Source organism: Cuculus canorus, chromosome 2 (assembly GCF_017976375.1).
Source record: "Cuculus canorus isolate bCucCan1 chromosome 2, bCucCan1.pri, whole genome shotgun sequence".
Taxonomy (NCBI): domain Eukaryota; kingdom Metazoa; phylum Chordata; class Aves; order Cuculiformes; family Cuculidae; genus Cuculus; species Cuculus canorus.
The window spans coordinates 28,745,389-28,877,797 of NC_071402.1; the positions used below are offsets into that span (position 1 = coordinate 28,745,389).

Sequence of the window (132,409 nt, forward strand, 5' to 3'; positions counted from 1 at the left end):
ATATATATATACACAAATACATATTGAAAGGAATTAGAATTAACATCTGAAATAAATAAAACTAGTCTTTTAGTACCAATGTCTTTCAGCTGAAAGGTTGATTAAAGATTCATTTCACCAACCAAAATGAAAAGTATACTGTTACTCTTGTAATCAGAGCTAAATTGTGACCTGAGTAAAGATTGTAAACATTCAGTTACAGACCAACTTCATGGGCTAAATAGCTAATTCAAAAATATTGCTAAAATTTATAGCTTTGGTTTCACTTTTTAACATGCTTTTATTTCATCACATATTTACTTCACGGTTATTGCATCCTATGGATGTGTAATTCATGCATAAATCATCTGGTGGATATGTGCAATGTTCTGTTTATCTCAGAGATATTTAGATGAAGTATCTACCTCCTAACAACGTCCATCTTGAAAGATGAGGCAATCACACTAGTTACTCAGTGTTCCAGTATAGCAAATGAAAAGGCTGCTTCACGCACACAATTTGACTTCTGCAGGCACGGGGAACCAGGATGCAGTAATCCATTCAGTAAATGGAATGAGCATGTTTGAAAAATCGTTATGCTTTCTCTTCAGTTTCTCTCATTAGAAGACTGACTCAGAACAAATTCTGATGATTGGGTAGCTTCTTCTAATTTAGTCTGAATTTACATAGGCCAGTATTTCATTCTCTGGTGATTTATTATACAGTCAGGCCTCCTTAGCACAGCTCACTTTCTCTGATAATGCTTTGAAATCTTTGCCTTCTGGTGAGTCCATGATATTTTCCAGGACCCCAGGGAAGCTGGAGTTCCCCATTCAGACCCATTTTGTGATCAGTGATACCCACTTACTCCACGTTTTGTTGGTTACATGATTTCTTAAGGAGACCCTTCCTTTGAACATTCAGCACAGCACAGGCAATTGCAGTGTAAAGAGGAGCTGCACTTCCATACCAACTGCTTCTGGAGTAGCTCAACTGCCTTCATATGCTGCTAATTTCTCTTTTTCATTTGGATGTGGAAGACCTTAGACCCTCTATATCTCCAGCTCCAAGTCCCTAGATGTCAATTTCAGATCTCTCTAGTGTTTTTCTGCCAGAGGCTCCAGGGAGAGCCATGCTCCTCACAGTTGCTCTTGTCCAGACTGGCCCAGACAGGACAAACTCTCTTTTATTTGACCTGGTCCAAGGTTTGCCACTGCTGGGGGCAGAAAGGTTCTTTCAGGTGACTTGACCGACAGAACCCAGAATTTGACTGTCATAGATTAATCTTGGTAGGCAGCTGAGCACCACAGGTGTTTATTCAGTCTGTGTTGGCCGTCTGTGTAATGTTCAGCAGCCAACAGAGGTTAACCCACAGCAACGACTATTCTCGGTCATTTTTATGATGCCTTATTACGGAAGCAGTGCCATTAATTTCACTGAGGCTGCTGAAGGAACTGGAGAATATTCAGTGTAATTAAAAGGCTAGAAACCATAAGAATAAATGGCAAGAAAAATGCTATTATAACCGAGATTGCTGCTTCAGATGGGATATAAATGTTTCAGAATTTTATACACTATAACAATTTTTAAAATAGTTTTACCTATCATTATAACACTGAGCTTACTAAATTTTAAATTGAATCCTTTTAATTACAATGACAAATTCTGTACCTGAATAAAGAAACAGGTGAAAACAGAAATTTAGTTCCAATGCATTGAAGTTGAGTTGCCATATGTGTTAACTCTTTACCCTATTACTACCCAACGAAAATATTCCTTAAGTTCCTGGCTTGCAGACACAGGAAAATTGAAGAAACAATGTCAGGAGGCAGGGTTAAAACACATGAGTAATTTTGAAAAGGTCTACACTACGTAACAGCTAAAACATGGTTTGATATGCTCAAGTTAACTCTCTCTCCCTATCACCATCCTTGTTAAAATAACAAAAGCAAATCCCCAGGAATAAGATTAGCAGCTGAGACCTTGCAAGCTTCCTAGTGTTTGAAAGTGTTTGCTTCCAAGGTTAGCCTGCTCCAGCAATGATACATTGCTGCTTGTATTTAACTAGGGATAAAAGCCATGGGTACATACAGCCATATAGCTTAGAACACTACCCTGCTACTACAGTGTACAGCTGAACCCACCGGCAAGAAAAGCTATAAAAAACACATGCTCGGGAGTATTTCACAAGAAGCTGCTTTTCTCATGACATAGCAGCAAGACCTTCCCATTGTTTTCTTCATCTAAGAAACTAGGAACCTGGATCAATTAATGAGCAATTTTTGTGGTATAGTTATGGAAATTAGTATAGTCCAAAGCAAGAAGTCACTACATACTGTTCATGAATTGCAGCTAGCACTTGTACTATCCCAAAAGCAAATTACAGGGCTAATTTGGGAAGGACCACACAACTCACATAGCAATCTGTTAAGGCTGCCGAGCACATAAATTCTTGATGAAGTCAAATTATACTGGTAATAAAGTGTTTTCATAGAAATAATAAAGGTTAGACAGCTCCCATTTGCTTTAGGATGAATGCTATTCAAACACAGTTTTCCATAGTTAATCACTCTTCTGCATCTTTCTGCTTTGTTTTCTTAGCCTCCTCTTCCTCAGCAGTTTCTCACCAAATGAGACTGCTATAGCTGTGATTTCTTTTAAATGACAGTACCTTTCTTAAAATTCTAATCCACAAGCATCAGGTACACATTAGTCCATGACAGCATCACCTTACTAACAAGGAACAGTCATGGGAATGAAACACTTGTCACACTTGTTATCAAGTGCATTCATTTATTGTTTAAGAAAACACCATTAAACAGTGATCTAATACAAAACCTCAAATATAATAATCTAATATTCAATGCAAAGTCATTTAATTCAAAGTCCTCAAATATTTAACAGAGTATGTTGAGAGAAAATTAAGCATATGCTACAAATCACTGAAAACTCAATAGAAATTGATGTTGTTTCCCTTTAACAGACACCAGCTACTGTCTTAAATCTAACATAGTTTTATTATCTGTAGATAGGGAAATAATGGATCTATAGCTAATATTTGGAGTTTGCAGTGTTAAATAATGTAAAAATATAATGTAGAAGAAGAAATTAGAGAAATTCCCCCCAAAAAAGAGAATCATTAAAAAAGAATAAAGTATAAGATCCTCTTTTAATAGGATGGGATGAAAACAAGTTGGTTGTAAAAGTCTTCAATCTGAAATTTGGGTCCTGTGTTGACTTTTAACTCATGCAGTAATAATAAATTTATTATATATGTACAAAGGAAAATCTCCTTCTAACGTTTCAGTAAAGAACATCAGTAAACAGATTTAATCTAGACCATTAGATTTAACTTTTTCATGTATTCTACAGTGGGAGACAGTAAATAGATTCAATATACACTAACACTTTCAGTCTTCATTAAGATACCTATATGTTCAGTTCCATGAGGCAATTCACCCTACAACCAAGGAAAACTGCAAAGATTTTCAGAATATGTGACAACAAGTCTCACATTTTATAGATTATAGTGGAGTCCTAAACCAAATGTTTTCAGATAGATATTCTACCTTCTTCACCATGTAGAAATATAGATACGGGACATGGCAAGTATGTCTGGAAAAATCACCCGCACAGGTTGCTCTACAGCTATTACCAGACCTACTGGCATAGTCACTCTTGTACTCTTACTTTTTTCATCGTGGATGGCGGGTAGGAAAATGCATCTATTTAGTTATATTGCTGTAGACTCAAGATACCTATTTGTTAGGAATTTCACATCTGTTTAATGTGTTCCTGTTTAACTCCACAGGTAGAATAAAAGAGCAGCATCTTGGTGTTGTGTAGCTCTTTACACCTGTGCAAGCAATTTAAAAGAAAAAAATCATCTTTAACATCCTTGAATCCAGCAAGAGAAGGAGTAAAAATCATTCCTGCTGAACAAGAATAAATGGATCACTTTATCTTTTGGCAGATTTAAAAAGTGGAGAGGAAAAAACAAACACCAAAATACAGCACTTGTACCTCTACTTTTGAATGAGAACATTCCAAAATATGTGGTATCTTCAAATTCGGGTGTTGGTAAATATGTATGTTTCACATAGCTTCAGAGTGCAGAGGCAAAGATAAACTTCAAGTTACCAGAGCCTATCCAATGGCAGAAACAGTTATATAAAATACTTCAAGATCTGTTCTCCTAGAGTTAATATTTTCATTGTTAATTTTTATTGTTGAATTGCCTGAGTCTAACAGATCAACAGCACTTCACACAAACTGTTCCTTTATTCCTAATGTGGCTTTATCTTATAGAACACACATTTAGGAACCATGTAGCTGGTGAGTTTCTCTCACTGTTTAATTAATGTTCATAATAGATCACTAAATGCCACAAGTAGGAAACTGCAGAGTTTGTAATAATGTAATAATTTTGTATCTTATATCCTCCAACACTGAGAACTAAAATTTACTCTGTCCCTGTACTGCTGCCTTCATTTCTCTATATAAATACCACTTGCATGCATGTACCATCAAAATAATCCGGAAGGGAATATGCTCCTCTTTATAAAAGCTGAAGTAAATTGGCCGTTATGGAGGGAAATTATTGCAGTTCCACGGAAGAGAACTCAGTTACCTTCTCTAAGCCATAGGTGTAGAGCTAATTTTGTTCCTCCACAGAGGCTTTCCTTCCTTCAGGCTAGAGCAGATGTCAAAGCTCCTCCATCTAATTTCCTGGCTGGCTGAGTCCTCTGACCTTCTGTGATACACACTGCCCAGACTTAACACATCAGGGAAGGTCCGCGTGTACCACACATGTCTACTGTGTGGCACAATGCGGGTGAACCAATGAAGTTTTCATAGTCCATACTTCTCTGAACCCTTGAGACTAGAATGCCCTTCTCCCTTTAATAAAGAAATACTTTTCCAACTCTTCAGCAGGTGTATAAATCATATTATGGCATTCAGCCCAGTGTCATAATACAGATGCAGTTTCAGTTTACTGTTTATCTTGGCTGATGCATTAAAATTATGTCCTCAATCACTCTTAATTCACTTCAGTTTCATTCAAGTAGATAAGCTTGTAATGAGGTAGTTAAATTACAAATTTATCCATGATGTGCGTGTGTTTTCCCAGTGCTGAGTGCGCAGACATCAGAAAGAATAAACTCATAGTTGAATTTCTCAATAATTTTGCTTGAAGCATGCAACCTGCTCAAACTGAAGAGCTCCAAAGAGATACAAAGCTTAATAAGCACACATACTGCTTAATTTGCATTGAAACATTGCTTAAATTTAGGAAAAAAACAGGCCAAGTGTCTATCTGCACTTCATAGTAGAAGAAATAGGAAAACATTATTAGCGCTTAAATAACTTAAACTTCATCTGTGTGATTTCAGAAGTATGAAATTTACTTTATTACATATCCTGATTTTAAAATACTCATAGCTGGAAAAATATTCAATAGCAATATTTATTTCCAGCCAGCAAAGCTAAATATGTAGTTAAATATTTTAATTCCAAAATAAGATCCAAAGTCTCTGAAAGAGTGAATAAATTTAAATATCATAGAATTTATTCTTCCTGATTGCTAGATGTGTGATGCATATGACCATGAAAAGATTTATATTATTTTTATATTTACCATATAAATTATAACCATATATTGGCATATAAATTTAAATAATCCTTAGAACAATCAGTATTTCCGCTGCTTCAAAAGTAAAATATGTCTCTCTTGTTTGTCTTTTTTCCTTTATAGAGTATCTTTTGTCTAATCACTGTGTTTGTTTTGAATATATTCCTAAAAAAAGAAGCAAATTAAACGATTTGTCTTCACAGCTCATCAGCTTTTATCTAATCAGAGTGCCTTTGATAGTGATTTCTATTCTGGTTCATCTATTTATATTGCATTTTCTTTTCTTTTTTTTTTATTTTTCCTTCCCAGCATACATGCTTACTATCAATGATGGTTTTATTTAAACATAAAATATCCTCCTCTAGCTCATGGCCTCTTTTGATGGAAAAGCCAAGTATACTGCAGAGCTTAGATCCATAGACTACAGAAAAGTGGAAATACAGGCCCCAGTGATCTCCTGAAGACCACTGGAGCTAAGGCATTCAGGAGCTGATCGGATCAATTAATATGCCTACAAAAAGTAATAATGCAATTATTTTTTTTTTAACAGATTATAACACAGGGCTCCCCTTTCTCTGCTGGATGTAGGCAGTGTGAAGAAGAGATGTCTCTTTCAAGCATGAAATCTCAATAACAGCAGAGGGAATACAGAAAGCGGCAAGAAACAGAACTTGTTTTCTTTATGACTGTTGGTTTGAAAAAAGTGTTTTTCCGTAGAAAGTTGTCCGTTTAGGATTTGTAAGTATTGTTGTTGTAAAAATCTATTTTCAGGTGGTCATAACATGGCTAGAAGTATCTGTTTGAGGCCAAAACACAGCAAACAAGATACTGCTAACACTAGGACTGCATCAGGAGAAGGGTTTCTGGTGAGGACATGGAAATACTAGTGCCACCAGCGTATAGCTGCGTGACATAGTTGTATTCCAGTTATTCCAGTTAGAACAATCTGAAGGGGAAAGGCAGTATTATGAATAGTCTGTTTTAAGAAGGAAAGTTGGAAAAGTCTTATGTGTTTAGTCTAAATTAAGGGGGGAAAGTGTCAAAAGGGGTATATTTGTTATTTATAAAGTTATTGGAGTAAAAACAAAAGACAAACAAACAATGTTGCTGTGGTGGGTTGACCTTGGCTGGCCTTCAGGTACCCACCAAGTATCCCCTTTTTCAACAGGGCAGGAGGAGAAATCCTAACACAACACCCCTTGTTTCCAAAGATAAGGGCAGAGATATAACTCACTAAGTACTGCCATTGGCAAAAGAGACTTGAATTGGGAAAATTAACGTAATTTATTGACCATCAATAATAGAGGGGGATAGGGAGAAATAAGACCAATACTAAAAACATTTCCTGCCCCTTCCTTCCTTCTTCCCAGACTCATCTTCACTCTTAACTCATCTACCTCCTCCCTCCGAGCAATGTAGAGGGATGGGAAATGTAGGTTCTAGTCAGACCATTACCCTTAGTCTCTGCTGCTCCTCCTGCTCAGACTCTTCTCCTGCCCCAAACTGGGGTCTCTCCCACAAGAGACAGTCTTTCATGACCTACTTCAACATGAGTCTTTGCCATGGACTGTAGTTCTTCATGAGCTGCTACTGTATAGGTCCTTTCCACGGGATACAGTTCTTCAGGAACAGACTGTTCCAATGTCTTAGTCAACTAAAAACTGAAATAGGTAACACAAAATTTCCTTTCCCATCCTATAACCCAATGCCCATTACCACCAGTAGGAAATTAGTATGTCCCATCATTTGTCATCTGATTTTTTTTTTTATATTTATCTTTTCAGTAGAAGAGTTTCTGATTTTACTTGGCAGAAGTCAAAGTTTCTCATGAGCAAATGGTGGTAAACATAAGGGTCAGTCCTAAAATAAATAGTCTTAAAAAAATCAGAAATCATCGGCAACTAAACAAGTAACATACAACTTTCATTTGCTGGATTGGGTGAATGGCACAGCATTTCACACAGTGTGACTAAAAAAAAAGAAACCAAAACAAAACCAAAGTCAGATCAGGACTATTATCAAATGTACAAAGAAAAGCTTCACCAAAAAAACCCCAAGAGATAATTGGAATAGTGCCTGCAGTCTGCAAAGTAGATCTAATTTTGAATGGACTGGGTAAAAAAGTAAAAGATAATTAATTTTGTACCCTTGCCATTCTCTTCAAGGTCAGTTGTTTTATTTTAGATGTCTCCTTCTATGAGACATCAAGTCATAGTCCTGCAGGCATTTATAATTCATTTATTGTTTGCTCCAATGAGACGAGATATGTGAGTGACAATAACGCTTAACACATTTTGAAGGAAAGCTTAACAGCATCAATTCCAGCAGGATGATTTAAGCTCACTGTAAGTGACAAGGTGATCCACACAAAATTAAACAGCTTCCCAAGCCCTCCAAATATCACTAAGAGCTATGCAGACTACAGAACAAGGACAGGCTATTCCAATTTCCACAAATCATTTTCATATTACCCGCTCAGTAATCGCTCAGTTTATCATCCATGTTTGTGCATACAAGCCCTTAACCAATGGCTAAGTAGGAAGCATATTATTTCTCAGAATGAACAGGTTACAATACAGTAGTCATCTTTGTTAAATGAAATACATGTTTTAGTATGTTCATTATATAAAGCTTTGCTGATTTTTTTTTCCACTTTGGAAGGGCTGGTAAGAAACAGTCACAGACATCCACCTTACTTTTCTAAATCAACCTGTATGAGACCATTAGGGAATAAGTGCCGAACGTTGCAGCAGTTAGAGCAATTACATGTAAGATGACATTATTTTGTAATAATAATTAAAACAATAGTTTTTATATATTTTTTTATGTAACTGCATGTCACTATATAGCTTAGATCACAGAAAGGTTCTAAATATCTAGTTGGATCACTTAAAGTCTTACAAACAAGTTAGAAAGCAACCCGACATAGTGCTGTCACTTTTTGATCAATAGATTTATTTTCATACTCCTGCATTGGATACAAGATATTAACAGGAATAGAAATTCAGCTTCAATGCATCAGTTTTTGCTGTACTTACACCTGGCTTGATAAATTGTTTACTGTCCTGAGCAGACTGAGGAGATTCCTTCCAAAATTTTTTTGTTAAAGTCTTTTTTAATGTCTATCAGAAATATCAAATATTGCATAAATCCCTAGGTTTCCAGCCACTTAAATAAAAACCAGTTTAATTGCTAAGGTTTTATGGGCCTATTTCAGAGGTATATTTGATTCTAGTCACTTTTTAAAGAAATTATTTACAATAACAAAACTAAGAATGCAAATGCAAGAAGTTTGTAACAAGTGATGTACAAAGAATAAAATAAACTTACAAAAATTAGCTACTGCATAAAAATCCCTTTACAGATGATCCTACAAATTTTACTTTTCTTACTTTTAATTGAGGCTCATAAACACTGCTCTAAAAAAGGCAGACAAAAGCAGATGATTACTTAAAATCTGGTAGTCTGTCTTCTCCTGATAGGTTGTAGTTGCTGGGCCATAGTAGATTTTCTATTAAGTAAGAATGCCATTTTTTAAAAAAAATCTGCTTGAAGAAATTCCATTCTTAAATTATTTAACATAACTTAATAATGCTGCGGTGCAATCACTGGAATATTTTATGAGTAGATGAATATTACATTTTATTTAAATGCCTATCATAGGCAAAAGTGCAAGCAAAAAAGTGACATTAGAAGCTGGACACTTAATGAGAGAAATAAGTTTCTTTTTTTTTTTTTAAGAAAATCTTTGGGGTAATTTATTTTAGCCTGTAATTGTATGAGATACACCTATAAATTATTTGGATACGCTGAGAATTTAACAACACTTTAAAAAGTACTTTTAACTAGTTTGACATAGTTTGTAATAACATTTTATTCTGTGTCATATCACAAAGCTAAAGTACATTCTCCTGGGCTACTTAGGCATATACATACAGAAGTAATTGCAAATGTTTATGGTGGTATGAGGCTCAGACCAAGAAGTAAGTATTCGAGGTTTTCAGAATACTTTGGTGATAGCATTTTATGTCAGAGTGATTTGAAACTCTCTGCTTCAATTAACTTTGAATGATTCAAGGCAGAAGAATGACTTTCCAAAAATCTTTATGAGGTGGCATGAAAAGAAGTATTTTAGATTACATGATCTTTAAAATATCCTTTAGATTATTCATGTTCCTCACTGGCATTGTCAAGAGTTACAGCTTGTCCCACAGCAGAAAGCACTTCGTAATCCCATGGCTTGATAGGCTAACCATTACACTTATCTATACATATAAAGTATTCATCTCATCTGTATCTTTTTTTACTGCAATAATATGCTCTAGAAGTTATTTCTACCTCAGAAAATTTCTGCTATTTCACTGCACCGAATCCTAGAATGCAAGACATGAAACAAGAAGCTCCTACTAAAGAAAGTGATGCCTGTGCCATACACTTCATTTTTTTAAACAATCAGGCTTACTAAACAGCATCGGTCAGTGGCTGTGATGATAGAAAAGATGATTTGTGAACATAAAACAGCATGCATTGCTTGTTTTTCCTAAAGTAACTATGCTTCTCTGATTGTGTAAATCTTAGATATACCTATGCTACAGGTTAGTGCCAATAACATTTTAGCATCTGGCTGTCGGTCTTAAGGAGCTTTACCTAAATTCCCCTCTTTGCTGTACTTTAGATCCTACGTGCCACTCTTCTTTTTCTTCTTTGTCATTCTAGTTTTTCAAAATCTTTGTAGCTCTTCTCATTCATTAACCTTTTCTCAGGAAGGAAAGAACTCATTTTTCTATGCAAGCCAATCCTATCAGCTTCTGGAGTTATTATTTTTTCTGCAAAAGTTTCATTATTTTCTCAGCATTTTGGACACTGAAATAATCTGACTGAAATTACCTGAAGATTATTGTAGGTTTTGTATGAAGAATTACATAATAAAATATATAAAACTACTAATCTATGTTCTAGAACTCTGGTCCATAATCAGCCCCTCAGCCATAAGTTACAGACTGCTTCATCTTAGAGGTTTCTTAGAGTTTTCACAGCACAGTGTTTGCATGTTGTTTTGGACCTTATCCCCTTGTCTAGTGAGGTCAAAGGATGATCCGTTTTTTTGTTTGGTGCTCACAGAAATAATGCCCAGAGTTGGAAATATCAGGTGTATTCATCTCAAAGGGAACCAGAAGAAAATGACCTTTTTATAGAATGTATTGGTGTATGTAAGAGAAAAAAAATGTATTGGTTTCTTGATCTGTCTTCTGAAAGATAATCTTTGGAGATTAAAGTCACACTTGGCAGGTATTTGAACAAACTTATTTTACCTATTTAAACCTATTTAATTTTAAATGTTTTTTAGTTTCATATAAGAACTCCAAATGATTGCATTTGGTAGTAAAATCTTAATCTCTAATGTGACAGTAAGTCATTAAAATCAGCTTTTTTCTGTCACTTCTTCATGATCAGCAGTTTTTGACACCATGTTACACCATATAATAGTTCTGAATTAGCTATTACAAAAATCCATAAAGCAGCCCATCTAACATAATATGGATGTCCCAGTGACCAAGATTTATAAGGTAATTCTCAACTAAGTTCCCTGTTCTTTCTCAAATTTGTATACTGCATAAAGAAGCTGATTTTTATGACTATCACTTGAGACATGAGCTATGACTCTACATCTGTCCTTTTCATTATCACTATATCATTATGGAAATGTATTTCCTGCCTGCTCACATCTTAGGTCTGCCTGTTAATTATATAGCGATGCTGTAATGTAAGGACATCCATTCTGATTTTCGTGTTTTGATTTGAATAATAAATTTAAACACATTATTGCAAGTATTCATCAAAATATTCCACATAAAGACTAAATTCACCTTTATAATCTAATGAGGTCACATGGCTGGAGCTGTAAGTCTATCATGCCATCACCAGTACACAGCTCCATGACGATAGCCCTCTGGTCCGCAATACAGCGCACTAGGTACAGCAGCCACGAATGACAACTGAAAAACTACCATCTTCAATGTATTGTCACAGTTAAATATATTCTGGAATTGGACAAACAGTGTCCAAAGCATCATTTTTTCTACAGAAAGCATGGTTATTTGCATATTCCAGACAGTACTCAATTTTGGAGAAACAGGCAGCAGAGATCAACCAATGCTATCTAATACTTACAGTTCTATTGTCTCAAGAGACTTACTTTCCAAAAAAGAACAAAAAAAAACCAAGAAACAGGGATTAGCTTTTCTCATTTCAACCTTATTTTATGCAATAAATGTGATCGATGCCACATCTGTAAAGAGATTCCATTTCTTATTATGTACTGTCAAATCAATGCTACCAGTAACGTGTAAAGCGTTGACAATTCTTGCTGTGATGATAGATAACTCCAAGCAACTTGCTCTTATTATGTATTTTACATCAGGATTGTCCTCTTACTAGAATACATCATCAGAGTAATGGCTCTCTGTGTTATCCATCATCTGAAAAATGTTGCCCAGTGTTATTCATCATAAAGGCAGTGACACTTAAAGGCATACATCAGCAAAATATGGTCCTCCATGTACAATGCAAAAAAGCCTTTCTTGATATTGTAGGCATGGTGAAGAATTTATGGGAAAACCTTTCATGAATTTTGAAGAAAATAAAATATTTGTAAAAAATAACCACAACACTAAATAGTATCTAATTTGCAGGGGTTTAATAGCACATTATTATCTCATGAAATAAACAAAGATAGCTCTTCCAAATTTTATTGGTACTAATAGATTTCTAGGGGAAAAATAAGAATTTTTTTCATAGCATAAATTTGAGTGGAAACATTGTGGAAACAATATAACATGAAAAGAAAACTGTAAGCCGAGGCCCCAACAGTGAGTCATCTAGTTTCTTTTGTCAGAACTCAGAAATCAGAGCAGTATTTCCTATTGTTTGACTGGTCTTTGGAATTAGCAAGTTTTCTGAGAGAACATTTCTTGAAAGAGCACAATAAGGACTCTTGCAAATTTCTTTCATTCAGTCTAACAGAACTAGAACTTAAATGTTATGTCTAAATGACAAGGCAAAGCCATTCATTTCCGTAAGTTTTACCTATGATGATCCAACTTTTCATCTAAAAGAATATGAAATCTGCCATTGATAACATCTTAACTTCTCTTTTTGGAAAGAGAATAAGTTTTTTTTTATTTTTTCAGAAGTATAACTCTAACAGATGACATCATACACAGAAGAGACAGAATACAACTCTTTTGGTACCTGCAAAATCAACATAATATTATTTTATAACCTGATGATAGAGTCTCAGCAACAGCTATTCTGATACCTGTGCTTCCTTGTTCCTGGTGTTCCTTGATGGTATACATGCTGGGATCTTTCAGTTCTGCATCAGAAAGCTGAACATTTATGTCAGGAATAAGTTTCATCATTCTGTACACTATGTTATTCTCTTTAGATATTCTTTGAATATGTTTGCAAACTAATTTATTGACACATAGGTATACATAAACTATTTGTGGAGTTCAGATTTAAGTTTTCACTATTAATCACAGAGATATCTAATAAATTCATTTATTCTCCTGGAGTCAATTTCAGGTTCAAAGAATCATTACTTCACCCTTAGTGACTTATGGTGTTTTAACTAGCTTTTTCCAGTTAAGCACACTATGATTTGTACTAATTCTAACAATTGCAACACAGCTACAATTTAAGTGAAATTCATTTTGCAAGTTTGTGGTCATACACTATATCATTTATGCCATCATGCAATCTTAACATATCTGGTCACAAATGTAGTTGTGTTTATGCCTTTTGCAAAACTTACCGTTACATGTTACGTAAGACACACAGTTTACTTATTTAGTATAACAGATAAAGCGTTTCTAAGTGGTTTCATCAAATCTAACATTTAAATCACAGGTCATTCTTGCAGTTTGTGGTCCCTTCATTCACTATTGGCTTTGCTTTAGTCTTCATGAAACACTCAACTAACGCACTTCCATGGTGATAACATACACTGCAAAACTGATCGTACAATCTTGCCTTGGGCAGTTTCCAGATTTTCCAAATAGCAGTGCTCCTTTTTAACAAATGATCCAAATAAACTTTAGTGCTTTTAAGCCACAAATATTTAATGTCCCACAAAACAAAATAATCCTAAATATTTAAGCTTCATCAGATGTGTTTAATACTATTGAGCAGGAAATCAAACATTTGCTTGATAGAATAATTTGAGTTACAGAATTCAAAGTGAATGTTCAAGTGTCTATCATAAGAGAGATTATCAAGGCTCTTAGAGAAAAAGGAACCTATCTGTTTTCATTATTATTTAACTCCCAGCAGTAGCAACAAAGCATTAGACTATTGCAAAAGCATTTAATTACTATGCCTTTGTTACGGAATTTGAACATAATGTATGTGGTTTTGCATGTGCTAGTACTTATTGACCAATGTCTCCTGTGCCTATTTAATAGAAATTTCCCTCCTGTCTCTGCTTCATTTACTTTCTATTGACTCTTTACATTTTCCTTCCTTAAAAAAAAACGAAAAAAAAACAAAAAAAGGCAACCCAAAACCTAATCTGAAGGAAAATTGTACCTAAAAAGTACATTCAGTAGTATTGATCCTAAAGTGCTCTTTAATTATAATACAAAACTAATTTTTCATTTATCACAGTTCTGTGATTAAAAGTGATTATAAAACTAAACTTGCCTCTTTATCAGCTCTTTGCAAGCTGAACTTTCTCTCTATCACTATCTGAAACTCTTAGGCACACAACGAAGTTACAAAGCCAAATCTGAAAACTTCTTAATTCCTTAGTCTACAATATAGATATTGGATTGCTCTCTCAATTTCTGGCATAGTCAAAGAATCATTAAAAGAGAAAAAGTGGTCAGTTAAAAACACCTTTTCCCACATAAATCAAAAGTGATAATATTAAATATAGATTTTCTTATTCCATTTTTTCTAACTCATCTTGTGCATTCCCTCATAGTAGCTGGAAAGTCACTCCTTCGTCGCAGTATTTTTCATTACATATTTATTAAAATCAATGGAAATCAAAAAGTAAAATAATTGAATAAATGAACAAAATGAAATATTGTTTATGTATTGTTACTACAATAGTTCTCATTTACATTGGCTTCTCATGCCACCCCCACCAGCGAGCAAGCTAGAAGTGCTCAAGAAGCTGTGATGGGACAGATTCAGGACAGCTGACCCCAATTGACCAAAGGGACATCCCATACAATGTAATGTTGTGATTAGCAAAAAAACTGCAAAGAGAAGGAAGGTTGGCTGGGGCTGTCAATCGCTTGCGAGCTGGCTAGCATTGGTCAGTTGGTGGTGAGCGCATAAGGATTTTTCAGCATCACTTCATTTTCTTGGGTTTGTTTCTCCCCCTGTCTTTTGGTTTCAGTTTGGGTTTTATTTTGTTTTTTTTTTTTACTTTATTATGATTATTAGACCATATTTAATTCACTACAAACTCAGTAGAAATTAATTTTCTCACTTTTAGCCTTCTGATTCTCTTTCCCAGCCACAGGGCAGGGGAGAAAGCAGTGGCTTACTGCCTTTAAAAGAACGTTAATATTTACAAAGCCTGGAATTAAGACTAGTCAGTTCCCTCGGTAAATGCTCAGTAAGTACATCAGCAAATAAGGCTGATGTTATTCAAATCCTTATTCTCTGAACAAACGAAGTTATTCCAAGGAAAAAGGCTGATGGGAGAGTTAGGGGAATTGGAGGAATGAGTTATGGTCAGAGAACCTGAGCTGAATTTTAAAAAAAATCTCTCTGGTGGTTTCGATTCTTTAATCAAACTGATTCAGAACAAGTGAGCAAGACAACGGGATGAAAGACATTCCAGACACCAAAACTTTCTTTCTTTAACAAGTAAAGTCCTATGGAACAACTTTACATATTAACGCCTTGAATGTTATGGCTGTACTTTATAGCGAGTATACAACAGCCTTCTTGCATCCAGTACCTACCTCGCCCAACAGATTACCCTTCCAATTGTAAAGACTTAGGCAGGGCTAGAAGTTCAATGACCTAAGCAAATGACAGTGAGCAAGATGTTCTTTTTACCCTTGCTCTCTCATTCAGATACAATTAATCTTAGCAGTTTTTGCCCTTGGCTGTCAGTAGCATGTGTGCTTGCAGTTTACGTTAAGTATTACTTTGTAAGAACAAATTGTGCATCATGAAAAAGACGTCATTACTGGTCTAAAGGATATTGCATGTTCATTAATTGTGAAAAAGTCAATAAAAAAAATGCAGGTTTTCAACTGTATACCACTTGGAATTCAGGATAAGATTTCAAATAAATTTCCACTGACTATACATTAGGGATCAGAAGTAGCTCTATGTGACATCAAAACCACAAATAATTTGTTTCCTTAAACTATCATATACTTTAATATAACACCTATGTAATATCACTTAAAGCACTGAGGGAGTGGCATTTTGTACAAAATATACTGCAAATATAGAATACATACATTTTAAGGTAGAACTACTCTTTTAATCAGATAATATTTACTCACTTAGAACAATGGTTTTAAACAACGTGAAGGAAGGAAACTGTATTTTAAAAGTTAACATTGATGTTGTTATAACTTTAGTAAGCCTAGGAAAATTATGCCTTTATTTTCAAAGTTCAAAATTGTGGGAAAATTCAGGAATAGCCATAATAAGTATTCAGCTATTGTTCCAATTCCCCTATGTGCAGTGTTTGTTTAGATATAAAAATTACTTCCTTGGCTAGTAACCAAGCAGTTATTCATGTTTTAAAAATATAGTTTTATTGCCACAAGGTAAGATAAGACTATTGTGTGGATGTTTAGCACATGTGAAACAAATTACAAATCCCAGTTCTGGCTTTGGCATTTCACCTGTGTAAGTAATTAAGGAATTAAGAATAAAAAGTACAAGGTAAACTAGTTAGCTACGATTTATTCAGACATTTTTGAAGCTTTTAATAGAACATTGAAAAATCACTGACTGATTAATACTGCAAATACTGTTACAATAAATAAATAAAATTAAAGACTAGGAATTTAAAAATGGGAATAAATAAGAAAAATATGCTGCTTTCTCTCACAGTGAAGACCATTCTGCTTTAAGAATTGTTCCTCAAGGTTTCTAATGAGTAACTCTCAGAATGAAAATAATTCAGTAGCAGAGCAATTTGAGTGATTAGGACCATTAAACATATTTAAACAGTGGCTTGAAAGAAATAGTGAATAAAGTTGGAAAACAAGCTGTTCATGAGGAGCTCTTTTTGAATACTGAAGGCTCTAAGATTGCAAAGAATAAATGAAATGGGCCAGTACAATGATAAAACTATGTATCAACAATGGCAAGAAAAATTGTATAGAAATTCTTAATTTTGTGTGATTATATAGACTGACAGCTTCTTAGTGGCTGAAAACATTATAGAAAGAAAACTAAGCATCTTTAATGAGAAAGCAATGAATAATCTGATGAAATATGCAACAGCATAAATAGGATGCTATGACAGACATAATTAGAAATGCACTAAAAGACATTATATATAATTGTTTTAAGTGTAGCTGTGAAATGACCATGTCAAGGCTGAAAGACTTATTTCACACAAAAATGAAATATTTTCTCTTCCTAGAATGTTCACAGAGCTAATTTAATCTCAGGACCTTCCTTGTGTATGTAATGTCTGAGCAAAGTGTCCTGGAAAAACAGAGAAGCCTTTAAGAGAGACAAGGTTTATGCCTTCAAGAACAGATCTGCAGCTTTGTATGAAAACTCACAATTCAGTTATTCTGAAAGGCCCTCAGTATTATTATCAGTAGAGCTGATTACTTCAAAGGTGTTTCTGATACTCTCGGAAAAAGCAAAGTGGCCCTCAGGTACCTTTGGAGGAATGAGATATCATATCTGTTCACCGTGTTACCTGGAAGCAGAGACAGACTGCTGGGTTCGTCTGTTTGCTTTAACTAGCATAAAATAAAACAAGTTTAAGGATTAAAATGCACTTTGCAGTCTGGCTCTGAATGATGTGTCTCCTTGAAAACTAAACTACACGTGGAATTTGGCCAACATTTCCAGTTGTGTTTTCCTGAAGTATTCTTTTCAACACAAATTTTCTGAAGATAGTAAGAGTAAATCAAATGGTAAACACACATACGTATACTTATGGTAAACTGGATTAAGGGTAGAAAGGGAGAATGTCTTGTATATAGGTAACTAATGATGTAATGAAAGCTAAAGGCAGAACTAAAAGAGCAAAACTTAGTTCCTCCTTGGCAAACCACGTAATAATTTTGAAATTTTTAAAGGTGTCCCTTTTCTTGTTGCTCTCTGATCAGATTGCACTGTGCAATTTCTTCGTTTATTCCATGTCTTTGCCCGTATTATTTAAGGCAATAAAACAACAGTCTAAGAAGGCATCTTTCAGAGAAGGAAGTCATCACTGCTTGTAAGGATGTCTTACATGTTCTTATTTAGAGAAGTCCTGTTTTCTGTCAAATTACTTGTAAGTTTGTAGATGAAAAACATATAACACAGCATGGGTGCTGGATGTCATATCACTTCCTTTTGCATATTAATTCTGCATATTTACCTTAAAGAATATCAATCATTCTATATTCAGACTGCCTGTCAATTAGGCAGCAGCAACAAAAGACTGTTTAAATACTTTGCAGCAATTATTGCACATTAGAAATGTTGAGGGGGTTGATACATCTCTCCTCACAGAAACTAAAAGGTAAATGATCCTCCATTCTTCATGAAAAACTGCTAATCTCACTGACTTTGGTGGGAGATCTACCAAGCACTATTTACTTTAGATTTACAAATCTTTGGCAGAATAGGTTAAAACAGTTGAATTGCACACTTGAAGTCTATGCATGCACATATAATGCATCTCATATAACCTGGACACACCAAGAAAAAACATGCAAGTGATGCAAAGACGAGTTGCTTACAGGCAGTAGAGCCGCTAGTGTGGGGACCTGTCTGCCAAGCTGTTTCTGCACAGTTCTGTTGTGTCAGCTTTCATTTCCTTGACTTGCTGAGTTCTCAGGAAGGATTGAGAACCACAGGTCTGCAGCATCAAAATATATTTGACAGCAAACTTCATTCTGCATGCTACTCGTTCAGAGCTTGTAACTTGCATAAAACGACTCATAACATTTCTTTACTTCTAGCACAAACTATACAACAGTTGCATTTATATTTTAGAAACTTCTCCAATTCTGACCTAGGTCCTGCTTAAAAGATGCTTTTTTTTATATCCATTCTACACTAGAAGACATTTTATCTCCTAAATCTCTGTGGCTTTATCAGGATTTTTCCTACTGTTCTCCTACATCCATTCTCTCTTACTCCCTGGGACTAAGTATTGTAAAAGCAGGCATGAACACTTGCAAGTGTGCAGTTTGTGAACCTGCATGTGGTATGTGCCATTGTTTTTTCTGCCTTTCTTTACACATAGTTATTTTGGTAATGGACTTCCTAGCTTTCTCTAAACTTTTCCCTTTAATCCCATAGTTAAGACAGGTTTCTCATATCTATTTCCTGTTTTGAACATTTAGAATTTTTGGAAAAACCTGTTTTTGTATATTCATACATATTGTGTAGTGATCTAATCCCAGTACTACAGCTTCCTTGGGAGGTTTTTTCTTGGGAGGTGTCTCCGTAATTGGACAAACTGAAATAATATAATTTTAACATAAAATAGGTTTTTTTCTTCTCTATAGGCAAAATTTATAGATACTGTTGAAATTACTTCTATCAAAACAGAGCTGAAATTGGGATTTGTTTCACATGTACAACAATTAGATATAAATTCTATCTAAAAGGTCCAGATAGTGAATACCTGCAGACTTTTTGCTTCTCCAGAACTACAGAGAATATTTTTAGTCCATTGCCTGCCTTCAAGAAAAACTCAGTCAAAGCTACGTACTGAGGTCATGTTAAGCACATACTAAGTATTACACAGTGCTGTAACCATCATTATAGCATGACATAAAGTGCAGATTTAACAGCCAGTAAAGAGAATCAGATCTGCCTTCAGGTTAACTTTAATGTGGTCATTTAGTTATGCAAGAGAACAGTGACAAATATTCTGACCTAAGGAATTTGTATAAACTATATCAGGTTTACATTGGTACATGCAAGTTATCCTGTTACCTGGCTATGATGACATTTTTTTGTTCATGAATGAAAATAAGATATTTTCACTAAATTAGAATGTTCAAATAATTTGCCATAATTGCTTTTGGTTAGTAATCAGTTAAAGATTATTCTGTAATAATAATATAAATATGGTAATATTAAGTAGGGAGGTAATTGTTAAAAGTGATCTGTGCTGCTAATAATTACACTTTCTTGTGTTAATAACTGTGATTAAGAAAGTATTAGAAAATTAATATCTAAAGTAAAGTGTAAACACCACGTACACGGGATATCTGTTTGGAGCTCCCCTTATTGGTAATGGACATTATGCCATGCTACTTCTGCTAGACAATTTTAAGACAAACAATGTAAATTGTCTGAACAATAGGTTTGCCTTTAACCACAAAGAAGGATGACCTGTGACTTTCTACTTGTTCCATGCGTCTGGCATGAAATGAACTTAGAAAATATATTTTTTTTAATGTTTAGTTAATCTATATAATTTTGTATTTTAAATTTTTCAAATGTAATTCAGACTGATCTGTGTCACTAACAAATCTGGTCCTCACAGCAATAGTCCATCTCACACAACACAGCTTCATGCCTACCTTTAAGAGTCAGTGCTCATCACATCGAAACAGGCAGTTCTCCTGCAGCGTTCACATTTGTATTCTGATGTACTCTTGACTAAATTAAACTGAATATAGTGTTTTACAGTGTTTATTACATGAGACTGAAGATTTATCCAGTCTTACAGATTTCCTTACCTGTGAGACAATTTTTTTTTTGTCATGTCAGGTGATAAATCCCAGAAATAACGGAGCTTTGTAGAGCTATAGAGTATGCATCCAAATCGTGCTTTATCTGTGACAGATGCTTGAATATTCCACTTCTTCATCGAACTACAGTCCACGGGCTGAATTGGTTCCTACAAGATAGACATCAAAGGACAGCCTTTGAGCAGGGTTTACAGCCAGCACCAGGAGCATTTGAATATAGCCTACCCTGAAAGCAAACACAAGCTGTTCCTAATCCCAGTCCAATAAACAAGTCCAGTGAGTCAGAAAAGAAGATATGCAATAATTTTACTCTCAGACTGAGGCTTACGTAGTTCACAAATTGTTTTAGGAAGAAGGTCATAATAAAATACAGGTTAAAATAGACTCTGTGTATACTTTTTTAGACTGAAACAAAAATCCCATTAATAGCTCAGTCCTGCCAGTAGATGAGTCAGGCTGTGTAATTTACTTCAAGACACAAACTACTCAAAACTTTCTCTTATACCTCTCCCAGTGCTCACACTATACTGATGATTTCACATTAGATGTGATGTCAACCGTGCATCAAAAAATTATATCTGCCTCTTAGATTAATTAGTATTTTGTACACCCTGCGCAAATATGCCTTTCTTTCAACTGCAAGATTTGCAAAAGTACAAGACTTACAGTTAATCAAGGGCTGTACACTTCTCCTGATTTCTAAACTGCCCGTTCTTGGATGACAGAAAGGATTCAAGAATAACTAAGGGACTGTGAGAACACATTAAACACAGAGATCTAATTTGAAGACCACCTGGAAATCACTCTAACCTCACTGAATTGCAGTGAATATGGAACAGACTTCTCGTCTCCATACTTCTGATTATGAGATGGCCAGACAAGGAATTGCATATGAAAGAAAAGAAGAAAAAAAAGTATCCTGCTAGGCTCCTCTTCCCTTAATAACTGGATTATTCCTAACTATTCCCTTAAACTCTCAAGATTCCTTCCACAGGCTAGACTTTAAAAAGCCTTTTAGTTAAGCAGAAAGACAAAAGCTATAAGAAAATCTGCCCAGTGTTTTGTTTTATCTGTCAGTGAGGCACTAGGCTGCTATCAAGGAAACACATGCAGAGAGGCTTGAGTATTTCACTTCTTCACTGAACAAACATGTACAGGTAATTAATTATTTCAACTGTGAAATATAGTAATGTCACTTATTGCCTTAACTTTTCAGCATTTTATCTTCTAGCTAGCAGCTAAACCTTTTCCCTAAAATTAGCAAGGCCATCAACAATAAAAGTTAAATTAAATAGCTAAACAGTCACAGATAAAATGGAGAAAGGTGAAAGCAGAGTGACAAACACTAAATTTTGAGAATAGGTCAGACATTAACATTGTGAAACATCAGTTTTGTGGCAAAGTTTGTGGACAACAAGTTCATGTAATTATTTCATTTATGGGAGTATATTTTTGTGCAACTGCTTCCTGTGGGAATGTTGCTATGGTAAAGGGCCTATTTGGAGGTGATAGTGAAGAAAAAATTAGTTCAGTATTAATCCTGAAATAGTGTTCTTTTGTAGGAAGAAAGTCTATTTTTTAATAGAAAACTTTGACATTTCAGCTGATTAAGTACTTATTATAGGAGGATGATACACATCAAGATATGTATGTCTAACACTAGGGCTCTATAATGCAGGGAGAACTTATTCAAGACATGCCCATTAGAGAACACTTTTGGCCATTTAGCTCACTGTATACTCAAAACACTATTTATTTATTTTTCTATCTTTTGGAAGTGCAAGCTTCTGGTACTGTCATTTCCTCTTCATGGAACTGTAGCTGTACAATGATCTCAGACGTTATGAATGACAAAGTGAGGAAGAAAAGGTGGGTTAACATGCAGAATTGGTAAATTTTAATAGTAGATGCAAGGGAGAAAACTGATCTTTGTAGATCCCTTTACTGTTCATCTTTAAACATTATTCTAGCCATATTTGTACATGATCACATATTTGAAAAGTACTATCACAGCTTATGTTTTTATTAAAAAAAAGCCATCAGCATATTACTAAATTTTACATGGCAAAGAACAGTATCAATTTAATGATGAAAGCAGTCATTAGACAAGAAAAAAGCAAAGCAAAAGTTTCCTAGAAAATAAGAACAAAAGCATTGAGTAAAATATGTTCTCTTTTTCAGAGGATTTATAAACTGTTTAAACTGTACAAAGGCAAAGGATTTTGACTCTTCTAAGACTCATGCATGATCTGAACCAGAAAATGTGTCTTAACAGGTTTTAGTGCAAGAGTGTCAGCATACTTCTAAGAATGTGCTTTTTTCCTGTTCTAAAGCACTCTGAAACATGAAATCTTTTTTCAGTGACATTTAAAGAATAAAAACACCTGCCATCTTACTCTTCCGGCAGTTTAGCTATGACTGAGTTCTCTGAGTGAAGAGATAAAAATGGCAAAAGCTATTGAGTTTTAGCAGAGAGGATATATGACCTATGAAGCAAACTTAACCTGAAAAGATTTCTAGTGAGAACTTGTAATGAGAAACTTATTTTCAAAAGTCTCAGAAAGAGTACAAGGTGCAAACCTCACTATCTTATCTGGAGTGCCACAGCTCTCCATTCTGGAGGCAGCTCAATTTCATCCTCTGAGGGTGAAATTCAGTTGTGGTGACACTTCAGGTATTCATTTACTCTATTAGACCCCTTTATAATGCTTGAAGAGGTACACAGCCCAGGCACAAAAAATGTTTATGAGCTTATAACATCCCTAGATATCCACTGAAGCTGGAAGTGTCTCACAGTCTGCAGATCACAGATGAAAATTATGTCTTTCATCGCATACCGCATTGTCACCTGTTGCTTGAAGATCACACCTGATAGCATAAACACATACCAGTTTTGCCTGCCCACTTTCAGATGCCATTAGTTTTCAAAAGGCACGGATCAAAAAGCTTAGCAGAAATCAAATGGCAATGCATAAGTTCTTTTTGAAGCCCATAATATCTCTCAGACATCATAACCTGTCTTGTTGCTCCTCCTGACCACCTTTGCAGTGACTCCATTACCCTCTGAAGTTCAGTCTTAAGACACACCATGTAGAATACTCATTTATTAATGCCATATTTCTCTTGCAGATTGTGCTAGCTGCACTTTACTGTATTTGCAAAGAGATTTGCAAATCATCCTTTATGTTAAGAGACATATCTTGATGGTAATAAATACAGTGTTCTTGGTTTCCATTTGTTCCACTGCTACTGGAAACGGTGAACAACACATAGGAGTAAAAAATGCAAAATAGCACTAAGACGTGGCACATACTCCAACATCAAGTGTGCAAGAGAATAAAAAAAAAAGCAATAGTGATTGACCATTATGTATATTAGATTTCGGCATTGCCATTCTTTAAATATTTTTTAAAGGAAGAAATTTTTAAATACATAATTGGATTTCTTAACTTCTCTGTTGTAGGGCTGGTGTCCTACTCATTTACTATCTTAGCTGGCAAAGTTAGAACCACCACCGATGAACGATTGAGCAAATTATGCATAAAATATGTTGCATACTTCTCCAAGCCAAATATAACACCACTGAGTAGGGTCAGTAGGTAAAGAGGGAGAAAATTGTTCTGCAAATGCAAAATATTGACTGTCTGAAGACCAGCATCGTCTAACTTAAAAAGCAAAGAAAGAAAAGAAGACTGTTTTCCTTGGAGGTTTATTGAATTTCTTTTGCTTTGTTAATAAGTCTGTAGACCATGCATTGGAAATTAAGGGTCATTTTTACTTCCTTTCTTACTTACCTTTCTTACCAGTTTTATAGAAATAGAATACAAGGAAAGTAGAAATTAATTTATGGTGCAGTGAATGCATCAAATGGAGAAAAATCCTCTACTTTTCTTTCTTATTACACTTTGAAAAATAAAAAAAGTCATACTGAGTTATTATCTTTTCACCATGTTTCTTTAAAGAACACAACTATACTTCCTTGGCGTCTCTTTATTAGCAGTAAGTAATTCTAATTGGTAAGGAGTGTACAAAGGACTGTGTCCTCTAATGTCAAAAAACCCAAGGGAGATAGCAAGAAAAAGTCATATGTCAGATATGCATTACCCTAAACTGTTTTATGAGCACAGAAACAGATAGTGCCACATTTTGGAGCCTTTCAAGTATGAAATGACCTATTTTATTTCTGTTCTCATGAGTTAGTTTCTGTTTCAAAAAATATAAAAAATAATTAAAATTTAAAAGAATTATTCCCTGTGAACAGCTTTCTGAGTGCACAGTCATTCCCAGTGAATGCAAATAAAGCCATTTTCTGTTTATATCATGGATCTGAAAATACTTTGTGTGATTTATCGTAAATTACATTATGAAAGCATCAGCAGAAACTGAGTGATCTAATTTAGCCTTATGTCTAGGTAAGAAGGACTATAATACGCTTCACAGCTTGCGTGTCACGCTGTTTAAACACAAGGCAGGTTATCCTCAAAGCTGATGGGGGAGGGGGGAATGGAAATGGAGAGGACTAGAAGCAATCAGCTATCATAACTCTCAAATGGCAGCTGGAAACTAATTGTGTATCTGCAGATCTTTTTTCTGCATACAATTCATTTCTATGCTATATGCTGCCTTATCTTACAGACATTCCAACTTTCTTATAACGGAGAGAAATTTGGGACACCAATGCATCCTCAGCTTCCAAAACGGAAAAGGCAGACAAATAGAAAGTCAATTCGAAGGAAGCTAAAAGTATTTGGTGACAAAAAGAAATATTTCTATGCAACAGTATGACCACAAAGAACATGAGTAAATATATATCAGAAATAAAAAAATGCTTTCAAAATAATACAAAACAAAAATGTTCACTTGAAAGACAAAAAATCTAAGAGGAGTAGAAAGACATCCTTAAAAAACAACTCATTTCTAAGGGAGGAAAATAAAATTACTGCTAATTGTATCAAGCTAAATAAAAAATTGCAGAGTATCTTGTGTCAAATTATTTATTTCTTGCAATGCTTTTCTCAGCAACAAAGGGGTCAGGATGTTGCCTAGAGACAGAAATGCTGCTCATGCACTGATAGGTTGTGATTTGGATCAAGAACACAGTGTCTCCATACCGTTCCTGCTCCCAGTGCGCACAGTGCCGTTGGTGCCTCTGTACTGCTCAGGGCCTTCTGGTTGCATCTCAGTAGCTTGATTTTCCCCTGCATCTCTCTATTCATTCAGTCAAGCTGTTGTAGCGTTGTTTTCCAATGCTTCTGGGCAGTATTTCCCCCCCATGGCTCTTGTGCTGTTATTGTTTTTATTAGAGTTTACGCTTATTTTACATTACCCAATAAAATGCACACACGAAGTTTAATGCCCAGTCTGGATGCAACTGCCCTTGAAAAAAATGTCTTCCAATTGCTGACAATATGATTACAGAAGAAAAAAATGAAACAATAAGGATCTTGAATGAGTCTTGACAAAAGCCATATATTTGTCACAGCCAAAGTACCAAAGTATTGTGGGACCCTGCTGCAATGGAGGGGCTGCCCAGGGAATAGGTTTGCCTTGGGACTCCTCCATCACTTCCTTTCTCAGATATCCACCTTAGAGTTATCTCTTTCCTTTTCACCTCTCTCTGTGTCAGTCTCTCTCCTTTAGTTTAATTTACTCCCAGAAACAACTTTCGCTGTTTAATTCAACGTATGACATCAGCTACGTATTATAGATAAGCAGTGTTTTATATATATACACACACACCTGTATATTTGAATCACGGATTTTTAGCCAAGATCAAGGCCATTATCTCAGTCATCACATCATTATCAAAAGCTCCGAGTTAAAGATAGCTTTAAAACAGGTCTTGCTCTAAAACAATACAAAGCTAGAGTCAAAAGGTTATGTGGTATTCCATGGACAAAGCCAGAAACAAACATTAAGTTTCAGGAATCCTTGGATAAGATGTCTGATAGATAGCTGTGAAGAAAAACAAGCTTTTACACCCTACTTTAAGTCTATTAAGACAGAGAACTTTGGTTTTCAAAGTCCTTATCTTGCTGCTTTCATTCATTTGATACGTACTTTAAGATAAGGTGGAAATGATTTTAACTGCATTCTTATATCTGAGTGTTTTGGGAAGAAAGTTCTTCTGTAGAGGGCTACAACTAGGTCTTAAATACAGAGCTAATGACTGTCCAACACCCTTTGGACTACAATTTTAAATACATACCAGTATAATTGTTCAGAAATATCTGCATGTGAAAGTAAAATGCTTCCACAGACATTCTGTTCATGAAGAGAAATAGTTATGATTATTTTAAGTTTAAAGTGGTGAACAAGGAGTAATTTACAAAGATACCATAATAAAGGTGATACTCTGTTACACATTCATGAATGTAGATTTCCTTTTCACTTTATGCACAGACTCATCTATGCCAAATGTAATAACTTGGGTATATAGAATATACTTATCTTTTTACTTTTTAATTTTCTGAGCTGCAGCTTCTCTTTTTTAACATGAATCTGGAGTGTAGTTATAAAGGAATGGTTTAAAAAAAAGTTGTATCACATGACTACAAACTTTCCAATACAAATTGATCTCTGCTTTTCCTGTGACAAGATTTTTTTAAACTGTAAAGATCATTTTGGATCTCCACCTTTCAACATTCATCAGACTTTATATTTCATGACAAGTGCAGGATATTCACTTGGCATACTGCTTTTTATTGTTCATCTGGTGAGGTAGTTAATACACTCTGTCTCTCAGAGATTGTACCTACTTAACAAAGCTCCATTTAATATTAATGAATAAAATAATTGGGCATATATTGACAACCAAACAGCAAAGTGACCTGTAAAACACAGAGCTCTCAATTCTCTTTCAAGAATAAACTGCCATATAAACATTTGGATCAGGCATATGAGTTCCATGAACATCATGGATCCAGTGTAGACAAGGTCCATCCTGAATGAAAAAAAATTGTTTTGCTAGTCAAAATATTGTTACATATTCAACTTGAATATTCTTTTCTTCTGCATAGATGAAAAGATAAGATAAAAGATAAAGGCACATTGAACTGTGTTTGGAAATATTCAAGGTCAGGTTGGATGGGTCTCTGAGCAACCTGACCTAGTAGAAGATGTCCCTGCTCATTACAGGATGGGTTGGACTAGATGACCTTTAAAGGTCCCCTCCAACCCAAACTATTCCATGATTCTATAAAAAAAACCCCTAAGTTTTACTTAGGTTGCACTCTTAATTTTAAACATAGTATGTGGTTGTTTTGCCTACTCAGTTTGGTCTCTGTAATGATATAAATCCAAAGAGAACAATTCTCATAACTCGGGCAAGATTAACAGTGGAAAAATCACTAAATTTTTATTATCTTCCAATCAACTGAGCTTCCTAACATAATTCACTGTCTACCCAGTTTTCCAGGTCTGTAAAGGAGATAACTGAGCTGTCCCACATGATCTGGTGTTACGTTACATGACACAGCTGAGCAGTGAATCTGTTAATTAAGTACCTGAAAATAATAAGGGAGAAGTTTCTCAACAGCCATGCTAGAAGGTTAGAAAGGAGTGTGAAAAGATAGAAATGTATTGACATCTACCTCAAGATTTTAAGGAAAATCCAGTGAAAACAGGCAGACCCCTGGGTTCTATTATGGATTTTGATCTGAAGGTCAAAGCATGTTAATAAGCCTAGGGAAATCAAAGCAAGAAGAAACATTGACATATTTTTTTATTACTCTTTCTAGGTCTGCAGTTGTCTTGGCTAAAATCAGAAGTGATTATGAAACCTTTATGCAGTCTGTACGTTTCTTAGCTACTGCCTGAAGAAATGAACTTTAAGCAAAGCCAAAATTTCTACAGAGGGGCTGAAGAGAGAACACACATCCATATCAGCTGAAAAGCACAGGCCTCTAAAATAAAAACTGAGACCTGGCAAAGAAAACAATTGGACATCCAGTTGAGAAGGAGACTCATTGCCAGGGTTGTAATCGACTGCATGAGGGGTTTTGGTCACAGTTCATTAGGTGACTAATGAGTATGACTTTTGACACATAAAAGGGTTTCTAAAATTCCCTTGATGCAGAGCTATATCTTGTCAGCAGCCATTAAGCCTAAATTTCTCTTTGAAATTAATGATACATTGTATTTAAATACTAATGGTATACTATAGTCTATAGGAAATAATGTCTCCCTTTAAACGCCTGATTCCACTCTTTCCTTATGGAAATTACAGACAGCTTTCATGAAAGATACTTTATTCTATTTATTTCTTTACCTTGACACAATTACTAAGGACTATGACATGAAAATACAATCTTTTATTGGTGAAGCATATTTATCCTAGTTCTCACATGTTACATCATATGCATTCACAAAGCAAATATTTCAGATGTCACAGGAGATGTAATTTTCCTTTAGAATGGACTTTTCAAGGTTAAAATGTAAGACCTGCTCTGTATCTCTGTTTTCTTAGTGACTTCTTACATATCCATAAGTTCTTTCGAAAGAAATTCTTGAAGCATTCTGTAAGCTTGTGGTGAATGGACCATGGTTGGATACCTAGTGCCTACCAAAGCTGTTCTGTCATGCACACACTCCCCCCTCAGCTGGGCAGAAGAGAGAAAATATAACAAAAGGCTTGATGGAGATGACTCACTAATTACCATCACAGGCAAAACAGACTCGACTTGGGGAAAATTAATTTAATTTATTATGAAGAAATCAGAGTAGGATAATGAGAAAACAAAACCAAATCTTTAAATACCTTCCTCACACCCCTCCCTTCTTCCTGGGCATGACTTTACTTCTGATTTTCTCTACCTCTTCTCTGCCTAGCAATACAGGGGGGTGGGGAATGGGAGTCGCAGTCAGTTCATCACATGTTTTCTCTGCTGCCCCTTCCTTCTTAGACTGAGGACTCTTCACATTCTTCTCCCGCTCTGGTGTGAGGTCCCTCCCATGGCAGACAGTTCTCCACATACTTCTCCAATAAGAGTCCTTTCCACGACTTGCAGTTCTTCATGAACTACTCCAGCATGTGTCGCTTTGACAGAGTGAAGTCCTTCAGGAACAGAATTTCCAGCATGGGTCCCCCATGGGCTGACAAGTCCTGCCAGAAGACCTACTCCAGTGTGGGCTGCGCTACCTCCATGTGTCCGTAGGTCCTACCAGGAGCCTGCTCCAGAGCGGGCTTCCCATGGGGTCACAGCTTCTTTTGGCCATCCCTGTGCTCCAGCACGGGGTCTTCCACAGGCTGCAGGGTGGATATCTGCTCCACCTTTAACTTCCGTGGCGGCAGGCGGACAGCCTGCCTCACTGTGTACTTCACCACAAGCTGAGTGTGAATCTCTGCTCTGGCACCTGGAGCACTTCCTCCCCTCTTTCTTCACTGATCTTGGCGTCTGCAGCTATTTCTTTCACATATTCTCACTCTTTTATCTGACTGCAGTTGCTGATGTTTCCGAACATATTTTTTTTTCTTGCTTCTTAACTGTATTATCACAGAGGTGCTACCACCGTTGCTGATGAGCTCAACCTTGGCCAGCAGCAGGTCCATCTTGGAGCCAGCTGACGTGGACTGTATTGGACATAGGGGAAGCTTCCAGCAGCTTTTGACAGAAGCCATCCATGTACCTTCCCATCTACCCATCTACCCATCTACCCATCTACCTTGCCACCTAAACCCAATACAGAGCTATACTTACATTCCCTATCTATGTTACCCTTTTTTTGCCATAGTATTCAAAAACTTGCTTAATGATGTTATCCATACAGCATCCTTATGAATAAGGAAAGTAGGATTATCATCATCTCCGTTATTACTGTGGTTGAAAGAACATCATTTAGTGTAATGGTATACAGCAGATCTCAGCTCTCTAATTGTTTGTATTACACTTCCTGAACCTATGTATTAGCTTATGCTTATTTTCAGAGGCTCATTTAAAGACTCCAGGTGAGGAACAGTGCTAATGGAATCAGTAGCAATACGTTTTGAGACTCTGCAGAAGAATTTAAATTGTTAGCAACTGAGAAGGAATCCTATCCTCTCTGAAATTTTCTTTCTTTTCTACTCTTCCACTCCCAGACAGGATGTGAAGCTGCTACTCTTCTCTTTCCTTAGCCTTCAATGAGAAAAATGTTGGGAGAGTCACTTGCCTCTCCAGACAGGTACTTCAAGGTTACTGGAAATTACTTTGGATCTGAGGAATTTATTTTAGTGTGTTGCTAATACAGTGCAAGGGGTAAATATGTTTCTAGAGAAGACAGTGCTGGGGCCTTCAGTTTACAGTCTTGGCTGAACTGCTGGACTACTGAGCATGTTGGAGGCCTCTGAAATATAATTAGACATGTACAAATTGTTCTTTTCTGTGTATGTTAAATCAGAAAGTACTACACAAAATTTTGTAAACCTTACTGTGATATTTCAGAGTTTAAAATATAATTGAGGAATTCATAGCACACAATTGCATTTAAGATTGGAATAGATCTTACAAGTCATCTTGTCAAACCTGTTCTGAAAGCAGAACTAACTCTGAAGCTAGATCAGTGTCATCTAAAGCCACTTGCCTACAAACGTTTCCAGATGGCGTTTGAATATGTCCAAGGATGGAGACTCCACAACCTCTCGAGGCAAGCTATCCCAGCACTTGGTCATGCTCACAGTGAGAAAGTGTTCCTCCATGTTCAGACAGAATCTCCCCCGTTTCAGTTATGCCTGTGGCCTTGGGTCCTGTCACTGGGCATCACTGAAAAAAGCCTGACTCCATCCTCTCTGTGCCTTCACTTTGATATACCTACCGAGTCTCCTCTTCTCCAGGTTAAACTATCTCCTTAGAGTAGAGGTGCTGCAATCCCTGTGACCCATAGTAACGTCAGGGACCATAATTCAGTAACACATACACACATGGTTTATCAGACATAATCAACTCAAGCTGAGGAAAACTGTAAAAATTATAAACAAGAGAATAAAGAAATACCTCATGTATTTTGGCAAGTTAACTAAATTAACTAAGAGTAATGCATATCTTACATTACAGAAGGAAAGACCAAGAAAATATTTGCAGGATCAAAAAAAATCACATATTATAGCATTTGTTGAGGGCCAGCACTGTCTTTAATCTGTCTGGGTCTTAAAGTAGTATGAAGCTTCAGTAGGCTTACTACCACCACCAGGCAAGTGCATGTAAGTATCTTAATCCACAGAAATGGCCTACAGCTATAGATATGTTGAAACCTCTCTTTTTGCAGGCTAAGTCTGAAGTGAATATAATATTTAACTAACACTGCATACAGATGCTGTAGATTCATTCAGCAGAGGAAAAATATTAAACACTAGTAATTTCAGCATGCATCTGAGATATGAATGTATAAGGAAAAAGAATAATAATGACAGCACTTACTAAGTACATAGAACTGCTCTAGAATCACAAACCATTTTTCACAGACTGATGAATTAAGTGTCAATCCCTGTGTGAACCACAGAAGCAAGCTTCTTGCTCCAAAATGTTCAACAAATCCAGGCAAGAGGAAATAACTGTAACTTCAAATGCTGGAATATCTATATTGAGCAAAACTGTGTAAGGAACATGTATAAAGACCACGGCATTTATACCACATCCACAAACTCTTAAAGCCTAATGTTTATGAAAGGCAGGTCCTGCCAAACTAACCTGATGACCTTCTATGACAAGATGACCCTCTTGATGGATGAGAGGAAGGCTGTTGATGTAGTGTATCCAGATTTTAGTAAAGCCTTTGACACATTATCTCACACTATCCTACTGAAGAAAGTGTCTACTACTGGCCTGGACAGGTGCAACCTCTGCTGGGTTAAAAAGACCTGGAAGTGTTGGTCAACAGCTGACTGAACATGAATCAGCAGTGTGCTTAGGTAGCCAAGAAGGCCAATAGCATCTTGGCTTGTATCAGGAACAGTGTGGACAGCAGGACCAGGGAAGTGATTCTCCCCCTGTACTCAGCACTGGTGAGGCTGCACCTCAAATACTATGTTCAGGTTTGGGCTCCTCACTGTAGGAAAGATGTTGGGGTCCTGGAGTGTGTCCAGAGAAGAGCTGGTGAAAGATCTGGAAAACGAGTCTGATGAGGAGTGGCTGAGGGAACTGGGGTTGTTTAGCCTACAGAAGAGGAGGCTGAGGGGAGACCTGATTGCTCTCTACAACTGCCTAAAAGGAGGTTGTGGAGAGATGGGTGTTGGTCTCTTCTCCCAGGTGACAGGACAAGAGGGAATGACCTCAAGCTGCATCAGGGGAAGTTTAGATTGGACATTAGGAAAAATTTCTTCACTGAAAGGGTTATCTAGCACTGGAACAGACTGCCCAGGGAGGTGATTGAGTCATAATCCCTGGAGGTGTTTAAAAGGCAGGTAGATGATGTGCTTGGGGACATGATTTAGTAGTAGACAGGTATGGTTGGAGTTGATGATCTCTAAGGTCTTTTCCAACCTAATGATTCTGTGAGTCTATGATTGAATAATGATATGTTTGAAAAATCATTTTACAACATGAAATGAACATAAAAAGAGATCAATCCTATTCTGAGATTTCAAGACCCACACATTATAAAAGAGTAACATGAAAAGTTCTGATTTTTCAGCTATAGTGCAATCACATTTTGATTTTCACATTAATTTCTGATCTCCTTCTGTGACACATGAGTCAACTAAAATCCAAATAAAATGAAGATAGCTTGCATTTTAGGTCACAGCAGAACTTATTACTTTGCAATAGTACTGTAACTGAGTTAATATATAGCCCATTTTATCAATCAATCTCTAAGCCCTTTAGCAAAGGGGTAGTTATCACTTTATTTTTGATAGAATGAAAGAACAGGAGTACAATTACAGTTTTCTATATCCAGATGAACCAGTTTGACTCTCAAAGATAGCAATATTCCATATGGAATGCTGAAGATTGAAAATATTGAAAAATATGTAAAGCTACAAAAACGTGATAGCTTTCATTTTTTCTCAGAGCCAGAAAATCTAAGGTTTGCCTATGCGTATACAGATGAAACAGTTTTATCTTCAGATACTTAATTATTAAAGCATTTCCAGCAGCCTTGCCTCTACCTTTATCTGTGCTCTATAGGGATTTTCTCATGAACCAATCACTACTAATGCTAGACCTCTTGATGAATCCTGGAATATGGGCATACACAATAACTTTCAGCAATATCTGCTCAAGCCTTTAAGAAATGCAAGCAAACAGGTAATAGGTGGACGGCCACTGCTTCTGGACTAAATTAGGGCTATTACTGTGATTACATCACACAAAGACAAAGTGCCTGCCTCTCCATTTGCAGAGTGCCTTGATTAAAGACATTACAGTTTCTGAGGTCTCTCTCTGGAAGTCAGTATGCAACAACATGTATAGTATATACATGTATATATGCACAGTAAAAATGGAAGAAAATATGTTGGAAAATGTAAATTATAAAAACTTGAAATGGCTATATAGAAATAGGTATCAACCGAGGCCAGAACTGAGGTCAAAAAAAATCAGCAATACAATATATTGGATTTTCTTATCCATCCAACTACTGAAATGTGAGAAAACTGCATGATAAAGGTTAAAATATGAGTGCCTTTGGCTAGGAAAAGAAATTGTATTTCCATTTCATAGATCCAGACTTTAAAGTAGTGCAACCTTGCAATATGCAAACTATGCGTCAAAATTATATGAAAACTAGGATTTCACTTGGATGTTTATAATACAGTGGTAATGAGCCACACAAATGGAATTTCAATTTCATGACTATTTTATAAGAAGTAACATGTGTCCAATGCAAAGAAATTTCTATGTGCATCTGTAGGTATTGACAACTAATTTTTAATACTACCTGATATCACATGGGATGCATTCAATAGTATGCACACTTAATTAATTCTCTGGGTTTTCTTCCATATCACAGTTCCTAGAGTTAGCTGATAATGTCAAGTCCTAAAGTTACTCAACATTTGAAACTGTCATTAAGATGAGGGGATCTTACGATACTTAGTGCATCACTGCCTTAAAAACAAGATCACATATGTGAGAGAGAAAACAGATACTGCTCTACCTCTAAGACTTAAATGGGTACTCTCCATGTGCTACAAAGGCTCATCATACTGTGCCCATCTTGAGCAGTACCCAGTGTCAGCAGCTACCAACCAGTTATTTTCAGGTTGAAAATCTCCATAGTCATAAATCTCATTGTTTGATGGGGATTCACAGACTTCTGATTCAATCGCAGGTATAGAGGTAATTGGATTATCTTTCACGGCTTAATCATGCTATCTGAAATGTGTATTCACTCCAGGAGATAACTTTTCTTCTTTTCTTGTATATGTGAAAAAAGAATAAAAATTAACTCTATTCTACCTTGTACATAATCAGTAAATTCTCACTAGGGGTTAACTGCTCTTGATTGCTGAGCAACATCAGGCTATGGTTGAAATATGGCCACAAACCCTCTTATCTGACCATATCCTGTAAGCTAAGCTTTGGCAGGGTCTTTATTACTTGAGAATACTCTCTAGACTGGAACAATTTCCAGGAACAAGATCAATCTCCTGGTTCCCTCTCCATTTGGCTCTGCCAACTTTCTAAAGAAGGAACTAGAATTGTAGAATGGTTTGGGTTGGAAAAGGCCTTTAAGGCCATTGAGATCCAGCCCTGCTGAGTTCTCCACTAGACTGTGTTCCCAATTATGATATTTACTTGTTTTTTAACGACCTCCAGGGATGATGACACAGCCGCCTCCCTGGGCAGCCTATTCCAGTGCTTGATAACCCTTTCAGTAAAGAAATTCCTCCTAATACCCAACACAAATCTTCCACAGTGCATCTTGAGGCCATTTCCCCTCATCCTATCATCTGTTACTTGGGAGAAGACGGCCAACTCCCACCTCGCTACAACCTCCCTTTGGGTAGTTAGCAACAACTTAAATGCAAGCTCCAGAGTTCTGCTATGGAACAAACTGAAGAGGAAGACTATTTGAAGCTCTTCACATTTTATCTTTCTGTCTCTCTCATTTTGATATCCCTTATCTGTAGCTTATCCCTACAAGCCTAATTCTCTTCTGTCTTTTTATATGCAGCAATTCAGTCCAATTGCTTGAAAACATCCACTTCTCTTCATTCTGATACACATATCACTCGCTTAGACAGCAAAAGAAACCCCACACTTCCTGTCATTCACAGGCCAAACTTTCCACAGTGCCTATAGAAGTTAACTTTCCAGGCATCTGCTTGGACGATACACATAAGAATTCCGTTATATAACAAACTGAGAGCTAAACAATGTCATAGTTTTGTTTTCCAGGGAAAAAGAAAGAGAATGAGGGGAAATTGACAGGAGGAAGGTAACAAAAGCAAGGGACAAGGGAAAGGGGACAAGAAATCAAAGGTAATTTCATCATCCTCAAACAATCTAAAGCTTCTCTTGTGAAGTGTTACCACAATGTTTCTCGCTTGTGAATACACAAAAATTAGCGTGAATTTTCAATGGACATTTATAGCTTTATTTTTCCTCTGTTTTGTTTCTTTCCTTTTATATAGTTATATGTTGCAGTTCTGTAGGTTGCATTACATTTTTATGTTCTACAAATCAAACAAGAAATATAAATACCCTAATGTTCAGAAATAGTGATGAAAGGTGATAAAGCTTCTCAAGATCCATCTAAACTGATTTTCCCCAAATTCACAGAATTGTCTTGCGAGTATCCTTTCTGCTTCAAACTGTAAGCACCAATTAAAATCACAAGGTTTTTTTGCAGCTTCCTCTCTTATTTCCTGTATCTCTAGTCTTTTTGTAATCCTCTAAATCACTCCCACTATCTTTTCTACCTCTTTTATTGTTGGGAGAAGGCTCTTTTCTTATGAAAGAATCACAGCAATAAAAATAGTTTTCCCAATATGAGAAAAAATTCAGTAACAGGAAGAGAAAAGATGTTTGTCAAACATTGTTCCACACTCTAGGACTAGGCTAGCTAATGACTTCTTGAAGTCTTTGCTTCAGAACAGTAATTTAAAGTTTACAGTACTCACACCCCAGATGTTTAGGGGTTTTGTTTTTTTCCCTGCAGTCAAATTGTTCTTGGAATCATCACCTTTCCCTTCTACCTTACGGATGTGAGGTATTTCAAATTAGAAACATCTCACAAAATCTTCACAACATGACACATTTATAATCAGCTAAGCAATTTTCAGACCCTGAGACACTCAGAAGTACTCAGCAGATCACCTTAGAAATTTTAATGAGCATCATTAAGGTAGACACTTATTCTAGTACATGCACTGCAGTCTGGGAACTGTTGAATGAGGAGTTTATGATCCTTATTAGACTTCAGCACATTTTTCTTCTTGTGATTTTCATAACTTTAGAAATAGTTCAAATCTAACTCAACACACCTACAGTTAACCTTGTAAAAGATGAAACCTGCTTTGGGGCTCAGTTAGATTTTTAATTTTTACACAGATTTTATTTCTGATTAATTCATATTTCTTAAGGAATCTGCCTTCAAATAGTTGGAGAGATTTGATGACACGTGCTGACTTTAGAGCCTTTTTAGTCAATGAACGTTTTTACGTACTGTAAACATTTTATAAATAGATACTACATTGTTATCAGAAAATATTTCATCTTACTCTGTACTCACTACTGTAGTAATGGTATACTTTTACACATATACTTTAGCTTTGATAGCTCTTTTTGTGCTTAGTCCACTAAAATCCTGTATCAATTGTTCTATTCAAGATTATATTATATGTCTCCTTTTCTTTCAGATTTCAATTTTATTAATTTATTTTCAGAATTATTAGCAAAAGCAGTTCCTTATATCCCATGTAAGCAATAACTATCAAAAAGCTAGAAAGATACAACATGTTTTGCTGAATAATGATTAACAATTATTTTAATTGGGGGAGGTATTCAATTACTACAGACTATTTGTGGTTTTGTTTAATATGATTGACAAACGACTTGTGTTCTCCTGTAACATGGTTTCTTCAATAATTTTACATCACAAACTGCTAAGTAACTAATGAAAGACAGACACAATAATTCGCCACTGAACCCTTTCCCATGTTAGTGGAATGCTGGATTTAGACAACACTGATAAACTTCTGTTATATCAGGCTTTAGTGCTACTTTATATACATAATTGCCTTCCTAGAGAGGTGATTGATGCCTCATGCCATTCAGTTTTTAATAGGCAATTGGAGAATGCCCTTAATAACATGCTTTAAATTTATCATAGAATCACAGAATCACTAGGTTGGAAAGGACACACTGGATCATCGAATCTAACCATTCCTAACAATCCCTAAAACATGCCCCTCAGCACTTCATTTACCAATCCCTCAAACACCTCCAGGGCAGGTGACTCATCACCTCCCCAGGCAACCTATTCCAGTGCCCAATGACCCTTTCCATTAATTTTTTTTTCCTGATGTTCAGCCTGAGCATCCCCTGGTGGAACCTGAGGCCATTCCCTCTTGTCCTGTCCCCTGTCACCTGGGAGAGAAGGCCAGCTCCCTCCTTGCCACAACCTCCTTTCAGGTAGTTGTAGAGAGCAATAAGGTCTCTCTTCCAACTTTGGGTCAGCCTGGAAGTGGTCTGGCAGTTGGACTGCATGATGACTGTGGGTTCCTTCCAACTGAAAATATTCTGTTCTATTCTGTTCTATTCTAATTTAGGACTGACTAATAGGGAAATGCAAAAATATAGCAGTTGGGTTCCTCTTAAATGAAGTACCAGATAGCTATTTTATACAAAAAGTGCCAGTTGGTAAAAATAAAAAAATCAACATAAACTGAAAATAGCTGTTATTTCCCAAACAGAATAAATGTTCATGCATACAATTGTACCATATAATGATCTCCTTGTATAAGCACTTACAGGGTGATCTTGAAAGCCTTTTCTGATATCTAAAACCAAGGTAGAATTTAGGCCTAACTCCACAGATCCAGAAAGCTCTCAGTCTAAAGGCTTTTAATTTTGAAGATGTACATTTTTATGGGATGCCGGCAAGTTACAGCCCTTCATTTGAAAGAAGATTTACAGTCACTGCTTAAATTATCTATTTATGTTTCATGGGTAATAGAAGAATGTGAAAAGTGCAAAATTAAAATATATATAAATATGCAAATGTAGGAGACAAGTTGACGTTTATGTTTGGGTAGACTCTTCTAAAGCCCATTTTCAATTAGTCAGGCCTCACCTGAATAATTACCAGCATACCAATATTGAAGTGGAAAATATTTGGATTATATTGAGAAGGAAAAATATTCAGCATAAGCCACTGCATTACAGACAATAAATTGCAAGAAAGAATTATATTTTCAAGGATTTACATCTGCAAAAGGGAAAATACAGAGTTTGTAAGACATGAGAATTTTTCTTATTTCATAGCTTATACCAAAAAATGTGTCATAAAGCCAAGTAGATGACAAAACTGCTAAGAGACAGATTTTTATTTCAGAACTATATTTCTATAGAACATAGGAATAATAGAAAGTGGGTCTGGAGGGGACTTGGGAGATTACCTGGTAAAATTGTAAGAAGGGACTCAGTTTTCACAAGACTTCAGCTCCCTTTCAGATCCCTGAACAAATAACGGATACTCAGAAATTTTTATCATCCAGTGGCATTAATCTCCTGTTTTTCACCAGCTCACTGGCCAAACCTGGGAGCTCTTCTGAGAATTTAACTACTTATTTACCACCAAAATAGGGATAAAACGTGTTAGAAAAATTGGTCTTTGCTGAGTGCATCGAACGTTTCTGAAATCTTGTCATTAGTGCTTTTATTAGGACCAGGACTTTGAACTCTGCTTTGAAGTGAGCGGGAAGCCAACACAGCCACAAAGTAAGTGTTCACATCAGTCTTCTGCTAATGAGGTGTGTGTTGTATGCTACAACTGCTAGGGTCTTTTTGGTAGCTACTACTTCTAAACCCAGATAGATTAAGTAAAGTAATGCAGGCTGAAACTGATGAGTACAAAGTACAAATAAAAAGAAAGAAAAAAAACCCCTTCAACTACTTAGAACAAGATAACTGTATTCACATAGTTAATGAAAATACTTGTCTCCAATCCAGTGTACTTGACCAGATCTCACAAAAGATAACGTAGTGAACTGTATTGAAAAATCAGTCATATTTGGAAAAAGTCTGTATAAATAACTTCGGTTACACAGTATTAATACATAGATTGTAATTTTGAAAAACAAAATTGGTTCAGGCTTTTTAACATGTCTCAGTGCAGAAAAACATTTAGAAAAGGAGGAAATATTTTTCTAGCATCTTATAAGACCAACTATTGAATAAGATTATTATTCATTTAGAACAAACCAAACAAAATATTCTAATATTTTATGTAAAAGCTATAGCAGATAAAGCATTATTTCTGAATAACAGAGAGTAAATTTATCACCCAAACACAAACAGTCCTAACTTTAACCATCATCACATCATCATTGAAAAAGTGTTTTAAGGTCTCCAAGACCCAATGGAAATATTTCTGATATTAACAAAGTATAACAGGAGGTAAAGGTGTGTTTGCAGCTGGGCCAAGAACTCCTCCAGGAAACCCCTATGAAACAGAACAACATGGTGAATGCTGATAAGCTATGCGTAAAAGAAGCCTCGTGCATATCTCTTATATATTTGACTACAAGTCAACCACTTTTACCCCATAAATATGACAGCTTAAGTGAGCCTTCTTTGAGCTTTCCCTGCTGGGCAGTATGGCTACATGTCAATGATCAGCCTTTGGACCAGGACGCCTCTCAAGGGTACTCCTCAAAGCAAGAAGACCTTTTACCAACCACAGATCATTGGTGAACCCCATTCAAATCTTTCCTGGATGGCAGGTGGACTGCACACCTGGCAACTCTTATCAGGCAACCCTCTTCACAGGGTTTAGTTGTTTAGCTTAAAAAAGTAATAATTTAAATAGAATTAATTATTTAAATTTATAATCTTGAGTAATTTATTATGTTATTTGCTCAGCTTTCTTAACATCACTAGCAATCCTTGGCCACACTAGGCCACAAGATGGAAATTTCCAGTTAAAAACTTCCCCAGCATATACAGCCTATTTAGTGAAAACAGCCTCCAAAGTCAACAAAATCCAAAAAAGTACAGAGGCTTCAAGAGGCTTCATTAACACTACCTGCACTAAAACAACATAACAACCTGTCTGAAAGACCCTGAAGGAATCCAATGAGGAACGCGAAGACCCCAGACCCAAATATTGTTATAGGGCTGAACCATTGAGTGAGGTGTGGGTAAATAGTCTGTAAGAGTATTATTTTCCAGGGATTTCTTTGTTCATGTAAGCCTCTCTCCCTTAAGCTGACCACGCTGCTGTATCCTTCTATTAAATTATTTATTTATTAAAATCTGGTGCTTTCGAGTCTGCTCTGGGAAGCCTCAGATTTGAACTCTGGAGCAAAATCAAGCTGGATGCCCAGAGGTCATGAATGAATTTGGAGTAAGCATGATGAAACTCTGAAACCTCAGCTAAGTGAAACGGGGAATCAAATGTGCATATATAGTTCTTCACCTATGAACACATATAACCCAATTTATTCCCTGTATATTCCCTCCATGCAGTAATTAATAGTGTGACTTTGTCATAAAAATCACACTTTTATTTAAATATGAGTTTTATCTAAAAAAAAAACATTCTCAACAAAGTTCAGAGTGAAGACTAAGTAAAACACTACTGTCAGAAGGCTGTTCTATTTGCATTCATGTCTGATCTTTATGTGAAGTTAGTAGAGAGTCACATTCATTGTTCTGCTGTGTAGGGCTATAAAACACTGCTGAAATTATATATTATAAATCACTTATGCATTTCAATTCTTATTTAGCAAAGGAATAACTGTTTCTTTCCCATTTAATGTTCTGGGACAGGGCATATTTCCATTATATGCGTATGTTCACTCATGGTCATCTAAATTAGACAGCTTTCTGAGTCCATGAGTGAATGAATAACTTTCCAAGAGCATTCATCCAAAGGAAACCCTAAAAAACAAACATAGGCTCAGCAGAAACTGCAATAAGACAGACTGACATAGAAGAGTATTCCACTTGAGCCAAGGCAATTCAACACAATCGGCTTTGCTCTTGGCTCAGGTGGATCTTGAGAAGTTCCCACTCCCAAGCCACTCCTGCACCTTTCACTGAATTCACTGCTTCACTTTGCCAATAGAGCCATTTTGGAAGCTGTGTTGTAAACTGAACAGATTTTTGGTAATAATCATCTACAGAAAGCTTCTCAATGATGAAGAATAATCTAGTATTTCGTATATAATAAGATTCTTGAACTAACAATTCTTTAAAACATTCTTAGGAATTCACTGGCTATACATTCCTATTGTCCTGATATATGTTATAACACCTTTGCCTAAGCCTTTGAAGTGTCTGGGTAAAGAGAATTTCCATATATATAAAATAAATAAGAATTTAAACAATGCATTAACTAATATCGTTCTCTGTGGGTTCTACTAAGATAAATTAAGAAGCCTTCGTTGTACCTGTGAGTTTCCTGTTAAAATATGTTTTAATGATAAGTAAAAGTAAATAGCTCTTTTTTGGATGTTTGCCTCCAATTCTATACATCCATGGAAGAGCTATCAAAGAATGCTTCCATTAATTATGAATTCAGTTGATCAGCATTCTTTTTGTCTTTTGTGGAGGCCAAAACTGAATTCTAAACTTGACAGGGGTTGAAGCTGTCTTTCTTCAGTGCAGGATTTCATCTGTCCTTGTAGAATTTAATCAGGTTATACTTGTACTATTCTCCTAGCTTGTCAAGGTCCTTTGAATGGTGATTCTGTCCTCAAACATATTGACTGCATCCCCTCAGTTGTCCTCACTGACATTTTGACAGATGTGTATTCTCTCTCCTTTGTCAGGAGGATATTGATAAAGATATTAAGCAGACCACCAGGTCCCATAGAATTGCATGAGTTGATTTCTCTCAAGAGATCTCTGACTTATTCCTTTTCCACTATCAGCACTTCCCTTACTTCCTGAACCCCATGTCTAGGTACAAGGGCATAAGAAACCTTGCTAGTGAGACCAAGAATAAAGGACATCGTCCAGTTCAGCCTCAACTGTGATTGCTATCACTAATGCACCTGACTCATCCAGTAGCAGGCCCATATGCTCCTTGTTTATCCTTTAACTGTTAATTTAGCTTCAGAATATTTTCTTATTGCCCTCAATTTCCTTTGCTAGTTTAATCTCTAATTGTTCTTTGATTTCCTGGCACTATTCCTACGTGGCAACATTTTGATATTCCTCCTTTGTAGCCCATCCTCATTTGCATATACATAACCTTTCTCAATCTCGCTCAAGAGTTCACTGCATAAGCAAGTTCCTGTCCTGATGTGTTATTTTTTTTTTCTTGGTATAGGATAAATCATTCTTGTTCTTGGAGGAAGTTGTCCTTAAAAGACCTACCAAACCTCCTGACGTCCCTTTCCCTTCAGAACTGCCTCCCACGGGACTTCTACCAGTTCCCTTAATAAGCCAAATCTGTTTTCCAGAGGTCCAGAGTCTGTATTCCGCTAACTGATTTTCTGATTTACTTCAGGATCTTGAACTCCTCAATTTCTTGGATCCTACCTTTAAGAGGAACCTATGTTCTGTGGAGAGATGGCATTAAATACAGAGCAACATACAGAAGACTTTAACTTAACAGACTGCATTTCCCCTAATAAATGTCAGGTTTGTCTGCAAGATAAATATTTCAAAATCAGACTCAATCTGAACACGAATTCGGAGTCCATAAGGATACTCAGATTTACTTGACAGCCAAGAATGAAAATGAATGGAAATTAAATAATCATCTGAATTTTTAATGTTCAACAAGCTCACATCTTGATTTGTCAAAGTTTAATGCAACTGGCCTGTCCTAGTTTAGTGTAGCATCCGCATTTTAAAATCTCGGAGCAAGAATAAATGAGAAAATCAGAACCAGTCTGAGACTTCTTTATAGGTCAAAAAATGAAAAAGTCTTAAAAATTATGGTGAGATTGACTCACTGAAAACTGCGGAAGGGAATGCTATACCTAGCCTAACTCTTCGTGCTTTGATTAAGAAAAAAGAAAGCTGAAAACAGATATTTTGACCGCTTCATATGCTTGATGAGGGAAAATGATTTTTTTTGTCAAACAAGTGGGATTCAGCATTGGGCAAGGGCTTCTGTGTATCTAAAGTCCCATTAGAGCCAGTGAGAATCAAAGTTGTCATTCACTGTAGCCTATGGAGGCCTTCAGCTCAATAGTCAGTAAGTACTAGTCTTAGGATGATCTGAAGCACCATCTTGGCCCCTAACTGATGATGACTAAAAGCTAAGCCATATGCAGACACATGAACAGCATGTTCTAATTGCAGAGTGAATCCCATAAAAGTAAATATACTTTGTAGAAGAATTTACAGCTATGGAAAATGCACCTAGTCAGGTAAGGGATATTTCTTCTGCTTTGCACTTCCCATGGAACATGCCAGTACACCTTCAGCCATCTCTTTTCAGAAAAGAAATAAGTAAATTAGTAAGATACCTTTGTTAATTCCAGATTAAACTGCCCCAGTTACCCACATAAAGGAATGAGGACAAATGCTGCAAAAATAAATCCACATCTAAGGCCATAGAGGGGAAAAGGGAGCAAGTGCCACCTGTCTTGTGCTGATGTATACATGGAGAATCACTTAGAATACCACACACATAAATGTAGAGGCTGATAGGGATTTCTGGAGATAGTCTAATCCACCTTCTCTTCTGCTCAAAGCACGGTCAACTACAGAAAGTTGCAGAGAACCATATCCAGTCAGGTTGGAAATTGACACAACAACCCCATGTAGTGCTACAAGCTTGGGAAAGAGTGGCTGGAAAGCCGCCAGGTGGAGAAGGACCTGGGGTGTTGGTCGTCTGCCATATGAATATGAGCCAGCAGTGTGCCCAGGTAGCCAAGAAGGGCAATAGCATCTTGGCTTGTATCAGAAACAGTGTGGCCAGCAGGGCCAGTGAAGTGACTGTGCCCTTCTACTCAGCACTGGGGAGGCTGCACCTCAAATGCTGTGTTAAGTTTTGGGCCTCTCACTCCAAGAAAGACATTGAGGTCCTGGAGTGCGTCTAGAGAAGGGCAAAGAAGCTGGTGGAGGGGTTGGAGAACAAGTGGCTGAGGGAACTGGTGTTGTTTAGCCTACAGAAGAGGAGACTGAAGGGAGACCTTATCATTGTCTACAACTACCTGTAAGGAAGTTGTAGTGACATGGGTGTTCGTCTCTTCACCCAAGTGATAGATAATAGGACACGAGGGAATGGCCTCAAGCTGCTCCAAGGGATGTTCATATTGGACATCAGGAAAAATTTCTTCACTGAAAGGGTTATCAAGCACTGGAACAGGCTGCTCAGGGAGGTGATTCAGTCACCATCCCTGTAGGTGTTTGAAAGACTGGTAGATAAGTGTTTAGAGATATGTTTTAGCAGTGGGCAGTTACAGTTGGGCTTGATCTCAAAGGTTCCAGCCTAGTGATTCTATGATTCTATGATATCCATGGATAGGGACTCTACAATCTCTTTGGGCAAATGACTAAGTAGTTTGACTACCCTCAAAGTTCCTTATGTTTTAATGGCATTTCCTGTTTTCAGTTTGTGTTTGTTAGCTCTTTTCCCATCCCTGAGTACCACCAAGACTCCCTCACGTCATGTACTTAAACACAGTGATACAATCTCTGAACCTTCTCTTCTCCATACTGAACAATCCCTGTTCTCTCACCCTCTCCTTGCATGAAAGATGTGTTAGTCCCTTAGTCATCTTTGTGCCCTACACTGGATTCTCTTCAATAAGCCTGTGTCTATCTTGTAGTGGGCAGCCCAGAACTAGACACAATCATCTAGATATAGTCTCCTCGGTGCTAAGTAGAGAGGAGGGATCATCTCCTTTGACCTTTCTAATTCAGCCCAGGATATTGTTGGGTTTCTTTGCCATAAGGGCACATTGCTGGCTCATGCTCAACTTCTTGTCCACTACGATCCTCAAGTCCTCTTCTGCAAAGCTGTTTTGTAGCCTTTTTGCTCCCAGACTGTACTGGTGCATGGGGTTATTTCTTCCTAGGCATAAGACTTTGCATTTCCCTGTATTGAATGTCATGCAGTTCCTGTTGGTCCATTTCTACAGTCTGTCAAGGTCCCTTTAAATGGCAGGACAACCAACTGGTCTGTCAGTCACTCCCCCTGCTTTTGAACCATCTATAAATTTGCTGAGGGTGCTCTCTTCCCCACCACACAGCTAATTAATGAAGATGTTAAAAAGTGTTGAGTCAGTATTAATCTCTGGAGTACACCACTAGTGATTGTCCTCCAGCTGGAATTCACTCTGCTGACCATACTACTTTGAGCCCAGTAGTACAGTCAGTTTTCATTCCACCTAATTGTTGATTTGTCTAGCCCTTACTTCATCAGTTTGTCAATGAGAATGTTTTGGGAGACAGGATCAAAAGCCTAACTTGTTTTGAATCGCTGTATGAAAATCTATTAAAAAAAAAAATAAAAAAAATCTGTTGTTCATAATAATTGAGAAAGTATATTTATTTTCCTAAGTTTTTATTTCCTGATATGTCCTGAAGAAAAGCTAACTGTATTGTTTAACAGCCTCCTGCAGCAACTGGGCACTACAAAACAATTATTTCATAAACACAGTTAGAAGCCTGGACAGAACCTAGGATTTTTCACACTGCCTATCCCTACCATCTCTTGCTTAAACAAGCCACCTTTTCTCTTTTCCTTGCTTAACCTTTTTTCAATATTTCCTTTCTTTCTGTAGTGGCCCAATATCAATCAACCAAGGAAATGGAGACATTTCCTCCAGCTTCTGTTTCAGGTTAGTGGTTCCAGAGTTTGCTAGGGATCTAAAAACTGTGGTCTGGACTTCCTCAGTCTGAATGCAATAAACGTGTGCTTCTCATTTCCTCAGTGTGTTCAAGCAACAAGATTACTTGACCCCTAATCCCTGCTCTGCTCTGTTTCTTCTCCCTTTCCGACTGGAGAGTCATCATAGTCCATATACAAAAAGAACAACTTGGGCTCTTTAATCTGGGGCTGGAGTTTGATCCAAGAATCCAGCCTTCAAGAAGGACTTTTATTGCCAAATGTAGATCAGGGCTTACTTTAGGAAGGAGGCACATGTTCATCCCTTTGTGTTCCCTATTGGCTGATGTGAGCTAATGGTCATACATCTGATTCTGGAATATGAAGTAATTTCTATTATTTTAAAATTATTTCTTCCATATTTCATACATTCCATTGTTGATATATACTACAAGATGGAAACGCAGATCTGAATGATTATATAGCTCATCTATGTATCACTGTGGTCTATTTTATTAAGCACAGATAAATCACATTCCTAAATCAGCTTTTTTCACTGAGTTGTGTCATGATCCTGTGCATTTTATTTGACACCTCAAATTAAACTTCTCTGCTTATAATCTGGAAGATGTTGTATGTACATATTAAGCAATGTGCAAGGTTTAGGGGCTGGAACACACTGTCACTGTATGATATTTCATCAAATTATCTTTTTAGTGAAGAGAAGACACTTTGTAAAGAAATAATAAATTTAATTAAAGAGAAGGGAAGAATAGACTGATTGTTAAAGGAAGTAGAGGTTCAGGTCCTTAGACTGTCTGATCCAGCACCATCTAGAAAGAAAAATCTGTCCTGCTTCATATAGAATGATGTAATTGAAGCTGAGTTTCCCACATGCTAGTCTAGTTCCCTAACTATACGTACATAATTTGAAACATAAGCTTTGATTTTGATAATTTCATTTCTGCTGCAGCGTTCCAAATGTTTTTGGTCATGTTCCAAAGTGGAATGAAAACAAATGTTAATGTTGCTATGAAAATGAGTTGCTTTAGCTGTGTGACACAGCACAATATGTGTTAACAAAGTATATAACACATAAAAACATTAGTTAAAACATGTCTGTACTACAGTGTGTGGATACTTGTGGTAGTTTTAAATGAGCTGTCTTGGGTACTTCTGACTAGAAAGCTGGAGATACGAGATTGCAGTGAGCTCTGTGCCATAGCAATTGGACTGCTCCGATACCTCTGCAAGGTTGTTAAAATCTCTTTTGCATTCTACTGAGCCAACATACCAGTTCTGGTTGGTCTTTCTCCTGGGATTCAAAGTATTTCATCCACTAATGACATCATTAGTTACCTAAACAAATATAAGCCAGGTACACTAATACCTGGACATTCCTAGATAGGAAATTTGTCTAGAATGATCAAATATTTTTAGTCCATTAAGGCTAGTAATGAAAGATGTTACTAGCAGAGGACAAAAAAGCAGGAAGTAGGAAAATAAGGTTGTTGCCCCATTGTCATCACTGCGTTGTGCATTGCTCCTCTCAGGGTTTCAGTCCAGGAAAAGAGGTAATTTTTACAAGCTTCTAAGAGAAGTAGTTTGAAGTTTCACACAGCTAAACAGAAGAACATTGCAGGGTATCCAGTTCTCTAATTCCAACTGCCATTTATTCTTCTAGTCCCTGCAGTATCAAAATATTCTGCTCTGTTCAAAGCCATCTTTTCCATCTAGCAACTTTTTTCAAAATTTTCAACCTGGATGCATACTTTATCAGGTTTTCTGCAGAAAATCTAGATCTGGAATCATACCAGTATAGGGTTGCATCTAAATCTCAGCCCAAAGAATGCACTTAGAACTAGAGCTCATGGAGGGTAACACAGCATTTCTTCATATGTCTATAATTATTTGGCATAATGTTAGCTCTTGTTAAAGCCTGCAAAAATGCAGATCTGATTCAACTGTCTTCACTGGGTTCTACTCTGAGACATTTAGTCTTTTGCAAAAATGTTGCTGTTGAGAAAATGAAATAAGTTGAAATGTTTCTGCTAATAAAATATCTAGTGACACACTAAAGAAAATTATGATATGCAGACAAGTTATATGACTATCTGATGAATAAGGGAAGTTTCTAACCATTTTCAGGTATAGGTATAGGCGCTTCCCTTCTGTTATAAGAAAGTATTTCCCATTATCTTTAGAGCTTCATGTAAAATCAACTTTAAATTTGTCTTTAAACAAATAAAATCTTTCCTTTTGTGTTGCATCTGTTCTTTCTGTCACTAAAGAAACTTTAGATTTTCAATCTAGAGGCAAACCATAACTATTAATAGGTAAAATTTAAGTTATGCATCTCACAGTCAACAGCTCAGTGGATAGAATTGTAGACCCATAGAATTATTTATGTTGAAGAACTTTAAGATTATTGAGTTTGACTGCAAAACATAATGATGTATAAGTGGACAGGAGACAGTCAAACTAATACATATTTTGTCTGTGTTTCCCACAGTTTTAACTGTGGTCTAAGATAGAAACTGTATCTTCTTGGAAGTAGAGAGGAGAGGAAAGAAGAAGAGGAGGAGGTGGAAGGAGAGAGACACAGAAAAGAAATTTTTATATTTTTATAAAGCCAACCTGTATTACTCATAGGGACACTTGACATAATTTATGCAAATCCTGTTTAACAGGGCATATTGAATTTTATCAAAAGAATTCTGAAGAAGTTTGTGAAAGTGATGAATTGACATCCTGCAAATTATCTAGTTTTTTTCTGTACTCGGTGCCTCCAAAATCACCATCCAGCATTTCCAAAGATGTGTGAGGAACAATTCAGTCATTAAAAACTTCACTGGAATATATTTATATTTACATTATCTACTGACATAAGAATGATTAATACACAATGGTCTACATTTATTTTTCCTTCCTTTCAGTAACCACTAATATCCTGTAGGCTTTGACCAGATGTTCAGTAACTGAAATGGTACATCTTCATCTGCCATTGAAAATTATTACTTCTAATTATGGAAGAAAGCTTCCAAAAAAAGAACATCATCATTTTTAACTAAAAATACAGTAACAGGAAAACATATCTCTTTGGAAGGAAATATTCTTACTTCTCTTAGAGAGCTGGTAACGAAAGAGTACACAGTTGGCCATAGTCACCAACTAGGTGACAACATAAATGGTCAAGTAGTGTACTCATAAAGTACAACTTAATTTGAATCAGAAGAGAAGAGTCTTTTGGTTGTAAGCTGTGACTATCGTAGCAGGTGTGCAGGATTTGTGCTCAGCACCCTGGGAACACAAAGCTCAGGGGTAGTCTAGAAGTTATGGAATATCTTGTCTTTTCTGACAGTCAAAATAGGTATATTTATTTAAATATAAATTTATCTCAGATTAACTTTGTACTACTGTAGGTAGGAAATAAGACTTCTACAGGCAAATTTCATGAGGGATAACATTCCAGCTAGCCTGTTTTCCAGTATTTCTTGCTTGTGTAATACCTTTAACATTGCTGAGGTAACTGCACAGAAGACAACACACAATTCAAGAACAGCTCTACAAAGGCAATGAGTGAAGTTTGGACTATTTCTTCAGTTTTACAAAACTAAAATTATATTCTTTAGATGGATCATAGAATCATAGAATAGTTAGGGTTGGAAGGGACCTTAAAGATCATCTAGTTCCAAGACCCCTGCCATGGGCAGGGACATCCCACTAGATCAGGCTGCCCAAAGTCCCATCCAACCTGAACTTGAACACCTCCAGGGGTGGGGCAGCCACAACTTCCCTGGGCAACATGTTTCAGTGTCTTACCACTCTCATGGTGAAGAAACTCTTCCTAATGTCTAGTCTAAATCTGCCCCTCTCCAGTTTATACCCATTTTCCCTCATCCTATTGCCACAAGACTAGACTTTATGAATAGTCCCTCTCCAGCTTTCTTGTAGCCCCTTCAGGTACTGGAAGGTCGCTATAAGATCTCTTCGGAGCCTTCTCTTCTCCAGGCTGAACAAACCCAACTCTCTCAGCCTGTCATTGTATGGAAGGTGCTCCAGCCCTCTGATCATCTTTGTAGCACTCCTCTGGACCCATTCTAACAGCTCGATATCCTTCTTATGTTGAGGATTCCAGAACTGGACACAGTACTCGAGATGAAATCTCACAAGAGAGGAATAGAGGGGCAGAATCACCTCCCTCAACCTGCTGGCCATGCTTCTTTTGATGCATCCCAGGATACAGTTGGCCTTCTGGGCTGCGAGCGCACATTGCCGGCTCACGTTGAGCTTCTCATCAATCAGCATCCCCAAGTCCTTCTCTGTAGAGCAGCTCTCAATCACGTCATCCTCCATTCTGTACTGAAATGGGGGATTGTCCCAATCCGGAGGAAGGACCTTGCACTTGGCTTTGTTGAACCTCATGATGTTCTCACAGGCCCACAACTCCAGTCTGTCCAGGTCTCTCTGGATGACATCCTGTCCTTCTGGTGTAGCATCTACACCACTCAGCTTGTGTCCTCTGCAGACTTGCTGAGCGTGCACTCAGTCTCGCAGTCAATATCATTGATGAAGATATTAAATAACACCAGTCCCAGTATGGACTCCTGAGGGACACCACTTTTCGTGGAAGAATATCATCGAGTCTTAAATCCATAAATGTTTTGGAAAGAAATATATATCTTGACATTGGTAGAAACACTTTCAACTAGATTTACATATCCAACCATGTCTCAAGCCAAAAGGCTCGCTGTAGAAACTGCCATTGACAACAGCAAGCTTTGAATCAAATCTGTTCTTCTGTGAGTTTCAGAAGGCGAAATAAATTGGCCATTTTAGTCAAATATTTAACAAAATAAGCATGCACTCCAGCACTTATCAAGCTGACTTGAACTTTGCTTCTAAGCTCTGAACATAATGTGAGGAACACAACTTCATATATCTGAAAAGTAACCTAATCCTAACATTGGTTTAATGGAGGTGAGATTATTTTGTATTTAGCTTTCTATGCAGGTGTCTTTGCCTGTACCTATACTCAGTTATACACATATACCCGTTACATACATACCCACCCACATACAGTGGTCAAAGCAATCTAATACTTGCCAGAACATCAAACATGTACACAGATTTTTTTCTGAAGCAAGCTGCAATTCGGTTAGGTTTTGTACTAGGAATTTTTTGTTTTTAAAAGCAGATTTCTAAATTTCCGCTTTGGACCACTTTGTACATTCATAAAAAGGATTAATGTTACCCAAATTCCAATTTCCAGTTGTTACTAAATCTTACTCTTGCATCGATACTCTAATGCTATTTTACAGAAGTGAGTAAATGTTCAGCTCTTGGAAGGCAAGTGGTCACAGACAAGTTTCCGATTTTAGTTAGAATGGATAATCACAAAAATCTCGGTTAACTGAGTGAAAAACTTACAAATGCAACAGAAGTGAAATAAAAATGTGCTGAAATAGAAGTAAAAAGAAAATTTATATGAAGATAAGCCAAAATTATCTTTTTGACTCATGAATTCAAAGACATCCAAGAGAGTTTTAAAAATTTGGGACAGAAAAGCAGAGTACTCAAAAGCTCTTAATGCATTTGACTTTGTTTTTACAGCTTCAGTGGAAATCTATGTTGTAAATTTATCATAGTTACATTATTATGAGTATGGTTTATATCTAACTTGAAGCAGTAATCCCACTTTTAGAGCTGAGGGAGAAAAGTTTTCTTATCTGACTAATCACATTTTCTAAGTATTATCTTTTCCATATGTTCATGGTCAGGAAAAACATGAGGTCTCTTGTGAAAAGACTTCTTAATCCTTTGCCTTTCTGCTTTGTGTTGTATTAAATTTTTATCTTTTGATACTCTTGAGCTTGTCATCTAATTTCATATTCAGATTATATCATTATGTTTCTCGTAGAGTCATATATTCCCATGAAAATTTTAGCACCAAAGGTTAAGGGTAACATAAAGTACAGGAATTGTTGATTACCTTTTGTCAACATCCAGGAAAAGCTCATAAAAAGTTTCATAGGTGTAAGATTAGGCTATACAGCTACAAAGGGTTAACTTCAAACTGACTTTATATCCAGACGCATTTTTATTTCCAAATATTTGCCAAGTGAAAATCAAACAAAACCAAGGACATGCATGTACTTCTAGATAAAAGATCGGGGAGTAAGCTCAGATAACGAATCCCCTAAAACCCACAACTTGATAGTTAACCACCTTTAAACTACTGCAAGCAACAATATCCAATAACGTTTTTGTACAGTTACCAGTTATCAGAGTAAGAGCTAACCAGGTCAAAGATCAGCACATGGTCTTCCTTTTTTGTTTAACGATACAGACAAGCTGAAAGAGAGCAGATTTAGATTAGATATTAGGAAGAATTTTTTACTGTGAGGGTGGTGAGGAACAGCAACAGGTAACCCAGAGAAGTTGTGGCTGCCCCATCCCCAGAGATGTACGAGGCCAGGCTGGTTGAGGCTTTGAGCGACCTGATCTAGTGGAAGGTGGCCCTGCCCATGGCAAGGGGGTTGGAGCTGAATGATTTTTAAGGGGCCTTCCAACCCCAAACATTCCATGGTTCTATGGCATAGTGAGGGTCTTCCACAGCAGGCCTGTTACAGATGTGAGCAGGAATGCATACTCTGAGTGCACACTCTAAAGGGTCACTGATTTTAGGCTATTATAATGGTAATAAAGTGCTTGAATACTACAGTAGTAAGCCTTAGAAGACAATAAGAGGCACTGAAATCTATTCCAATTACTCAGCCTCTGCCATGCAATCCATCCCAAAATATTCATTTACAAACATACATCAAAGCCAGCATTTGGAAGAGTGTCTCAGTCACTGAGATGTAAATAGGTTTTCTATGTATTGTAAATTACCACATAAGGGGAAATATTTTATAATTTGATGTGTGTACAGAATGAAGTGCAGAATGATGAGCAGCAAAGAACGAGATGAGGTCCTGCTACTGGAAACATTCAGTTCCTTCCACTAAGTAAGCCATTCAGTGCTGAGCTCACTCCTTTTACACCAGTTACCCTATACATTGTCTGTTATCACCAGCTTTATTTCACTCTCCTTTTTTTCTGTGTCAGTTCATGATCCTGCAAGTGCAAAAAAGTAATAGAATACTGTGTTCCCATATTTGCAAGTTAATTTCTAGGCCTAGAGCCTGAGCCACAGATGCAACAGAAAACTCTATTACAATTTTTCATAAAGTAATCTGCTGCTAATTTTTTAAGGCTTCTAACTAATAATTTCAGCAAGTCCTTGGGTATCAAAGACTGCAGATCATCTGTACCCTCCAGCATTCATCGACTTATAACTTTGAGTGACAGAACATTTCTTTCTAGAGACCTGTCAGATGAAAAGCATCCCTCTCATTCTACTGGGCTGTTACTGTAAAATGTAAAGCCTTTTACTGTTGTCATTTAAGAGACTCTATTGTCAATCATCTCTTCAAACAAGTAATACACACATACGAGTCAAATAAATGAACTAGATCTAAGCCCCCTTTCATGCATTAAAATGTTCTCTTTCCAGTCAGCACAATTCAGTTGTCTCAAAACTTCGTGGAATGTTAAAAGCTGGAAAGATATATATATATTTTTTTTTGTAAAAAAAGAGTAATATAAAAACAGATAGCGCACAAACTACTGTATTGATTCTATTGTTCATTCTCTAGGCAGTAAGTATAGAAGGAAGAGTCTAATTAGGTCCTCAACCACATTCATATTTCTAATCCACAGTTTGATAAATTCATGGTGAACAGGTAATCCAAGAGATCCTTTCCACTCCAGTGGCTAAAATTGTTTTGGTTTTTTGTTTTTTTTTTTAAAGTACTGATATCATCAAATTGCTCCTCTGCTCTTAGGAGCGCTGACAGCAACACGGGCTTTCTGCAGAATTTGTATTCAGAATTCAGCAAAGCACACAATATAAAGGACAACATAGATAATATAGAAGGATAAGGGTAAAGATATGGCGTTATATGTAATATAAATTAGCTAAACTCCTTGCACTGTAGAACTGGAAGAACGTTATAAGGCTGGGCCACAGATTTTACTTTTTTACCACTGACATGTTTCTTAGATTTATTGTGACAAATACTCATACACATAATACACATAAAACAATGAGAGAAAGAGAGGAGGTAAGAGAAAAGGAGATCTCATGGTTATTTTCCATAGCAGAAAAAAACATTCATATGCACATATGAACAACAGATGTAGAAATATTTAATATTCCAGCACTGAGCAAATGACTTCATCTAATAGCCTTATTATGGACGAGTATGAAGCTGGGAAAATGCTTATCTGCAAGCATACTCAATCCTGAACAATGTAGGATTCTGGCTGTGCCAAAACCTACCATGCTAGATTAGAACAGATGTTAATTCTCTTGAAAGAAAATATGCTGCTTAGATTATAGGCTGGCTATGGGTATTGACTCAAACAAACTGATACTTTATAACGAAGCAGAGCTGTAAAAAGCTTCAGAATAAATAACAATAAACAAAATTTGCAGTTTTCTGCAGTATTGCCTGTATACAAAAGGACTTCAAGCCCTTCGACTGCTGTAGCCTCAAATATGCAATAAGATCTATTCTGGTGAAGCTTTAAAACCTAACAATGTGAACAATTTGTTCAAGAGTACACCTTTGTGAATCCAATTGCAGTATGAGGTGTTATTCTTGCTCTCACATTACCCACCAGAACCACTTGTGTTGCTGAACAGGAGGATAATCTCTTTTTATCAAAGAGATCTGAGCTGCATTAGACAGTATTATGGTGATGTTACATAGTATGTCAAACTAATTTTACATGTATATTTATATGGTGGCATGGGTTACCAGACCAACAGCATTGCATATAATCAAAATACTTCACAGGAAAAGTGTTTATAAGAGGGAATTGCTAAAATTTGAGAAAATGGTCTGTTCTCAGTCCAATGAATTTTGATTCTATAGTTCAGTATTGATTCTGTATTAATATAAGTCCCCAATCCCACTTGCTGCTGTAATCTTTTTACCTCTCTCCAGTGAACAAATCACTACCTTAGCAGAACTTATCACAGACTGAAAAAATAGGACTGAATACCATTGCTTATCCCATTTCCTCTGTTGCAAACTAAACCATACTGGCAATTCACATTGCAGGAGACAATGACTGCAGACTACAATGACTACCAATTTTAGCTGCTTTGCTGTGCTCCTGTCCCTTTTCATATGTAAGCAGAAAATAAAAGCAATTCTTTCACAGGAATTCCCGTGAGTTCTCCAGTGAATGACTGAAACACTTGTCTTAGTGTACTTGATTAATTTATCGATTCTGTGATCTTATCACAGAATCACAGAATCACAAGGTTGGAAAGGACCCATTGGATCATCGAGTCCAACCATTCCTAACACTCCCTAAACCATGTCCCTAAGCACTTCATCCACCCGTTCCTTAAACACCTCCAGGGAAAGTGACTCGACCACATCCCTGGGCAGCCTCTGCCAGTACCCAATGACTCTTACTGTGAAGAATTTTTTTCTGATATCCAACCTGAACCTTCCCTGACGGAGCTTCAGGCCATTCCCTCTTGTCCTGTCCTCTGTCACTTGGGAGAAGAGGCCAGCTCCCTCCTCTCCACAACCTCCTTTCAGGTAGTTGTAGAGAGTAATAAGGTCTCTGTAGAGCATAATAAGGTCTCTTATGTTTTCCCTTATCTATTTTATTGGTAAAATAGAAGGCACATCTCCAGATTTTTTTTTCCATGATTTGCATATGTTATTTTGTACCCTCTGAAGACATACAAAGAGATTGTAATAGGGTTGTTATCTTTGAAATATCTGGTTTTAAAATATTATCTAAGGAAGAATTTCTACATATTTTATATTGATATGTTCTTCTGATATCATAGAATTCAAAATATAATCCTGAAGTTCACATGGCTTTCCTGACATCTGGAAAATCCAAGAGGGCTTTTCCCTCCTGGAGAGGACTGAAAAGTGCATGCAGTGTGTAAAAAGCCATCTTTGTCAAGCTGCACATTTTTCTATAACACCTACAGGTAGCAAAGGATCGTTAACAAGTGCCCTGGAGACTCCACTCTGATCTTAACCTTACAAATATTATACCTGTAAATAACTTAAATAAGGAGAGAAACAAGAGGCTTCATCAATGCCTATTTGTTGAACAGTATAAAGAATCATGACTGGCTACTCCATGAAAGGAAGAAATTCAGCCAAACACGGAGACTGCCACAAGAAACGAGCCTGGATGCCTGAACCTTCAGTCCAAAATTTAATTGTAAGTTGGATTTTCAGTAAAACATTCAGCTGTCTATAGTTCTCTATAAACAAGTGCCTGCCTAATGAGTGATAATGTAAATCCTGAAAATAATTCCAGAAAAAAAGGTTTCCTAATATGTGTCTCTTATTACCACAAATAAATTAATTTTAAAAAGAGTTGAATAAAAACAAACACAGATTTGTCAACAATCATATTAAGCAAACCTAATTTCCCTATGGATAGGAAAGAAACAGTTGCTATCCTATATCTTGCGTTTAGAAAGCATTTTTCTGATGTCGTAATCAAGCTGGGAAAATTTGTCAGATGAGGTCTATGCAAAATTACTTGGATAATATATTCAGAAACTATTTTTCATCAGCTTGTGTCAGCACTCCTTTAAAGCTACTACAAGTTCTTTGAGGTTAAACAAGGATTTACATGGAGTAATTCCATTTATCAGTACAAATGTAAATTTGAGTATTTCCCTGCCTGAGGAAGACAAGGTCAAAATACAAAGGAATTTTCATTAAGTTTTATCTCATTGCCACACTTTCCCTTTTTCCTCCTCTCCTCCTTAAAGCAATAGAAAAAAGATTTCCTTTTCTTTGACAGGAATAGTAACAATCCTTCCTTGATCTAGTTTTCAAAATATGGTTCATTTTATTTCTTCCTTTGTAACAAGAATTCTGAACATACATCCACTGTTTGTGCAGCTGGAATTAAGCTATTAGATGGCATGACCAGATGAAAACCAGAGGTACCGAAAGAGAAAAAAAGTGGTTAGGGTTCACCTCATGTAATTTTGAAAGATGGGTAGTTCTAATGTTTGGTCATCTAACTTATTTTGGACATTTGCTTTAGGATGCAATGAATTAGTTCAACTCATACAAACACTACACTCTTTACACTGACCATAAATGTAGCCTGAAGAGACTAACTCATGTAGCCGTGAGCACTGAACATCTAACACTAAGCACAATGAATTAACCCAAATATGAAATATGAATATAATAGAAAACTTACCAATAGCAAAGGGAATGTGCTTTTAGGAGACCTTGACTTATGTTTTCTATATGTTAATGTGGCAGGGAAGGACATAGAAAAGTCCACATTAGGAAAATAAAATATCACAAAACTCTACAAGATAAGACAACTATGTGACATGCCTTATGGAAATATGATGCTACTTCATCAGTCTTGGAGACCTGATCATGTGCAAATTATCTCAGTACTCCAATTTTAAGTTAATGAGACAAGATCAGATTCTATAATTAGGCATCAGAATTTTTTATAACAGGGTGCTCTGATAAACATTTCATACCATGAGTATTCAGAGCAGAAAATTCAGAACAGAAAAAAATGAAAAAAGCCGTGCTCTGAAAGGTAGGTGTAGAAATATTAAATTTCTTAAAAAGCAGGGAAGAGTATATATCAAGCAAAAAAAACCTCTAAATCATAACACAGTGTTGTGCTGCTATTTAAATATGGAACAAGGCTAAAAATTCATCTTTCAAACCAAAATTTTCAATCTGCATGCTTTATACTTTGAAAATTACACTTCAAAACTCGTATGTGGAGAACTAAATGAAAATAAATACTTTATAGGATTATGCAAATGAGATATGAATATTTTGGACTAAGTCTTGCTTGAAAAGCTTAGTACTAAAAATGGGATGAGTTAAAAATAAAACTATGATACCAATCTTTGCTCACTTTACCCTCCAAAATGCCATATAAACTTTATCAGCTGCTTTGACTTCAGGTAAGAGAACTGTTACTCTCTCCATTTTCTTCCTTCATTAAAAAGCACATATAGATATAGTCAGGTTTTTGTCTTAAAATTATTAGAGACTCAATTATGAACTGCAGTTCCCTGAAAGTCAAGAGAACACTAAACAGAAAGACACAGAACACACTTAAAAAAGCAAGTTTAGAGTCTGTGAAGATGCTGATAGAATAAAGCCAATCTCCTAGAATACAGAATTCACAATTTGAGATTAAGTAATTTCATTTACTGAAAACTGAAAAAGGAATAACATAGACAAAAATAAAATGAAGAATTAGTAGTAAAGTAAAATGGGCTGTAGAGAACAACTGAGGTTTGTAATCCAGTTTTGGGATTTCGAAACAGAATAAAGCAAATTGGAAAGATTCCATGGTGGAGGTTACAAGAATAATAAGAGTTGTAGCAATAAGAATTCTAAGGAAGTTCAAGGACTTTGTTTAGTCTACAGAAAAGAAGACAGAGGAAGGAAGAATATTGATAACAATCTTCTGATAAATAAGTGGCTGTTGTTAAGAGAAGGACAATCAATTGTTTTTCAAGTGTCTGGAAGCAGAATGAGAAGGAATTATCATAATTGGTGGTAAAAAAGATTTATGTTAGATAGCACAGACATTTTTTCCCTCCTTGAAATATACCAGTAGGTATTCTCGCGCACTGTGAAATCTCTTTAATATTTTTAGGAAGAAGTTATATACATTGTGGTATGATCTAAACATACTTAATCCTGCCATGTGCGATGAACTACATGACCTCATAAGGTCTTGCCCTGGCTTACTTTTCTATCATTCCGTAATAGGCTAACACAGAAAACAAACACAAACTACATGTTCATCCCCTTTTTCAAGTGCTTAGGGTCAAAATTAGATAAGTACCACAACAAAAAAACATTGATTTTGTTTATGAGTAACAACACATAATGACCTGTTAATGGTGAATACACTCTCCATAGAAACCACCATCAGAGAGTTTACATCTCTTTCATTAATCATTCACAGGAAGACAAAAGTGGGACTAAAGACATGCATGGTAGGCCTTCTGACTATTTTATGCTAAAATTAATTCCTAACAGTCTGTAAAATTATAGCAGTCTCTCTTAGCCAGACAATCTATGAAAAAAAGCAGACAAATAAACAGACAAAAAAAACAAACAAAACCCACCAAGAAAGGAAGATAAAAGCTAGAAAATTTGTCTCTTACATTAACTTTAAATAAATAAATACTTGCTGGAAATAACCTTTTTGCTTATTATATTACCAGAAATTTTTACTGGGAAATCATTAGTGCACAATTGCTTAGGATTCCATTATGGTTATGCTTTGGTAAGAAATTATTTTGAGTGTGCCCACAAATATGCAAAAAAAATGTATTGAGTCCTTGTGGTTTAAATTTATTATGCAATAATTACTTTGATTGAGTTTTAAGAATAGGGCTAGATAGCTTGGAGCAGAAAACCAAGCATCTAAAAAAAGAATAAAGTCAAACAGATTTGTTTTGATTTTTTTTAGAGGACTATCAGACATCAAGTAACACTAACAAAACCTGCTCACTAATTAAGACACAAGTTAAGTATTCTAGCTCAATCTGTTATCAAAATTGCTTGCTATTCATGATTGTAACTAGTGATGGTTAAAACATTAATGGGGCTCTTGAACTAAAATTTAACTAACAAAATTTATTTTTGATTAAGATATTTGCATAAATAGTTACAAGAGTTTTTAATAATAGAATTTGTTAATGCATCAAAGCAAAACACAGTATTTTGACATACGACTATCAATTACAAAATTGCCTCAAACAAACTGAATGAACATAAAAGGTTCAGTTGACTGTAGTCACAAAATTGCTATCATGAGCTTATTTAAAAATGCATATTTATGAAATCATTCAAACTGAAAGACTAAGTAAAATGCGTAACTGAGGACATGTGAATTATCAACACTTTTAGAAGTAGGTCGACACTTGAGAATTCTGCTGAAAGAGGGACCTTGGTTTAGGGAGGCTGGATTGATTTACTGGAATACAACTGGTAGTTTTGCTTATTAGAAAAAAGCTAAGCTGAAAATGAGTTTTAAATGGGTTTTCAGTCGGCTGCATTATATAAGGTAGTAGCATACTTTACACAGAAAAGAAAAATAAAAGGTTGTTTAGTTTGGGTTTTTCTGTTTGGTTTGGGCTTTTCTTTAACAAAATATATTCTATGCTATTTTAGTAGAAAATTTGAAGATATAAGTCAAACAAAAAATTTTAAACACTTAAGCTTATAATGAAAAATGAAAAAATGTCATGCATGGACAAATATGTGAAAAATAGAATATGAAAAATACCAAGAAAAAAACCCCAAAACCCTGAGCATACGTTGCCAACAAAGACATTTCCTGAGACATGGAAGAAGTACAGAGTTGGGGAATGTGACTAAGACAAAAACTAAAAAGTCTCGTACTGTAACAAAACCACCAGCCTTCAAACTACAGACCTGGAAACGCCTTCAAAGATGAAGACTGACTAGATAATGTGGACTTAACCAGAGCAGTGTTGTGGGTCAAAGTTGTGAAAACTTTGGTCTGTAGCACTAGAAAAACTTTAAGAAAAATACAAATCTCTACACAGTAACTAAAGCTTTTTATTGCTTAAACTAAATTTTAAGGAAATGACAAATTCCAGTCTTCTTTATCTCTCAAAATTAAAGTCATACTTCCAGACCTTTTTGGAGCTCTTAGATTTGTCATCAAACTACATCTTTATCTGAATAGTAGGAGTTGCTTTCACTTTCTTTCATTGTTGTTTTCACAATACTTTATTTTGTGTCCTTTAAAAGCTAAAACCCCAAACCAACATGAAATTGTCAGATCATAGACCTAGAGCTGCTCTGTAGTTTATGAATTTCACTTAGTGCAGTGACATTATAGAGCATCCAAGATAATTATGTACTAACATCTAATACAATACCATGGTGTTAGTCAACTGTCTAACTGCTGTATCTAGTCCTAATTCAAGCTTCAGCTACTCCACCAAAAATAATTCATTTTTGTCCATTATCTAAGCCATTCTTCTACTATTATTTAGCTAATCAGCCTTAACTGAAAAATAAGCAGCATGTTTATTCTTTTACTGGAAAAAGCAGGAGTACTACTGAACAATATATAGCACATTGTTTTTATTTTATTTTTTTTTTCTGATTGCAAAACTCTTTCAAGCACACTTTTGAAATTGAAATTTGAATTGAAATTTGCAATATGCATGAGATTTTTACTCAATTCTTTACATGATATAAACCTCAAAAAAAAGCATTTAGGAAAAATGTGTAAATACAACAGGTATGAAAGTAAAAAACCTTTATCATGAATCAATTGTAATTCTGAATCTGTTTAGAACACCTATCGAGAAATACCTATCATAAGGAGAGTACTTGCATTAAAAATGTATGTCTTAGAACTAGCTTCAGAGAGTAAAATTATGGATAGTGATCAGATAAAAAAACCCTACTAATTTACTCAGAAGACTCTAATAAGGAATAATAAAACCCTAATTCTGCTGTGAATAATTCCTCAGAATCTCTCATCATCGTACAGTAAGGATCAAGTAAAAGCTAAATCCTATTGCTTCTACTTGCATTTCCTAAAATATTCATGAAAGATATTCATGACAAAGTAGGTCCCTAAAATTAAAAAACAAAACCCATCCCAAACTTCTGAAATCATTCGTGTCACATGGCATCAGGAATTTAACAATACAAACAGGAAAGAAAAAGTATAAGCCTGAGAACATTCCTGCTGCGTAACAGCTCTGATGCTTGAAAAAACGAAGACTTGCCTTTATAAAAAGGATGTAGGAAAAGTTACAAAGATAAATTTTATACTTTTCTGTAGAAACATATTTCTATAAATGTTTCCTAAGATTTTTAGATTGTTTAAACTGTTAAATGTTACATTTATTGAGGACTGGCTGCAGAAGGCTGATATTTAGTTCTATCTGCATATCATGATTTTCAAAAGTCTGGTTTTGTTGCAGACACTACAAAATAACTAGTTCCTTGCTTAAAATCTCAGCCTTGGAATGTTATGGGTATTATAGAACATTATGGTCATTATTTCTCCATGAAGCAAGCATAAGATCAGATACCATACCATATAAATGGACAGAATTTATTTATTTTTACACAAAACTCTTCATTTTCTGACATGTGATGTGACAACCAGTGGGAATACAAGAGAACAGAAATAACAATGCAGAAATTTCACATCTTTCTGACTACTTATGTAATAAATTAAACTGAGAATGGCTGGCAGATTTAAGAGTTAGCATGAGGCACCAAAAGGCACAGAGACCATTCCCGTAAGTATTGCTTCTTTAGGAAACCAGGCTGAAAATAAAACCACACATTTCTTCTAGTTGTCGTATAATGTAGAAGGTAGCAGAAGGTTCCAAATGGAAATGTAATGTTTAGCTAGAAGGAGATTTAATAACTTCGTATTTACAGGTATAATTTTCTTCAGGAGTTTTTTAATGAACTGAGGAGGTATGGTAAGCCAGCATGATTTAAGAAGAATTAAAAAACGCCTTTTTTTCTAATTTTCTGGCCAAAGCATCATAATTTTCACTGCAGTGTTTTTTTGCTAAACTGAGGGTTGCTGAGAAAAAGGAAAAGGGGTTACTTCGTTAAGATCATTTGGGCTATTGGTATCCAGTGATAAGCTTTGTGATGCTAACTAATCTCCAAAAGATACAGAAAACTTCTTAATACTCTTTTTCACTATGTAAGTAGAAAAACATTATGGACACATAAAGTTACATTTCCACACATTTAAGAAGTATGATCAAAGACCATAACCTGAATGGAAAGAAATACTGCAAATGTGACTTTGAAGCCTTACTTGGAGCCCAGACACAATACAAGGAACCAAGTAAAATAAAAATAAATACTACATTTTGTACAGTGGCACTCTCGACTTGACATGGCTGGGAAGCCTAGGAAAATAAGTTCACTTCTTGAGTAATTCTTAATGAAGAGTTAACTTCATTTCTGCACCGCTATTTTTTTTTTTAATTGAAGCAGAAGCAGAGATATAAGGAAAGTAGCTCTTAAAACCTAGATTACTGTGTTCTTAAAAAGCGAAGGCAAACTGTATCATCTGAGTAATAAGAATACATCCTCCACAGAGGAAATGAAATAGAAGACTATAATACTGCCTTTGCACAGTGAAATTTTAAAACTTGAAACATGTTGAAAAAAGATAGTCATACCAATCAGAAAAAAAAATGAAGATAGCAAAAATGTTCTTCCAACTTCACAGGGGCTGCAAGAGATTAAATATCAAATGAAACACATTTAAGAACATTGCTAGTACGCTTCAGAGAAACAATTCTAGTGCAGCCTGCTTAGAAATGGTTTTAAAATAAAGGTCACGATGTGTCCACAATACACATATGCAAAGTTAACACCACATTGTATATTTGGAAAAAACATCACATCTATAGATGACAAAAAAATTCTCAAGCAAACAAGTGAAGTAATACAACAACAGGTGTTTCGGTTGGTTTTTGGTTTTTTTTATGAATTTTCTATCCAAAACAGAAACCATTGTTATAATAAAAATATTTCAGGAACTAAAAATTTAAGCAAATCTTTGCCATACAGAGGCCACGCTACTCCTTTAATAAAGGTCATGATGATCTAAAATGCTCTACTGTATTTGACTAAAAAAAAAAAAAGAAAAACTGAAAACTGAAAATGGAAGAAACGGGAAGATGGATTCACATACAAGAAGTACTACTACACTTGATGGAGCTGAACTTGAGATGTGTTGCCTTTGCTTCCTGCCGCTCAGCTGCAAGGTAAAAGTGATCAGCACAGGCTCCTGCTTGGACTTGTGCAGTGGGGGACGGGTTTTCCCTCACCATAATAATTCCTGAGAAGTGTCAGTCCTTGTTCTTCACTATGAATTTTTATGCATTTTTCAAGATTATGTTATGCATTTTTCTCTCCATTTCATTTTTTTTTCTCAGAGAATCACACACCTACAGGTGCTTCCTGCACTCCTAGTTGCAATCAGAACTGGAGGGCCAAATCAGAGGTACTGGCTGAATATAGGCACAATTAAAAAAATGCAAGTGAGAAGAGGGGAGTGCCTGCCATACTTCCAACTGGTTTATTATCCACCACAGAAACAAAAACATGTAGAGCTTTTTCTTTTTTTGCAGAATTTATTTATGTTTTTCTCTAGGCCTTCTTTAAACAATTGTGAAGTGTTGTTGACTCATAAGTTAAGTTTCCTACTTCTGTGATCACTTTTTTGACTTTTGTCTAGGTACCCTGTGGCCAGTCTCCCTTCCTTCAACCACAGAACTAAAAAATGGGCACAGTATCTCAGCTCAGAGGAGTGGAAAGATCACTTCATTTATAAGCCATTTTTCTACTTATGCTTCCTGTTCTCTGGCATCTTTCAAAATCATAAGATTTCTGATTCTTGTTCACTTTTCACCCCTCTGTATCTTTAACTGATTCCTGAGAAGCTGTTACTCATATTTGTTTTATTCCTTAATTTCATAGAAGACCCATAAGAGTAATGGTTTGTGTCATCTTCTGGCCAAGCAGTTAGATACCAGCTAAAACACCTATTTTACAGAAAATGACACTTCAACGGTTACAGACAAAAATTTAACCCTAGTGATCTGGACATTCTAGCAACAACCTATCAGACAGGCATACACCACACTTTTACAAGTGTTAAGGGAAGGATAGAAAGAAAATGGAGATGCTCTAGGTATCAAAAACACTGGGTTAATCTTCTAAAGGGTGTCAGGTATTCCATGGGTAATAAATAAATAAATAAAAAATTTTAAGAGATTTGCATGCAATTAATGAGCAACCTAAAGGGGAAAAGAGCACTATTTATACTTGCCTCTTGTTTCCCTGGAGGGAAACAAACGCTAAGGTGCTGTAAACTGAGTCATGTGTCTGTTATTGTTGTTGATGCTGCAAACCAGAGGTCATATGAACTGACTGAAAGAACAAAGAAAAAATTTCTGAGAACCACGAATCCCAAAACATTTCCTTTAAAGCAAGCTTTTTTTTCACACAAGAATTCTGAAGCAAAAATAATCCACTCAAACTTTGCCAGCTTCAGCTAGTTAGAAAAGTGAAAGGACACAGCTTTCCTTCACTCGACCTTCCCAGATCCCCTGACCCTTGGTGTCCCATTTACTGCTCCTGTATAGGAAGCAGGAAGCCCTCTCTTTAGGCTTCCAGCAAGATATGCCTCTATTATCATTCTTGAGGCAACTGACTGAAATATTTACAGAGCCCCAGTGTCTGCAAAAGATTTGTTGGCTTGTGCACACATACTTTCAGGTCCAGTGTTCTGCTAAAAACACGTTTGGGAACATTGGCTTTGGAATCAGCACTTACAAGTTGCCAGAAATAAATTATACTGACAGTAAATAATAAAACCAAGAAAAAATATTTCAAATACTTCATCCTACACTTCTGAAAAAACAGGGAAGAAAAGCAGTGTCTGAAGTGATTGACAATATTTGAAACGTAAGAGACATCAAGACGTTGCTCAATAAATGAGGTTGGAAGTCATTGATGGGATGAGAATACATGAACTATTGAGAAAGATTTTCTTCTAAAAGGTATAAAGATTACTTTCTGGAGTTTTCTTAGGGTTGCTTTTTTCTGAACAACAAATTACAACAAATCATGGCAAGGGGCATGTAATCTCTAAACAGGGTTAGTTTAGGCACAACAGTGCCATCATATGTCCAAAGTTCATGTATTTCAAAATGTTATTTGAGAATCAAAGTGAGACATTGAGCAACAGAGAATAAAATAAATGCTGTTTTTCAAGCACACAGTGAAGTACAAAGAGCTTTTGTGCAATTATATGTTGCACATTTGACAATGGAAACCATTCTGCTGGGTCAGTAATAAAAAAAATTTTCTACTTAGTTCAAATAGCTCATAAGAGACTCACAGTTGGAGTTCTGTGTGCATAGAAACCTGATGAGCACAGTCATTGGAGAGAAATCCCCTATTCAAGCAGCCTAGAAATAACAGAAACCAACCAAGTGAGGAGCAAACAACCCATTCACATATATTTTGTATTCTTGTCTTTGCCATTGTTCTCTAAGTTATTATTAGAACTAAGAAATTTGGTAAAATCTCTGATTTTTAATATTTCTGAAGTCAACAACCTACATTGGCTTCTGTTGTTCCTTTTCCTAAAGGGAATCGGAGCCAGACTCGTGGTCACTGAAGTGAAGCATTCTCAACACCATTGAGGCTACTCAAATCTATCAACCCTGGAAAAATTCACAGCAATCTCAGACCTGTTAAGGAAAAGAAGATTCTCTTTAAAAGAGTTTGAGCATGAATAGCCAAGCCAGCAGCTAACCCGTAAGCTTCTACTCAGTTGGGTTTAGAGTGCCCTCAGTATTTGCAACTCAAGATCTACTATAAGGTTTTTGTAATTATAATGTTTTATGTTTCATAAAAGCTTCCAGGGGAAATTGAAGACTTTCACAGTAGGATATTGGGCAGTTGTAATTTCTGGCACCTGAAAAAGCAAGGAAAGCAGTTTGCTATTGAGAGATAAGCATACTGGTTGGATTCTCTGCTCAAATATTTGGATTACAAACTGTAAGCAAATCTGACATCTCTCACACAATTATGAAGTTTGAGAACTACAGCACAATACAGAAATGGACACCACTCGCACTTACTCTTTCAGGGGATTTTTTACAAATTCAAGAAGTAATTAAACTCTAGTTATGGTGGTTCATATTTTAATTTTAACTGCTTCATATTTTCAAAAGAGTACTTATAGTGTAAAATTATTATTCCTGAGCAGCTGGTCTGGAACAGAGGCATTTAAAACAAAGGCATTCCATTGCACGTATTATGGAATGCATAAAGCCTTATGTTTGTTTCAAGCCTTGAATGACACAGACTCCAAACTAAGCATCCATAGCACAATATAAATATTGTACAGTACTGTGGAGATAAATTAGTAAGTCTTCGGCTTGACTTTGGTTGCATTTAATTTTATGGACCTAGTTTGACTTACATTAGATAAAAAAGTAATAAACAGCATACCTCATTTGTGTATAAATTCTGATAAATGAATAAATTTGACTACTACTCCAAGCAATTTGCTCAGCTGAGGATAAATAGTGAAAGACCAAAACCAAATTTAATACATGCTTTGCTAGCTTGACATTACTTATAAAACACCATTGTTGATGAAAAGCAAGTTTTCTAAATTGAAAAATTCATCCAAAAATATTGCTTTCCCCATAATATCATGTGGTAAGTTACCCTGTCCACCAGCATCTAATTTGCCACAATCAGAATCCTGCCTAATAGAACAAATATAGCATCAGAGAAATAAAAATTAAATAAATAAGCATTTGTATTACTATTTTGGCAAATTATCATGCTGTCTGTTCAGTCTACTAAAAAGGATCTGACCAAATGAATTTAAAAAAACATTAAAACCAAAATGGAGTGGTGATAATGATAGTGAGAAAATAATGCTACTTACACTATGAGTTGTTGTTCTTTCAATTATTCCCTCCAAAATCCATATATTTCCAGGTGCAACGGGGACAGGATATTTACATACTACATCACACACATTTGTTTGCATTTGCTAGACAGACAGGTGTTTTCATAAGAGGCAATAAAATGATCTACAGTACTTCTAAAGAACAAGACAGACGCTGTTTTGAAGGTGATGATCACCACTATCTGGGTTTGGCTACTTAAGTCATTTGCTACTTTCATTTGTCCCACAGTCCAAAGAGGAATACATATTAATATGGAATAATGGACCACAAAGTTTTAGTATTATTAGTATTTAAGAATACTTTAAACTGCTAACCTTCATCAGCGTGTTTCTTCCTCCCCACTGCATACTTGACCATCTCAGTGGCACAGGGTTATTCTAGTGAAGAAAACCTGAATTACATGAAAAAGACAAATATATGTCAATACAGTGCTATGATGTTTGGATTCATTTTTTTTTGTATATAAACCGTTTTTTAGGACCAACATGTATGGCAACAATTTAACAGGCATGACCATTCATTATCTTGAAGTCACAGCTCCCGCAACATCACTCATAATGACAGTATCAAACCTCTAATATAATTTCAAACACTGGGATCGGCTAGATTAGATCACCCATGGTGTTAATGTTTATTATTTTTGTGAATGTGAAATAGATGCCTTTACTTCAGAAAAACAAAAAACTGTTTTAAGGATAAGAGAATCATGGCAAACTGAATTTGTGTTGTAGGAAAAGAACTCTGATAAACAAAAAAACATCCCATGAGTAGTGGCCTGAAACAAACTTTGCTCAGAAGAGGTCTAAGCAATCCACGCAGATTGGGAAAGCAGACAAATGACTACTTTTCATCTCCCTTCAGTAATTAACATGACATGGTCACCTGAGTCACACTTCATGCCTTTGTCAGGAAGTCCAGTTTGGGTAAGTAACAGCTTTTTCAAAGTTCTACAGGACGTAAGTCGTGATCTGCAAATTCTCTATAAATGGGGGGTTGATGAGATCTGACTATTTTCAGAACTTTTTCCTCAGATAACCCAAATACCTTAATCTTCCCCTCAGTCACCTTTCAGTTCTTTTGGTGCCAGCTCATGCTCCTGAGAAGTGGGCCAACCAGTGTTCTGGATCCTCACCTATACACTACAACATTTTTCATGGTCTATTTAGATTTAGCTTTATTTTGATGAAGGAAAGTAACAGAAAGAAATTTCCCTTTCAAACACTTTTATTTTTCCACTATGCTTCTGTTTTTTTACTTTGAGGTTTTATGTCTTGAAGACACAAATTACTGCCCTATATGCGTAAATTCATTCCCAGTTATGTAAGATTTTTTTCAGCGATGGTGTCAGATAACTTTTAGAGAAGGGAAATTCGATCTGGAGACTGCTGACATGGAAAGGTTTTGCTAAAACATCCTGTGGGAACAGTTGACTACTGCCTGGGCTGTGGAAACGAATGTGATTTTTGGATTATGCTCTTCTGAAGTAGTCTGTACTGAACATTTTAGTGTCTCGAGCTATCAAGCTCATTAAGAATAACAGTTCAAAAATGTGTAAAATATCTGTTTTCCATCATTTTATAAAGAAACAGAGCTACCTCCCCCAGCTTTTCCACAGGTTTTTGAGTTTGGGTGTTGAGTGTCTTTTAAGAAAAAATAGTAGCAAACTTTTCCAATGTTTTTGAAAAAACAGACATTAATGACTCAGGGACCATACACTCAGATTCATGAATATAAAAGTTTGGAAATATAACCACATAGGCAAAAAAAAATACATCCATTTCAGAAAAAAAAATGTTGAGAAAAATAATCTATCAATGTTGATGTATTGAAGAAGCATTCTCAAAGTTGAGCTATATGAGACAGGGTTTTCACAGTGAGTGAAAAACCTGCCAGTGGCTGGGAAAAAGTTTTTGGGGAAAGCTAACAGAGGTAAACTCTTCAGTCAGACAGAAAAACAGATGGCAGCCACTGAAAAGATTGTCATTACTTTACCTTCTTTATATTAATTGGAAGTTTATTGAATTTCTTAGGCCACTGGCAATGTTAAAGATTGCACAGGTGTTTTTTCCAGCCATCTTAAAAATTCCAGAATTAAAAAGCTCTCACTTCAGCATCACCAACAGTGGTAAATACTATAATTTCCTAATGTTATTTATGTTCAACCACAAGCAATATATCTTGGAAGCAAAGGTTGAAGAGATCACTTAGCACTTTTTACCATAATTGGAAAGGTGAATTTAGAAAACTAAAGTTTCACTTCACTTCACAATAAAATATCAAAAGAACATTTTCAAAAACAGCTCCATAAAGGGTTTTTAAATAGACAATCCTCCCAAAGCCTTCAGAAAAATTAATTCCCTTATTAGTTCTGCAATATCTACACCTATTCCCAAAATGATTGTTATTGAAATAGGATATTAAGAAAAGTAACGTAATTTAGTTGAGCCATGGAAATAAAATAAATGAAGCTCATAACAGTTATCACATAACACTGACAAATTGACCCCACCTTAAAACAGAAATAGATTTTCATCTTTGTTCCAACACATATGTCCTTACAGTAATCCAGAATACATTAAGTCAGATAGCAGCACAGTATGTATTCAGAAAAAGACTCTTCAAAATAATTACTTGTTGTTCTTATGGAATATTACATTTAATGAGACTGAATGAATGAGAAAGCAAGACATCAAACATAACAAATGTGTTCCAATTTGCCATAGCAAACATTTATACATATATCATTACAATAAATATTCAAAATATCCTAGAATTAACAGGAAATCAACCTAGAACTTACTTTTTACTCTAAATATCCAAAATCATAAAATCATAGAAGCCCTAGATTCTTTGAGATCATCAAGTCCAACCATACCTGTCCACTACTAAATCACATCCCTAGGAACTTCACCTATCTGTCTAATCAGTGATGTGTTTAATCAGTGATGGTGACTCAATCATCTCCCTGGGCAGCCTCTGCCAGTGCCTGATAACCCTTTCAGTGAAGAAGTTTCTCCTCATGTCCAATCTGAACCTCCCCTGGCGCAGTTTGAGGTCATTCCCTTTTGTCCTATCACCTGTCACTTGAGTGAAGAGACCAACACCCACCTCAGTACAGGCTCCTTACAGGTAGTTGTGACAGTGATAAGGACTCCCCTCAGCCTCCTCTTCTCCAGGCTAAACAACCCCAGTTCCCTCAGCTGCTCCCCATAAGACTTGTTCTCCAGACCCTTCACCAGCTTCCGTGCCCCTCTCCGGACACGCTCCAGGACCTCAGTATCTTTATCGGAGTGAGGGGCCCAAAACTGCACACGGTATTCGAGGTACAGTCTCACCGGTGTTGAGTACAGGGGCACAATCACTTTCCTTGTGTTCATCCACCCCCAGGTCTCAGGTCCTTCTCTGCCAAGCAAATTTCAAGCCACTCTTCTCCAAGCTTGTAGGGCTGCATGGGGTTGTTGTGTCACTCTGTGACTCTGCACTTGGCCTTGCTGAACCTCATACTGTTGGTCTCAGCCCACCGATCCAGCCTGTTCAGATCCCTTTGTAGACCCTCCTTACCCTTGGTAAGATTGACACTTCCGCCTAGTTTAGTGTCATCTGTGAACTTACTAAGAGTACATTCAATCCCTTCATCCAGGTCATTGATAAAGATATTGAACAGAACTGGATCCAGCACTGAGCCCTGGGAGACGCTACTTGTGACCAGCCTTCAACTGGATTTAGCTCCATTTACCACAACTCCTTGCACCCAGCCATCCAGACAGTTTTTTACCCAGTAGAGGATATGCCTGTCCAGGCCAGTGCAAACCAGTTTCTCAAGTGAAATACTGTGAGAAATTGTGTCAAACTCTTTACTGAAGTCCACAGCCTTTCTTTCATCCATTAAGTGTGTCACTTTGTCATAGAAGGTGGTCAGATTAGTTTGCCAGGACCTGCCTTCATAAACCCATGCTGACTCAGACTGATCACCCAAATGTCTTGTGTGTGCTGTGATAGCACTCAAGATGACCTGCTCCATGGTCTTTCCCAGCACTGAGGTCAGACTGACAGGCCTGTAGTTCCCAGATCCTCTCTCTGGCCTTTCTTGTGAGTGGGTGTAACACCAGCCAGCCTCCAGTCAAGTGGAACTTCCTCAGTCAGCCAGGACTGCTGGAAGATGATGGGAAGAGGTTTGGCAAGCATCTCTGCCATCTCCCTTAATACCCTTGGGTGTATCCCATCCAGCCCCAGAGATTTGTGAATGTCTAATTGGCTGAGCCAGTCTTTAACCATTTCTTCATGGATGAAGGGAACCTTGTTCTACTCTTGCTTCCTATCTTCTGGCTCCTGAGGCTGATGATCCAGAGAACATGTTAACTTACTATTAAAGACTAAAGCAAAAAAGGCATTAAGTACCTCAACCTTATCTTCATCTTTTGTCACTATTGCCTCCCCTGCATCCAGTAAAGGATGGAGATTCTCCTTGGCCCATCTTTTGTTGCTGATTTATTTGAAGAAACATTTTTTATTATCTTTCACAGAATTGGCCAATCTACATTCTAGTTGGGCTTTAGCTCTTCTGATTTTCTCTCTACATGATCTCACTTCATCCCTATAGTCCTTTTGAGATATCTGCCCCTTCTTCCAAAGCTCTTCTACTTTCCTCTTTTTTCTAATATCCACCCAGATCTCTCTGCTCAGCCAAGCTGGTTTTCTCCCCCACTGTTCATTTTCTGGCACATGGGTAGGGCCTGCTCTTGTGCCACCAGAATTTCCTTCTTAAACAGCATCCAGGCTTCTTGGACTTCTTTGCCATTAAAAACTGTCTCCCATGGAACTTTATCAACTGGCCTCCTGAACAGTCCGAAGTCTGCCCTCTGGAAGTCCAAGATGGCCATTTTACTAACATTCTGCCCCCTCTCTCTGCCCTTACCTCTCCTAGAACTGAGAATCCTATCATCTTGTGATTGCTGTGCCCCAGGTGTCCTCCAGCCATCACATCTTCCACAAGGCCTTCTCTGTTCACAAACAGCAGGTCCAGTGGGACATCTTCCCTAGTCGGCTCACTCACCAGTTGTATCAGGAAGTTGTCTTCCACACACTCCAGGAACTTCCTAGACTGTTTCCTTTCTGCTGAATTATACTTCCAGCAGACATGAAAAAACAATACCTTCTTACAGATCGATAGCCTGATCTTTATTACACAAGTATACTGTGATTTGGAGATAGGTTTCAAGAGAAGCAAAGATAACCTCATAGTTTATATTAAACTAAGTAAGGAAACACCTTTTCATGGGAGCAGTAAAATGATTGTATTAACCATGCAAACCAGGATGACTTCAACTCATTGACTGTCAGGAAGTTCAACAAGGTGAAGTGCAAAGTCCTGCTCCCAGGGAGATAGAACTCCATGTACTAACACATGCTGGTGGCTCTCCACCTGGAAAGCAGTTTGGCAGAAATAACAACCTGGGGATCCTGGTGGACACCAAGTTGAACACAAGCCAGCAACGAACCTTTGCGACAAACAAGGTAAGTAACGTCCTGTGCTGCATTAGACAAAGTATTACCAGCAGAGAGAGGAATGTGGTCCTGTCCCTCTACTCAGCACTGCTGAGGCCACATGGAGTGCTGTGTCCAATTCTGGGCTCTCCAATACAAGAGACATGGACATACTAGAGGAAGTCCCACAAAGGGATGAAGATGACTGAGGGTCTGGAGCATCTGTCCTGTAAGAAAAGGATAAGAGAGCTGAAACTGTTTAGCCTGGAGAGGAGAAGACTTGAGGCATATCTCATAAATATTGTCAAATATCTGAGGAAGAGTGAACATAAAACAGATTAAGAATCTTTTCAGTAGTATTTTCAGTCATTCCAGGAATTTTTATGAACTGTTCTTACAATTTTAGAAAAAAAAACCAAAAAACAAAAAGCTAAAAAATAAAAGGTTATTTTTCCTGTCACTACAGAAGTGCCCAAGGGACAATGTTTAGAATTTTTTATCAGATAATAATGAAGAATATGCTTGTAGATTCTGTGATAAAATTCCTTACTAGTATTAGTTAATAAAGAGATTTAGCCTCCATTGCTGTTTTGAGGTGATTTCAATGTCAGGGATTTTTTTGTGGCTTTTATACAAACCAAATTATCTGTTGTGTAATTAATACATTTGCAGATGAGAAACTTGAAACTATGAGAAGAAAGGGCCTTTTCAGAGAGATCAAGGAAAAGTGTTTTGACATTGCACTTCCAGTGGATTTTTCACTTGGGAGGTCAGAAACCAAGACAGTCTAGAACCGTGGGAGTTCAGAAAAGCCTTAAGGTAAGAAGACACCCACAAACATGAAAACAATTAGCTATTTCAAAGGGACTGTTGTTTGGTAGAGAGAATTATTTTGTGTAATTCCTTTTCTACTAGCTCCACTGAAGCAACTTTTAAAATCTCCATACATATTTACCAAAGAAAGCTAAAATTAAAAAAGGTCAGGGTACACATGCTAGGAACAGCAGACCCATGTCAGAGTCCCCTAGCACTGGTGAAACAGTCTTATCTAGGAGCTGCAGGAATAAATAGAATTTTCTTAAGTAGGGAGCTGTTCCCTATCCCTAATTTGCCTTTCAGCCTGAATCCATACTGCAATGCCTGGTCAGCCTTCAAACTACAATATACATAGAGTCCATCCTTAACAAACTGTGTTGAGCATTTCTCCCTTTTGTACAAATAGGAACAGGAGCAGAAACATTAAGACAGACAATGCATCTGTCCACACATAGAAAAAAACAATTATTTGCCTGCTAAGGGGAATCCCCCCTCAGTCCTCTGGGACTGTTAGCAGCATCTACCGGCTACAGTCACATATGCCACCAAAGACAAGAGGTTACCATCCTCCCCAGTCATAAAGATTTTCTGAACCAGGGTGTGACTCATCCTCCTTGATGCAGCTACCAGGCCAAGAGTCAGGACTCCTGACTTGCAGTGTGTCCAGGACTCATTCTCTGGAGACTTTTCCTTGAAGAAGCCTCGTGTCATCGTGCAACAGAAAGATAATGATCTTCAGATCCATAATCCTCATGCAAAAAATCTTTAATTGGAAGTAAAAGAGGTATTTTTTTTCCTCTCTATTGTCTCTCAGTGGGTCTGAAACTTTCTGGCAGATTGAAAAGGCAAGAACATTTATAACTGCATGATTATATTCAGCTCAAACTGAATATTTTCACGGTTGATTTATGAGTTCACCTTCCCTCCAAAATGAGTTACATAAATTTGCTCAGAAATCATTCAAACAATTAAGAAAAACAAAGTCTCCCTTGTGTAACAGTTTTTCACAGCTGCAATTATTGTAGAATCATTCTTTTGATCACCTTCTTTATGAAGAAACCCATTTCTGCACCCTGTTTTTGGCTGTATAAAGAAATTATACCAGGAAGAAAAATTATTCCTTCCAGTGATGTAGATTCTGATCACTGATTTCTTCCAGTGTGTTAAATTTGGAAATAGCAGAGGGATGATTAACAAACTCGCAGTTTTATTATGACCAAGTAGCAATACAGGGCTAAAATTCAGTGTCTAAAAAAGACAGACATTATAATGGAAAGAACTAGCTTCATCTTTCTTTCCACAATTAAACTACTAATATCGTACAGCTGTTAACCACCAGGACATCTTGGAAGCATCACATTAGCTTTGTTTCTTTACTTGCATCAACCCACAGTAGGTAAGTTTAAGAGTGAAATTCGCTACCTACCATGATAGATCTAAACTCAGGGCTAACACAATCAGAGTTTCTTCTGTTTCTATCATTATTCATATATTGATTTTGAGAAGGCCAAAAAATAATAGTTTTTAAAATGGATTTATGTTTTGACCAGATTACTTCTCTGAGCTTGATGATTGCTATCATCATATCTTAGGAATACTGTCCTATGTGTAAAGGGGAGAACTGGAAGATGCACCATGAATATGGGAGGTGTGTTTCAGATTAGATTAAGAAGTCTCAGAGCTATGCACGCCCTTTAAGAAAGCATCCCTGCTCATTTTAGTCCTGGCCACTAAACCATGCTCTGCACTATCATTTCCCTTACAGCAATACAGGAGTTTACATCATTATTTGGTAAACTTGATCCAGGCTATTTATACCACAGGCCAGCTCTTCAGATCCATGTCATTGCCACACAGATGTTCAGGCTGAATAAGGGAAGTGGGCTGGAGAATAAGTTTGCTTCTCCCAGGACACAATAGCATGTTTGGAGAAACCGTGACTGGGGTGGTCTCTTCCCTAGCCACAGCTGCTGTTTCACTCCCTTGCATTAGATGTAACTAATCCACAGCTGCAGGATGAGTCAGTTTAACTGTCCAGTCTAATGGAAAAATAATTTTTGTTTAGTTTGGGTTTATTCTTTTAGTAGTGGGCTGAATTTCTGTTAGTGGATCTGACTCAAGGGAAATACTGGACACATGCAGCCAAAAGCAGGAGTGGAAGTTGAGAGGGAGTCTCTTTTATCACAGATCACATTTACATCATGTTAGGGATAATGTATCGAATACTAAGAGGTAGAAAATACCTACTGACTACTCCGTAGTTACATTCAGTGGATTTCAGGCTAACTGAACTCAACAGTAGTTTGCTACAGAACCTGTATAAGTATGAAATTCTAGTCTTATTGAACACTGACATCAACTTCAAGAATTTTCATTATAATTTCATTGGAGTATAGCAGTCTGGTTAAATCAAGGAGTTACAGTAGATATTCTCAGCAGCAGCTCTGGTTTAAATCATCACATCACCTCACCTGGTTTAAACCATCACATCACCTCACCTCCATTGTCAGCTGTTTGTTTGCACTCTTCTCTACTGCCAGTTACATTGGCACAGTTGGTTAATCCTTCCTTAAGCTAGATATACGAAATTATCTAGGTTACAAAGAACACAGTTTTCTCAAATAAATAGATAAATAAGTAAATGAATAAATAAAACTTGTCACTTTCTGCACAGATATTTGAAGAAGAAATGTAATATGTAATTACGTCAGCAGATATGTGGGTGGGGAAACCTCCAGCAGTTACAGAAATGGTAGGAGGAAGTCGGCAAAGGGCATATTTGATCCCATCTGCTTTTAGATCCAAGAGTACGTCCAACTTGTATCACCAAAGCTGTGCAAACAAAACCCCACATTTTTAAATAATTCTAAAATGAATGACAAGTTGTACCACTCTTTTTTTTTAGACAAAGTTAAGAAGTCCAAATTCTGAGGTTAGACTCCTATACACTTGAAGTCACAGGACTCTGACAGCAGCGTTGAAGCTACAAGAAAGCAAACATACTACTTGTTTTGTATGTTATTCTCCTCATCAATTGCTGAGTCAAATTTACAAATATTAAATCAATGGACATTACAAATTACAAGTTCCATTCACAATGCACATACAGTCACTAACACACATTCCTACACAACTCCCACCTCCATACAAAAGCACACATGCATGCTGCTCAGTGCAGACAGACTGGCACACAACAGTGACAGCAGCACAGTCCGATATTTCTAGAAGACAGATTAATTAACATGTTGAAATTAAAGAGTACAACAAGACTATGAGCATGAAAACAAGAATAATTGGGTTATTTAAAGGTAAAAGATATTTTCAAAGTAAAAATAGTGACTTAAAGTGATAGAATTGTCAGTTATTATCATCTTATGTAATAGTTTAGAATAGATTAAAATGATAAAGTTCTGTCTACCAGAATGCCAAACAAGCAAGACACTATGACCCCAAAGGGCTGGATTCTCATTCAAGCCCTGAAGAACATATGCTGCAAGTTTAACTGTTGTTTCCCCTCTTACTGTTTCCTATAGGCTGCCTAAGACAGTATGCCATTCTAAAGCAGATTTAAAGTTTCTCTTTAGTCAATCCAATATCTATGGATTTTGTTAAGACTTTACCCCTTTCTGCTTTTTTCTACTGACTTGGTGTAACTGTAATTTATACGTCCTGTGTAACCTGAAGATGAATACAAAAAACCACACTGACTAGCCAGAAATAAAGAACTATAATTAGGTATTCATACAGTCAGCCTGGATTTTCTATTATTCCTTCTCTTGTTTTTATTTTGACCATGACTGTTACCTTGCCTGTAGGTTTCATAGAACACAGACCACTCTAACTCCTCCCTTGGAGATAGTGAATCTATTTTCTCTCACTTGGGAAATAAATCTGCTCCCACAGTATTTATTTCCTATATTACTGCACTTCATCTTCCTTAAAAGAGAAAAAAAAAAAAAGAGATTAATTAAACCCAGTGATACCAATACAATTTGTGTTTCGCTTGATATAGATACACCAGGGGAAGCTATTTGCACATACAGGGAAAATGAAATAACTACATGGGGGAAAAAAATTGCAGTAGGCTGAACAGAGATTATAGAAGCCCCAAGAAGAGGATGTCTATTTTTAAAATATCAGTTAAATTATATCCTGACTCAGAGACATTGAAGATAGAGAAAATATCAATCATCTGCTGATGCTATAACCATGCCAAGATTTAATTTAGTCTTTGGTATAGTCTCATCAGAGCTTTGTAATTCTTGATAAGAAAATATCTGCCAATAGTACTGATATACATATACTGGTATCGCTCCCATGCCAACATTTATTTTAGTTTTACAGTACTCCATTCTTTCTTAGTCCCCAGTATTTGCATTGCTCCAAAATTATGAAATAATCAAAAAATACCATTTAAAGTATAACAGAAAATAGTGTTACTTTGCAATAGAAAGCAGGAGTTTTTCCAGTGTTGGTATAGTACTATAGTATATAGTTCTGCAATGTGCATTCTTCATACAGAGAAATTCTGTCAATGTCACATACTAAACTATCATCTAGTACAGCTTCCATCTGTAACATTGGAGAATTTTGAGACATCCAAAGGATTAAAGTTAATGTAATCTGCATGGCTAAGTTAAACAGCTTTGAAAAATCTTTATTTCGTGACTGTAGTGAAAGTTTTGAAGAAGATAGCTCTTGAATAAAAAAATAAATTTCAAAGAAGTGAGATAGTGTCCCTGAGTATATCCAGCAAATAATACATTCATTAAATTCTAATCAACCTTCTGTTTGCGAGTTGTCCATGAACAGAATATTTTTAAACTATAGCATAACATTCAGAAAAAGGTACTTTGTGTGAACACATTACAAAACTAACAGTATACATGTGTTTTGTGCTCAGCAAGTAAAACTTCATGTAGTACAAAATGGCAATTAATTCTTAGAAGAATGGTCTATATCACATGCTAGTGTTATTGCTCCATACCTGACTAACACAAAGTTTTTAAAGAGGGCGACTAGATGAAAAGCAGCATTTTCATTCTAAGACACTGACTGGGAGCACGTGGACAAATAGCAAACCTTGCTAATTTAATTAGAATCATAGAATAGTTTTGGATGGAAAGGACCTTTAAAAGTCATCTAGTCCAACTTTTCTGCAGTGATCAGGTTACTCAGAGTCCTGTCCAACCTGACCTGGAATATTTCCGGGGGGGAGCATCTACAACCTCTCTGAGTAACCTGTTCCTGTGTTTCACTACCCTCATTGTAAAAAATTTCCTCCTAATATCTAGTCTAACTCTAGCCTCTTTTAGTTTACTCCTTGTCTATCACTACAGGCCCTGGTAAAATGTCTATCCCTATCTTTCCTATAAAGCTGCCCTTGAGTACTGAAAGGCCACAATAAGGTTTTCCCGCAGCCTTCTCTTCTCCAGGCTGAACAACCTAACTTTCAGCCTTTCCACATAAAAGAGGTGATCAGTTTTGCTCTCTGATCATTTTTGTGGCCCTCCTCTGGACCTGCTTTAACAGGTCCATATCTTCCCTATACTCGTGACTCCAGAACCAGACACAGGACTCCAGCTGGGTTCCTATCAGAGTGGAGTTGACCATGTTTCTTTTGATGCATCTCAGGATATGATTGGCTTCCTGGATGCCAAGGACACATTTTCTGCTCACGCTCATTTTTAATCTGCAGAAATTAAACTGAATTAAACTTTGGGATTCCTTCTTCTTACCCATGTGCAAGGATCTCAGATTTCAAAAATTGCCTTGTACTTCTTCCTCTGGCTGTAGTCAGGTTTGTGGACCATACTTTGTAATTTCCACTTCCAAAACACCTCAGGGTAAGCATGACAGTCTATTATAGTGTGCCTTGGAAGTTGTAAGGTTAGCATCAATGCAAATGTTTGAAACCAGGGTCGAGAGACATTCCTCAAGATCTGTTTGTTGTGTCTGTCAAAACACTGAGCATACAAAGGTGTATTGCATCTCCTTTCTACTCACAGAAGTTTGCTCCAAGTGGCGTGATCAGATAGCTATAAGTCTGAGAAAATTGGAAGATGTGTGGCTACTAGTAACAGGAAAAAAAATCAAAGAAAAAGAATAACAAGGTGGAAGCCAGAAAATCAACAGTAGGCCTCTACGCAGAAATCATATATACCACTCACAAAATAAACACATAAAAAACCCTGCCTTCCATATTGCGATTGTTTTATGTCATTCTCACTAGAAAGTGAAATATTGGATGTGTGAAAGATGAGAAAGGTGAGAGAGTGGGTAATTAGGAACAAGTCAGTGAATACAAGCATCAACATTTGGAAGCCATCACTAACAGGCAAACAAAAAAAAAGACATCCAGACAGTGAGAGTCTGGGTGTCAGAAATGTTTGTTTCTCACTCTTGTGAAAGGCTTGTTCTGTGAAATTTAATTACACAATTGAAGTCATGAGTGTGAGATCCACTTGTAATTTCCACAATCTGCTGAGCAGAACAGCTCTATTTTGCAGCTTTACACCCTAAAAACTCTGTGGTAAAAACTGTCCCTAGCTAAGCCCAATGGGCCACTTATATCTGACCGGGGGCCTATAATGGGCAGTGAATAAGGACCCTTGTTTTACACATGCCAGAGCAAAATGGTGTGTATTGGGAAATAGATTTACTCCCTGACACATCTGCTCATGGCTGTGGAAAGGGGCAGCAAATGTATTAACAACACAACATCACATTAACACCTCTGCTAAGACAAGATTCACTTGGGAGAAGTGCAGACTGTGATGCTTGTGTATGAGATGAGGTTAAATCTCCAAATGCTTTCAGAAAGAATAAGCATTTATTTATGGGTCTCTATTTAACTGTATATCCTTCTAGGACCAGGACCTGGCCTACATCATTGTAGCAAGTGTGAACCTGTGTACATGAGGAATAGAGCAGTAATGACATGAGTATAGATGTGTAATTCATTTTATAGATCTGAAGATTTTGCTGCACTTAACAGAAAAAAAAATAATGCCAGGGATCATCATAGGAAAATGGGTCAAAAGGCTGCACGTGCAGGGAGAATAGGAACCAAAAGGGAGAAGACATAGAACTTTCTAAGCCCTGCTTACTCAAGTGGCAGAGGTTTAACTTAAATTCCTATACAGATTCACATTTAGATTTAGAATGGTTTATTTCCATTCAGTTTGCACTTATGTCCAAGTCCATTTAAACCAACCCAAAATAACTATCCAGTCTTCCATTCTGTAGTAATCATTATTTTTAGACAAGGCTCAAAGCAAAACTTCTAACAGCACAGACTTTATACTATGGAAAGCATACATTTTTCTGATAGTTCAATTTAACTTTCCAGCTTTTGGGGAACACTGTTATAGACCAGGAGATCCTTTCACTGCCTCTATTTCATTTTCATTGAACAGCTAGCGATTTAGATTCTCATTGAATAGAAGCAATTTCTACAGCTCTACACAGACTCATACACTGTCAAACCATAACTTCCCAGCTAACAAAGGAAACTTAAATCAAGTTTTAAAAACAGTGTAAAAACCTTTAGCAGAATAAAACTTGATTCTATTGAAATACCTCTCAAATAGTGCCTAGAAGTTACAGTGATGAATATTGGCCAGCTGTTAGTGCCCCGCTCTGAGGAATGTTGTTTTACAAAGATAGCCTATTCATGAGTTCGTTTGGTACCTTTGACACTGCTTTATGAGAAATGGGTCAAAAGTTTTAAAAACTAACAAAATACAAGAAGCAACAGAAGTAACAAAGCCATTTTCCAAAGTCCATTCTTTCTGGGCTTTCTGATAAATGAAAACCATTGAATGGTTTTAATTGAATTATGGTGTTTTTTGTGGGAATTCTTTTATTTTTGTTTTTAAATGTGGGGTGGGAGGGTTGGGAACAACAAAACCCACCAAAATTATTATTTTTTTAATACTGAAAGATTGTTTAAACTTTTCCCACGTAATATGGAAGCCCCTCTTCAACTCTTGCAAAACACACGATGAGTTAGTTATCTCTATTTTTACTCCCTTGTCCAATAACACTCTCCCTTCTCCAGTCTGAGAAACTTTATTAAAGAATTGTCTTTATGCTGTCTTTAATTCAGTGTAAAACTTTTTTAATTCAGTGTAAAACTGAATTTTGTTTGACTAACTGGACGGGTGCTTTTTGCAGTGTTTAAGAATTTTCATTAGGATCATTTATTTTCCTAAGAGAAAAACAGTAAAAGAGGGAATCATTGACTACTTCCAGCATCACCCCACCCCCCATCTAACAGGACTGTTTATCAGGAAATAGACAAGTCATTAGTATGTATGCACATCTTTATTCCTTATTCTCTGTGGTTAATACACCTGTATAAATTTAGCAGCTTATTGGTCTTATTTAACTGGTAAGCTAAAACACACAGGCTATATAACAATGATTTGATGGGTCATTCAGAATACATTTCAATAAGAGTTTTCAGTGCATCAGTAAGAATGAAGCTTCCTCTTCAAAATATATGTATTTTTTCTGTCTAAGTCTTGGACAAAATTATCATTGATGATCTGTATTTTCTTTTATAAGAAAATAAGTAACAGTGCCCCAAGTGCTGCAATTTATTGAGTGGCTTCCTGAAACAAAAGAGATAGACCATCTGTGACTGCTATAGAACCCTATAACTGTAAATACCAGACAATTCTATTTAACATAACAAATTTCGATAAGGGAATTAATTCTGTCTTACAGTCATCTATCTTCAAGACATTTCTGTTAGCTCAAGGATATAAATTGGAATAATTACTGCTAAATATATGATACATCCTGATAGCTCTTCAAGACTAAAAATCGAACACCATTGTGATGCTGTGTTCTCTGTATCTGCTAATATATGTTAGCACATTAAAAGTGCCACGTAACACAAGATTTTAAAATTTCACTTGCAGGAGGCAGAGCATGCAAGTTTGAAATGACTTCTTTGCTCTTACATTCTTACCTTAGAATCTCCCCAGTGCAATTGTCAGCTCCATACAATTGTGAAAAAAAATCTGGAAAAATCATAATGGTAAGCTTGGTTTGACTTGTTCAAGCTACAATACATGAGCTTGCTGGGACCTTAGGCACAGTGTATAAAAGATGTTTGTCTCTCCTACTTTTGGACTAATTAAGATGTTTAATTCTGTGATAGGACTTAAAGATACACTGATATAATGAATAACATTACTGAAGCTGACAGAACTAAAAAAAAAAAAAAACTAAGAGAAGAAGAATCTTACACTTTTTTTTTTTTTTTTAAAACAGAACAATCACAAAGTGGAGTCAACCAAAACTACCACAGCCCAAATGCCCAGTCCTCAATATTCAAAACCTCTTTCTTACTTCAGGCAGGACAGCAAGCTGTTGAGCCTTTCTCCCAGGGTGACTTGCTGGTTGTGGCTCACACTTAAGGTAAGCAGTAAGGAGGGAAAGTTCCAGCTCTATCTTCATTGCATGCTTCAGTGATATTTAAGGCGGCCCAGGATAACAAATCTTTTGCCACAAAGACAGCATACCTGTCTAAGAACATGCATCACTTAATACAAAGAAATAAGACTAACTATTGCTAGCGGGGGAGAGCACTAAGAGTTCAGGAAAGCATGTCGTACAGCCAGATGTGCACTCCACACTGCAAGTATGGAGAGTCAAAGAAGTTAGCAGTGATAACTGTGCCATAGCTCCTTGCAGAGCGGTGCAGTCTGCCAGCCCATTCCCTACCCTACATGCAAATACCTGGAGTACATCTTCCTAGTCTTGATTTGGAACACACATATCAACTGCTGATGCTGTACCCTCAGTGAGACACTGAAGATATTAACTGAGGATTAGCTAGAAAGGCCAGATGAAAGGAGGGAAAGAGGGAGAGAAATCTCACAAGCATGAGAACAACTCTCAAGATATTGGACTCCCATTGTTGACCGTAGGTCAACTGAACAAATGTGGGTAAAAAACTTCATTTTATCCAGCTATAGGATTTAACCACTGTGAAACTACGGGTCCAATGAGACAAGAACAAAAGTTCTTCATCCCAAAATATCCTGTAAGCTACAAGATAGGAGACAGAAAAATTCTTTTAGATCTCCTTCTTCCCAGATAGATGACATACCCACAAGAATACTGCATAAAAAACAACACATCCTCTTTTATTCATCTTTGGTGGTCTCTTGAAAGAAAAGATTGATGCATGTCTGCTTATTTAAGAGAGGTTTTAAAATTCACAGCCTTGAAACCTTTCATGGAGTGAAATGTCCAAATACCTACTACAATAAAAGTCTCCTAACCCTTAGAAAGTCCCAGATCCATCTCTTCAGGTGAGCTATTTGCTTGACTTATTAATTGTGTCTTTTCATTCTAACATTTAATTTGGGTGTGAAAAATTCCTGCTGGCAGTATTCCATGGCTCAAATTAATCACCCTGGTGCTATTTTTTCCCTTTCCTCATACTTCTATAGGCTGTTGCAACATCTGCCATCAGCTTAACTGGGTGATCTAGTTGACCAATTTTCCATTAATCTTGTCCTGTCCTGTAACAAAGATTTCCTCAACATGAAAGCAGAAACAGAATTTTAACAAGGTTGTTGCAGTGAACTAACTGCATTATATGTGAAAAAATACCCATATCATATTAGCCATAAACATTCGAATTGTCATGGTCTCTTCCTATCTCTGACTGTTTGAGATTCTTTTTGGTATATATTAGAGTGCAGCTTCCAGAGAAGGTTCCTCTTAACGATTTCTGCATCTGTGGTAGCCAACAGCTTTCTCATGTGTCATCCAATGATTTATTAAGTGAGATACTGTACAAGTCATAACTTCATTGCAGTCATTCCACATGCTGACACACATGTATTTTAGGGATCAAAGTCAGAATGGATTGATGACTTTGAAAGAAATTTCTAATGATAATGTAAGGATTTTAAAAGTGAAAGCAGCAGGAAATATCCTGGAAAACATACTTCCATAAAACAAGGAGAACTACCCCAAAGAAGCAGGAATATTGTAAATTATCGTAAGCTGAAGGGGGCTTGCACATAATTAAGATCTCGCATTCAAATTTCAACAATCCCAGAAGAAAACAGTTACAGATAATTCAATAGCAGGAGAATCTAAATATGCGAAGCTCAACACTGCTTTGTTCAGTTCCGTTGCTGCAGGGCTCTTGTCTATAATCTAGCAATTACAATATTTGCCTAATACTATGAACAATTCCCTATGCAGCAGCCCACAGCTAAGCCTGATGCGGACAAGCTCAAGTCACTAGGCTAGATTTTGTCTTCACTTACACATGCAATAATCCCACTGATACCTGCAAGAAAAAATCTTTCCAAAGGTAAAAAAGGATTGATTTTTCCACAAGTTTGTATCCCAGCCTCTGTCAGCATTAACAAGGATAAGGTAGAGACAGAAATGAAGAAACCATACTACAAACCTTCTATAAAAAAATAAAATGAAACAGAGAAAGATAATATGATGAGGGGTGAAATTGCAGTACTTCATCCAAATGTGTCAATACAGCTTTCACATGTCTTGAAGTTTTATGAGATTCACATAGAAAATCAGCAAGATTTGTAGCTCTCCTTGGAAGACTGTGAGTCTATAAATCAAGGACTAATTTGATTAATGGCCTAAAAATGTAGTGGGTTTTTTTCCACTGAAACTGTAGCTGCATAATACTAATAATTTTCATTTCACTTCTGTTTTACAGAACGCTGCTTATGTGAGAGAGCCTGAGAGAACGTAAATCACAAAAAAACTGTGAACAGAGGTAAGAAGAATTAACCATTATTTCGAACTACCAAAAGCAAATGCTTCTATGAAATGTACTTTTCTTAACTTCAAAGTTAACTTTTAAACCAGAGTAATCAGTAACTCTTAACAGTGATTCACAAAAGCAGTTTTCTATACAGCAGATTTAAGACTAATTGAAATACCTAATTATAAGGAAGCATTCACATGATGTTATATCCCATATTCCCTAAACAAAAGTGAAATTATGGCAAAAATTGCCAATTCTAGAGATACCGTACAGAGGGTAATTTAATATTTGCCTGTGGTTTAGTTACTCAAAAGCATATTGTGTTTTCTATCAGCAATTACTGGAAATATTTATTGGAAATAAGAAATCATCTTAAAAGATTACAGAATAGTTGCAGAATTTGTCTTCAGCACACCTTTACAAAAAGCAAACTCGCATACTAAGTGCTAAGCATAATATATTCCTGAGGTATCATAACTTCACCGGTATTTTCATACCAATTTAAAAGTTCCTTTTAGTCCTTATGTGCAAGATTTTGGATGGCAAGTCATCCTTGGAATATGGCATTTTGAAAATGGAATATGGCATTTTTGAAAAAACAGGAAGTCTGTTGTTTTCCAATATTATTAACGTATTTCAAACATTCCTGGAAGGCTATTAATTTTAGGAGTATTTTGTTTAAAAGATTGTTATAAACACCATTAGGAATAGTAAATAAATATTATCAGACTTACTACCAAATTTTTCACTAAGACTCACTCCCAAGTATCCTTTTTTTTTTTCGTATGTGAATAAGACAAGCAGATTGACTTTTATGGTTTATTTTAAAAAAAGTCATCAGATTATTTTTTTTCAAAAATCTGTCTTTTATATAAAGGAAAAATATTAACCACTCTTGTGTTCAAGCCACTCTAGGTACTCTACTGTGTAGAAGAGAAGGGAATCATTCATAGAATCATAGAATAGTTTGGTTTGGAAGGGACCTTAATGATCATCTAGTTCAACCTTCTGTCATGGGCAGGGACATCCCACTAGATCAGGCTGCCCAAGGCCCCATCCAACCTGAACTTGAACACCTCCAGGGATGGGGCAGCCACAGCTTCCCTGGGCAACATGTTTCAGTGTCTTACCACTCTCATGGTGAAGAAATTCTTCCCTTTGTCTAGTCTAAATCTGCCTCTCCAGTTTACACCCTTTCCCCTAGTCCTATCACTACAAGCCTTTGTGAACCAACTTTTATGAACCTTTATGAACCTCCCCAGCTTTCTTGTAGCCCCTTCAGATACTGGAAGGTAACTATAAGATCTCCTCAGAGTCTTGTCTTCTCCAAAATGAACAACACCAAATCCCTCAGCCTGTGTTCATATCAGAGGTACTCTAGCCTTCTGATCATCTTTGTAGCACTCCTCTGGACCCATTCCAACAGCTCCATATCCTTCTTACTTTGAGGATTCCAGAAACGGACACAATACTCTAGGTGGGGTCTCACAAGAGAGGAATAGAGGGGCAGAATAACTTCCCTCAACCTGCTGGCCACGCTTCTTTTGATGCAGCCCAGGATACAGTTGGCCTTCTGGGCTGCAAGCACACATTGCTGACTCATGTTGAGCTTCTCATCCACCAGCACTCCCAAGTCCTTCTCTGCAGGGCTGCTCTCAATCACGTCATCCCCCATTCTGTATTGAAATCGGGGATTACCCTAAACCAGGTGTAGGACCTTCTGCTTGGCATTGTTGAACCTCATGAGGTTCGCACAAGCTCACTTCTCCAGCGTGTAAAAAGAAATTTAAAAAAAAAAATCAAACAAAAATGATCTTATCATCACTTAGTAGATCACATATAAACTAATGTTCACCAAGGACATCCATTTCAGTAAGCCACGTCTACTTTAGGGATAAAAAGTGTCTACTCTGCACACCACTACAGTGCCCAAAAAAATCATCACAAGATGTTTATGTCCCAAAGCAAGTGCTATGTGTACAGAGGTCCTAATTCCCAAGGAGTGGCAGGATATCACCAACTAATGGGAAGTAGAGAATAAATACTTTTTCTTTTTGCTTATTTTTCTTCCACACACTGACTTTGCTTTCCTTTATTAAACTGCCCTTATCTTGATTTTTTTTTAATTTTATTTGTTCCTCCTGTCCTGTTGAGGATGGGGAGCGATAGAGTTGGTTGGTTGGCACCTGACAGCCAGCCAAGGTTAAACCACCCTACAGAGTAACCATGATGGCATAATCAAGCACGATCTTGGTTAATAGCTTACTACACAAGTGTAAAGTATGATGTGATTAAACTGGCATAACTGTATGCATATACATGCTTCCTTATCAGAAACGTACTTTCTATACAGCTCACATTTTTCAAAGAAATTCTCAGCAATGAACAGATGTTTCTGCTCATGCAGAAAATGAATTTACCACTAACTACTAATCTTTGTCTTCTCTAGCTGCTCCATTTTATTCAGTGGTAAAGCTTGACCTGATAATATCTTATGCTCTTCTTTCTTACTATCCCTCCAGAACAGCAAGAAAAATTCTGTTCCACTCAAAAAAAAAATGAAAAAAGCTGAAGAAATCAAAAGGATTTTTATTGCCTTTTGGGACATACTTCAGAAATTCTTGGCTTGACACTCTTTTCTTGATAAACATTTTAGGATAAAACTCAATAATCTTTTAATTTGGGACATCTCAGGAGCATTTTTATGAATAATTCCATTAAAAGGTCCTTCAAGATAGTATTCCGTTGAAATACTTCAGCTGTAGCTATACTGAGACGTTTTTTAAATTAGTTAAAAGCATTTCAAATTGCTTTTCTTATGAAGTGAAAGATATGGATTATCATTTCCTTTGACTTTCAATAAAATATGTGTTTTAGATGACAATTTCTATGCCTAACAAATTTGAAGGATGATCTTAACATGCAAAGAAGGAAGGATGAACATCCTAACTTGCATATGTAACCATGCCAGACTAATCTTAGATGTTTTCTTCTCTTAGAAACTAATAAGCAGGTCTTCATTGATTTTGGCAGGGCTTGATACAGTGTTATGACACTTTTTATTATGAGCATAAATTCTATTTATTGTGCATATTGAATAAATTTACTTAGAATCTTAATGCAAAGAGGCAGTTTTCTTTTCTGTTTATTATAAGGTACTGCCTCTTCTGAAAGGGAATTACAAAGGAGGTATCTATGAAACATAGTCCAGGCACTATCGCATCATATTTTGTTACACTGACTGGTTAAATGAGGGAAAAAATAAGCAATTTTGTGAAAAGGTAAAGAATTCCTTTCAGAATCAATTAACACAGCAGAACCTTCCCTTCTCCTTCCCTTGGATTTGACCTGTGATCTAGTAGTTCCCTGTGACACTCATCACTATTTTAAATTTTTTTTCCAGTACATTTTCATGATAGTTTTCATTGCACACCCGTTGTGGGTGTACAATGTACGGTAACTGTAGAATTACACTGCTGATGCCTGACTGTCCTCTTTATGTATGTACTTTAGCGGAGACAAGAATTTCTGCATGGACAAGAAGAAACTTTTATGTGGCTGCTTAAATGAGAGTTTAATACTGTTTGTCCTGAATTCTTTGGTGTCCCATTAAGGCTGTTTTTCAAAAGACTTTGGTCAACAACTTAATATTATTATGGGAACTCTACTTTAAATATAATAGTTTTATTTACTCTGGAGAACAAAATTCAATCTTTTTAATTACATTGTATTTGTGGCTTTTTTCTATGATATGCATTTTTGTTTTCACTTCATAACAGGGCAACTCTGTGAGCCCAAATAGTTGCATGCATTTAAGCTCAGGTGTCGATCTAGTTAGTCTTCAATGCAGTTACATTGTTAGAAAAGCACAAGAAGGCAGTCTTAAGGTTTCTGAAACAGTTGTGGATTTTAGATATTTGAAGTTGAAAACCATATTCTGCAATAATTCTACATCATAAAGGCAACAACAAATTATACCTTTCTTCTCTTCTGAGGAGCACATCCATAAGCAAAATTTAAAATTCTGCAGTCAAGACCAAGCAATCATTTTCACAAACATCACTAGTTTAATGTTTTCGCTGGCAAACTATCAAATAACCTTTTATCCGCCATGAAATCTAGAAGTAAATAGGCAAGCTCTACATGAGAGTTGCCCTAAAGGTGAATCACTTTATGAGCTAAATCAGCCCACACTGCATATTTCATAAATATACTATAAAATTCTCTTCAAGCTATCTGATTTTATGCTGACAAACATATCACGTCTTATGCCACAATCAGGAAAGATCTGCAGTTGCTCTGAATCTATATGAGAGGGGACTCAGAGTGAAAAGAACAAGTATGTTTAACCAAAATAAGAGATATATATTACTGAGTAAAAATGAATTAATGCTTACAGGTTTTCTTGGTGGGGTTTTTTGTTGTTTTTTTCTTTTTTTTTTTTTGTTTCTGTGCATTCATGTTTGTGATTTTTTTAAAGAAAAAAATGTCTTATCATGGTGCAAATATTGAAATAAAAAGAAAACTGGTGAGGATGTATGTTTGTTGTATATCTGTTTCTGTCTTCTTATCCCCCTTTTCCAAACTAATTATTTGATAGATCATGGGATTGCTTAAGGAAAAGTAAGGTGTTTGAAGAGATGTCTGCATGCCCTTAAAATTATAATATACAAGTTGTGTTTTCACTTTCTCAGGTTAACTGAAAAAGGGTATTTACAATTCCAGAGATTTTTGTTAGCATAATGCTAAGTTGCAAAGTTGCTTTCATACCAGCTTTTTTGCTATGTGCTCTGTGGTAATTGTAACCTTGGGTCATATTAGGCAGTCTACATCCTGTCTCTTCTCAACTGAAAAAGAATGAACACAGACTCAGCCTCATACACAGCTATATCAAACATTTTTCTGACCATATCATTCTCATAAATTTTTGGGTGGAGAAGAGCAATGTGGGAGTTTACATTACAAAAAAATAAAAATCAAACAGTATGTTCACTATATCCTGGCATCCATTTCTAGTCTATATGCTTCTTAACACCTTACTCTTCCTTTACGTTTTCTAACAATGAGAATAAAAATGTCTTGAGTCTTTGGAAGACCAAAAAACAAATGTTTGAGGCTTCATTTCATTTGTTTTAGTGCTGAGAAAGCTGAAAATCCATTTAAAGTGAATCCATGGAGAAATGCATTGTTTTGTATAAGCCATTCTTCCAAGCAAACTACTCAAACTTTTGACTTTCTTAAGGATATTAACAAGTGGCCAGATATAAGATTGATGCTAGAAATCAATTTAGCCTGCATGTTCCTTGACATTAACAGCTGTTCAAATGTGATTTTAATCTTTTTAAACACAGGAAAATTCTCTAAGCTATGATAATCAAAATTATTCTCATTTGCAATGAAGTTCTGCAGTATGAACAGGAAGAATGCAGATTTAGCTATTTCCATTGCCGTTGCTGGTCTTAGCTGTATTTTGCTATTTACAGGAGTCCAGGAAGAAGAGTATTTAATTCCTGAGACTCAGAAAATGACAATCCCTATTTGACTTCCTGAAGAAAAAAAATACTGTCAGAACGAAAGCCAGTAACCTTTCCTCTTTAAAGACATTACATCAGTCCTATCAAATACAGTCCATTGTAATCAATGTTAAAAAAAATTCATGCCTGCAGTCCCACTTTCTGGTTCTGATGATCTACACTGTATACTTATAGCAAGTAAAAAATGATGAAGATAAAAATGAGGTACCTTTGCTTGCATTGAGTAGCTGCTTCTGCTGGTGTATTCTTGATTTTCTGAGGGAAAAAACAGCCTTGAAGAATTCATGTAATACAACAGATTCATAGAATCATAGAATGGTTTGGGGAGGAAGGGACATTTAATGATCATCTAGTCAAACACCCTTGCCATGGGCAGGGATGTGTCAACAGCTTGGATTGGAAGGGACCTTTAAGATCATCTAGTTCCAACCCACCCCATGATGGGCAGGGACATGTCCCTCTAGATCAGGCTGCCCAAGGCTCCATCCAGCCTGGCCTTTGTCCAACAGTATGTTCATTAATAACGTAGATTTGATCATCATGAGAGTTCTTTATTTTTCCATATAAAATTGTCAAGCAATTGAATTTTTAAAAATATTTCCTGGAGTAACCAATCCTGCCTTTCACACTTCAATTTTAATACAGTTGTCAGTCTCATCAGCGTTATGCCTACTCACAGTATGTGTCTGAATATATTAATTTCTCCTAAATAGCACTGAAGGATTTTATTAGTATTGGATGAGGAAAAGGCTGTGGATATACTGTACCTCAGATATAGTAAAGCCTTCTACACAATTTCTTACAGTATTCTGCTTGAGAAACTGTCTACCACTGGCCTGGACAGGCATACACTCTGCTGAGTAAAATCTGGCTGGATGGCCGGGCCCAAAAGAGTGGTGGTAGATGGAGTTAAATCCAGTTGGAGGCCGGTCACAAGTGGTGTTCCCCAGGGCTCAGTGTTAAGTCCGTTTCTGTTCAATACCTTTATCTATGACCCAGATGAAGGGATTAAATGTACTCTTAGTAAGTTCACAGATGACACTAAGTTGGGCAGAAGTGTTAATCCGACTGAGGGTAGGGAGGATCTACAAAGGGATCTGAACAAGCTGGATCGGTGGGCTGAGACCAACAGTATGATGTTCAGCAATGCCAAGTGCAGAGTCACAGAGGGACACAACAACCCCATGCAGCCCTACAAGCTTGGAGAAGAGTGGCTTGAAAGTTGCCTGGCAGAGAAGGACCTGAGGGTGTTGGTTGACAGCCAACTGAACATGAGCCAGCAGTGTGCCCAGGTGGCCAAGAAGGCCAATGGCATCTTGGCCTATTTCAGAAACAGTGTAGCCAGCAGGACCAGGAAAGTGATTCTGCCCCTCTACTCAGCACTGGTGAGGCCATAGCTCGAATACTATGTTCAGTTTTGGGCCTCTCACTACAAGAAAGACACTGAGGTCCTGCAGTATGTCCAGAGAAGGGCAATGATGCTGGTGAAGGGGCTTGAGAACAAGTCTTACAAGGAGCATCTGAGGGAACTGGGGTTGTTTAGCCTGGAGAAGAGTAGGCTGAGGAGAGACCTCATTGCTCTCTACAACTGCCTGAAAGGAGGCTGTAGAGAGGAGGGAGCTGGCCTTTTATCACAAGTGACAGGGGACAGGACAAGAGGGAATGGCCTCAAGCTCTGCCAGGGGAGGTTCAGATTAGATATTAGGAAAATTTTTTTCGCTGAAAGGAATATCAGGCACTGGAATTGGCTGCCCAGGGATGTCAGTGACTACCGTACGTGAAGATATATAAAAGACAGGTAGATGAAGTGCTCAAGGATACTTTTTATTAGTGGACAGGTACAATTGGACTTGATCTTATCAAATAATTCTGTGATTCTACAACTGGAAGAGTGAAGAAGTTTATTCCCGTACTACAGCATACATCATTTTTTCAAAGCTGTCCTAATTCCATAGTTTTTCTCAGCATAAGTTTCAATGCTCCCAGCCCCAGAAAAATAAAATAGTGCTGAACAAAAACAGGGATCAAGTTACAGCAGGTATACTTTACCCACAGAATCCTCAGGCAAAATTCACACTTCAAGAATCTATATAACTACATTCCCCCTTCAATGTTACTCTAACAAATACACTGGCATCAACATACAGTTTCCTATTCTGAAGCACCTGCTGTTACATAATTCATCCTCCTGATCATGATTTACCTTGTAAGAAGTTCTTTTCCTGTCTGAAAGAATAAGTAATGAAGTATGAATTACATTCCTAAGAAAAGTGAAAGCATTCAAAAATGCTGAGAAAAGATAAATATAATTTTTGGCCAGAGTTTCAGATGTCCGTCACAATCAAATGAGGGAAAATTGTATATGAGGAAAAATAAAATTCAAGTCCAAATGGCTAGGAACAGCTTGAAATACAACTTGAAATAAGAGTCCAAGAGGTATTCCACTGTAATTGACTATTAGTTCTTATTTTCCCTGGCTTCTCTGGTCCTGAACATCTAAAGTATAAACTGTTGTGTATACCTAGTTCATAAAAACTAGCATTTCTCTTACATGAACAAAATAGAACCAGAACTTGATATTTATTTATCTAACATGTAAAATAGATTGAATTAATTAGGTAAAAGAGAAGTGAGATGACACATTAATATTTCTTCTATCAAAATAAATCATCATCAAAAGTCATCCAGGTCATCAGTTTAGCTTTAATGTTTACAAGTCTCAACTAATTGCATAGAAGCTTTTTCACAGGAGTTATTTCAGGCTCAGTAACAAAAGACATCAGAAAACTGTCCAAGATCTACACATGAGTATTTATATAACCAAGATTACAAAAAAATATGAAGCTAGATGGGTAAGAGCGTTGTCTAATGCAACTCATTACAATACCAGGGTTTTTTTTTAATTTATAGTTTTGTTAAAACGATCAGGCTGAAGTTTCCTACACCAGCTAGAATCCCAGATCTCAGACTGAAATAAGATTTCTTCTAATAATGCTTTGATCAGAGTAAGTCAGAAATGATTTCACTGATTCCTAATCATACTTGCTTTTCAAAGTTTTAGTCAAAACCATTTTTATAGTTAAAACACCTAGTTTTCTTTCTTCTGGGATCTTTGCTTTCCAAAGAGAATGTACTGAAACAAAGCTGCATATATCAACTTGTTAAAATGCAGCTTGAGAATGAAATATTAGCTAGGTTCTTCTGTATAAAGCAAAATATTAACATGAAAATGCTAGAGAATGTTCGATATTACCACTTTGTCTACCAAAATGAACAACAAATATCAATCATTCTTATATGCCATAAGTTGAATCTTACTGGATTCCAAAGAGTAGGGATACAATGAATTCCAGAAACCCTTACAATTTTATTAGGGAACAAGGGAGCCTGAAAAAAATCTCCTCATTAGGACCAGCGACACATAAAAGGTTTCAAGAATTTATGCTACAGAAAAAAAAAAAGCTTTTTTTTTTTCTGGATATTGCTGTAGTGCATTCCTGCAAAAGAAACAGGACAACAAGCAGCTGAGAGAGAAGATATCAAAACAGCATAAGATACAGCCACCTTCTTCCCAGTGCACTGACCCAACTAAGCAGGAAGAGACTTTTGGTTAAATGTTGCCTTAGATAATCCTGGGGCTAAGTGCTAAAGAGATTCTCTCTTTTTCCACTTCACTGACATGCAAGAGAGCCTTGCTTTGCATATCAGACTTGAAAACACCTTTTGTTTTTACCCCAGCACTTCTGTAAGAAACAGGATCCTATGCTGCCACCTCTCAAAAGAAACATATTATTCTCACTCAAAAAAAAAAAAAAAAAAAAACCAAAAAAACAGCAAATGGGCAGTAGAAAACATTTTTCTCATAGCAAAGTTCATTTGGAAGGCTTATAACATACCTGCTCTGCCATAATATATGTAGCACATGAAAGTTACATCATAGAAGATTCAAAAGGAGAAACAAGTCTTTTCCTAACAGCAGACTATATCAAACACCAAGTACACATTGTATAAATTAACATGACAAGCTTCAACATTATCACTACAAGCTTTTCTCTCACCTCCCTTCAATACAGGCTTCTACCTTCCTTTTTATCTCTTCTAACCAGAGAGCCAGGATTATGCTTGAATGTTGCAAACAGGTGATTTGAGTTAATGTCAAGATCAGCTCATTAACCTCTTCTTTCCCTGATAACACTTAGGTTTTTTCACCTCATCTCACAAAACAATTTATCAATGTGTCAGAAATCGAGAATTCAAAATTTGAATTCATTGTTATCTTACACTTAATTTTTCCTTAACTTCAAAAATCTCCAGACTTGCCTGTAAACTTGCACTATCTGAAACCCTAAAGGATACAGGGGATGGATAGTGAAGAGGAGAAATTGTTTCTATAGGACTTGGACAGGCCATATACAAAGTTGAAGAGCATCCCATACAGATCTTATCCTAAAATAATCAAACTTAACTACTCCAACTGGTCTGGGAAAGGGATGCTCTCAGTCCCTATGCTGTGTTTTCCTAGTGTGTGTTATAATCAGCTACAGCTATAGTATTCCTCTGAGCTGAAAGCACTGAAAGTTATTGTCATTCTTTGTCATACATCAGAAACATTTGGTATTTGGCTTCTGATTCCCTAGTGTGAAGATCCCAATTTTTAGAAAGAAGTTTTTTTTCTGTAAGGGGAAAAAGATTGTAAGCAAATGAAAATTTTTGCCATAGTAACATAGGTGGATTAAGAAACTGATGGCAAAATTACTCAAATATATCCTCCATAATTAAGCAAATATCCTAGAAGCTGTGGTGAGGATTGATGTCCAGTCCTGAAATGGTACATACAATGTATATCTTGGTTAGATGGCTTTGCCTACCGGTTTCTCTGTGATTTAATGTGCTGCAGACTACACTGGGCTGTACAGTACCACCATGCTACTCCTGGCAAAGAAACAGATCAAACCGTTCTTATCTTTCTTGATCTCATCCCCATTTCTGCCCATATGTTACTTTCTGTGCTTTCTCTTCAGAAGGTTATTTTTCAGTTTAGATCAGCCCAGTGATTCAGTTTTTTACTGAAGACAGAAAAGAAGTTGCCAGCACAGTCAAGGAAATTGTGAAATATTGGAGAGAGGTGAGAATAAGCAGTAGGATAAGTTGCTTATTCTCAATTATAAATTGCTTCATAAACTACCTTTGCTGCTAAATCCAGCAAATCCTGAAGTTCAGCCTAAACATTGCATTAAATAATCAGACCTAGCCCAGGTCATCAATCAGCTGTATTAGTCATTCTGTAGGTAAAATATTTTACATGTTGTTGCAAAAATTAAGAGTACAACATTCTAGAATCCCAGTAGCCAACTGAACAGATCAGGGATATTACAGTTTTCATTTACTTATGGTAGAAAGCTTTTCAAGGCAACAACCAAAACAGCAAACACAGGTAAAAAGAAATCCCAGTGTAACTGAGGCCAAAACCAAGCTTCTACAGACCACAGCGGGAGCACCAGAGGTATTTAAATCTTTTGCAATTTAGATGAGACAGTTACTCTTCACAGCCTGATTTTGTAAAGCTCTTCTCTTCCTACCATTAGAACAGATTTTCATGGACTGCTGAGCCCAAAAAGTGTAAGCTTACAGCAAAAGTCTCTAAGCAAGAAATGGCTGTCATTTTCTAAGCCCAAAAGGACTGTTTCGGCTTCTTCCACTCAGTGCTGCTCACAGAAAATGGTATAGATCCTGTTGGGATATTCTTAATTCCAAAATTACAAAGTGAAAAAGCTAATACTCCCAAGCTACTACCACTTCTTATTTCATAGAATCCTAGAATCATAGAAAGATTTGGGTGGAAAAGACCTTAAAGATCACCTAGTTCTAACCACCCTCCCATGGGCAGGGAATTATATTTTTAGATAATGAAAATTTTGTCTTGGTACACAGTAAATCTTAATAGGAAGATAGAGCTATCTGCAAATTAATCAGCAATGACAGATGCCACAATCTAATTATAGCACTGAAATGTGCAAAGAATTATAATCAAAACTGATTACTACCCACATAATTTCTACAATTTTAATTATAATAAATGCTTCAAATGACTGATTATACAAGTATGTCAGATTTGCTTATTTCATTCCTCATTATAAAAATCCTACAGCAACAGTCACCGTGCTCTATATTTTTGTTCCATTAGTTTACTTTTTCCATATAATCTATTTTAAAGTGCTTGCTCTGAATCAGAAAAACTAATTTACATGCTACTTCTGTATGAAGATGCTTAAAGAAGTAACCCAAACTATTCCATTAGTGTTTAAGCCACAAATAATATAGAAAAAGAAATATATCAGTCTTTCCCCTTTGAAGAATAAAGCAATGAAAAAACAACCAAAGACAAACACCTCACACAAACTTCTCTGTTTTCAACAGCCTAAGAAAACCTCAGAAGCCCTGATATATGTCTATAAAGGGCTGATTTCAGGCTATACAACAGAAAACAGAGGGAATCTCAGAACTCAGGAACTCTTCAGAGAAAATGATATGTGTCAGCTGAGTAACCACCACCTCCTGTGCTATCTTCAGCTAAAACATTTAAGGATAATGACAAATGAACCAAGTGGAGGCCTGAAGAGCTCAGAAAAGGTAAAGATCTGTACAGAACAGGAGGAAAGCTTCCTCCTCAAAAGAAGAGTATTATGGGCTCCCCCCTGAAGGACAACCATAATCATCTAGGCATTGAAGTTCCATTTTTGAGTTCAAATCTTGCATTACCATCCTAGAGTAGGGCACTCAAGCAAACAAAACAATTTTTGGTGAAAATAATGATATACAAAAACTGTCTTGTGCATTTTATGGACTTAGTATGGTTAAGTCTTAGTATCTAAGTAATCATGGAGAAAATGTCAAGATAGACTCTCAAAAAGGCACAGAGTACTTAATTTGGTACTAAGTCAGTTTCAACACTGCCAAATTCAGCTATAAGCAATAGTCCCAATACTCTAAGTGCATGCACAGTGCACACAAGCAATCCCTTGGGGAAAGAGCACACACAGGCAACTCCCCTGCACGCTCTTTGGCAGGTGGTATAGCAAAAATAATTTCCTCCTGCACCCCTCCTCTAAAGTGTTACTGCACCCTAACTCTGCATCTACACACCCTCACACGCAAGGAATTTATACGAAAAATAGCAGTATGGTGGTGTTACAGAATCGTAGAATTTTTTAGGTTGGAAAAGACCTTTAATATCATCAAGTCCAACAGTAAACTTAACTCTGCCAGGATCACCAATAAATCATGTTCCTAAACACCACATCTACGTCTTTTAAATACCTCCAGGGATGGTGACACAATCACTTCCTTGGGCAGCCTGTTCCAATGCTTGACAACAGTTTTGGTGAAATAATATTTCCTAATATCTAATCTAAACATCCCCTGTTACTTCTAGCTTTCAGAGGCTGGCCTGTAAAGCTTTATTGCTTGATAAAACATTTACTGTACCAAAACAGACTTGCACATGGGTGAATATATGTCTCTATTTGGAACCTTCAGTGTTCAAATCACTTTCTAAAAACCCAGTCAAATTGACCTATATTCTGCATATGATAACAGCTATTCTGCGCGATTGGTCTGACCAACAGAATAGCGTTCTGATGAGACTGGGAGAAGGGTGGAGAGAAATGCAAAATATTTAAAGAAAACATTTTGAAAACATAAAAGTCTAAATTGGACCAGATGCTTAACTGCTTTGAGTGTCCCTGGGCATACAGCTTATGCCTAATGAAGCAGTATTAGTGTAGCCTTTGGATGTACACAACACATTTAATCAGCCCGACTCATCACTGAAAATTATTGGGCTACACTAAAGGATATAGGATGAGTGACAGAGATATGTGCCAGTCAGGGTGTAAATGTCATAATTATTTCAGCTAGGAGAAGAAATGCCCAAAATAAAGCCTTTGTAAAGGCGGACATCACAAAGTACATTCTTATTTTGAAGACAAATACTTTTAAAAATAAAACTTTATTTCTTTCTCAGAATTGCGGTGTTCTCTGTTTTTACCCATATTTCCCTGTCATTCATTACTTAATTCTTTTTAATTCTGGTAAATTAGTTTTATTTTATAATCCTGCTTAGCAATTCATTATAATAGATGGAAACTATTAGAGTTCAGTATTAGAGTTCATATTCTTCACTGTTCAGAGTTTCTGAACAAGAATGGATAAACCATTTGTCCTGCCTGAACAAGATGATGTTTGACCCAGAAAGGAGCAGCAGGCATTTGACAGCATTACAAAAAAAATTAAATAAAATACATTATAGAATAAAATTTAATTTCTTTTATGTGGTTGAACTGGATGTAATCTTTGTCATCAAACACACAGAAGTCTTAAACCGATTATGCCAAAGTCCCATGGTCCTTCAGCTCATAAAACAAATTCTGCTTCCCCAGTGTTTTTCTATGCATCAAGGGTAACCCTGCCTACCTCTATATCTTAAGGACAGCAAGGAACCTACTACAGCCTTGGAACAAACAGGTGTAATGGCTTAGCTGAAGAACTAATGGCTGATTATTTTAGATGAAAATGTTTCAAATATGATCCACCCACTCAGTGACACGCCTGTGCAAGCACTGTGCTTCACCAAGGTGAGCGGAATAACGATAATGAGACAAAGGGCATAAATTGAAACAAGGAGCTTCAGACTGGAGATAACAAGGATTTCTTTCCCTGTGATATGGCTTTCCCCATGGTATGGCTGAAACATGGTTCTGCATATGAAAATTCCTGCATAGAAATTTGGTTGTAACTAGGACGGGCTTTGTGCATTTAAATCAATCAAAGCAGCCATAGTTGCTGCTACTCCATCTGAAACTGAAGCAACTGCATCCGTTTTTGCTAAAGCTTCTGATAAAGGGCTGACTTTGTAGCTTTAAATAAAAAGCTTTAAATAAAGCTTTAAATAAAACATTAGTCTTTATGAAAATAAGCGCTCATCATACAGAGTAAAACATAAATACTCCTTGTGCAAACTTGAGTTGTACTTTCATCTACTATTTCTATAATGTTCCTAAAAGTCTTTCAGATTATTTGAAGAAATGAGACATCAGAGGAATCTGACCTTGGCATATCCTTAGTTTCAAATGAAACAAAAAAGTAAGAGCCAAGAGTTATTTTGGGTATTACATACAATTTGAGTCTCAAACCAAGATATCTTTAAGGTGTGGGGTTTTTGTTTGGTTTAGTTTGGGTTTTTTTCCTTAATTCAGAGGTTCCTCTCTTTTTCTCACTTCATTTTCAATGATCTGAGCAAATATTGAGGAAAACTGATCATGGAGAAACTGTCAATGTACCATAAATGCATAATGAATTCAGAAGTAAAAGACATATTTTCTTGCTCCCTTGATTATAAAAATCCATACTGTTACTTTTAAAATACAAGGAACAAAATAAGCAGGAATGTCATTTTAAAGTTCACAAATCACTTACATTTTTTAATAGCATCCTAGTTATTTTTCAAGCGTTCTAAAGAATATGATAAGACGTAAATGATTTTCTTGAAAGGAACTGCTGACTCAGATTCCTAGAAGTATTTCTTTTGGCACAAGTATGTGTCTTCAATCCTTTACAATATCTAGATCTCAGTTTGGCTAGGATACTAAATGCTCACTTTCAGCACGTAGATTTTTAGCTTGTGTTACAGTCTGGTGATTTATGCTGCAGTCCTCAGTGCTGGCCTGGGCTAAGAAGGCACAATGCCAGTGTCAGGGCCAGAGCCCTTAATCTCACACACGTTGCCTAATATAACACTGGTTGTACAGTGAGGACTTCGAGCAGGCTCCGACCGCAACTCGAGATGTCACAAGCATTGCAGAAAGCACACAGCAAGTAGCAGGACTTGAGCCTGGGAAAGATGGAGGGTGCAGACTGGTGCTGAAACATAACTGTATTTGCAAATCCTGGGTTTCATATGGTATTTCTCCTCTGCCTGTTTTGTTGCATAGTGGTACCATTCCAAAGAAAAACCTCTGTTCAGGTCATTCCTCAAGGAAGGGCAAATGTCTGTAGAAATATTGCAAGCAGAAGCAGGCCTTCAAACTGAGTCTGCTGCATATAAACCAAATTTTAGCACCCTGGTGCTTCCTGGCTGCACTCTGCTAAATCGCTAGAATTAAATCATAGTTAGTGTTGCAAGCAAGGTCCAAGGTAAGCTAGAACACCACCTTCAAAGAATAAAATGAAAAGACTCAAAATAAAGATAAAAATGACAAAGAGGAACACAAGTATTAGCACAAATGAATTTTAAAAGGATCTGCTATTCGGCTGTTGAAAAAAACATGACATTTTTCGTCCCTACAATAATTGAAAATCTTCACATGATGAAGAATTCATGATTAAAAAAATAAGTTCTGATAGCAACTACCTGTTTAATTCTTCAAAGGGACCAAAGATCTCTTTGTCCTTTGCTTCATGAAATTGATTTCAGGTTTTAGCACTGTATGTGTGGTTCCAAAAAAAGATAATCATTGTCATCTCAAATTAAGTTGCTGAATGTTTTGTTTCAATTCCATACAAGTGGTAAAAACACTTCTATTCTTGGCAGAGGTTTCTCAAGAAACAAGAATGAAGCACTTATATATCCCAGTTCCAGCAGAGGAAGAAGATTGAGGAGAAGGCCAAGCAGACGGTAGAGTACTCTTAGGAAAGAGATGAAGGAGAGCACATACTTCCAATCACAAATGCAGAAACAATAAGTGAAATCCCAGAAGTTTTAACTGGTGAGATTCTAAAGCATTTTATTTTGACAGATTGAGCATCTCACTATCACAAAGTAGTTGCTTGTGAGAATTAGTGTCTTGACATGTAGGTTTTGCTTTGGTACTGCAGTAGGCAGGGCCCCATGAGATTCCCCCTAAAACTACAGGAGTGGAGGGTGGGGCATTGTTATTCAGAGCAACTCGTTCCCACTTTCACTGTCTACTATGTCTTGTTTAATATTTACACAAAACTTACAGAAAAAATAATTATTCATCCAGTAAGAAAACTGTGCATAAATATTACTTTTAGCACTATTTCACCCGTTTCTTCTCAGAAGTCAGTTACAGAAAAAAAAGAAGCCTGAGGCAAGGAATACGCTAATTAAGGTGCACAGATATTAATCAAGAAGTTTAAGAAGAAAAGAGAAAGGATTTGGTTACCTGTGTTGGAAGATGATATCCTGGTGCTAATTCATGGGAAATGACAACCAGGCAATAAACAGGAAAGAGAAATACAGATAATTTCAATTGGAATTGAAGAAGTGTTGCCTCAAACTCTAACCCGAATGTCTTCAGTAAACAACTTCTGAAACACCAGCAGAAGAGCTGCAGCTCCAAGAGCTCCTGAAAACGCACCAATCCCTAAATGATTTTCTGGCCAGTTAGCCAGGTTTGAAGGCCAGCTTAGATGCTGAAACTGTTAGGGAGAATCTTTTGATGTGCGAAAGCAGACAAGAGGGGCTGAGAGCATTCGTTAGAACTTGGCGTTGTTCGCCTTGAAGACCTTGGAAGTTGATAATGAAGGAGCCAGCTAGCAGCAATTTACTGATAAGTGGGCACTGGAATGCAGAAAGCTGGCTGCATTTGGTTCAGGAGTTTGAAAACAGCCAGAGGAGACTGAGTCTGCGCAAAGTTCAAAAAGAAATATATTCATCCCGAAGAAGACCTCCTACTTCATCCCTAAGACCCCGGCCAATGACCATCAGGAGGCACTATGCAGGCGCAAGATTGGAGTGAACTTTCCAGATCTAATTATAATACGAAGCGGGGGAAAAGTTATGAATATGTAGTAGGCGCTTATACCTATGCATGTCTTTACACTATAAGTAGCTGCTTGTTAAGCTATACGGTGTGCATGCTAGGAGGAGAACCCGCTTGCACCCCAGCACTGGAAATAAACATATCTGCTTTATCACTCATTTTGGGTTATAGAGTTTGATTCTGCAAAACACTTTCTTGTTGAATATATTTTAATAATTAATTTTATGCATTTTTTTCATAACTTTCATTCATTTTTCTAAATCTAAGTTGTTAAATCTAATTCCTTTTAAGTCCTGTTACATGTCGCACGACTGAACAAAGGTATTGCTTCATATAAAGCTAGCAATTTTGTAAAATGTGGTACATCACCCCCTCTTGTTCTCCCCCTCCAGTATCAAGTTGTAACAAGTTAATAAGTTTTTCTGTCTCTGAGGTGCATAGCCAGGCTCAGTACAGATGCAACTGTCCCCAGGGATAAAGGATCAGTAAGTAAAGCTGCTGACTGTAACGAGGCATGGTAGCAGAGATGGGGATTTTTTAAACTTGTGTGCAACAATCAAACATAAAATGTGATACCTCAGGGAAAAACTTAGGGGAAAAGTGGCTCTTTACTACCCCATTAAAGTACCTAACACATAAATATTCATAGAATAAGACAGAGGTTAATAAATAAAATGCTGCAGAGATGCTGGCGGTTGCTGCAGACAGCTGTGGGAGCTGGGCAAGACTCACATTGCACCTGACATGGAGCTCTGATGATCTCCAGTTTAGGCAGCAAAATGTCCTAAACTCCCAGGCACTATGCAGCTATTAATATATTTGTTCTTGCAATCTTTACACATCACTAATCCCTCCTCACACAGGAGTCTTAGCGCTGATCTCTCTTGTCTCTGAACAAAGAGTAGTTCTGTCAAAGTAAACAATTATAACAGAGTAGATGAGATCATAATCAGGCCAATTAATGTAAGGTTCCCATAGCTTCCATCTAAGTGTCAGTCATGCATTAATAATGACTGCAGCCTCATTCTCCCATTTGTACCTGCCCTCCCTTAAGTTTTCATTATGTACAACCCACTAGACATCATCCAAATTTCTTAATCATAATGTATCTCTTAATTAGACTCCATCACAAAAAATTATGTTCTCCTGCGATACTCCTGAACACACTGCTAAAATATTCTCCATGAACTCAAATACTTTACTCACATGTTGCAGGATGGATCAGGGTCTGTCTTCTACCTGTTACATGTTTCATTTTAAAGGGCTTAAAGATTCACAGTGTTAACATGCAGCACCTCCTCCCAATCTGCAGTCCAGTATCCTTCCCTGGACACCTTCTAGGTTGTCAGAAGCAGAACACGTGTTCTTTGAAAACCTAAAGAAAATGGTTTCCCTCTCTGGACACAGGCTTAATGATAATGTACTTATACAGGCACTTAGAGCTGCATAATCTTTTTCCTAGTATTTACTAAGTAAGTGCTGTAAATAAATAATTAAAAAAAGATTTAAATTTCTTTCTGTTTACACAAAAAAACCTAAAAGACATTTCATTAACTCAGGATGGCACTTTCATTTAGCCTTTTTGTCTTAACCGTCCTTTATTTTCTTGGTTTTATTATGGGATAGTAAACATTCCCCATCTCATAACTTAGTGGAGAAGGTAAACTCATCAGAGATTCTCCAGTTGGAATCTCCTGACTAGGAGAAACTGAAGTTCTATCTTCTTTTTCCTTTGATCTCCTCTATATACGGACTTCTGTCCCTAGTGATGTAACTCAAAAGAAGTAGGTGGCATCCAAATTGATGCATTTGGCATACACTAATGACAGTTAGCAGATGATGGGAAACAGAGACACACACAAGCTTTGGACCTTAACCAGACACTAAACCAAACTGAGGTGTTTGGCATTTTTTAAAATAAAGTATTTCTGTGTATTTCCAGACAAGATTTTATTAAAAAATCATGCACCTAGGAAGTTTAAATATCACAAGCCAAGTAAAAATCAACAAGAATTTTTCAGTCTCAACATTTTGAATTGAGTTTAAAGCCACAGAAATCTCAATTTATAGGAAGGTTGGAATGTTGGTTGAGGAATGGCATAATCAAAATCTAATATAGTCTTTAACACAAGTGGTTGCTATGGATAAACAGGAAAGAATCTTGATGTCAGAGACAAGGAAATATAGATTATTTTAGAAAATGTAAGGGATTTTTTATGTATTTTGAATTATAAAATCTTATATATGAAAGATAAGCATTAATTTGTAGAAAACAGCTTCAGTGAAGGGTGAAGAAGTATAGAGCAATTACAGAGCTGAAGAGATCTAATTTCTCTTTATCCGTTGCTCTAGAAGGTACGCATAATAGTATTGTGCAAGTTATGTTTAAAGGAAGCCCAAAGCTATTGCTATCAGGGGAGAACTTAATCTTCTCCAAAGCAGCTTATTATAACTGAAATTAGTAGAAAAGTGGAAGAAATCAGATAGGTTTTCTCTGAAGGCAGATATTTTGGGGCTTTGAAAGGGTGCCTGATGAAAGTCAGGGTAGTTAAATTGATCCAATAAAAGATGAAGTTTACTGGACAGTCCATGGTTCATTATGAGTCTTTCCTCTAGAGGTTTTCATTCTGTGTTTGTTAGTCTGACAGGCACAGCCTTCATAATAAAACCAAACAAGAAACATTCACGGTATTATTTTCTGTAATATCTCAGGACCTGGAAGACAGAGTTCCTACATGGGTAAAGATGATAATGCAAGACGTTTTACCCTGTGAAGTAGGAAGATGTAGGAGGTACACACTGCCTGAAAAGAAGGTACGAATCTCATAAATTAGTGCAAGAGGACTAGAGAGGGAATCTAGAGAAAATAGAATTAGTTACTGGGTTTTCAGCTCACTCATTTTCAGTCTTCAAGAACATTTTTCATTGTGTCAGCAACAGGAAAATATTATCCTCCACATTTTGCTAGCATTTCAGAAGATTAGACTGAAGAAAGGTGACAAATACCTTATCACTATTAATCTCAAAACACTTTGGTATAATCCAAAGGGAAGACCTAAAAATGTACAGATACATATCACAAATTTACCAGCCTCCTTTTGCTTCTAACTCAAGTTGCAGTTTGACAGAACAAGCCTGCTTTAGCCACTTTTAATAACAATTATTAAAATTTAGTAAGTAAGTGCACTTAAGAAAACATGTGTCAATCATCTTAGTAAAGTGAATTTCTTTGACAAAGATAGATTATAGTTTCAACATCAGGTCACAAGGAAGACTACATTAATAAGTTCATAAATAAATTTAGCAGATGATCAAATTAAATCTTGAGTTTGATGCTACAAGGCAAGGGATTCTGCATGCTCCTTTGCTTTTACAATGTACATTTTTTCATCAACTTTGCCTCAGGATCCACCTTTGTAGCTTTGGATTAATCAAGCAAATGTGTTTTCTAAAAGAAAGCCCCACAAATCCAAATCCTCTTATGGATTAAAGATTGTTCCACTGAGTCATACCGAGAAGTTTCATCATTTGAAAAGAATCAATTAAGCAACTATAAATTAAGGAATCTTTTAAAAACACAATGTCTGAAATATAGCTAGTATTCACTCTTGGAAAACATACCTTCACCTTCTAGCTGACTGTAGTGATCTATACACAGTAGTATTAATTTGTTATTAAAAAAAATATTATAACGAATGTATTTTTTCTGCAAGTTTTGAACACATCTTGAATGTTAGTATTCATCATTTCTTAACATGATCTGGATTTCTGACTGATGAAGAATTAAAGAAAATAATAACAATTTCATAACTTCTCAGATTGGCATCGGTCCTAAAAACACAGACTGTCTTTTTTTAAATAAAGTCTATTCATAAAGAATTAAAATTTTCCCAGGCTTAATTCACTTCCTCAAATCTCTTGAGGTTACGCATTAGTACTAGAGTGATATATGGAATACTACCAGGACTTGGAAATTTTCAGACTGAGAAATATTGTTGAAAAGTATCACTTGAAAGCAGAAACATGCTGAACACCTATCCATCCAACAGAACTAACTTCAAGACATAGAGACATCAGGACATGGTTTAAAGAAAGTGCATTTCATGAGTCCAAAAAATGGTGTAAACCAGCTACAAGTAGGCAGGAAATTCATCAGAGGCAAAATCACAGCAAAAGAAAATATCTCAGGACTAAAAAAATCCTCCAAAACTATGACTGCATTTATTTATCATTATTTATTTTATTTTTCTCAAGGCTTTCAGGCTATTTCCAAGACATTCTTTACCTCTTAATTAAGTCTACCTTTATAGAATACTTGGGGACCCTAAAAAGCTACTTGAAAATATTTGTTCATTTACCAAGACAAAAATGAAACATTTTTATGCAATGCTTTTTATGTAAGATATAGACTTGTCTTATAATACAAAAGATATTGATTTTGGCAGCTTACTATGCTTCCAGGGAGTAAGAATAAACAAAATTACTCCTACTTTGAGAAATAAAAATTTTGTAATATGTATGTATGTAATGAAATATTTAAGTGACACTTTTGACTGATTACATGACTTTGGCATCATTCTGTAAGAGACACCACCATCCAAAGTAGCTGTGCAACTACACACTACGGTTTAATATTATTAGCACGTGGACTAAATGGTCTAAATAGCATGAATTTATCCCTCTTCTGCTGGGCAGACTTTTCTTGGCAAACAGATAGCAGAACGATCTGGTTTTAAGTAGTTTCCAAGAGAATCTCTTACTTTTATAACAATAAGCAACACTGAAATTTCACAAGCAAGAGATTGAGTTAGAAAGTTAAAGAGTGAAACTAGCAAGAGAGTGATCTCTAAGGTAAGCCTTTTATGTATTGGCTTCTTGTTTGTGTGCTTACCCAACACCCTAAAGTCTAAAACTACGTCTTACCTATCTTTCATGACACAAAAAAATACCTTAGATGAAATATTGGGACAGAAGCCAGTTTATACCCCCTTGTTGAAGCTAGGTGACAAACCTAGAAGATAAGTATGAGATTTACATGGTCAGATAGAACTAGTAAGAGGTTGCTAGGTTCTACAGCTCTACAAAGCTATCTTAGACTAGCTCGTATTGGTATTTTTCAGCTAAACTGAAAAATATAAAGTCGTCTCATAATCCATTTAGTTCAATCAGATACTTTAAATTATAACCTTGTCTCTTTAAGTCTAGAAAGGAATTGTTAGTCAAGAAGCTCCTACTCACAGATCTGATGATGCTTATGTTTTCTATCATGCCTAGATGAGAATCTAGGACTTTAACTGTGCTACCTAGAGTTTTTGAGTCCTTCTCATTTGAAACTGCACATTTTTTATGTAACTGTTTTACAGTAATTATAGGAATTGACAGAGGCAGTTCACTGCAAGGCTTAAATATACACATTTTGGACCTCCTGATCACATAAAATTCTCAACCCCCCATGCAGTTATGAGAAAACAGATCAATTATTCATCCTCTCTCGTGGTTATACACACTGAAATTTCTTAATTAAAAACAAACAAATGTATTTAATCTATACAAACCTTCACTTTAATTGACTGTGGATGTGAAATGATTACTGTGGAAGCACATTGCAATTTTGCTTGTATGGATTATTTTAAAAAAATAAATTTCTTAGTATTTTAAGTTCTAATTTTTTATTGCACTTAATAGACCCAATTTGACAGAGTTCTCTTCTCATCATGATAGTCTGAGCCAGCAACTAAAGAAAACTACAAAATTTGTTCATGACAAGACAGAAAACTCAAAAAAACCTTTTCACTACAAAAATGGGATCCTTATTTCCAAATCTGTTGCCACTCTGCTGTGCATGTTGGTAGAGACCAGGAGGGTATTTGCAAATTGTGGAAAACAGAAAATCAGTAGGCAGTGGATTTTGACAGATATGCTTGATTAGAAAGAAAGATTTATAACTAAGAATCCTTTTCCAGGGTTTGTTCTTCGAAGATGGCTACAAGGTACAAAACACAAGAAGAGTAGAGGGCTGAAGCCATCTAAGCATTGTTTTAAGAACCAAATTGAAGTGTTTCATGGAAAAAATGTTTTATGTTCACTTAGAAGATTTTGCAACACTATAAAAATAATGCACAAAGGAAATTTTTCTGTCAGTGAAAGTATTAAGGCATAAAATATCATTTATGAGATTATAGAAGATACTTCATTTAAAGTCTAATAGTTTAGCCTAAAAAAATGGAGAGGCTATTTAAAAAACAACTGTAAAAAAATTAAGACCTACATTTCAATCTTATTACATTGTAATAGAGTGAACTAGCTGTCAAATATGCTCGTGTAGACGAAAGATAGGTTGAAAGAGAAATCCTTTCTTGAAAATATTTTTTAATGTAATCTTTTTAGGGAAGTCTGCTGCCTGCCTGGGACTCAGGTTAAAGACGTTGCTAGGAAACTTTCTAGCTTGCTACAACCCAGGGGAGGTCCCAGTTGACTGGAGATTAGCAAATATGATGCCCATCTATAAGAAGGGTCAGCAGGAGGTTCTGGGAAACCATAGGCCTGTCAGCCTGGGAAAGGTTATGGAGCAGACTATCTTGAGTGCCATCACATGGCACTTACAGGATAACCAGGTGATCAGTCTCAGTCTGGATTTAGGAAAGTCAGGTTCTGCTGAGTTGAGGTATTTACAAGACATGTAGATGTCGTGCTTATGGACATGGATGTTTGATGAATTTGGCAGTGCTAAGTTAACTGTTAGACTTCGTGATCTTAAAAGTCTTTTCCAACCTAAAGGATTCTATGATTCTATTACTCTGTGGTTCTGTTCTACGAATATCAGGTTTTATGCATATGATAATTGTGTAGTTTAAGCATAATGAAAAACCCTTGAGACATAAAATTTTATGAGACCAATGAAGTCTCATTTCATATCTTAAAATTTTAGTTATTTTAAGTTATAAATTATTCATTGTGAATACATTACAGCTTTCTTAAGTTGTTAGAATACGGGAAGAGGCTTTTTTTCATTATGAAATGTCCTATGACAAGTATATATCCAACATTACTTTAAATAAATATATGTTATAATCTACGCTTTTTATGGTACGGCCAGACCTAGCCTCAGTGTCTATAAACTGGTAATGAAACTACTCTTCCTTGTTATTATGGTACTGTGGATTTTAAAACAGAGTATGAAGTAATAAAGTGGAATAAAGAATAGAAACATGAGAAGGGAAAAGGTAGTGAAGTTAAGTTCTCTAGCAGATGTAATGAATAGCCATAAGAAATTATATATAATTCATTGTACTACATGTACATGAAATGTTGTTACCCAACCATCACATTCCAACAGAGAATCTTAGAAATTCACACTAGAGCTGAATGTTTGTGATTTATGCTCGCATAAACCACTGTCAGACTGCAATCAAGGGATGATCTTCCATCCTACTAACCTGTTGAACAACTTTGGTGGTTGAACTTTTAAACACTTTCCCCCTCCCACCCCAACACACACACATCGCCTTTGCTTTTCTCAGCTTTATAATATCACCTTTATGAATTATAGTGAATCTTGATAATAAATATGCCTGTGTTAAAGGCTGACACTAAGCAAGGAAGAAGCACTAGTTTTGAAATGCAAGGAAACAGGACTTTAGTAGAGTGTCTACATTCAAATTAAATATCCAAAGGGAAGTTCATTTCCATATTGTGAAGATGAAATTGAAAAGGTAGTTTTAAGTATCTGTAATTTCCTTCAGGAGCACAACAAAATTGAAACAAAAACAATGCCCTGGGTACCAAAAATCACTGGATTTGGCTGCCTCTAACCTTGTGCATAGACAAATTTCCATTAAGATATGAAAGAGGCCCAAAGAGAGTTTGAAGTCTCAACAAAACCCATGTGGGATAGATCATCTACTGTTACTGACTGATGCACTCCACTGCCTTATATCAGGTCTCCAGCATGTAAAATTCAGCCTGTATTCTCACCAGCCAAGAAAAAGAAATATAGTATGAGGTGTGTGCAATTACTTTGATTCAATATATTTGTATGCTTGGGTGTTTTTATGTTCTCAAATAATCCCTTTTCATCTAGTAGTTTCCATCAGGAAGTATGAAATAACAATGATGGTGTGGTTTTTTTTTTCTTTTATGTGCAACAAATACATTTCCACAAATAAATAGTTCAAAAGTGCCATTCACAACTGGCTTTCAGCATGAAATAGCAGAACACAAAAAAACATCTTTGAGCATTAGTATGGTTTCATGCAGTGCTTTTCAAATGCTGTGATAAGAGGTCTTTTCAAAATCGAAGACTGAATGATGGAAAGGTATTGACTGAAGGCAAGACCTGCCTTTTGTGTTATTCCATATGTCCTTACAAGTTTTAGACTTCAGAACAAGTTATATATAAATGATGTACTTTGCCCCTTACTCTAAGAAAAATATCAGAAGGCAGCCAAGAGAGCAAGGTAAAAAGTAGTCTAATTTAAAATCTGTTAGAAATAGAGCCCTCCTGGTGAGATTCTCGATGACAAGGTCTTAGATATGAGATCACATACAAACCCCAAGTTCTGTATATAAGTTGAGGCTTCAACTGCATCTCTTTTATAGCTACTCTTTCATACAGAAATTGGATTATATCTACTAAAGTGCAAACTTTATCACTGTAGCTGAAGAAGCAAGTGCTGCTGAGTCGCACGGAGACTTATCCAAGACAGTAAGCAGGGCAATTTTTATAAAGTGTTCACCTGTCAAAACCAGCAGAAAACTGTCATCAAATTCAAAAGGATTACACCAGGAAATGGATCCTGAAGTTTAGATTCTCTTCTATGCTATACCCTGAAGAGCTGTACATCTACAAATGCCTGCCTGGGAGATTTTAAATAAGATCAGAGTGGTAGTATTTTACTTTGTGGTATAAGGCATAAAACCCACACTACTGTAGAGAATGTATTCTCTTTGGTACAGACTTTCTAGACCATAAATCTAGGCCTTCTGTTCAAACCTCTTGCATCATGGAGTCCAGTTCTCTGTCAATACAGCCACATATCACTCTAGCGCTAGTGAGTTTAACATCATCTTCAAAGCAGCGTCTCTTTGTTCCAGTGATGCCAACAGAGGCAATTCCAGAACCTCCTCATCACTGGAAATCAACTTTGTTCATGGTGAGAGTACACCTAAAAGACACAGATCCATCCATGATCTGTCTTATATTTGACAAATACTATACACAAAATGCTTTTTTTTTAAATGAATGCACAAAAATCAATGCTTTAAACTCCAATGCATGTGAGGTTCATTAATGGCTGTTATATGAGTCCTGCTAAGCTTTCATGTTGGTATCTGATCACATAGGTACCAGAGTTCTGAATCTTCCTCTTCTATTCAGCTGTAGAGCACAAATATTTTTCCTAGATTGGAGAATGGCAATAATTTAAATGATAGACTAGAGACCATATGCTGAATCCGCAGAAGAAATAATACGCAGCTCTCCAGCATTCAGAGCCACTCCTGTTTGGCTGGAAACTCTGGCGACACCCATCACAGTGTAAGTTCCTCATAAAAGCTAACCGCATGGCACCATCTCCCAAGAGGTTTACTAGGGTACTGGAGAAGGAGATCTTTTTCTTTCAGGATCTTCAGAAATATCTTGCAAAGTGGAAGTGTACCTTGAATCAGAATGACTGGCCTTACTTGGACTTCTCATCCATCCTCAGATTTCTCATCCCATTTTCCTCTGAATCAGAAGTGGTATGCAAAGTTTAGAATGGTTGCCTGAGACGTCAGAACTGTTCTTAGACCAGGAACAATCCCTCAAAGTATAACCTCCTATCTTTTAAAAGAGATCAAAGTTTTGAAGTCCAGGACAATCAATAGTTTTAAAATTGTGAAGACATTAAGGGTACAAAAGAGAGGGCTTAATGACTTCCAATGCTGATTTACTTTTGAGAGGGTTAAAGGTTCATACATTAAACAAAACTGAAGATGAGATTAGTGTCAGCTTACTTCATGCACCTAAACTGGTATGCATTTAAAGTAACTCAGCCGACCTGTTTTAGAAGATAAACTGACCTGTAAAGAATCTTATTTCTTTCTTTCTAGTTCCAATAGATGGAGCATGATATAATAATGTATGATTTAGATATCTAGGTTTTAAATGCCCTAGTTCCAAGAGCTGACTCTCACGGTCAAGGTGCTGTCACTCAGAGGAAGTGCTTCCAATGGTAGAATTAAGCTTATCTAATAATTTGCCTTTCCCTAGTACCACCTTAAGGCTACGGGTAACATTGTCTCAGATGCTGCATATTTAAAGCCTGACTATGAAAAGACATATCAGTGAATGAAGGGCTTGTGAAAACAAACACTAAATCCAGTAATAACTTGTATTTCTTCCTTTCTTTGTCTGATTCTGTCCATACTAAGTTGGTCTACAGGCTTCTCAACTCTGCTGTCCCTAAGACTTTCTATAGGATTGAAGTTTTTAGTTCTGGTGTTTCTTCCAGTTAACTGGTTTCACCACCATAATATTACCAAGTGACAAAAATCCATGTAAAGCCTAGGGCTGAAATGCAAGCCTGTAGATACTACGGGCTTCTGTGTCAAGTTTTACAGTACTACACAGCAATCTCACATTGTCATCATTGTCAATGGCAGATAATGGGGGAAAACCAGACCCTTCTGACTTCAATATACAACCATAGAATCATAGAATAATTTGGGACCTTCAACCTGACTTTGAATGGTTCCAGGGGGGAACATCTACCATGTCTCTGGGTAACCTGTTCCAATGTTTCACCACTCTCAATGTAAAAAATTTCTTCCTTATATCTAGTCTAAATCTGTCCTCTTTTAGTTTAAAACCATTACCCCTTGTCCTATTGCTACAGGCCCTGGTAAAATGCTTATCTCCGTCTTTCTTATAAGCCTGCTTCAAATACTGAAAGTCCTAGGAGATTTCTCTTCTCTAGGCTGCTCTCTCAGCCTTTCCACATAGGAGGGGTGTTCCAGCCTTCTGAACACTTTTGTGGCCCCCCTTTGGACCTGTTCCAACATGTCTTTTTCTTCCCTGTACTGAGGACTCCAAAACTGAACACAGTATTCCAGGTACTCCAGGTGGTGAGAACTCTTTCACCAGAGCAGAATAGAGGGGTAGAATCACCACCTCCCTCGACCTTCTGATGTCTTATGATCCAGCATTCAAACACAAGAAATTACATAGATATTGAGAAGGATCAAGAAACTTGCATGGCCATGTAATACTCCCAGTGCTCTCTGAATTAATTCCCCAGCAGGAATTCATAAAGCTTTACACAGAACTGCAACAACAATTATTCTTAACTGTAGGCTCAGCTGGTTCCCAATCTTAAACCAGCAAGAGTTTTGCTAATAACCATAGCAATAGCAGAAAAATAAATACTTTTGCTCAACACAATCATTATTTACTTACATCCACCCCACTGGTGTAATTTAACTTGGCCTCTTTATTCTATCTGCTCTCCTCATGGCTCCCAACCAGGGTATCCAGGATGTATGACACTAAACGATATTTTGAATAACTGCTCTGCTCCTGCACTGTAGAAAATCCATAAAGTAGAACCGGGAGCCCGAATTTAAAAATAACTCATGAAAATCTGTACAGGTCTCTCTTATTCATTTAGTTTAGCTCATAAATTAAAATAAAGTTGTATGTCAAGGTAAATAATATCATCAACAGTTACTGCATTGGGGACTGTGATTTGTGTCAGGAAAGAAGATCTCAGAGCAGGTATGTGGAATTTAATTTTTATGAAATGAAGAAAAAAGTATGGTTTGCCAGTTACAATGGTAAAGTTTTAGAGGAAGGGGGAAAATAGGCTGAAATCTGAGTGCAACAGAGTCAGAATATGCAATCTGAATGTCTCCAGGCTGTTAATTCAGGAGAGGGTGTAGACTGGCAATTGCTAGAAATTATATGGAAAGTAAGTTGTGACATTCTGTCAAATTTCACCTGCAAGTACAGAATATTTATAAAAATAAACTCAGCTCAACACTTCTGCTTCCACAAAGCATGAAAAATAGAAGATTGAGGTTATTTTCTCAGTGTAATAAAAATGAATCTTTTTAATAGATCCAAACTGAAAAATCATATTTTGAAATTCTAACTAGTGTATTTCTCTCACTTATGGTATTCAGGAATGTAGAGTAATTTTTTCAAAGGTGTGCAAGATTTTTCACTGGCCAGACTTGGAACTCTCTAGAAAATTTTGGGTTTAGATTAAATTAAATGTGAAGAAGAGCGGTTCCCAGCTATTCTGGTCCTAAGACCAGTTGCTCGTCCTTGAGTAACGATTACGTGAAAGCAGCATTTCGACAACAGCCCTGTACTGTGTCCATCCCACTGCGCTCAATTTTAACTTTTCAGTTCCCTCTGACTGCAAGCAACATCACAGGATCATACACAGCATTCCCCCATAAGGTATCAACAATTGCTCTGAAATAGCTTGAAGAGAAAAAGTGTTAGATATGTCACTTTTACTAAAGACAGCTTGGACTATTAAAGCTTTACTTTTTTCTATGCATATTAGTTGTTCAAAAACCAGTCCTCCAACCCGATACAGGCAAATAGTTCTACTATTTCTATTTCTACTAGTGTGAAACCCCACTGATTTCTGTGAAACATTTTTCAAGCATATAGTCATATTACTAATAGAATTGCAGCTCTTTGCACCTCATTCTTTCCGAAGGAAAACTAGACAGGCAAGTACTATTTGTCTCTGTATTTGTCTTTTATTGGTTCTATGTAGCAACATTACTGTCCAGATTCATTGTACTACCACACGTTTGTTTACATGCTAAAATATGCGTACTGTAATGGAATACTTTAAGATAATCATCAACATGCTTCTCTTCATATAACACTTAATTAACTCACTGTCAATTTCCCTTTGTGCTTTTTTCCTTAAAGATTTGCAAAAACACATTTCAAATTTTTTGGTATAAATATTTCTCGGAATATCACTGTAATGACTTCTGCAATCTGCGCAATCTCTTTGGGAAGTATTATTAGTTCTGGAAACCAGGATTCTTTGTGACCTAGAGGAGTGACAGTCTCTTTGTTTAGAAGTAGTTTTATTTTTCTGAGAAAAAAAAAATATAGCACTTTGTTTCCCACTCAGAATGAGAGGGAAGGGAGCACACAGAAAGGGTGTTTTAGAAGTTTCCATCCAATGGTATGCACTTTGCAGCTATTTCAGGTGAGAAGTTAGTACACAAATCAATTCTCAGACAAGATTTGACCCTCTCTCTACTTAAGATTTTACTGGGACCATCTTTCAGTTATAATGCTTTACTAAACAGAAAATAGGCACATGCCATTGCATATATCTTATAAATTATATGCTTGTAGTAAGGGAAGAGGAACTCAGATGAGTGAGTGGATTGTTTTATTTACTGCACCAGTCTTAAATCGGTATAAATTTCCAGCGCAGGCAACACCTTACCTGACTCCAGCAATTGCATTGTAATGTGTAGGAGCTTTTCACACTGTGGCAGTAGCCAGACTGCTCTAAACTCTTGCAAGATCTGAAAAGGCTCTGGGAAAACAGCAACTGAGACTGAGAAAGCACAGCAATGAGCAACACCTGAGCTTTATGAGAAATTAGCAAAACCCAGATTGAAAAAAACAGTACCTGGGGGTAGACTACACAGCTACAATGGTTAGAAGGACTTTGGCTTTGTGTGTAAGAAGAGTATAACATACTTTCATATTCTAAACAAACAAACAAACAAACAAAAAAAGCAGTAAACGAACATGGACTGAAAAATAAAGATCTATCTGTGGTTTAAAACACAAGATCAGTGCTGCAGGTTAGCTATATTGCTAAAGGGCAGTTAGATCAAATGCTAGGACCAAGTGATCTAAATGTAGATGGTGCAGAAAGCTAGAATTGCCCTACTGAAAAAGAAATATATCCACATCATGTTAAATTCATATGAAAGTAGGCAACAAAATGTCCACTGCTATTCCATTTCTCACAAATAGTCTATTAAACTGCTTGTAAACAGCACCCCACCTCCCTTTAGTAGGGGGGAAAAAAAGAAAGAAAGAAAAAGACTACATCAAAATACTTTAAAATAAGGAAACAACAGAATCAAAACTGCCTGTAAGAATTTGATAGGATCCCTGTGTATGGTGATAAGACCTCTTAGACCTCAGGACATCTGTCTCATTCATTCCAAAAAGAAGATTACTAATTGAATGAGTATATATAGCATGCCTCGTTTTGCCATAACTGATGTTTTTTTCTAGCAATTTTTAATTCACTAATCTTAAAACTCTGCTCTGAAGGGGATGATTAAATTTTTCTAGCCATTCTGTGTTGCTCTTCCCTCTAACACGTGTTTGACAAAGGATATTTAAATTTCTTAAGCTGTCCGTGACTGAAGATGCATCAGGGTAATCCTCATTTTACAAATAGAGAAGTGAATGAGATATGCTGGCCAAATCTCCGCAAATCTGCATGCCTAGTTTGAGGTACTGAATATGAGACTCACTCAACAGCCTCACCGAGCACTTATCCGCTCAGTTGACAGCAGTCAGAGGATTACAAACTTCTGCAAACTGGAATCTATGGCCTTCAGTCAGGGCCACCAGGAGATAATACATGAGACATTTGGGGATCAAAATTATAAGAATGGTTTTAATGGTTTGCCTACTATCAAAAGGAGCTCTGTGGACAAGGCAGAATCAGCAGTCACTTCTCCGAGGTGGAATTCGCATCATTTGAGTGGAGGCTCCACTTACAAGGCCTTCTGATTCAACACTTTCCTTATAGTTGAACAAGGGAAGACACAGACCGCAGCATCCTTCACAGATGCTACAAAACTAAATCATGACAAAATCAGCCACAACTCTGTACTACACAGTGGAAAAGTAAAACGCAGTCTTAAACCTCCTACATTGTGATTTACAACTGTGTAGCATTATAATCTCCAGATTTAAGAGACATTCAAGCTTGATGCCCAGGTTAAAAGCAAACAAAAAAACCCAGACAGATCTGCACACGGCCTTTTGGCAGTACTTCGGAGAAGCATTAGGGCTTTCATGGAGTCCTGCATTATAACACTGTCGCCTTCCAGTCAGCCTCATATATCATTTAGTATTCCTCAATGTATAACAACAGATTTTCTAAAAGACACGTAGAAGTGCCATATATAGGATTTTATTTGATATAGGAATGTCTAGCTGAGGAAATGTGAGTATTTTTAGCTGCTCCAAGTAGATTTGGGTTTAAGACTTTAAGTCTTCATAATCTGAAGAAATATGTCTCCCAAATATTCTGGTCATTGCCCAGATCTATTTTGAGTCAAATCACAAAGACAATCATTTGAAATGGTCTCACCACAGCCTCAAGTTATCCTCCTGAAATATCCCTGAGGCATTTTTTCCATGGCTGCCCTTTAACCCTGTGACAATAAAAACCTCTTTGATGCTTCATAGCATGAACTTTGGAGTCTCTTGCTGTGTTTTGCAGAAATCCAGTAATTAGAGGAGCAGAACTTGAAAACATCTCTGTAAAGCTTCAGACAGCTGCTTTATTTTCTCCCAGTACAGCTTTATTAGGCTTGTTTTTTTCTTATAGATTCTGTTAGTATGTTCTGCTTTTAAGAACCGATTAAGGACTTCTTGGGACCATCGGTTGTTTCAGATAGTCCATAGAGATGCAGGCATATCTTATTTCAAGTATGATAGCATAGCAGATGCCATCATAAAGGTCTTTCCCAGATCCCCTGCAGAATACTGGATGATGGCTCCTCTGGCTGAAGATGCTAACGCACAGTACAGATGATTGAATTTCTTTCCAGAGTGCTTTACATCAATCTGTTAAAATGGATGATAAAATCTCCTATAGGCAATGGTAGAAGTCTGTGTAGACACACAAAAGAGCAGACATCATGTCCAGGAGTCAAAATAATCTATTACACTGAGTGAAAAGAAATCTATTTTCCCCTACTCTGTACCGATAATTGGGATTTTGTTCTTTATATCTTAATACACGGTATTGGTGTATGGTATCATGCAGGATCCTGTGTATCATATTGTTTTTAGACAACCATATACAGTAATACAGTATTTCTGTCCCATTCACCATGGCATACATAGGTAAAAAACCTGTCCCACTCCAGAGTGACAATTATCTGAAGAAGTGACAAGGCAATGTGAATTGATGAAATGCAATTTCTAATTCTTTTTGGGGAATCAAATGTGTCTTAAATCATGTTAATGTAAATTACTGTGGCAAATGCAACATCGTTGAGAGCATGTTAATGAAATTTACTGTAGTGAATATCACATCTCCATCTGCTAAAGCAATCTGTTAAAATTCAATAAGATTATTACCTTCAAGAGGCAGAGGTTTTTAATCTTTCAGGTTGTTTTCTTAATTTCCTTCTGATGGAAATAGTATCTACCATGTGACGCTGACTGACAACATCTGATTAAATTAAAAACAGAGTATGTAAATTCCTAGTTCTTACCAGCCTACTGTAAAATAGCAGCTGGTAGGAAGTTAAGGCCAGAATTTCAGTAACTCAAAACATTCCGCTTCAGTCAGGATTTCATTGTGAGTTATAGATAAAGACCAATACTACGAGAGCAATGTGATAAATTTTATATTTACTTATACTACGTCAGCTTTTTACAAGTCTTTGCTTATTATCAGAGATCAGGAAAACTGCTCCAAAGTATGATGTTCTATCTTGAGAAGCCATGTAAAATTAAAAAAAAAAAAATAAAAATCACTGAATGAGTGCAATGGTTATGACTATTTCATTATTAAGGTTGTGCAGTGTTTAAAAAAGTAGGATACAACCTGTAGGCAGTATATCTGCAGAAATCAGGGAAAAAAAAGGCTGAAATACCTCAAGGAATCACATATTTTTCCCAAGAGCTACCCAAACTGTACTCATAATGCTTAATGCATGGTAATATGGAAAGATAGGTATTTTTACTATTAACTGAAGTTCTAAAGCCTAATATAGGGAGAACATGTAATGTAACTACACAAAACATGATAAGATACTGTTTCACTAAAGTCTAAGGAGAGTCCAAAAGAGCATTACTTACATACAACCATATAAATGCCTAAATTTGTATTGAAAGCTGATTTCACTTCAGATTTTTTTCACTTTAGCAGCTAACAGGTATTATGAACTCAAACAGGAAATTATCCATTAACATGTATCACAATAGCACCTTTAGAAGCAAAATAGATAGGGTACAATAGCACTTCAACCACTTTGATTAAAGTTCATTGCACTGATCAAAACAGCTAAGTGTTCCACCCTAAGCCACTTCTCCAGTGTTTGGGTAGATTCCGCTAGACTGGCTGGGGAGCACAGAGGCATGAGACTGAAGTCAGAGACCACAGAGCTTTGGAGTTGTAAGGATGGGGAATCAAAATTCTCCTACTAGGATCAGTAGGAAAAGAAACTAGGACGTACCTAGATTTAGGATGGAAAGGTTGCTTAACTTCTCTTTTCCCCTCAGAGGATGACTTCCTTCCTGGTGGAGGTGAAGCACAGAGAACTTGCCAAAATCAAAGTGAGACATCCAAAATGCACATAATCCCTGATCCAGTCTTTCTGTTTCTAACTATATCTGACTGCTGGGCAGCTTCTTCACTTTCGAGTATTGACACCCGATGGCCAGTGTTAAAATAGCAACTGTTTTTTTCTCAGGAACACAGTCCCAGTACTGGATGCATATGGTTCCATATTCTTTCTCTGCCATATGGTAGAAAATTTCTGACTCAAATTTGTTGCAAGTAAAAATCATAATTTTAAAACTATTACATTTAAAAAAATATTTGGTTTGGAATTTCTTGTACTACAAATGCCAAGATGCCTTGAACGAGAGAAGCATTACTCAGTCTTTCCAAATACTCCAGCATGCTATAGATAACTAAAATGTTGTTTTGTTTCTCATTTTTGCAGATTTCAATAAATCCAAAGAATGTGTACTCCAGATCTTGCTGGAAATTAATTTAAAATGGAAGCAAAAAAAAAATGGTCCATATGTTGGGTCTATATATTTTTGCTTTTTTATGTATATGTAAAAATTTACCTCTACTTCTTCAACTGTTCATGTTGTGTTTGGCCATAGAATCTGAGTGAAGAACAACATCCTTTTAAACATTTACACATATTAAATATTTACAGTGGAAGTCTGGAGAGATTATTGAAAAAACCCTGAAAGATTACTGGTCAGTAATTGCACAGCATTGACATTTGGTTTGATCTATAGAAGTCTAGAGCCTCGGAGACTATCACGGGAAATGCAGATACTTGTTATATTATTCCACTATTCTTAAAACCCTTCCTAGATATCTCTTTTTGTTTGTTCTCAGTGACAGAATATTGGGTTAAACTGCCTTTTGCTGTGGACCCACATGAATAGTCTTAAATACTGAACAACATCTATTGATGAATCCAAGCTACACTACCATAGATAATGGCTATGACCTGCACTGTACCCCTTGCAAGCCAGGGCTTGTGTTCCCACTGAATTCTGAAGCTCAGAGGAATTTTCTTCTTAACTCTACATCAAATAATATCTCACTGAGTGCTTTCTGTCATTATAAAAATAAAATTTTATATTTGATACTCCACTACTGGCATCCACTTATATTTTACTGACCGTATGTTCAATGCTCAGAACAGTAGGGAAAACATATTAAGGGTGTAAATTTGGTTCTCATCTCTGGAATACATTAAATCCCTCTACAAACTCCCTCAGTTAAGAGCTTGAAGAGTAAAATGATTTTAATTAATTGCAGAATAATCCTTAGAATATTGGCACTGACTTCACAATCTCCATCAATTTTCTTCAATGTTTCTGAATGTTCCTGTGTAAGAAGCCCTAAGAGGAGTTAATTTTGTTTATCTTTGTTTTTATTTTGGATAAAGCATTGTATTCAGAGAGTATAAAAATTATTTAGCCATGCTGATGAAGATGACTGTGATCTGCCTGCAGGCAAGATGAAAGCACTCATTTTCACTATTTCTGCTCCCTTAGTCTCATCCAAACCGTCTGAGCTACCATAAACTGAAATAGCATAAAACATCACTGAAGGGACATTGTAATGCAGTACATTTTAATGCCAGCTATTTTTTATTTCAATTTATCCCAAAACTTCTTCACTTTCACTGGCATTAGTAGGCCAGTTTCTTACTCTATTTCGTTAGAAGAAAGATGAGCAATTATAACCATTGCTAGAAAATAAGAAGTAGGTGTTAAAAAATTAATCAGAATAGGAGAAAAGAGGGGAGAAAAAGAATAACCCTTTGTAATCTTCGTAAGTCATAGCAGAACATTTAAATAAGCAACAATGTAAATCTGTGCTGTGAACAGATAGAAGTGTCATGTTTGTCATTGTGAAAAACTCATAGTGAAAGACAAGACAGGACAAATAACAATCAATAACATGCATAGGATATTAACAAAATGAGGGAAAGAAGAATGTTAAGAAGGAATAGTGGTCAGGAGTGGTTGATTTGACAGTCAACAGCCAAAAATCAAAAAAACTCCAAAGACACTGGGTAAATTTCTTCATTATCACCGAGAAGATCTGTCCATATAAATAATCTTACAAATAAATGAATAAATAAAGCCCAGAAATTAACTGATTGCTTGTGGTGTTTCCTTATGTGCAGGAAACATTGATTAGTAGTGAAATTGACTTAGTGAAATAAGAAAAATCCAGAAGACAGCATGTGATAAAAATGACTGCAAACCACTGTGCCCGGAAATATAGATTGTAACATACATGAATCACTCAGTTGTTCGTGATGTTCTTCTCACCCACCTTACTTTAATTTGCAATTCTTTTACTTATATGATCAGAATACAAAACTGTTTTGCCCACAGAGTTGAAGCCAATTTCTGGGTCTTGCTGAAACCAGACAGAATCATCAGAATGGAGGTGAGGAAAAGTGAATGCAAAACCATGACATCTGGGGACCTAGCTAGCTAAGAAGCTCTCTGAACATCTGAATGTTCTTTGTTTTCTTTCTGTGCTTTTTACCTCCACTGTTCTTACATTAAGAGAAGAGGATTGGCATATGGTTTTGTGTCAGAGCTGGAACCATCCAGATGACACTTAAATACTCTTTCTTAAAAAAAAAAAGATTTCTGAGAGCATTGTAGATGTTCGAAATCCCTGTCTATCTTTGCTGTTATCCCTACTGAGACAAGAGAACAAGCACACACCCAAGTTCTTGACTGCAGTGCTAACATACCACTTAAACCTGGTAGGGCTCCACCTCAGTTTGTAGTGTTGATTTCCACAACATTCTTTCACAATTAGAGAGTAGTACTCCTCACATTATTCTCCACATTCCTCAGGGTGAAAGAAAGCACCTGTATTGTTTATAATTTTAAAAAGAAAGAAAAGAAAGTATTAAGTATTGAGTGAAACTTAGCTGATATGGAAGCACCTAAATGAGAAATGTAAACTGCTAAAACCACAAATTGAGAAGCACCTGCATACCTTCAGTTTTTCTAATGATTACGGTCAGAACTCTTGGTTTCCTATCTGTGCTGACAATCATGCTGCCTGTTTCACATGCGAGCCTGCTAGGCATCCCAGACCCATAGAAATGCTAAGAGCATACCACCAGTGCAGCAGTCCATACAAGCATAGCAGTTTCAGCTGTTCCCATTAAATACATAACTTGGAAGAGAAAGGAGTGCTGCCAGAATTATTCTCTAGAGCAGAACTTTCCTCTAGGGAGGAGGACACCTAGACTTTTCAGATATCAAATAGAAATGAAGTTCATGTTTTCCATAAGACTATCCAACCCACCAGACAAGTAAGACTAGAGCACTTCCCCCCCAAAAAAAAGAAAGATATGGTTACCAAACTCTGTTCTCATGCATATATGGGGTCTTTGTTCAGTAACTGCTTGATTGACCCTTAGCAGCAAGGACTGGGGACTTGCGCCGGCCGTTTCCCCACTCTGTACCCTAACATTAATGCAAAGACATGCTCTCTCACGCTCATCTTCTTTTACTGTCCCTTGAATCTTGTGTTCCCAGCTGCACAACAGTTCAGACTGAGAAAAACAGTGGGAAAATGCCACCAGTGCCATCTACCCTGTCTGTACTGATGTACTCCTGTAGTGCAGTAAATGTGTCTAGAACACACAGTACCAAGGAGGGCGACCTTAAACTGACTGCTTCGTTCGGTAACCATGAATCTGTCGCATGTCCTTCATAGTATCACTTTGGTTTGCATTAAAGGAGACAGAGATGGTCCAGCCAGTCCTGCACAGCTGCATGCCTTTGGTACCTAAACTCAGGTAAGGCTCAATTTCAGCAAGTTCCTACTGCATGGCATAATCTGTTGGCCTACTTAGGCACCTTGCAGTTGGCACATGCTTGTGAATCTCAGATTAGGTCCTGGCTTAACTCAGGGATGAGATTTTCATTGCTGGATGCAGCCTCCAGGCTGAGATTTTGCAAATGTACATCACAGAACTTAATTTTGGTTTTGTATCCAGAACTACTGAAGCGTCCACTAATATCTATTTAGCTGTATCAACAAGCTGATTTTAAAATCAGAGATAGTAATTTGAATTGACGTCCCTCAATAGACTCTGAATTATCCTTATATTTCATTGGTTCAGAATTTTAAAGCTTGATTTTTATTATCCTTAGATTATAGTTTTCATATCTCCTTTAACATTAGCAATTTGAAGAGAGGTGAGACTGCCAGAGGGGAGAGAAGAAAAGAGTTTACTTGGAAATGCTATAATATGATAACTTATGACACAAGAAGCGTCCTTTGTTTAACTTGTATTCTGTATTTGATTGCATATCTCACTGCGTTCAGGCTCTGCTTTTAACCTTTCTAGATTTCCAGGAGAATTCTGTTAACATACGCATTGACCATTTGCAAACATTATAGGGACAAATGGGAAAATGTTTAATCAGTTTAATATTAATTTCAGTTACTACTAAGGTTTCGTGCAGCACACAAAATATGTATTGAAGTGAGGATTGCTAGTTTATTAGTGATATGCCAGTAATACAATATTTATCTATAAGCCTAATTAATAAAATGTGAGCCTATAAGCACTATTTCTGTTTTATTTGGTAAGGAATACCACTTTAATGAAATAGGAACTTTTTATATTAATTTGGAGTCTGAAGCAGTTTGTATTTCGTAAGGGAGATAACAGGGACATGAAGACAAAGGAAGCTGAAGCTTACCTCCTAGTTTTCGGCAGTTTGAGACAACTAAGTCATTTTTGCCAAAAGATGGTTCTTGGCTTTTGGAGTGTAGTATGAGGCAAAGCAGTATTCACAATAGGGCTGCATTTGCTATAGTGATAGTTATAAAGCACTGAAATGTTGCACAGGATCTGCATTTGTAGATTTAGTGTAATTTTTTCTATAGAAGGAAGTTTCACTTAGAGTGGGACATTTAACTTTTTCTTGTTCTGACATCACACAACACCCTACAGTTCTGATGATGGTATTTGATTGTTTGTGAATTCAGGTAACATTATTTGGTTTAAAAACTACATGTGATCTTCATCTGCAAATGAAGGAGTAGGACAGAATTATGACTACATGAATGACTTGGATAAGTATTTCCATACTCTCACACATCTGGATCTAAAGTAATTCCTCTCTCTGAACTCCTTGGATATACAACATTGGGCTTCCTAGCAACCTCATTTGTCCTAGATCATTCAGACACATTATTACAACTCAGTTCTAAAATGGTTTTGTTCGAAATTATGAAAAATAGCTGTGTTACAGATGTCTAGTTTCTTTTGCTGTGAAACCCCTACATGAAGCAGCAGAAACAAGCTGGAAGAGGTGCTTCGAGCACTATACTCTGTTAACATCTCCCCTACCCCTTACACTCAGTGAAAGGATGTTGCAGGTATAAGCCAGTAAAAACAGAATCACAGAATCACAGAATCACAGAATCACGGAATCACAGAATCACAAGGTTGGAAAGGACCCATTGGATCATCGAGTCCAACCATTCCTAACACTCCCTAAACCATGTCCCTAAGCACTTAGGGGAACTAAGAGCACAGAACTATCCCTTGCCCTTTGCCTGTAACAGAAGCTTAAGGAGGTATACAGAGATGTCACAATGAAGTGAGTGCAGCAGAAGTTACCTAGATGGACAGCAGGTTGCAGCTCATGGCATGAAGAATGAAGCTGAGAGCCAGGTCTGTTCTGCTTTGAGGAGTCGGCTAGTGGTGATCTAGGTGGAAATGCTGCTTACTTGGTCAGCAACATGAAGGAGTCAGACTGTTCTTGGTGGTGTACAGTAATAGGATGACGAATGACAGACAGTTGTTAGGAAAAAAACATGACAATGAAGGTGAACAGCCATGGGAACAGATTAACCTTCTGAGTAATCTTCATCCTCTAAGATATTCAAAACCTGACTGGATGATGTCCTGAGCAATTACCCTCGCCTCCCCCCTTATTTGAGTAGAGATTGGACAAGATGAACTCACAAAGTCTTTATACTATTCTACAGTTCCAATTTCTGTCCACACTACTGCTGCTAAACCAGCTGTATTTCAACTACACAGATGTGCTAGGGGATGCCTGCTGTACAGAGCAGGTCCCAGACTCACATCAGTAAAGTCAGTTTGGGGTTCTATAAGTGACTTCAGCAGAAGCAGTCCCTTGGCTTCAGTTCCAACTGTTTGCATTTATACATTTGTGAAAGTTTACAAGTTTTCATGCCCATGAAGAAATGCTTATAGTTACATCCTAACAGTTCTGCTTCATTTAAAGTATATGCAAGAGTAAAGTTGCCTTTCAAGTGACTCAAAACTACCATTAATCTCTCCTCAATAGGAAATATTTTGTTTCACATCAAAAACTAATTATATATTTTGCTTTTCTGTCCTGCGTTTGCATCCATCTCTGTACTTAATTTTTGCCATGTTTTTTCTCTGACACTTCAAAGAAGGAAAATAGAGCCTGCAGTGCAAATCAGAGTAGGTTTTTCATGGGTATCCACTCTTCATTTCAGCAAAAGAAGAACTAGTACACAATTTTATGGCTTCCATGGCTGCTATTATCCTACTGAGTTCTCTATCCCAAATGATTTTTACAGCAACTCCAAGAAAGGATCCAAACACAGAGGCCTGTGTATATCTAAGTCTGAATTTATCACTGTTGATATTACAATTATTGGATTATTTGTTGCCATTGTTTTACTCAGATATGCCTTAAACCTTAATCAGACCTGGAATGGACTTTTGCAAGCCACATGGGCTATACGATCTCAATTTTTTATTAAATGCCTTTTGCATCTTTTTGAAGACCTGCACTTCACTAAGCCAAGCAAAAGGCCAGACGATACTTCAGGCTGTACTAATACTGAAAGACTTGAAAAAAACTCCCTACAAACACAAACAAGGCAGAGAATGAGAACAAAAATGGTCTCATGATCAGCACAGAAGCATTCCCCAGGCATGGTGCCTGGTGACCAGAGACAGTATCAATTTAGAAGGAGTAAGCTGTTATTTCAGCACCTACAAATCAATGTGAATATCACAAATTATTTTAGGCAGAGGAAAAATTATCATAGCTACGCTGACTGTATTGCATTCACTTGTAAGAAGGATCTCATTGATTGCAAATCCCTGTGTTTCAACAGAATCCTGAAGCAGTGTGTATATAGTGGTGCTCAAACTTCATTTTCATTCCTCCTCAAGGTACATTGGTACTTTGAAAGACTGAAGAAAATCTGCTTTCCCCCTGCTTTTCATTGTAAAAGATGAACATATTAAATCTCTTAGAATTTATACAATGAGATCAGGCAACATTTCCATGCATTTGGACAGTGTAATTCAAATTTGACCTTTGTTTAAGCCCACTACTGTTTTCTGTCTGAAAATGTTAGTATATAAGGTATTTCTGCATGTCTAGTATGTTATTTACATCAGTAAACAACATTTTTTAGTGGCAGACGATTTATTTCTACTTTGTTAAATCATTTTTGGATGAAATGCTGACATTCAAAATTTCACATAATTTCCCTGAAAATTAGACTTAAAAGAATATTTATGTAAATATTTCCTCACTACAGTTAAGTTGCGGTAACATATCTGGGAAATGATATGGAAACATCATGGGTGTAACTATGGGCAACTAACACACTATTGTCGAGGACAAGGATGTAGTGGAAGCCAGATGAGATGGAGCTTTGCAACACCAGGTGGACCAGTGTGCCTTATGAATGCACATCCACAGGAACATCTGAAGTAGAATTTCTAGCTTTCTATGCATCTTTTTCCCTGCAAATCAATTTTTCCAGATGAAAATTCAAAACCTGATGAATTTTACTGCTTCCAGTAACTTACCCAATCTAATTCCTTTACAAATATTTTCATATTACACAGGACTCTGTTTCACTGGTGTGTCTGCAGCCGGACCACATGCTGCTGGGGTAGGAACTAGCACCATTCAGTTTAAGGATGAAAGTACTATTACTATTTCTACTTACTCAAGCCTTTTCCTACACTGGGTGGAGCTGCAGAAATTCTCCAGGGTTATAAGAGGTATTAAGTTAGTTTATAAAGGCAGAATGAAAAACAATGACAGAGTGTTATTCAAAGTATATTACAACAAAACATGAACTGTACTGCTGGGGTATAACTTATATTAGATACACTCATTAGATTTCCAGGGCTTATTTTTCTCTTTCCAAAATGTTGATGAGACTTTTTAAGTGGAAACAGCATGATTTTGAGCTTTGGAGACACTGCACTTGCTCTAAAAGCCCAAATTATTACAAAAAGATAACAGATATTAGATTAAACTCTTTAAAGAAATGTTTCTAAATAGATTCATCTCTATATTTAACTGTTTTCTTTTAAAAAAAAATAGTGTGGCCTTCATTTGGCTTCAAAGTTATTTCCTAAGCGGAAATAGCAAAACTCCGTGACCTCCCAGTGTGTGTCTCACAACACCTCTCCCAAGGACAGTAAATTATATTTCTCTTTCCTCCTTCAAATCCCAGATTTGTCCTTCATCCTGCTCTACTACTTTGATCAAGCGCAAGGTACATTGCAGTTGCTTGATTCAGAGCTATGGACAAACTGATAAGTGTTCATACGATTCTTGGCTGGCTGATTTCTCTTTGATCAGCTCAAGGCCAACATCTACATGCAGCATCAGCAGAAACGCAAATTCAGATTTATATCTAAATTTTGAGAGGTTTATACCTTTAGGTTTTTGTCAGATTTGGCTAAACCAGACAAATTTTTGTAGGTGAACTCAAGACTGGTAACAAGACTGTATAAGCCTGCTTTTATTAAAAAGTCAGGCTAAAAGCATTATCACTTTATTATTGCAGGCAATCTTCTGTTACACTTTGATTCACATTTGTATTGGGTAGTTTAAAGAACTGTAAAATCACATAAACCCTGAGTGATGATATACTGTAAACCTAAATAGAAGGTTATCATCCTCTGGAAGTACTTTCATCTTCTGGTTCTGTGAAAACTTAGCATAATGTTCTAAAATCTCAGTGCAATGCTCTGTCTAACTTTGACCTTAAATTAAAGCAGAACAATGGAAATGCTATGTTTGCAGTACTATTTATTTGACCTGAGAACGCCTTGGGATTTATTGCAAATTTGGAAGTTGCAGAGCTCTGGAAGAAGCTTTTAGCAATTCGCTAATTTACTGTCTTTAGACATATCCTGAAATACTCAATTTTTTTTTCCTCAGACTTGGACTCTTTTATGCTTATGCTGGCAAACTCAAAACCACTTATAAGCAGAACAAAGAACAACTTTCCGAGAAATTAGTGAGGCTCAGAGATGAAAGGGCTAGACCGGTTACCTATAAAGGATAGGACTATTATTACTTAATTTCACAGTGAGTAATGTCTTTGGTAAAAAAATATTGTTCAGCATTAGAAATTAGAATAGTACATATGAAGAATTTTAAATCTGTGGAGAAAGGGGCACTGAAAAGGAGCACTTTGTCTAGAACAACATCCACGCTGTCCATGGGCATGCCTGATAGTCAACTGGCACACATTTCCTACAGAAACTGTTGCGATCACTTTCTTAATCTGTTCATTTCTGTGACCTAAAATACTTTCCTTAAAACTTTGTATCATTACTCAAGGAGATTTATCCATTTGAAAAAAAACACTGAATTATACCTGACAACTCTTGGCCATCCAGTTCTAATATTTATACTAAATAGTTTAACTGTACTATGAAAGTTTTAAATATTTATTTTATGCTAACAGGAACTACTTTTAGAAAAATGTGTAAAACTTGCATCTAACTTACAATATCCAGTAGCTGAGCAGTTAAGATGCAGGAGGTCTGTGGGAGTGTAAAGATTTCAGTTTCTGCATAACACAGTTCAGAGTTACCCAAAATCTGTCTGACAGAAAAACAGGATGAGTGATTGTCCATACAAATGAATGATCCTACTTTCAACTGTCTGTCTTCTTTGTGTAGCCCTTACTACTTTTACAGAGACTATAGATCAGTATACAAACTTAATTCACACAACCACATGCAACCTTTCTAAAATAAAAATAAAGATAAAAAAGTCTCTCTCCTGCTCTACTTGAAAAAATTCTTCCCTCACTTAGAGAGTTTTTCCTGCCAGATTCTCTATGTGCAGGAAAAGTCTGGTTTTGTTGAAGAAATGTGTTCCGATAGACAAAAGTGCACAAAGTGGTAGCAGTGGTGCTCATGACACAAGGCAATGGCTGCTGCCCTGTGTCCCCAGCTATGATGTCTCTTCCACTTTAACACAGCTATCCGATGGATTTCAGGCAAGTTGCATCAGTGAAGCATTCCTGCTTCACCCCTACTTGAAAAGGAGTTTTCTTAGTGCAGAAGCTGCTGCCAGACAATACACTGAAAAGAGACATTTCCTCAGGGCCTGCTTTCCCTCATACACTGCTTTGCTACAGCTTAATTCTGATTTAGTGCCATTACAAGCTCCTACAGATTTGTGCTGTCCATATGCACCAGGAAGTCTACATGCCCTTAGAGGTAAGCTGCAGACAGGAGACAACTAGGCTTTGTCTCCTCAAATTTGTGGCATAATTATAAGTAAGAATTTTACAAAATACTTATTCCAAATTCATTTTTTAATCATTGCTTCCCATTCCATAAAAGTCTAATAAGAGGGTGGACAGAGACACATCATCATTCAAGTTCAATCAAAAGTACAAGAAATTCAGCATGCAATCAGCAACATTTTATCACTTTGCATAGTTGAGAGATGTAAACCATTACAAATACAGTACTGGATATATACGGCATGTATAATACAATGCTGTATAAAAACTTATTTATGTGACAGTGGCCTTAACGATAAATTAAATGGACCTGACAAGGACAGATTTAATGATGTGGCACTCTCAATTGAACTCCTATTCTGTCTCAGAACAGTGGGTAAGAATTCATCCATTCTAAAATAGGTTCTACTACCAAGAACTCCCATTAACCTCTTGTGAACCTTTTATAAACTGAGTATTGAAAATGTTCTAAACCGATAAATGGTGAAAAGACGAAATAAATGTTGCAGAAACAAAAATCCACTGGGATTTATTCTTTGAATCTTGAAATTCTTTCACCTTGCATGGATTTGAAGACAAAGGCTTTCTTTCCTTCATAGCAGGTATAATTTGAGTGATTGATTGCGTGGTTGAAAACTGAATTTAGTCTATTTTGAAATATGTGTTGTTTAAGAAACCAACAGATTTGAGCCTCCTTTTGTTTATGGCTCAGTAACTGCTCCACTAACTTGCTTTCAAAAATGCAGCATTGTTTTCCCTTTCCTTATTGTCAGTTTCTCTAGAAAACTATGTATTCTGTTTAATGATTTTCCTCTCCAAATCTCTTTCAAGTAATTTAAAACTTTTTCTTTCAAATAAAGAAGCCTATATAAGTAAATCCT

General features: G+C 36.5%; 1 long non-coding RNA gene across 1 annotated transcript; it reads right to left on the reverse strand.

Moving 5' to 3' along the window:
* Positions 1–66,692: 66,692 nt before the first annotated feature.
* Positions 66,693–121,015, reverse strand: LOC128851489 (uncharacterized). Its single transcript, XR_008448860.1, has 4 exons — positions 120,925–121,015; positions 73,615–73,773; positions 68,377–68,453; positions 66,693–66,823 (listed from the first exon to the last, which is right to left on the reverse strand). It is a non-coding gene; the product is annotated as an uncharacterized LOC128851489 (long non-coding RNA).
* Positions 121,016–132,409: the final 11,394 nt, after the last annotated feature.